We start from the raw sequence: 144179 nt of genomic DNA, 5'->3' as shown, positions 1-144179 counted from the left end.
ATCAAATGAGCAGTAGCACATTTTATTAGAAAAGTCAAAGACAGATTACGGAAATGGGTCCTGCTCCCCAAATACCCTAGCTTTCTACCCCTGGCCAATTGCTAATGGAACACTTCATTTATTTATTTTTCAAACCATAGATAAGGAAGGTATACATTTATGAATGTGGTGCTCCTTTCTAAATTCATTTACGAGTGTGTCTATACAAATTTGCAGGTATGTAAACAACTGCATGTTTACCTGAGGTGAAGCTAATAAATGTTTAATGTATTCTAAAGCAAAATAACCTTTTCAAGCCAGTGCCACAGCTGAGTCTAATGCTTGCTGACAGACTCTATTTTGGCAATTATTTTTAAAGGTCTGTTCCTCTCATTTTATTAGTGCATGATAAAGTCAAGCCCTAAGGCATCCAATTTCTGAGTTAAATGATGAAATACAGTAGTTACTGAAGAGGACTAAATTATGAAGATAGAAATTATATTATGTTTGAAAAAAAGACCCCTCCACGCAGAGTGTTTTTTTAGAAACTTGGGCTCTTACAAACTATTAAGTGTAAGGTGACAGTATTTATTGACAGCCTGTGCTTTATAGTTCAGTTTCTATGACTTTCAGTTGTACTAGATAATATGGTACATGCTGTTACTGAATGCAAGAGACAATATTAACCCCTCTGACTTTGGGCTGTTTAGAGTCAGTTGGTTGTAAGACTTGGTAGGAAAGGTATTGTCAAAACTCCTGAGGCAGGCAGAGCTGGCAAACCAGCAACAGCTATGCTGAGTGCAAGAGGATGCAAGCTATCAATTAAAAGCCTCTTCATTTTGGAATTGCAATGAAAGAGATAGGAATGTGAACAGAAAAGCTGTCTATCATTTCAAAACATACCTTTTTGTCCAATAAAGAAACATGAAATAACTACTCTAAGCTAAAAGACATGTTTCATTTATTATCCAGACATTTCTAACACCAGGCGAAAAGGATTTAAAGCTGAAAACTGTTTCATTTTCTTAGGACTGCTTACTTACATTTACGGAGAAGTCTCAGGACTGAATGGTGTTATGCAATATATGGATGCAAAGAGAATTTGACCTACGTCTTTTTGGATACATGAAATACTTTACAGTGTCAGTAGGAAACTAGCAATCAATATACATAAAAATCTTTTGAATTGTAGATGTGAGAAAGAGGCCTGGGACTGCAGCAATAATACCAGCTTACATAAGCTAATCAAAATAAACAGCATCTAGTAACATCATTGCAGCATGACTACTAAATGGCCTGTGAGTCAAATAAATACTGCCTTTAGGGAAAAGAAGCTTATTGATTACCTTGACCTTTATGGAGAAGCATTATTGTTAGTTACTGCTGTACTGGAAATAATCAGAAGCATAGGAGATGGGATGCATCTGACCATGTGTAAATTCCTTCACTCTCTATACGTAAGCTAGCAATTTAGACTCATTTTATAATCAGTGGTGATAAAGAAGAGAATTCTAGATTGTGGTATATCTCATGTTAGAGAAGGTATCTTAAAATAAATCAGATTAAATCTTGTATTTTCCCTTGGTGGTAATGGGGTACCTGCTATGGATATCTACATTATAAATGTACCTAAAGAGAATGTGATAAATTCTAACTCCAAATACAACATAAATGAGTGGTATGTGCACATATATTTGTATGAGAAAGCAAGAAATAGAAAACATGCCTATTTTAGGTAGCACACACTTTCCCCACACAAACACTTGTTCATGTCGAGTGACTGATTTTCTGCAATTCCATTAGTATGAATGTATTTTTTAAAAGCTTCTGTACTTCACTGTCAATTTCTAGCACCTCTTTTTCAAGTAAGCATTAGTATAACTTCCAAAATAGGCGAATTAAGCCTTCTAGTTTGTTCAGTCATTAAAAGAATTCAGCCATAGTGTGATGTTCTGGTTTGAGCACTGCACTTCAAAAGAAAGATGCAGACCAGACAAAGAAATGAGAGGAGAACAATGAGACTATCTAGAAACATGCCACATGTGCAAAAAGTCTGAAGGACATAGGATTGCTTAGATTAAAAACAACTAAAATAAAAAAGGAACATGCAGCCTTTAAATACATAAAACTGTTGAGAAGAGAAAGGAAATAATTTGTTTTTCATTTCTACAGTGGATAGGAATAATGGGCTTCAGTTGCAGCAAGACACATTTAGAGCAGACAGTAATGGAAACACTTCCAAACAATAAAAACGATGAAGTACTACCAGTGTAAGCTCAGGTGCCTTCATCACTAGAGGTTTTTAAGTGGTCAATCAAACCACTGTCAGAAATGCTCTAGCTCTAATTGATCTTACATTGAAGATAGTACCAAATGGATTACATGGCCTCAGTCCTTTCAGGTTTATTGTCTGGGGCAAATCTGCTAGATCCCAGAATCCACTTCCCAGAATCAAGGAGAATTTACCACTCAGAAATGGCACGTTGTTTGTAATCCTCTTGTCTTCCAGCAGTTAAACTGTCATAACAAGCACAGACTGTGAATATACTTTAACAAAAATAAATAATCTATTTGAAGAAGAAACAGGACTTATCAGTCCTGTTTCTTATCAGGAATCTTAACATAATTCAGTTTGAAAAGCATCCTTGGACATCATCTACTCCAATTGCCTCCTCCAAGCAGGTACATATGTGCACCAGAAGGCTCTAATTGCCCTGACCATTCTGTAACTGTCATTCTTTGTAACCTCTTTGCCCAAGGATCAAACGCCTGTGTCAGTCAGCTATAATATAGCACAGCTGTGAAACCTTGGTTCAGGCTTCTGTGAAGACAACTATGTCCACGCACATTGGCTCACAAGCTGCATTTAAACTCAGGCTTTTGCTTTTCATCCTTCCTTATGCTATAAGGAGATACAATGCATGCATACTGTGCATGGCCTTGTATCTTACTGATCCTGGCTTTGTTGGTTTGACTTTCTGGCTTGACCTCAAACATATTTTGTCACTACAGACTTCTCTGGTGATCACTTGGTGAACATGGTTACCATCACCAGATCTGCTTCCCTCTTCTCATTTGGGTTCTGTGGAACTGTCCCCATCTGCAAGGGAGCAATCTGTCTGCAAGAGGCAATTTGTGTGCATTGCCTTTTGCCCTGTCAGTGGGCACCACTGAGAAGAGTCTGGCTCTGTCTTTTGTTCTCTCCCAGCAGGTATTTAGAAACATTGATAAGATTTCCCTGAGATTTCTCTTCTTCAGGCTGAATAGTCCCAGCTCTTTCAGCCTTCCCTCATATAAGAGATGCTCCAGTTCCTTAATCATCCTAATGGCCCTGTGCTGGACTTGCTCCAGTATGTCTCTCTGTCTTATACTGGGGAGCCCAGAACTAAGCACAGTACTCCAGATGTGGCCTTACTAGTGCTGAGTGGAGAGGAAGGATCACCTCCCTTGACCCACTGGCAACGCTCTTCCTAACTATATTGAGCATAAATGTCAAGGTTTTCAGAGCAGGAAGGGCTCCATGGGTAGTCTCTGTAGCAGCAGGTAAGAGGCTCCTCTGTGCTGCTTGCAGCTGGTTCCAGCTGGTTCCACACCAGATTCACCACAGAACACAGCTGAGGCCATCAGTAAAGCTGCTGGCACCTCTGTGCCAACATATTTAAGAACGGGCAGTAAACACCAAGGCAAAGGAACAACAAGGCCAGAGCTGTACAGTGGAGGTAGTAACACCCCAGAGGGATTGCAGCCCATAGACAAGCCCATGATTGAGCAGATACAACCATGAGGAGTCTGTGGACCATGAAGGACCCATGCCAAAGAAGATACATCACTGAAGGGACTGCAGCCTGTGGAGGACCACTTCCAGAACACAGGAAACCACTAAGAGGCACAGTGGAAAAAAAGTGTAAGGAACAAGTAGCTGTAGAAAGAAACTGCTGTGCAGTGACCCCAACATCCTCCAATGCCCATTGCCTCAGTGAAGGGAGCTGAGGGGAATGGAGACTAGGAAAAAGGAAGGAGAGGTGTCTGGAATGAAGTTAAGCATGGGAAAGGGCGAGAAAAGGTGTTTAAAGGTTTGTCTTCTTTGCTTCCCAATTCTGGATCAGTAATTAAATGTTTTAAATTGAGTTAAATTTCCCACATCAAGTCTGTTTTGTCTGTGACAGTAATGGGTGAGTGATTTCCCTGTCTTTATTTTGATCCATAAGTTTTCTTGTTCTATTTTTTCCTGTCTCCCCACCTCACTCTGTGTGTGTATATGGGAGGAGTGAGCGAGCCATTCTTCCCAGTTTTGTGTCATATTCACACTTGCTAACTCTGTCCCGTCATCCAAGCCATTAATGAATAGGTTAAGTTATATTGGCCCCAGTATCCGTCCCTGAGGTACACCACTAGTGACTTTCCTCCAAATTGACTTTGTGCCACTGATCACAAACCTCTAGGCCTGGCTGTCTGGCTTGTTTTTAATCCACCTCACTGTCCATTTATGTAACCCATATTTTGTCAGCTAATCTATGAGGATGTTATGGAAGACAGTGTAATAAAGTCAAGGTAAACAATACCCACTGCTCTCCCCTCTATCTAATGACCCCACTAGTCTAGTCACGTCATTGTATAACGCTATCAGGTTGGTTAAGCATCATTTCCCTTTCATAAATCCATGCTGACTACTCCTGATTGCCTTCTCATGCTTTAACTTCTTGTGGTTCTAGTGACTCAGCACTTGTGGCTGCAACCCATCACCCAGAATAACGGATTTCTGTATGTTCAGTTTGTTTAAGTTCTCCCTAACATGGTCCTCCTCCATCAAGGGTAATTCTTCCTTGCTCCAGACTTTCCTCTGGTCTCAAGGGCTTGTGATTCCTGAAGGCTGGTCTTACCAGTAAAGACTGAAGCAAAGAAAGCACTGAGTACCTTGGTCTTTTCCATGCCATTTGTCAGCAGTTCCTCTTTTCTATTCAGCACTGGGCCCAGGTTTTCCCTTGTCTTCCTTTTGCTGTTTATGTACTTGCATAATCCCTTCTTTTTGTCGTTCATATCCCTTGCCAGATTCAATTCCAGGTCAGCCTGGGCTTTCTTAACCCCATCCCGGCATGATCAGACAGCAACTCTCGCAGAGCAGTCTGCTCATGCTGCTCCCTGGCATGGAGCTAGCTTCCAAGGTTGGAGCAGGTTGCTCAAGGACTTGCCTGGTTGAGATTCTGCAGCCTTTCTGTGCAACCTGTTGTGTGCTTAACTGCTCTCGCTATGAAGACATTTTTGTACACCTCCAAGAAGAGTCTAGCTCCATCTTCTCTAACCCCTTTTCAGTAGGGGAAGACCCCCTTAGCCTAAACAAAGTCAGCTTCACAGCCCCTCTTTCTGTGTTATATGCTCTAGGTCCATAAACACATTTCTGGCCCTCCACTGGATTCTCTCCAGTTTGTTGATGTTCTCCTGTACTCAGATACTCAAACTGGGCAATTGTAACACGTTAATAACAAAACATCTAAAATGATGGTCATGTTCAAAATTTTCTCATCTTCTGATTAATTCCTTTAATTAAAGAAAATAACTTCTGACATAACTGAAGGAAAAACTATGCTGACATATAACTACTAAAATTTAAACAATCTAATCCTTCTAGGTAGCCATCCTCATCCCCATAGGGCTGGGATGAGATGAGTTGGGAAGGATACCTAGGGAACAACAGAAATAGGAAACCAAAACAATACTTTTAGGAAACTGAAATTTGTTAATTGGATCAGGGCAAGGCTGAGACATTTTCCTTGCTCAAACATCCTTTCTGCCTCATCAGACTGTGAAATTCTTGTGCATCTGCTTTGTTTATTCTTTCCTTTCCAACAACCAAAGAAGAAAGGAATGGACTGCAGTGATTTGATTTTCCAAGATGCTTTCAGTCAATGCTACAGGGTTCAGAGTCAGAGTTTCTATTTCTCTGAACAAAAAAACCTCCAATAATCTAACACAGCCTTCTTTTAACATATTCCCTCTGAAAACCTGGACTGAAAATTTTAGGCTGACTGCTGAAACTCACAGGAAAGGATCAGGAACAAAATAAAGGAAAGAAACAAACAAGACCTATGTAATTTACTCATATAAAAATGGCTGACAGCATTATTGGTAACGTTCTAAAGTATAACAATAAAAATCAAATTAAGTCATAAAAATGTATGTTTAAATAACATTTAATGCTTTAGCTAGTCCTCATAAGACAGATGATGAAAGCTTTTACATATTTTCTTCTGACCTGTTACTACTAAATTTACAAACAGGAGCTGAAATATTTTAAGGTGAAATAGGCAAAGACTTCCTCCTACAGAAGGTGGCGGCTCATGGCTTGGACTGGTGTACTCTTCACTGGGTAAAAAACTGGCTAGGTGGCCAAGCCCAGAAAGTTGTGGTGAATGGAGCTAAATCCAGTTGGCGGCTGGTCACGAGTGGGGATCCCTAGGGCTGTGTTGGGGCCAGTGTTGTATAATATCTTTATCAATGATCTGAATGAGACGATTGAGTGCATCCTCAGTAAGTTTGCAGATGACACCGAATTGGGTAGGAGTGTCGATGTGCTCGAGGGTAAGAAGACTCTGCAGAGGGATCTGGACAGGCTGGATCAATGGGCTGAGGTCAGTTGTATGAGGTTCAACAAGGCCAAGTGCTGGATCCTGCACCTGGGTCACAACAACCCCATGCAATGCTACAGTGCTACAGGCTTGGGGAATAGTGGCTGGAAAGCTGCCTGGAGGAGAAGGACCTGGGGGTGTTGGCTGACAGCCAGCTGCACATGAGCCAGCAGTGTGCCCAGGTGGCCAAGAAGGCCAACAGCATCCTGGCTTGTATCAGGAACAGTGTGGCCAGCAGGAGCAGGGAAGTGCAGCACTGGTGAGGCCGTACCTGGAATACTGCGTTCAGTTTTGGGCCCCTCAGTACAAGAATGACATTGAGTTGCTGGAGCATGTCCAAAGAAGGGCAACGAAGCTGGTGAAGGGTCTGGAGAGCAAGTGTTATGAGAAGAAGTTGAGGGAAATGGGTTTGTTTAGTCTGGAGAAGGGTAGGCGGAGGGGAGACCTTATCACTCTCTACAACTACCTGAAGGGAGGTTGTAGTGAGGTGGGGGTTAGTCTCTTCTCCCAAGTTACAAGCAATAGGATGAGAGGAAATGGCCTCAAGCTGAGTCAGGGGAGGTTTAGAGTGGATATTAGGAAAAAAATCATCACTGAAAGAGTGGTCAGGCATTGGAACCAGCTACCCAGAAAGGTGGTGGAGTCACCATCCCTGGAGGTGTTAAAAAAAACTGTAGATGTGGCATTTGGGGCATGGTTTAGGAAGCAAGGTGGTGTTGGGTTGATGGTTAGACTTGATGATCCTAGAGGTCTTTTCCAACCTTAATAATTATATGTTTCTAAAATGGTTAAAGAATGGAGTTTAAAATGCTAATTTTGTATTCTTATGCTTTGTGTGAAGTGGGTCCCTATGTGCAATATGCTTATGATGAGAAAGCTTCCTGACAAGAAAGATTTGTCTGTTTTTTCAGAGGCAATTAAGAAACAAAGCAACAATCAAAGAACATTAGTACCATGCAATATTTCCAGCCCCTAGTCTGAGGAGAACTACTTCTCCCAAAATATAATTATTACTTATGATTAATCATTCTCCCATACAGCCTGGCTAGGATCATTGATTCACTTTAGAACTTTTCAGTTTATTGTCTCAAAGCATGCTCAAAGGACAGGATAATTAAGCTAACAGAAAGCAGGAATCTTGCTGATATGGAATTGATGTGGAAATACTTAAACTGAAAGGGCTGAAACAAAAATATAAGCAAAGCGAAAGGACAATGGGCAAAATTTACATATTTGTTCTCACCCTTCCACAAAGAAATGTGATATAACACCTATCTTACAGTCTTCTTGCCCCTTCCATTAGTTTTGCCTGTTTGATTTTATCTTTTAAAAATAGGTCTGTTGAAGGATGATTCCGTGGTTAGCTTTTATGCTGAGAAAATTTTTTTGCTTGTCATGCTACAGAAATTGTTGCACATAGGCAGTCTGGTTAAAGGATACACAGACACATTCACCCTTGCACTTATCCAAATCAAGGTTCTTCTCCAGATCCAGGGCAGATTGTTCAGAAAACTCTGTTTCAGCCCCCTCCATGCTACTACCACCATCCAGTTGATCATTTAAACTAACAGATTACATGACTTCTAGTACAGATGAAGTCTTCAGAAGCGCACAAAATTTATATTCCCATTGAAACAATAGGTATTTATCACAGATATTAGCGCATGCTAACTTGATATAAATGTCTTTTTTGAGGCATTTGGTTGTTAAGATAAACAATTTTGTAATGATGAATCACAGGAATAAGTGTCCTAGTCCAGATCCCTCAGCCCTCATGATATGGCTGAACCATACACTGGGAACCCAGATGCTCTAGGGGTATAAGCAGATCTTCCAGGGTACTGTGGGCCATGCAACCTGTTGAATTTAGCTTTGCAAGACTGGAACAGCCACCGAACTGACAGATCCTCAAGACTAAGCCCCGTTCCTTGCCAAAACTATGGCTGAGGAGCAGCAAGAGGCAGGCTACTCCACAGGGAGGGCAAAACACAGCTGAGGTTACCCATAGCATAGGCATCACCATGTCCTCATCTGCAGGGCACAGACCCACAATATTTGAGCAGGGTAAGCACAGCAGCGATGTCCATCACAATGGGTCCCACTCACAGTCACAGAAAAAGCTGAGGTAACGAGTCACGTCTAATATCAGTCCAGCAAATCTAATCAACAGCTTAAGGATGGCAGTGGACAGGGCTGGAGAGAGGCAGATGAGGCAAAAACTAGGGGCCCAGGCTTGAGCTGAAATGGGGCTCCTGGTCATGGACAGAGTGGGTGGGTGGGGTCCTAGGTGAGGCTTGTCAGGGCACTAAGGCTATTTCACAAACGTATTCAGGAGCCTCAACAGAAAAGGTTTTCACTGTTAGCGAGAGGAAAATGCTCTCAGCAGGGCCTCTAAGCTGTCCTCCTACTTCTGTAGCAAAACATCCCAGACTCATTAGAGTTAGAATTACCTTGGGTAACTGACTGTGAAGGAAAAGTAAATGACTGTAGACAGACCCATAAAACCAAAGAAATAATTAAATAGTCCTTGTGGCTAAGTAGCATTCTGGAAAACAGAGCAATGGTTGAGCCTATTTATTATTTGGTAGATGGTGTTCTGACTTTATGGGAAGAATTAAAGCTGCTTATTACTTCTCCCATTTTCAGTATTGATCCTGGTATCATAAAAAATAGTGTTTCAGTTATGATGCCAACTGGTTCTGGGGAAGGTAGAAGATAGACAAACCATATATTTCACATTTCCCTCCTGATGCAACAGCATTGCTCATCCTGCCTCTTTCACCCATAATTACTGTTAGCTAAATTTAAAATTAATAAAAACCTAGTACAGATTAAAAGAGACCTTCTTGCTCTTTGATTCTAGTCCCTTGCTTTCTGTTCTATAATACAATTTATAAATGACTAAATTTGGTGTTTGAAGTAATTGGTGGTTTTGCCATCACTTTTTTTTGAAGGCTACTCCAAGCTATTTCTTTGCATACCCTGTAGTCAGGATGTGATATTGTCAACACTACTGGGTCTTACAATCAAATGTTCCTGATGGATTTTAAAAAGAAATGGCTAATTTTATGACTGGTGGTATCAAGTTATTTATTTTATCAATAAAAATTGATCAATTCTTACTCTTCACTGCATCCATGAATGGAAGAGGAGAGACCATTACACAATTGATAAGTAAACAATGTCCCAGCCTGTGGGGCAGGGATGGGTCATTACAGTTTTCTCAGAAATATCACTGAGCCTTTCAAAGGTTTTTATCAAGCAAGTTGAATGAATATTCTGATCAGAATTAACAGCTTCACTTGATATCTGTATTGCATTGAAGTGTTGCAAATAGTTGTGGTAGAGGGAATCTCCACCTGACAAAAATCAAGATAGTTCAAGCTATTGACTGAGATTTTTCTGTTTAACAATTTTTCTTCATTCTCTCTCCCTTCCCCCAACTCTTCTCCAGTCTGTGGCAGAGACATGCTAATACCTGCCCAGTAATGGGATAACATTTAAAAGAATCCTCTTTCCTCCAGCTCTGCCAGTGTTTTAAACTATCTGACTATTGCCACTCTCTATTTACCTTCTATTTAAGTTCTTTTTATACTACTGTGGCTACAACAGTACTACGGATAGTGAAAGAAGATCAGCCTGTAGTATTGGCAAAACAGTCGTGAATGCTGGAGTAGTGGATTTGTTGTGTAAATTTCGATAACCTCAAGCTACTCTTATTCATACGAAAAGTTGAACTGGCTCCTGGCTTACCAGGATCACAGAAACAGAAATTTGGCTTTGAGCATAGATCACCAGAACTCAAGGGAAGCTGTTTGGGCTCATACAGTTATTCATTCGTCTTAGCTTAGTGTCTGAGTATTATTTAATAATGATTTTTTTTTTGTTTTAAAGTAAATGTCCCAAGGAGAAAGGATAGGTTCTTCTGTTTCAATTGCCAGCTTTAACATCAGATGTTGTGAGCTGGTTCCACACCTCTCTGAACACCTGCCAATTACTTTTCTGTCAGGAAATCTGGTATAGTAAAAAAAAAAAAACAAAAAAAAACCAAAACCATTAGGCTAGCCAGAAGGGCTTGTAGTAACTTATCTCTGCTCCTTAGTAAAATCCTGATGTTTCCCCTTGAAGGAAATTGCAATTTTACAGCATGAGAATCTGTAAACTACATTTTAAAAACTTGAGGTAAAATTCTGAGGGGGATATGTTTTCTTTCTTGTATGAACTTTCACTGAAAGAGAGAAGCCAAACTCAGAACTTCCTTTTAAGAGAGCTAACCCTTACTCTTCTTTTTATTTTGTGGTCATGAAAAATTCTGAAGTTTTTACTATGTTTGTTTCATGTAACTATGGAAAGTTTTTACCTATATGGGATGCTGTTGCAATTACCAGTATTTGTCCTTAATATCAGCCATTGCGAGATCTCCTACTGGTTTCACAAGCACTAGTTATGTCAGTAATATTAAATGCATGCATCTATGACTGCAGAGAGTTTAAAATAATGTAGTACATTAATTCCTGTATGGCTTTAAGCACTTCTGCAGTTAATTTTGTGAGGTTCTTGCATTTTATGATGTTTTGTTGCATGTTGCAGGAAGGTCTACTGACAATTTTGTGTTCAAAGCTTCAGTGTATGGATTCTGGTGGTTCATGAGGGGCACAAATATTAAATTCCTAGACCTAGGTAGTTGCAGACAAAATTTTGAACATCTGAGATAAAACACTTATGGTAACTTGAAGCAATAAAAGAAAATTTAAGTTATTTTCTTAATTGACCTTTCAGCCAGTTTTCTAAGTATGAAAGACCCAACTTACTTTTTCTGAATGCAGTCTTAGTAACTCTGGGTTTTAAGAGATCACAGGGACTTTTATGGAGATCAAGTGAATATGAAGGGAAAAGAAAGATGAGACACCTGAGAATTATGCCAGTAAATTAAATTTACTAAGAGTATTCCTGGGTCTTGAAACCAGCTGGCACAGAAAAGCTTGTTTCCATGCTAGTAATCACTGTTATCCTGGGAAATCTGGTGGTTGTATGCAAACTATCTATTGGCAGCCCTTAGTGGAACATTGCAACTCCAGAATCATGCCCAGGAATTCTTTGGGTAAGTAAGTTACTCATGGCACATGAAAAAATCATTACAAAAACACTAGCTAAAAAGCTAAAAGCTTACTAGCATAGGCAGTGGTGTTCCAGCACTCCGAAACAGCACTACATGTTGCATAAAGAGCTAATAGTTTGTGTCCTGTATTAGATTTGGATGAAACACATATATATATAAGATTTTATATATACATAAAATAGACATATAAAATATTAATGCTGTAACGGTCACGTAATGTGGCAACAGCTCCTGTGGCTTCCTACGTACATTCCAGTCTTAAACACTATGTCTACTCTCTAGGGACAGGGTCATACCAATTCAATTTTGCATCATGTCCTTATACTGGGTTAATCTAATGCTACATTTACTTATTCAGTGTTGATCTCACTTGGGGCTTTTCTGCCCCAAGTTACAGCTAACAGTCCCCTGGCATGGAAATCTGCTGCATTTTCACAGAAACAACCCACAGAGCACAGTACAGAAGCGAAACACAATATGTCTCAAGTGCACACGTTCCTTTTGTCACATATTTTCTGACATTGTTTACAGCTCTGCCATTCTTCAAGAAAATCCTCTAACTCACTGTGTCATGACCATAGAGGATTCTCAGGCTGGTTCAGCTAACCTTTCCACCATTCAGAAGAACAGCACCTTACATGGATGAGGCTGCAGTATATGGAGCTGATGACCAGTAGCTATTAACAATAGTTCCACAATAAGTATAAGCTACTACAACATACAGCAACAGGGAATTTCTCCTGTCCAGATAAACTCTGTTGGCGTAAAGTTAGCAAAAAATGTATGCAAGGAGCACAGCTGGACTAGACAAATAAAATTGTTCCCATGGAGCTCCAACCAAACCCAAACTGCCTTGACCTATGCAGCTGCACTGGCTACTTGCAGCTGACCTGTACTACTATGCCTAGCCTCTGGAAGGTATTTGGAGTGCACAGATCCTGACCTCAAGCTGAGGAAACTTATTGCGGGAGACTACCAAACACTTCTTGGTAACAGAAAATACAAAGGAAAATACCATGGCTCTTGTCAGCCCAAACCAGCCATGATCATCTCCGGTAGCTGTTTCCAGATGATTAACACAGTGAACACTGTCTCAGGGCACAAGAAATTGTTGAAGGCTTTGTGAACAAACTGCTTCACAAATTGAAGGCTGGAACAAATGTCTTGGACCCAAAGAAAGTCAAAAACGATCCTCATATTTTGAAGCATTTTTCATCTCAAGGATGGAACATCAGGTTTGGGGAATTCACAAACCTGCCAGGTGAAACAGTCAAATTGATTTCCAGAAAAGTGTTTTGAGCAAGAGTATTTGATTTGTCAAATTTGGTAGTTCTCTCTGCTGACAGAGAAAATGTCAGGTGTGGTAGCACAAATAGAACCACCGCAAGTAATGTTTGCATGTATGTAGCAAGAACAAAGGTGTTTTGCTACTACCCTGGGCTCTCTGACATATAAATGCCAGAGCAGAGCCAAGCACACTGGTTAGTGCTGAGACTGTGAGGCAGAAGTAATTGTATAAAAGATTGAAAGTCACATTTCCAGTCCTGTTTGTGCCATAAATTCTCCAAGGACTTTTGTGATCATGTGAATATCAATTACATATCTCTGCCCACCCATTAAGGTAATCTCAAGCTCATACTTCTGCCAACAACTGAAAGAGTCCTGCTGCTTTGGCCAGGACTGAAAGGCCACTTCTTGTCCTCTGAAGCAACACCATATATGTCAATCTGCTAAGCAACAAATCTGCTTTGTCTTTGTTCAGAGCCTGCTATTGTTATTCAGAGAAAACCAATGCAGTTTTCAAAAAGCTGAACTAATCTCTCCACTTCATGTAAGAGATTAAATAGGAAAAACAGTAAAAAACCTGAATCACTCAAAATTTCTACATCACCTCATGCAATGCTGCTGTGAATGGGCTGTTATCATTTGATGAAGTACAATGATGTGAATGAAACTTAATTCCAGCTTAGAACTCCATACAGTCAGAATTGTTTTATAAGTTTGCATTTTTATTTTTTCTCTTCACTGTTTTTTTCCCTTAGTAATTTAGATAGTTTTGCTTCTTTTAACTTGTGGCATCTGTTAAATCATGGCAAAATCAGTTTCACTAAAATAACACAAATCACATATGTGAAAAGGAAGTAGGAGAGAGAATTATTAAGATCCAACCTACCTTTTCTTGATTTACTGCCATATGTATTGTAACACCTTAATTCTCTGCTCTTCTCTGCAATGAGGAAATAAAAATAGCAAAACCTATAAAGTGGAAAACTTCTTTGCAAACACAACTTCAAAAGGATAACAATATCTGAGGAATCCAGGACTCAAGTTGTTTATCCAGCCAGCAAAATAAGTGTTTTTTTTTCGCTCGCCCAAGTGCTTTAAAGGTTGTATCCTCATCATTTTTATAACACACACTCTAAGAGCTTACAAATATGGACAAAATACTTCCTCAAGGGAAGCACTGAGTTTTCCTAAACGAGTGAGATTTTTCTGAAATAAAATTTTGCTGCATGGCAAACTCTCAGGTGTTGTTAGATAATTTTTAATGAAGCCCTCCTGCTACCTTGCATGTTCCTTTCTTTTGCTGAGATTTAAAAATATCTTACACTATTTCTAAATTAGTCACACTTGAAGTAATCACCAGAGGTTTCCTTGCAGGTCTCTCAGAATTGGTTGCTTCACAGAAATGTTGACTTTATGAACTGTGAAAAGATTGGAGAAACTGACAAATCTGTCAAGCCTGAACTGGAATGTAAAGACAGATTGTTTAATGCAGTAAATCCTGTGACAGCTATTTCCAAGCAGTCTTTTGACAAGCTGTCAGGACATTAGTTGGACAAGCACCAGGTAGTGCTACTCAGGAGTGAAACAGTGACAATGGTGGGGAAACTCATGTCATTTCAGCTCTGTGTTCCACTTCTTGAGAACCAGTTGTCATATGATAGAAAATATTCTTCCTTTGAAATTGATTTTATGTGCCAGAGCTCTCCAAGCTGGCTGCTCAAAAGCTGCACATTCACAAAGTGTCATGTGCACAAGAGCCTCCTTTCTCAGCCAGTGGTGAGAGATAGGCTTTTCGATGGACTCCTCCAGAAATCACAGGTAAGCCTCCTTTTAAGAATTCACTCTAAAATGGCTTGTCTCCTGGGTTCTTGCTGGCCCACTTCTCTAGCCTGTCAAGGTCTCTCTGAAGAATAGGTAGCACAACCTTCAGCCACTCCTCCCAGTTTTGCATCACATTCAAACTCACCGAGGGTGCACTCTGTCCCATTATCCATTAATGAAGATGTATCGGTCCCACTATCAACTCCTGGGCCACACCACTAGCAACTGTCCTCCATCAGGACTTTGTCCTGATGATTGCAACCCTTTGAGTCCAGCTCTTCAGCCAGTCTTTAGTCTACTTCACTATCTACTTATCTAGCCTTTGCTAATCAGCTTGTCCTCAGGGACAAGCTGTTATAAGAAATAGGGTCGATAGCCTTACTAAAGTTCAGATAAACTGCCCTCCCCTCATCCTCCAGGCCAGTCATCTGTCACAACCTAAAGGGTTACCCAGTCTATGGGTTTGTAGAGATCGTGACCATGGATTCTTAGGATTCTCTATAAGACAAGAACATGGAGGCTTTATCTTCTAAATTTCTCTACTTTATTATGGATTACCACAAGTACCACAAAAATCACCACTAGCCAGTATACCTATGATTAATAAAGAAAAAAATAGAGAGAGATATATCAGGCTATTACAAATCATTAGCAGCAATCAGTAATACAGTATCAATCAATGGTATGGCACCAATCAATAACAGTAACAATCAATAATAGCAGCACTCAATAGTACAGCAACTATCAGCTATATAGCAACAATCAATATAATAGCAGCAACCAATAACAGCAACAGCCAAGTAGGTATATACCATTACAGGTTACTAAAAACATCATTAGTGAAGCAAACTTATCAGCAATGCAGCATTCATGTTCATGTACTTATTAAGGATTACTTATATGGATATATAATACCTCTATGAAACAAATTAGACAGATTTCAGAAGGGGGCAAACAACCCCAGAGGGGGAACCAACCATCCCAGACGTGGGAGGACAAACCGAACTGACCCCAAAAGTGTGGGCTCAGAGGGGGACCAACAGAACAACAGACAGAGTCTCACTGCAGTGATGATCCATATCACAGAGTCTGGAGCCAGTCAGGCATCCCCAGTGAAAGTCCAAGATCTTGCAGAAAGTTTGTGCAGAAAATCCAACCTCTTTAGGAAAGAAAAGGTATGAGCAGCATGGGAAGGTCTCAGAGAGAGGCTCCATTTTGGGTAAACGTTAACTCATTTTTATGTCATAGAGACACAAGGGAATATTGGACACCACCACTTTGAGCAGCCAATACGTGCAGTTAATTTTTATTTTTCACCTGGAACAACCACAGATTATTGAGTTTTCTATTCTCTCACACCAATTTTTACTTTTCCAGACTGTTTTCCTGTTTTTGCAGTTAGAACAGCCAATGGCAGTTACCAATTCTTACTTTCTGAGGATGCTTCCTCTTTCTGTGGAAAACTGAACAATTTTCAGCAGCATTTAAAAATAATATAATTATTACTGCACTCATTTAAAGGAAAAGCATTATGTCAGACTCATAGCCTCACCTGATGAGCTCCGATGTTTCACAAGACCCACCAATAGCTGACATCCTTTGGCTTTTATAAGAGCCTTATAAAATTTTAAAGTCTACTATAGGGATTCTTCTTCTTAGTTATCAATAAACCTAAGACCTAACTGTTAGTCACCCCTTTCTTGGAGTTCTTAATTTTCCTAGTTTATGCCCTAAAGGAGATGGTAAAGATTTACAGTAAGTTATAGATGTCTGGACAGTTACTAAAACGTTAAATGTATCTTTTATTGTTTTTATAGCCTTCTTTTTTCTTGTTCTGTTCCTTTTCTATCTTGTTTTTAATTTCAGTTCTTCACATGACCTTTCCCTAGTTTTCTATCTAGATATGCCTATGATAGTTAAATAATTCATATAAGGGTTGTTCATTACTTTCCAAAAATATCCATTAATTTCTGGAATGCCATGCTATATAGAGTCTGCATCAATTCTCACATGGTTACATGCAACGCCTGTTGATATCCATGGAAGCTGTGCTCTGCCATACGTTATCATTTGAGGCAGTACTGATAAAATTTCCATTCTACCAGTACCACCTGATAAACATTTCCAGAACAATCTGATTCCTGACATCTATATAAGAAAGGATTATTTTTAATATTCTGAACAGTGCATGGTACTTTGTTTTGCAAGCACATCATGTGGGATATCACTATATTTCAGTGGTTATTAAGTTCAGAGTGAGATTATGGTAGTAAACAGACTATCAATTAATCAATGTCTTACTATTATCTTGCCTATGAACTTCACGGTTTTCATTTCTGCACCTTCCCACTTGAGAGATGTGCCAAACTGCAGTACCACTGTCCTAAGAAAACCCTGAAGAAAGCCCTCTCCACAGAGGCCAGAGGCGCTGACCCTCAGAATATAGAAACCTTCATCTCCTTGTTTTCTTCCTCTGGTCCCAGGACTTTCATGAAACTACTATGAAGAAGGGTAGGTGAGAAAAGAGGCAGAGTTAATAAGTAGTGATAGCATTTTCAGAGTTTAAGAGATGTATAATTACCTTTAATCACTACTGCAGACCTTTTTTGCCCTTTTTTAAAATTATCTCTGTTTGTGATTTCTACTATCATTTGGCCAAATACACTAGCTGTGGGATATTTGAATCCTCTGAAATGGTTATTGGATATTTCTCCAATTAAGGTAATGATCTACACTGTTCATTACGATCCTTTTTTATAAATCTTGTCCACCACAGTGCATGCCTTCTGGCTTTTTTTCCCTCTTGACTTTTTCTCACACATGGAGACTGGCTTCTGTCACACCAAGAGGAAAATGGACAGATGACTCACTAAGAAATTGGACTGCTGACCTTGGCAATGCTCAGTTTGCTGCTCTGCTAAAACTACCTCTCATCAGGCTGACCTTATTACCTTGCTGGCCTTCTCTTGTCTTCTGGTTGAAAGCACCTACTGCCAGTGGCTGGTGTTCTTTTCAGGACAATGTGGTGTTAGTTCCTGATAAAGCTCCTACTTGCTATAGTAATAAACCTAATTAATAAGAATAAAAACTTTCCCTCTCTGGGCGAAATTTAGGGCTGGATGTCAATAGAAATGATAAATTATGTTTGTCAATTCATAGCACTATCTGTTGACTTACGTGATCGTAGGTCAGACTAATAGCTATAAAATACACATTTTATATTCTATTTGTTTAAATTAAAAGCTGTGAGGCAGGCTGAGAAGAAAGGAATGATGAAAGCTGATGAGAACATGCAGAACTTCAAATTTCTGATTATTCCATTCAGTTCTTAAAGAGCGATAATGGAGTATGGATTGTCTGTTTGAAAAAGCAATGTGGATAAAAGTTTCTGTGTTGGTATGGCAAGGTTTTGGTAGTGGGGAGTTGCAGGGGTGGCCTCCGTGGAAGAAGGTCAGGGGCTGTCCTGTGCTGGACACAGTCAGTTCCAGATGGCTCTGGACTCATCGCAGGCCAAAGCTGAGCCCATTAGTGAACTCGGTGTTGTCTCTGTGAAAACGTATTTTAGAAAGGACACGAGATAGCAGGAGGGAATCAGAGGGAAACAGCAAGAGAACACCAAGGTTAGAGGGGCAGGAGGTGCTCCATGGCAGCACAGATATTCCTGAAGGGACAGAGAACGTGGAAGACCCACGCCAGAGCAGACAGAAAGAGCAAAGGAGCAGCAAACAGAAACCACTACGTACTGACTGCAAACTCCACCACACCTCCGCCATTGCTATTCCTTGCTTCCTGAAGGCACTGAGTGTAACCTACAGCCATAACAAGGTGGGAGGAGACGTTTCTGATGTGAAGTCGAGCCTGGGAAAAGGTGTTTGTTTTTGTTGACAATGACAAATCAAAAACACTGTTGAAACACAAGTGTGTTTTTCCTAAATGTTCTAATGCTTTTTTTTCATTTTGGTTTTTGTTTCTGAATACCTGAAAGAGTAATTAAATATTTATATTAATTTGCAGTAAATTATTTTCACCAATTCAAGTCTATTCTGCCTCCAACAGTAATTGGTAAGTGACCTCCTTGTCTTTTCTCGACCTATGAGCTGTCTCGCTCCTGTTCTATTTTCTTCCCTGTCATGCTGAGGGTGGTGAAAGTGAGCGAGCAGCTGGATGGGTGCTTGGCTGCTAGCCAGGGCCAACCCACCACAGATTTTTTTGGTAATTCTCTTTTAGGTAATGTTGCTGACCTCTTCAGTAGTCCCTATTCTTAAAAAGAAATGAACCTTGTTTAGAAGAAACCACCTGTCTAACCCACACAGAAGCTAAAACTCCTGCAGTCCTCACTGTTGTAAATACTTTAGTGATAGCTTCACATTTGAGAAGACATTCAGATACGTAGTGTTTGATCAATTGTAATGTTGTCCTGTGAACAGAATCACACAAAGGATTCACATGAAACTAGCAAAGAAATATTCACCAAGGTCGAGACAAACATGATCTACGTGACTCTCCCTAATGTGTCTTCTTGGAAAAATGTCCTGTTTGCTTAGAAAATGCTATCTTGCACATCCTCTCTACAGCTATAAATTATATGAACATTAATAATCATATGCAAGTAAATTGACCTTCTCCTCTAAGAAAAGACTATTTGTATCAGCAAGTATTGCAAGCTCCAAATCTGGTGAGCTATTATGCTCCTTCATGCTTGACCGCTTTCTTAAAGATGCAGAAATCAGTATCAGGAACCCTTGCCTAAACTCAGTAGAAAAGCAGCATCCAACTGCAATTTTTCAAAATAATTAGATGCTTGGTTGAGCACCTAGTTTTAGTCAATTCAGTTGAATGCACATGTAATTATGATATATTAGAAGACACTGTTTACAGTGTTTATTCCTTTTTGCTACTAATCAAATTATCAAATAAATTTTAAAATTTATTTTTTGAAACCACTTAGCACTTCTTCTTAGATTTTTATGAGTTATCTAAAAGACAACAATTAAACCAGTAAAGTTAAAACACACAAACCACAAAACTGACTGACACGGTCAATATACAAAAAAGAACAAAGAACTAATGTGGCATGAAAATGTGCCAATGAACAATCATGCAAGATTGTGTAAAATAAAACTAAATGACAGCTTTTAAGCACACATTAACAACATCCAATTAAATACAATGAACATATACTAAGCCACAAAAAAGCAACAAATCGTAAATATTTCACAGCCTGCATATGAACAGACTTCCATCCTTGGCTTTGGGTTCACATAAACAGCTTCGAATAATGCCATCTAACTGAGAAAAATACAGCTTTAAGAAGCAAATAAATTTAAAATAAGTAAAAGTTTCATATCAAATCTTATAGAACCACAGAAAAATAGAGTTGAAATGACCTTCAGAATGTATCTTATCCATCCATCTACTCTGAGACAGATCAGCTAGTTAAACTAAATATTTTATTAACCTGGTCCAAAAAAATCCACCCAGTAATGCAGATTTCAGGAAAATTATTCCATGTCCCAACATATTTTTTTTTTGGTCAAAAAGTGGGTCCTATTGTCTAATATGAATAATTCGTTTTGGAATTTAAGCTTATTACTTTGTCTATGTACCATGGACACACAGAAACAATTATTTCTTGTTTCTATTTTTTATGTACCACATGACTCCACATGAGAAAAACATACTCTTGACTTCAGGCTAGATAACCCCAGGTCTTTCCATCTGTCTTTGGAGGTCGTGTTTCCTAAGCCTTTCATGATTCTTACTGACGTCCTTCAGAACTTCTCCAACTGACCTATGTTTTTCTTGTTTTATGACAGAAATTGAATACATTACTTCAGCTTATCAGAGCTCCTGAACAGAAAGGGTTTTTTTTATGTATCTTACAGGTTATTTATGTCATTTGTTCTCTTTCAGAACAGAATGACGTGGCTGACTCACAATCAGCTTGTAATTCGTTCCTCTTTTCTCTAAAGAACTGCCACTTAGCTTGTTGTTTACCCTCATGAATTTATGCAATTGACTATTTTTGCTTAAGTGCAGTATCTTATTTTTTAAAACCATTTTCTTCAATTTGACAAAATGCTTTTGTAGTACAACAAAGAATCGACATCCTCAGTATCTGATACTATTTAACAGTCTTTTGTCAGATTACCATGCTTCCCAGGTGGGCTGGGATTTTAAAGACCACGGCAACAACTCCATTGCCAAATTTGTAAGAACCTAACAGCATATTCTCCTAATTCTGGAGGTCCTGAATATCTGTTCTGAAACTTCTATGGAAATTGAGCTCATGCAGTCCCCCTCAAGAGCTCATTAGTCTATTAAATAAGGTCTTAACACAGCTGAAGAATCCTTATTTCTGCAAAATTCTGTGTGGCAAGTCCCACTGAAGTCCATGAGAGTGTAACACATCGAGTGCCACACAGGTGCACTGAAAAAATTGTGGCCGGTAATGGATGAAATCACAGCCACTCTTGCGTTAAGTAAACTCTAGAAGTAAAAATGAGTGCAAAATCACCACTAAACTGTTATATCAGATACTATCACAGAGGTCAGAAGTTTTTCCTGTGCTTTCCTGTTATTCAGTTCCTGAGGGACACTTCTTCATTTCAGTCATGGTCAAAAAACAAATGGTATATTTTGCCTCAGTTTGAATATTTTGGCTGTTTCCAAATGTAAAAAAATATTTACGTTTACCATGTTTTGGAAAATGTGGTTTCTGTTTTTTTGTCATACAGAAGATTCAAAAAATAATCATCTAGCCTAAGAAAATAAACAGATGAAAATGTTTGGAAGATTAAAGACAAACATCTTCAAAGTTATAAAATTTTTAAAATAAGGTGGTCTGTCATTCATGGTAGAACAACTTCTGTTCAGTTTTTCACAGAACACTGAAGCTAAAGAGTTTAAGATGGATGCACAATGCTTCAGCTTCAGGGTACCCAAAACCACTCAAGGCCCTTTGAGTTAAAAACTGAATTAAGAACCTCTTAGAAAACATTCAGGATATCTCAGGATAGGAGGTGAACATGACTAGTGATACAGTCGTTCTATTTAAGCCACAGGTCTTTCCTAGTTTTGATTTTCATTTAATTTTCTTTTTACTTCTACCTTACTGAAAACCAAATTAAATATATATTTTTAAAAATACAGTGATGCAAAGCCAAAGTGAGAATGTAAAAAAGCAGCAAAAAATAGATATAGGTATTTTGAATAATCCCACTACAGCCTCTGAAGATAGAATTATCAGAATTAAGCCCTAAGAGCTGAAGATTTTCCAAGAAAAAGAACAAATGCTTTTTGTGCTTTTGGGGTATTTGAAATATACCAAGAAGCCTGCGTTTTCTTAAATTAGAAATCATTTTATGTATTAAAGTTTTCTCCAGGCTGGAGAATGTAATGATGTCTAGAAAACTGGTACCATTATCACATTAGTGAAAGCCAAGTAACTTCATAGTAACATCTCAGTAACATCTCTTTCCAAGTCTCCTCTTGCTTTTTTTTTGGTTTCAAAGTAAGTATCTCACTACATTTTAAATTAACTCCAGATCTAACTGTCTTAGTGCATTTTGACTGTACACCTAGCGGGGTGGAGACTGGCTTTTTTGTTTGACATTGGATTGTTAAACACAGAAGGATTCCAGTTCATGATGGCATCTATAGATTTCCACAGGGAGGACAACGATGCCTGTGATAATAATGACTTTCGTTCCTGAAACTGAAGAACTTCAATTTTCCAAATAAAGTGGTTCATAAAGAATTCCATTTAAAAGATCAGAAAACAAATCTCAGGCTTTAGTATATAAAATAGAAAAACAATTGCTTCAGTTAATGAAAATAAGAGAGCAAGAAACTCTTTACTATTTTCCAAGTAATACTTAAATAGCTTTTATAGAAATAGTTCTATTTGTCTGTGCTCCTTCATCTGGGTCCTGTGTGACCCTTTAATAAGGTCTTTTAATGACTTCCTTGAAAATATACGCCTAGGTTCCTGTCTGTTGTGTACAACTGATGCACACTTACCAAAATTTACATGCAATGAATGGACATACGAACAAATGCTCCAACATTACGTACAAGCACTTAAAAAATTAAACACCTCTGTGATGCCTATTTGGTTTTAATTACCTTGTGCCTATGAACATCATACTTTCCTTGCAGAACTATCTTAAGATATTCCTGGTTTTATTCCCGCATTTGCAACAAAAGAAAAGATCCAATGCTTCTGAAGTGTTGGGGTTTCTTTTCATTATCTTACTCCCATGGTATGTGTCACACTAACACATCAACTCCTTGGGAAATTATATAAATTAGGCTTATTTTTGCAGTAGCTTTCTTAGCCAGTATAAGCTTATAAGCATCACTGAAGGAAGCACAAACTTCTACAGATAGACAGTTGAGGTTTTAGAATAAAGAGCAATATTTCAACATTCTTAGAGCTAGGAAGTATTTAATTTAAAATATAGAAAAACTACTATGCAAAGAGATAACAAATATTTATTATTGTTCATTTCTACAGAAGGCTTTTGGATAGCTGCCTCATTAGAAAATAAAATTCTATTGCTAAGCAAATTAGCTAAGAACAGAACCAGAGTGCAAGCATACTTAATGAGTGCACTAAATTTAGAAAAGAAAAATGTCTCATTCTAAACGAAGCAGACTTAATACTGGCAAACAAAAATCTAATCTGCAGCATCTGTGATGATTCAATGAATAGGAAACCCTTGAAACCTTGAAACCAGTGGAAAGACTGACATTGACTTCAAACAGCTTTGGGTCAGGTTCCAAAATTTACAGTGACTGTAATAAGTCTTCTTATTCTATTAACATCTGTCTTATTAACGTTCAAAACCCCAGTAAGTTTTGAAGTAGCCAGTAGGCACAAGAACTACTCTTTTGTGAAAGACTCTGCATATCATATATCACCTTCTTTTACAAGAAAACTTGGAGATTTTCAGGCATATTTTAGACTTGCTGCACCAGAAAATTGCCACAAGCAGAGATGTCTCCAGAATCACAATAACAGACACCTTCTTCACACCCTGCTTACATTCAGTCTCCTGCTTTTTCCCTGGATCCTCTCCTGGTTCTTTTCCTTACCCCTAAATATATGAGAAAATTGCCTCCTGCCCAGAATGAGTCTTTCTTCACCCACTACTCCATTAGTCAGCTATTCAAAGCTGGCTTCTTCTGTCCAAGACGCCAGTCATGAATCTGTTCCGTGAGTGAGCTACTGAAATGCCAGCAGTAGTCTGTGAAGGTGTTCCATTGCTATCATATAACACGCACAATCTATAATCTACACAATTTGGTCTAATAAAAGGTTTATCCTCCTCTGCAAATCTTGCTTCTTAAATTATTGTAATGTACCCATTAAATACCTACTAAATGTATGTTCTATTTTATTTTTACACCCACATAAGCTATATCCATGTAAGTGAGCTTCAATTACATAAAACACTAACATAATACAAATAATGAAGAATTACTTATTTCAGTACTTACTATATACTTATTTCAAAAGACTAATTCTGGCCTCTGCATTTCAGCTTTGCCAGCAGCGATAAGAAAAACTCATGGATCTGACTGTCCTTTCAGAAAGAAAATCATTTAAGCACGGCACTTTGTAATGAGAAGCATGCTATAATCATATGATTTCTTATTGATTCATTGCACATGAACTATGTTTATAAAGATGCAATTAGTCAAAATGCATTCTTGGAAATAATCTAGAAATTATTAAACATTTATACTGTAATCATTTTATTAACTTTAACAAATCTGGATTTTTAACTTCTAAGAGGCTATCAACTTTAACAAGGAACACTTCATTTCGGATGTACTGCAAAGAATGTCTGCCCCATAACTGGTCGAATTTGGTGTGTATCCATAAAAGTCTACTAAAAAATCAAGTGCTTGCATCAAAGCAAAGTTAAAGGAGTAGAAAAGGGCTGCCTTTAGCTGTAGAGGTATGTGGAAATAGTTTTACAATAGCTCTCAAATGAAGTGAAAGCTGATCCTTTTTGAGAGCTGCATTATTTAGAATCTGAGTATATACTTCCCATTTAACATTGTATCAGCAGCCTACAAAATGTCTCATGCTGATCTTAGAAAAAATTATACCAAGACAGCTACTAATGCAGATAGCCTGCATTCCAGTAGGACAACTGCCTTGCTATTGTTTGCTAAGATATCAGAGGAAAATAAGGTCAGACAGACAGAATTTTCAATATTGCTTATGAATCTGAATGCCATTGCAACGTGTGTTTTTCAAAACATTTTAAAATTTCACCCAGTATTTTCAAATGGCTCCAAAATTTTGAAAACAACTTGAGGTTGGTGCTAGTTTCCCAAACACCTATTAAGTCTCCTGCCTCATCAAGAGAACAGTCTTCAGGAGCTCCTGTGACTAAGTATTGTTTTAATGTATAAAGTTTCTGTTTCTGAAAACTTTGGTTCAATGTGTTACGTTACATATATTTTGGATATAGTTAGGGGGTAGTTTTGGTCTTGCTGAAGTAAACTGAAAGTTTTCATTGTTTTCGTGATCAATGGAGCAGAGTCTGCATGGAGGCCTGTCTCTAGTGGTGTTCCCCAGGGGTCTGTGCTGAGTCCAGTCGTGGCCAACATATTCATCAATGACCTGGATGATGGGATAGAGTGTAACCTCAGCAAGTTCGCTGACGATACCAAGCTGGGAGGAGCAGCTGTTACACCAGAAGGCTGTGCTGCCATCCAGCGAGACATGGACAGGCTGGAGAGCTGGGCTGAGGCGAACCTCATGAAATTCAACAAGAGCAAGTGCAGGGTCCTGCACCTGGGGAGGAACAACCCCATGCACCAGTACAGGCTGGGGGCTGAACTACTGGAAGGCACCTCTGCTGAGAAGGACCTGGGAGTGCTGGTGGACAACAAGGTGACCATGAGCCAGCAATGTGCCCTTGTGGCCAAGAAGGCCAAGGGTATCCTGGGATGCATTAAAAGGAGTGTGGCCAGCAGATCGAGAGAAGTTATCCTCCCCCTCTACTCTGCCCCAGTGAGACCACATCTGGACTACTGTGTCCAGTTTTGCGCACCCCAGTTCCAGAAGGACAGGGAACAGCTTGAGCAAGTCCAGTGGAGAGCTACCAAGATGATCAGGGGACTGGATCATCTCCCTTATGAGGAAAGGCTGAGAGACCTGGGTTTGTTCAGCCTGGAGAAGACTGAGGGGGGATTTCATCAATGCCTATAAATATCTAAAGGGTGGGTGTCAGGATGATGGCACTAGGCTCTTTTCAGTGGTGCCCAATGACAGGACAAGGGGCAATGGGCACAAGCTGGAACACAGGAAGTTCCATCTCAATATGAGAAAAAACTTCTTTCCTGTGAGGGTGCCAGAGCAGTGGAAGAGGCTGCCCAGGGAGGCTGTGGAGTCTCCTTCCCTGGAGACATTCAAAACCCACCTGGACGCATTCCTGTGCCCCCTGCTTTGGGTGTCCCTGCTCAAGCAGATGGGTTGGACAAGATGACCTCCAGAGGTCCCTTCCAACCCCTGCCATTCTGTGATTCTGTGATCAGAATTTCAGCTGTATTTGGGGCTTTCAACAATTCCTAAACTGGTTGGGAGTGCAGGCATCAGTTACCTGTGGACCTTCTTTGCAGACCCTCATTTCAAAACACAAATTCAAGACATAAAGGTACTATGTTGTGACTTATTTATGAACTTTAATTTAGTAGTGAAAGCTTTAAACGTGAAAGTCACAGAGCACACCAGTGTCAAGATCAGAAATCTGTTTTCTGGGAGTTTTGATTGGCTTTTTTTTCCCCTCTGCAGAGGTATTATTTTCCACTACGACACATATAAATTGCAGCACGTTCCAAGATTAATGCAAGTAGCATGAGAATATACAGTACACACTTACTGGAATATTAAAAATCACCTTCTGATGTGATTCAACATATTATTCACTAATTTATCATATTGTCTGTAATATTCCACTGGCAGAAACTGGATAATTTCCTGAAGAAAAATGAATACCTGAAAAGGAAGATGACTACCATTAAAAAACAGTATTAGAAATTAAAGAAAACCAGATTTCAGGCTAAATTTATGACAGATCCAACAACTGCTCTGTTGTCACATAAAACTGGGATCTATCTTCTTTTCTCAGAATTCTGCTTATATACAGCTTCTCCTTCATTTTTCATTTTTTTGATTATATACAGGACAGCACATACAAAGCTCAAATTTCTCTAAGTTTGAGATTACTTTATCAAATAATTTAATAGCAAATTTAGAAATGGTACCTGGGAACAGAGGCCGCAAAAGATGAGAGAAGTAAGATCAGAAGATCAAGTAACCATTTAAATTACTCAGGAGTGCAACTTGCTGTTTCCAAAAGATTTTAATTTAAGTCATCTATAATGTATAAGCTTTCCATGATTTCACTTCACCATAATTATAATTGCTAAGCAGATCTTCTACAGACATGAAAAAAGAAACAGAACAGAAAAGAGAAGCGCATCAGCGGGTTAAAACAGAATTCCCTCACTTTGCACTCTTTCAGATTTTCCAGAGTATTTTTTAGTCAATGATAAGGGGCTCTAAAAACGTTTAATTCCTGATTGTATCCTTCACTGCTTTATCAACTTTTTGCTGATAAATTTTTAATTGTGATCAACTGTTGTTTTCAAAATGTAGATTTAAAAATAAGAGGTCTTAAGCGAGGACAGACAATATTCCACCAGAAATGCTCACTTAATAGTCTAAAAATAAGGTTGATTTCTCCAAACATTTTGATAGAAACAAAGGATGTGGGTAAGTGGCACCAATCTTCTCAGCCTATCTACTCTGCTGTAGTTGGCTCTTCAGATGGCCAGATCATTAGTCCTCCAGGTAACTGGGGGTGCTGAAATTCCCAGCTCCATCTTAGCTCTGACTGTGGGCTATTTTTATCACGCCTGTATAACCAGGTCTTAACGATATCTTTGCTTATAACTAAGCATGCTACATTAATACCCAGTGGAATATATAGGATTAAAATTTATTGAGAACAGTGACGATCAAAGAAAAGAAACCTGTTCCAGAAAAGGTTGGCAACAATGAAAAGTAGCACAAAACATAAATGTCAGTGAATCCCCCTCCAGAAGCTTCCTGAACATGGATGGCTTTAAGTTCCAATTTTTGAACTGAATTTGAATTCAAAGTGTAACTAGAACACTTCAGAGACTTAGCTAAAACAGTTCCAAAATAGGCGGAGGGTTGTGATGGAAAAGATTTAAAGGTAGAGAAAGGAGAAAATTACTTCCAGTGGGACTTTTTTGAAGTCGTTAAGTGATGAGAAACAAGAAAATGAAAGCTGTCCCAGATACCCAGGACTGCAGAGATGAGAAAGGGGAGAGCGAGCACGCAGCCTGGCAGATGACATGTCTCAGAGGTACTGGAGAAAGTGGAAACCTCTAAAGGAAGAAGCCTTGCTGTTGTGATTGAGCCATGTACCCTCTAATTTTGAAATAGCAAGCAATGCAAACAGCATCTTGGCATGTGTCAACTTGCAGCATCCAAACATCAGCAAGCCTGAGGGTCCCTGCGTCTCCAACAACCACGAATACTTTCTTTCAAAGCCTGGCCTGATGCCTCCCGCCATTTAAACAACAGACGAACGCCAGCAAGAAGCAGGGGCTCTTTTCCCCCCGTATTTTTTAACCTTCTGCAGGTGACAGCTTTTAAGCGCCTGAACCGGGTCGTGGCACCTAGGTTTTACCGGCCACCCAACACTGGGCCGGTCTCTGCCGGCACCGGGCAACCCCTCCCGAGAGGGCTGGGACACGGCGCTACCTGGAACCGCCCGCGGCCCGCCGGCAGCCCCAGGGGAGGCGGGGAGAAGCAGGAGGAGGCGGCCGCCCTCAGGGCCGGCGCCGGTCCTGCAAGCGGGCCTGCACCGACCTGGCCGCCGCTGGGCCTCGCCGCCTACGCCGCGGGACACAGGGCCAGGCCGGCGGGCCCGGCCACTGGGACGCGCGGCTCCCACCTCCAGCCGTGCCGGCGGATCCCGCCCCGCCGCTCCGGGCAGCGCCTTCCCGGCCCCGCATAGCGCATGCTCACACCGCCCTCTGGCGGGACCAACGGCGGGAGGGGTGGCTGGAGCCGTCGCCACGCATGCGCGGTCCGCCCGGGCATGCTCGGTGGGCGCCAGGCGTGAGGTGAGGGCGGAAGTGGCGTTGGTGGCTGCCAAGGGAGACAGGTACCGGCGGTCTTACGGGCCTCCCTCCCCCGCCCCAACCCTGGCGGCGTGGCGCTGTGTGGGAGAAGGCTTGGCGGGGGTCCTGTCCCCTCCGTAGGGCTGAGGGGGGCGGGCCGTAGAAGAGGGGTCTCCTCTAGGCCCCGCGCCCCGGCGGAGCGGAGCCGAGCCGAGCCCGCGCCGCCGCTTTGTGCCGCTCTGGCGCTTTGCGGGGCTTTGCTTTGTGCTGTGAGACCTTCGGTGAGCTCGCGCCAGCCCTCCCTCCCCGAGCTGCCGCGCGCATGGTCTCTGCTGTGGGAACTGAGTCCCCGCTTTGACACAGGGCTTTACGGATTATAACTTCTCTTCCTGCGTAGGCACTAAGCGTGCTGAACAAAGTTTTTGTTGTTAATGCCCCTATGCTAATACATCTAAGCTTATGGTTTTAAACATCTCACCTTCTTGCAATTGCTGAGCTGAACTCTCCGAAGTGATTACAGTTCATGTCCTGAAAGGATCTGCTTTACAGCCCAGTCTTCCTGAGGTCTGTTTGTTGTGCAGTGGGTGGCTGCTTTCTAGAGCTGAAATATTGGTGAGATAAATGGAAGTGTAAGAATCCATTTTCTGCAGGGAACATTTGATTGTGGCCTCTTTTGCACAATATCAGATTAGTAAAATTTAAGATGCAATTAACAAAGGATATTTTGGTTTGGATTTTTTTTTTTGGGGGGGTGGGGGTGGGGGGGGGATGGGATGGGGATTCTAGTTGTATTCTAGTGAAAATAAGTACCAGTGGTGTTTTTACAAGTAAGAATAGCCTAGGACTTTTTTTCCAGAAGATAAGTGCCTGGAGAGCTGCAGCAACGGCAAGCTGAAGGCTTGCAGCTAAGGGACTAAGATTTGTCACATTGCTGACATGGTTTCTCCTTTTGTTTTAGTTAGCTGATGTGTTTTCTCCTCCTGAGAATTCTCAAGGAAATCACAAGTTAAGATCAGACCATTAAAAAAATTCTAGACTACAGACTTCGTTCTTCGTGAATGGTCCTCTTGATTTCATTAATACTGCCGTATGACAAGATTTCTCTTGTGGCTGATTACAGGCTGTGTTTATGGTAGTTCTGTACTGTCTGCTTCGTTCAATGGTGTAAATGTTCATTTTAATGAAAAAAAATGGTATAATCTGTATAAAGAGTGTATGGCTATGTATTCATATGTGTGCGCATTTAAAGTGAGGCATTACCTGTTCCATAATTGTTTTAACTTCTGCACAATTAGCCCAAAAATTGCACTGACTGGTATTTGTGTTTACAGTGGCTTCAGAGATCTACCATTTTGACTGACCACATCAATAAGATGCTGATGCTTTTGGCTGTTCCTTCATTCTTTGTGAAACTTTGGTGATGCTCCCTCCAGAGGTCCACACAATCATATTTTTTATTCTCTGATTTGGAGAATGAGTTTACATGTCTCTCTGCAAGTAGCATCTGCTTCAATAGATAAGGAATCTCCTCATGCCTCTGACTGCTACAGCTTCCTTTTCCCAAAATGACATTAATACCCTTTATGTCATTTTTGTGTGTCACTGAAGTATTTCTTCGTTGTAGAGAGGGCGTGAGCTTTCCAATTTACTTCTCACTTCTTGTGTTTGCTTTGCTTTTCTGCTCCAAAGCTAGTTTATCATTACTTCTTGAAGAAAAGTTGTGTTCTACAGGAGGCTACAGAGGAATAGTCCATTTGTTGTAGTAAGAGCTAGAGTCAGGATGCAGTAGTGTGTATCTTTGGCTTGAGCAAAGGCTCAAATGTTGGGTGGATCTGAGTAACCCAGGCAAAGAGGTGTTAATTATGTGCTATCCTGCGCACTGGATTGATGTACTATGTTGGTAAACCATAACAGAAGAGCAGATACAACTTTGACTTCCTCCTCCATGAAGTTAATTCTGGAGTCAAGACGGAGAATATTAATATGCTTATTTTTCAGTCTTGTTTTTTTCAGGATTAAGGGCTTACAGTTTTTACAATGGAGTTCTATTGTCTATAATATTTCATTTATATTTTGGGCAGTATGATCTAAAAGTGGTAAAGCTCGTCTTGCATCTTATATATAAATTAAGGTGCTAATAGGGGCTCAGTTTGATTTTTTAAAAAAAAATATGTCTTGGTGGAGTTTTATTAAAGGAAATAGAATTGTAATGTTTTATAGAACTAGACGTGGAAGACAAATATGATGGACTTATTTAGCAAATAAAGACAATGGGGAAAAGTCTTGCTTTGTGATCTCTTTGTCCTTCTCCAGAAAATGCTTGTTTCTCTTGACCTGGGAGGAAAAAACCAAGATATTACCTCTGACTGTCATTACGCTATTTTCCATATGTTACTTGTTCCTCATTATGTCCTCAGATACATGAGTTCTATGGGACATCATTCCGTAACTAGAAATCAGTTTTCCTATGCTTTGTTACCATCTGTGAAAGTTCAGTTGATGTTCACTGAATCCAAGCGATTCTACTTGCTCAAAATAATTCAGCAACTTGTATATACAGGAGGTTGACTTGATCAGTCTGCCATGGCTACTAAGATGTTTTCCACTGCTAGATTGTTCCCTGGGGCTTCAGACTATTATAAGGCACGTTGGTACCTTTAGTTTAACGTTGACATCATATGAGAACATTTTTGTATACTGAACTTGCTGCCTACAGCTGTTTGTACTGAAACCTGGAAATTTTGTACTGATTTACTCTGTTAATTGCCATACAAAATTTGGCTATTTCATGTTGCTTAGAGAACTATGGGGGAAGGGGAGAAACAGTGATGAATTATCTTGATAATAAGAACAAATGTGCCTGCCTATGTGGTTTATTTTAGTTTTGCTCCTGTCTTTCAGTCACGTTGTGCTGGTGTTCGTGTGAACAATTCTGTATTGTTTGTGGCTGTGTGATGTTAACTTCACTTGCAACTACAGCTTGTGGTTTCTTAATGATTTTCAGTGTGCACTAAAGGGTGGTATAACTGATTTGAGAGTTAAAATTCTGGTGTTTTTCCAAACGTAATCTAAGATAATTTTTTTTTAATTATTATTATAATGAAGGTTTAAAAAGCCTAGAGAAAGAAGATGAAAGGCTTTCACAAAAAGACTTGAACGATCAGGTTCTTCCTACCACCCTATTTTGCAATGCAAAGCTCAAAAATTACAGTCTTTAAACCTCTTGTAGAGCCACTGTTTGATTCTGTAAGTTCATAAGCTTTTGGGTGCATACTTTGTCTTAAATACTGAAGTTACCAGGCTCTCAGAGCTTGTGTCTGGGGTGTGCTGCACCTAGAAGGAAATGCTAATTATTTTGCTTTCTTTGAGAACTGATGGAAAGACTGTGAGCCTGAAAGCTTTTCTTGTTTTTTGTGTGTGCACCCCAGACCATACCTAGCTGCCTAATTCAGGTCTGTAGATGTTTAAACTTCAAGTTGCAAGTGAGAAGGATGAGGTAAAAGCCTTCAGATATTTTGTAAGAGTGTTTCTCTTGCTTCTGGACCTAGAGGTAGAGACATTCTGTGACTGCAATATTTTGATGGAATAATGTCCTCATTCCAGAGGAAAAAAATCTAAAATGACTGTTTATTTCTGTTGAAAGTTAACCCTTGCCCTAAGCCATTTCTACTAGGCAGTTGTTTTCTTGTGTACTGTAGTTTAAGATGGTTTTTATGCTTTTGGAATACATGTTAATATTCCATAGGCAATTAAGACAGAACTAGTGGGTTGGAGCAGATTGTTCCACTGTCAGAAATGTAAGGTCTAGAAGATTAGTACATAGAAAATGAAGGATAGGGCAGAGGAGCACATAAATGTTCAGTTCATAGCCATCCTTAAGCAAATTATATATATCACTCTATCTTCTACGGTGTTACTTCTGGGTTCTTACACAGTGTACGTCTTTTCATATAATTCTTTGCTTGTTAATGTTACTAAGCTTTTTGGTTGCATTCTGTCCATGTTTTTGTCACTTTCAGCTATTGGAAGGCAAAAGGTTTTTGCAGTTCATTGCCTTCTGCTGTGTTGTGGGTCCCTGCTGTTCCAGGAGTGTCCCATGATGCTGTCTACCTTTCTTGCAGCCTCTTTGTTTTTTTAACCACCCATCCTTATGAATAGCTCTGTTTATACCACTTGCAGACTTCCTGAGCAGCAGGTTCAAGCTGGAATGATTCTTGTTAGTGTTATGAAGTCAGCCTTTTGAGAAAAAGAGATACTTCACAGATTTGTTTTCATTTAGTTGCTATTCAGGAGAGCTGAGAACACCAAGGACAGCACTAAAGCTAACTTCATGTAGATTTCAGAAGGCAGTGCTGTATCAGTTTGGTTTCAAAAATTTACTTTCATAGGTCTTACAGCTGGATACTCAACATCTTTTTTTTTTAATTGCAGAGAACAAGAATCTGGGAGCTTCAGTGGTTAGCAGTTAAAATACATGATCTTAGTTTTATAAGTACAGAAGCTTAAGGTCTGAAAAAAAAATCTTGTTTTCTACTTGAACGTTATTTACATGAATGTCCTAAACTGTAGGAGTATACAGGAAGTAAATAATATGGGCAGGTCCTGCTGCATATGGCTCCTTTTTAGAAATTTTCCTTTGTAACTTTGAAGATGTGTGGAATATTTGTCCCATTAAAATAAGTGGCAAAGACTCTTTTTAAATGAAAGCAAGGGAGCTGCAGAATTTGAGGACTGTCATCAGAGATTATTTCTTAAACCTCGGTTCCTTTCTTTGTTTTGTTTTAGCAATGATGTTTGAATTGTAACAAAATGCATCTTGCTGGTAGACATCTTTGTGAGGAAAAAAAAAACCAGGAAAGACTATTTAATTGCTCAAGTACTATAACAGAGAGAAAAACCTAAAAAAAGAGAAGTGTTAATCCATTATGTTGTATGTGTTGCTGGATAGAGATCAATATTGCTGATTAACTTTGAAGTTGACTGTTTCTAGGTGGAATAGATCAGCTTCTCAGCCTGCTAGAGTATAGTGTGAAGTAGATACTTTGAACTGAAAATCTTTGTAAGACTTCTAGTTGCTCTTTTCACTAGGGGCTTAAAGTCCTAATAATGACAATGCTATCCTGGTTCATATTTGGAAACTTACTCATAAAGGCATAATTTTTAGCATCAGTTAGTGATATTTTGTAGAAATTGTAATACCCCAGTAGTTAAAGCAGTCAACAGAGACGGAACAGTGTCTGCATCTCTGCACCAGGCTTTTGCCTCTCCTTCAGCTCAAGTAGAAATTGAAACCTGTCTGGTGATGCACCTCCCAGCTCTGTGCTGTGGTGGTTGACCTTGGCTGGCTCCCAGGTGCCCACCAAGCCACTCTATCACTCCCCCTCCTCAACAGGACAGGGGACAGAAAATATAACAAAAAGCTCATGGATTGAGATAAGAACAGGGAAATGACTCACCAATTACCATCATGGGCAAAGGAGTCTCGAACATGGGGAAATTAATTTAATGTATTGCTGATCAAATCAGAGTAGGATAATGAGAAATAAGAACAAGTCTAAAACCACCTTTCCCCCAGTCCCCCCATCTTCCTGGGCTCACTTTCACACAGAGGCACACACAGAGGCACACACACTCACCCCCACCCACCAAAAAAAAAAATCAAAACCAACAATAAAAACCAAACACCAGCATTGCTCATTACCATTACTGGGGAGCTTTGTGGATGATATTATGTCTTTCTAGCTCCTTGGCCATTGGATGTTGCAAAGGAGAAGGGTTTGAGATTCCAATTAGAGATTTGTGAACTCTTGTAAGAATTTAGTAATTACTGTTTCATATCAAGTAACCAACATTTGGTAATACTTCAATTTTACACCATTAAAAGAGTGAGATTTTTGTTCCTGTTTTATGATGTGCTGAAGCTCCCTGCCCTGCTGCCCATTCCAGGAAGTGTTTGGTCTTGTTTGTGCCTTCTGGGTTCCTTTGAGAATAATAAAATTCTCTCTGAGATGAAAGACTTTCAAAAGCTTAAGTAATTAGGCTTAAATTTGTCATTTTTTTGAGTTGTAAGCTAATATGTTCTTTGCAATGGGACAGGTTAACATTATACACAGATAATTACTGAGGTGAAGGTTGGTAATTTGTAACTGTAGCTAATTCTTGTCCAGTTACGTGTCCCTATGTAAATCCTTTCTGCATTTGTTTATTCCCAGATAATAAACTTTTTGAGTCTTGGTAGTCAAGCTTTTAAATTTATTACTCAGTATTTGGTAAGTTACGTCTGTTGCTCAAAATCTATGGGATTTTGAGTAATGTTGCCTTCTGGAGCCTCTGTGTCTTCTGAATGTTGTAAGGCCCCCTTATTTCATGCACACTGAGGAGGAAGTTACAGAGCAACAAGTTGATTGTTGGCTTTGTTGTGAAGAAAGGGAAGCAGGGAAGATGCATGGCAGGGTGGCTTTGTTATTCTGCTTTGTTAGTCTCCCGAGTTCTTGGGGCTGCTTTGTGTTTTGGAGTAGATGAGGACTGGTTTTCAAAGGCTAAGCTACAATTTAAAGTAAGACCCTCAAGTCAGGCACTAATGTTTTTCCTATTTGAGATATGATATTTATCAGACTTGCTAGAATGTATTTTGCTTTTAAATGCATACTTTACTGCCTAGACACAGTAGCTTAAGAAGCTAAAGGTTCTTTAGCTATTACTGCTTTTTAACTCTTATATGTTAAGAAAAAGAATTGATATTGCTAGCAAAAAGTTTACTAGTCTTCTGAGAATTGCTGGTTTAAAATTAATGTGGCCAACTTTTCACTTGCTACTGTATATGACAAAGTAAAAGGTGACAAGCAACAAGAGAGGTATGTAAATTGGAAGCTAGGAGAAAATCAAAAGCCAGTCATCCTACATATAGTCATTTTGGCTGAGAGATCCTTCAACCAAAGTATTTTATTTTATAGAGTTCTCATTAGTGAATGTGAATTGTTGATAATATCTGTTCGACAAGAACAACGTCCCTGGGGAGTTTCCTGGAAAATGGGGAAGAAGAAAGGACGGTAATTCATAACTAGAGAAACAGTCATGAGCAATACATGAAGTCGGATATCTTTGGATACTGGAGTGACAGGAAGGTGGAGTTTTGATTTTTTTTTTTCCTGAAGAATAAGTTGTTTGTTTGTTTGCTTTAATATCTATTATATTGCTGAGTGGCTGCATCTATATGCATTGACTTAGGTTTATAACATGATCCAGTGGTCTTTCCATTTCACAATAGCTTCCCATTTCCATTTAATTGTAAGTGAGTTTTTTGTAAGAATTCAGTCTAGCACTGAAAAAGCACTTATGAACTGAAATGAAAACATAGTTTAAGCTTTTATTTAGTAGAATACCAAGTTTTTGTGTCCATCCAAAAGTACAGGAAATACATTTTTTTTCCGTCACTGTGATATAAAAATTGCTAAACTCTGTGTGAAGTTAGGACTGTGGCTGTAATACCGCCAGTTGAGTTTTTAGAAAATAGGGAAGTGTTGTTTGCTTCATTTATTAAGACTTACTGGAACCAGAAGATTGATAATGCTGTGGCTTTTCTATAGATACCTGCTTTAAATAAAAACTGTACAGCAAAAAAAACAAAGATACCTCAAGAAGAACGAGATGACCATGTAATGAGAAAATAGAACTACTTATTGCTAGATCACTTTCTTATATTCCTCATATGTATAACTCCACTATAATACACTACTTCTTCCTCCCCATTCTCAGTATTCTAAGTTATGTCACCAAGAATTTATTTCATTGACTTTTAGCACAGTGAGAACAAACAATAGACAAGTCATGCATTTCTTAGATTTTTTTCCAGTGCGCTCAGTGTTTAGCATTTGTAGATGCCTATCTTATTTTCTTTATTACTTTTTCTTTACTTGATACATTGATCAAATTTTTTAATCTGTCCATAAGCATTTTTTGTTCATTATAAGTTAAAATGACAGACATTTTACTTTGAGGCAGTCAAATTGTCTTACAGGGAAACAGCTGAATATGGAGACTGTTGATCCATGACCTATGCTGGGGAAGTCATTCAAAGTCTTTGCTTGGTTTTTAATGTGTGTTCTGTACATAAAATATTCATATTGTTTACATTACCTTTTCATATATAAAGTAATATATTGTTGCCATTTGTAGTGTTTTGGAATGTTTGCAAAATAAAGTAATTTGGATGGCTGTCTATTGCCAAGGAAATGTTACTTTCTTTCTTCCTGCTCTTCATCGTACTAAAAGAGGCGGCCAATCCCTCTGAAGATTTTTGGTCTTGCATAATTATTTTTTTAATTATGAAATAGATAGATTAAAAACTCCCCTTCTGAGTAAATTGCAACTTCTAGTGACTCTTAATTTGAACAAGATGAGTAGTGTGAGGAGTCTGTTTATCATTTTTGTTTAGATAAAGCAGCTATGCCTGTTCAATTGCTGAAGATCATTAAAGGAAAATCTGAGACTGTACTACCAAGCCATTTGCAGAAGGAGGATTTGAAACATTTGCAAGAAGGCTTTGATCATACCAACAAATACTTTCAGGTAACTTAACTAATAAAAGAATTTTGACTTAGTTTGAAATAGCTCCTGGTATATTTACAAGGGCCCTTCATATCCCAGCTCAGTGGGTGACTTGCTGCAGCTGTGTGTCTTTGTGCGCATCTGTTGCATAACTTTAAGCAATGCAAAATTATGACCCTGTAGAACTTCGTTGCATGTTGATTTTGACTTCATTGATTCACAGTTCCGCCCCTTCCTCTTACATTGTCAGACTTAAAATTTATAAGAGGTTTTCTTAGTTTCTAAACTGTGGACCCATTTAAAACATTAATATGTAGAAGGCTGTGCTGAAAATGGAGGAATTGGGGGAGGTTAAATGGTTTGGTTTTTTTGGGTTTTTTTTAAATAGTAATAAGCAGCACCATCCTGTTAAAGATCAGATTTCAGAGTAATGACTTCTAAAGCAGTTTTTCTTTCTTGTATGAAGCAATACAATATCCAGTTTTATGAAAAGAGGGCTATGTAGCATCTACCTCCATCCAGATACAATTAGGTTTTTTATCATTACCAAGTGTGCATTTATATTTTACAGTAGCCCCAAATATATTTCAGATTGGAAGAATCTAGTATACTAGTGAAATGCAGAAATATCTTTTCATCCCTCAAGCAAATATACTCTGTAAAAGGCAGTGTCAATTCTTGATTTTTTTTTTTTTTAACCTGTTTAACTTTTTTTGTGCCTGGTTCTGAAAATCCGTTTAATTATCCCTGACACTTAAGTGGCAGGAAATCAATGCCATCCCAGACTTGCCTTCAGTTTCGTACCAAAAAAACAGGCAGGGGGAGAAGGCAAGCTAATTTGTAGAAAACCTTAGGTGGCTTGAATCCTTAAAAAAATGGCACAAATATTTTAAAACTATGAGCTGAACTGGCCTAATGTTTTTCTGTATCCAAAACCCATTTCTGTTTCCCCAGCTGTATATTCCCAGTTCCAGCTCTAGTGCTTATCTGACCCTGTGATTGAGTTTGTTTATGAGAAATAAATGGGCAGAAGACTCTGCATGTTGATGGGGAGAGGGTAGTTTCTTGCTGCTCTCACTCTCTGGACTGGTTCATTATGGTGTCTAAGAGATGCCAGGAGTAGTGCAATTAGATAAACCCAAGGAGCAAAACTGCCCTTTCTGGAAGCAGGCAGAGTGTGATGGGAGGTGATTTGATTGAGAACGATCCAGCCTCCCTTAGGTCTTGTAAGGGAACAAATAGAAACATCAATAACCATTGCTGCTAGTAAACAGGGTTTTTATTCCGTGGGGTCTAGTTTTCTGTCCCCATTCACCTGCAGGGCATATAGGCTTTCCTGCTTTTAAAAGCTATGTCTGCAAGCACCCCTGACAGGAAAGGCATTAATTGATGTTGTTCTTGTGCACAAAAGAGATGTTGAAGCAGACAAAAACAAATTATAAATTAGAAAGTGTTTCTGCAAAAAGTAAATGTTTCCATTAGGAAAGCAGAACAATTATTACCAGACTGTGATTTAAAGCATACATGCAGTGTTATAGCTGATTGCTGAAAGAGTGAGTGTATAGAATCTTTTACTCAGACTTCTGCCTTATGTTAAGAGAACTTTGTGCTGCTACTGAGATGGATTAGTAGGCAACTAAAAGAGTTTGGCACAAAACCCATGCAACTGGTATTAGCACCATAAAGCTGGTGCTAATGCACCATTAAATATGTAGGAAAATCCAGCTTTGCAGGCTGAGCTTGCATCAAACCTTAGACTGCACTGATGTCAGGTTATCTTAGTGGTGGCACAGAACACTCACCCTAGACCTGCCAAAATAGGGATCAGGGCCTGCTTTGAGGAGGGAGGAAGGGGCGAAGAAGATTTTTATGAAGTTTGTCTGAGAAGAAGCAATAAAAAACATCCAGGATGCTTCTGTCTGGCTTGTGTGCCTCAGTCCATTATTTGTTAAACTTTTTTTGCTTTCTGGCATCCTTCTGAACAATACAACCTTTAATTTATATTTGTGGGAATGCAGCACAAGCAATGTCCATACATCCTCAGTCACGATTCCCTGACGCCTTCTCCCATTAATTCATCTGGATTTTGCTGTGGCAAAGCTGAACCAAACCTGAAAATCAGCTGCCAAATCAGCTGTTGGACCAGGCTGAGGAATGAGGCTGTGGCAAGGAAGAAGATTTGATAGAGGAATTGCACGTAGTAGGTTTGAGAGTGAGTCTAGTGGCATATGGAGTGGGGAGGGTTTTGGAAGAATTTTGTCTATGAGGTCAATAAGCAGTGCAGGATTTGTGGGGGAAGAGTGAATTTGGGTAGGCTCTGCTAAGGTAGGTTTTGTTGAAGTTTGGAGCCCAAGAGTTTCAGGCATGTTGAGAAAGCAGCAGGTAGTATTTCTGCTGAGGAAGAGAACTAGAGCATGGGTTCTTGGGATACAAAGGAGAGTGGTGGGGCCAGACTATTCAGCAAAGAATGTGGCCCCAGGATTTGACAACTCATTGGAAGATACCAGGATGGAAAAGGTAAAATGAAAAGAAAAAATGGTCAGAAAACACTCTATCAATGAATATATTCTGCTTTTAAATAGCACGCTTCTGCTGACTGAAATTTCTTTAGTAAGAAAACAATTGATATGTAATTATTTAGTAAGAGAGCAATTTATATGTAAATACAGAGTGTTCCTGAGGTGATTTTGTTTCATTGCAAAGACTTTATTACAAGAAAAATATTTTAGTATTTTATTTACCTGTGAGTACGGTTCAAGACAAACGATCTCAGCAAGAACTTCTATAATATACAATGATATAAATACATATATAATACTCAAAATTTTTAAGAAAGTTTGAATTTTGAAAACAAGTGGCAAACGTTTCTGTAAGGATTCATAGACAGTTCTCATTATTTTGCAGACACTAATTGTTAAGAAAAGTATTTGATACTTAAGTCTTCTTACAAAACTCATTAGTCTTCCCTGTGAAAAATAGGAACTTACCTGTTAAAAACATACGGTCATAGATTTTTGACCTTAATTTTGGTCTTAAATGAAACATTACTACTGCCTCAAAAGCAGTAAAGCAATATGGTACATGTTAAACGTAATTCAAATTGACTATTTTTTTAGTGTAATAAAATTAAAATATACTCTGGGTTGGAAAAGGATGGTTTGTGGAGTCTTAGTATTTCTTTATAAAACAGATAGTGAACTAAATTGTTGAATTTTATTGGATTCCTCCTCAGTAGCAGGCTGTAGGACTAATTTTACTCTGAGGAGCTTCTACAGTAGCCATTCACTTCTGTGTATTTTATCCTAATTTGGTTTAAGAAGTGTTTACTAACACTTAAGTCAAGCTTCCCACTGAATATGTGTAGTGTAAAATCATTATGATTTACCTGACTATCCTCTTAATGTTGCTTTTGTGCATTTGTAGACAGATTGCCCCTGCTGTCTCATTACTAGAAACCTTTTATTTGTTTTTCCTGACCTGTTTGTGTAGTTCTCTTAAAAATTTTATAGAGCCTGTTTTCAAATTTTTTAATTTTTCTTTAGTGAACCAATTTCTGTGTTTTTGTCCTTGAGAAGGATACAGTGCTTTACCTGCCACACCGTGGAAGAATATGACTGACATTTTTGCTACTGTTGGAGAACTTTTTTTGATGAGATACCATCTTTCTAACACAACGCATTTGTTCAAAGAGATGTTAACGTCACTGAAATTGCTGGTCTGTGATTTTTGCTTCATTGTAACTTCAACTTCACTATCAAGAGAGTATTTTTACATAGTTAATAGAACCTTTGTATCTGTTACAGCATTTGTGTTATTGTCAAATTAATAGGTCACTACAGTTTCAAAACTTTTTAACACTCTTTTCCCAGCTGTATTAGTTTTTTATTTTTCGCAGAAGATAATTTATAGAATCATAGAATCGTTAAGGTTGGAAAAGACCTCTAGGATCATCAAGTCCAACCATCAACCCAACACCACAATGCCTCCTAAACCATGCCCTGAAGTGCCATGTCTACACATTTTTTTTTAACACCTCCAGGGATGGTGACTCCACCACCTCTCTGGGCAGCCTGTTCCAATGCCATATCTTCATATACATCTTTTATCTCTTGACTGTGATTTTTGTTTTGATATTTATGTTGTAATCCTTTGCCAGTATTTTTTGAGAAGTTGCTGTATCTTTTAAGATTTTGATCACCCTATCTTTTTCGGGACCTTTCAGGCTTTGTGCTAAAATTGTAGCCTTTGTGCTATTGATATTAGTAAAAGGGACATCCACAGCTACTATTTCATTGTTTAGACTAAGCTTATCATCATCACCTAGTCAGTAGCATCTAAGCGGTATTGACATGTAATGTTTCCTTTGTTATATCCCAAGAATATTGTTCTTTAATGCTGTCTTTAGCAGTTATTATTTTTTTAAGAATTCAGATGGTAATGTGCACTTATCACTTCAATTCTACCCTTTTTTTCTAGCTTACAGATGTTTCTATAACTTAAAAGCATATAGTCTTAGTTCACAATATTTATTTATTTTACTTTTTAGGGAATAGTTATTCTTTCCTACCCATTAACGAAACTCAGAGATGGGAGAAACTTTTTCAAGGTTGTTCTTCAAGGTACTACATTTAAGTATATATTATTTATTTTTTTGAACTTCTTGACACTTTTTATGACACCATGCTATTACATTACTAGTATCTGCTCTTTTAGTGTTCAGTAAAATGTTATATTTAAAATACTCTAAAAGTGTTCATTCTCTATGAAAATAGATGATTATAAACTTATGCCAGGTAAGTTGATGGAAACAAGACAGTATTAATATTTCAGTAAACTTCTTGATGCTGAATCTTTTAAAATACTCTCCTGGAAGTGCATTATGTAAATGTACAGATTTAATAGTGTATTTTTAAACTGCATATCGTAAAGAAGGACTAAGAAAAATGCATACTTAATAGTTACTATATAAAGTATATAGTATATACTATGTAAGTGTACACTTAATATAGGTCAGTATTTTGATTAGCAGCAAAATATTTGTATTTCATTCTGGTTTAATCTAAGGACTTAAAAAATGGTATTTCACCTGCTTACTCAGGATTTGAATATCAGTAAACACATTAACACATTGAAATACTTAAGTTGTTCATCGTGTAATAAATTATATTAAAATTTAATATGTCCCTCAAGTCCAAAGCTCATTACCTCTTCCAGCCAGGAAGGAGGAGGATGTCATTAGTCAGGAGTCTGTTGGATTCAAGGAACTTTCTTTCCATTTCTGTCTCGGCTTCTTCCTTACACTGGTTAGAGAATCATCATTTCTTCCCTCTGAGCCTTCCTGATTGTACAAATTCTGTGATTGTGACTGAAGAGCAGGCTGGGAGCTGCAGATCCTACGTGGTGATACTGCTTGTGACTGGTGGTAGCAGAGGTGGATTAAGTTGATGGGACCTGAGTTAGTTTCCCTGCTGGCCTCAGGTTTCCTAAAGAGGGATGCAAAACTTCCTTGAGTCTTGCTAATTTCACGTGGCTGTCCAGGAGGGCCAAGAGTTTCTGCACATTCTCCGCAGCCTCAAAAAATATGTTTGCACATCTGAATCATTAGAGTTGTTTCTGAACAGCAAAAAGCAGAAAACTTTTTTAAATAACAGTGGAAGTTCTGCTTCAGTCCTCCTGGAAGTCTTATTGATATGTCTGTGTCCTGGAATATCTCCAGTATATAAACTTCTACAATATGATCTGTGTTAATGTAAAAAAATCAAGTGTGACTGGATAATATTTCCTCTCTAGCACTATACACTGAATTGTCCAAGTGGAAATCTTTATCGTTTCTGTTTAATGTACACTGATGTACAAAGTGTGCACATATTAAATGGTCCTCTTCTGAAGAATATTCTGCTTGATATGCCTATAGTTAGCACATAAAAGCAGTTGTATAACTAATTGAAAGGATTTTCTCTTTGTAGAGCAACTGGAATGAAAAGTGTTAGTGTAGATTAACTGATTTTGGAAATCTCTTCACATTGCTGTTCTGTTTTGGAGAAGGTATGGTGATTGGAATTGCTTCTGCTTTTTTCCTCTAGATTTGGATAACTCGTTTTCACGGATCAACAGCATCAATATTTTAATATACGGAAAAATGGCAGAGGATTGTGCAAATGTTATACGCCATGGGGTAAAATATATTTTTTTTTAAGAGTTGTTTTCCACAGATGTATGTTGATTTATCTTGGCTTTGTATAGCTATCACCAAAATGAGAAATAGTGCATTCAGTCAGTTCAGATCTATAGATTTGAGCTAGAAAAAACCAGAAAGTACCTGCTTATGTAAATACTTTGTAAGAATAATACTGAAATAAAGCAATTCTTTTTGCCTGTGCTGTTTACCTAGCAAGTAAAGAATCATGAATATAGATGAATTTGAATGTCTATTCCTATCTGATAAGACAGAGTTCAGAATGAAATTGATTTAAAAGACAGTTACACTGAAAGCTTTTAAAAAAATTAATTCAGAACTATGCACATGGTTTTCTTTATTGTCTGGGTGCTGGTCTCTTGCTTCATCAGAAATAAAAGCTTGGGTTGATTAGCATCAGGTCAGCCGACGAGTTTGTGAGACAGCGTTGCAACTGAAGAAGGAAAACAAGCTGAAAATAATTACCTCAACTTAATATTTCTTATTAAATTGCCTGTCAGTTTGGTAACATTTCAATATTAGCCCAATATAAAATTAAAATTAACGTACAATATGTTATGAGCTCATGTTCATGTTTTTTTCATTTGTGATACAAACTCACAGTAAATCATAGAATGGTTCGGATGGAAGGGACCTTTTACAGATCATCTACTCCAACCCCCCTGCCATGGGCAGGGACATCTTTTACTACATCAGGTTGCTCCAAAGCCCCGTCCAACCTGATTTTGAACACTTCTAGTGATGGGGCATCCACAATTTCTCTGGCCAACTTGTTCCACTGTCTCACCACCCTCAACATAAACAATTTCTTCCTTACGTCCAACCTAAATCTACCCCCTTTCAGGTTAAAACCATTCCCCCTTGCCCTGTCACTACAGGCCTTGGTAAAAAGTCTTTCTCCGAAAGGATGGAAAGTTATTTAGTTAAAAAAAATCGGGCTTTGTTTTCATGTTCTTAGAAATATTTTTTATGCACAAAGGTTAAGGGCTTTCTCAAATACAGAAATAGCAGTGGCTTAGTTAGAATGCTGTCAGGCTTTTTCAGCTCAGATGGACTAGTACACCTGAACTCTGGTGACCTGTACATTGAAGGAGGGTGAAAATTACAGCAGACCTTGGGGCATGACATCAAAATATCACTTAAAGTACAAATTCTCTAAGTTTATGGAACATTTCAATTTTAGTTCAGAGACATGCATATTCTTTTTATCTAGTTCTATGTAAGGTTAAATAATGACTTTTGCTTAGTTCCCAGCTCTTTTTTTTTAATTATTTTTTGAGAGGGAAGGATCTATTTATATTCCTTGAGAGTGATCTTGCTGTTTCTGGATAGTAGCTTACACCCAGAGTTGTATCAGCTTCAGAGATGCATGCGTCAGTTCATGCAATATATGGGACCAAAGCTGCTAATTTCAAGAATTACACCTATAATTAGAGCTGATTCATTTATATAATGTTTAGTGGCCTATATTATAGTTTTTATATAGTTATGTGCTTATAAATATTCAGACACTGAAAATGTTTGAATCCCTGTGTTTTCAATATTGTTAATTTGAGTAAAGTAACATGGATTTAATGAATGCAAAGAGATTAGAGAAGAGGAACTGAATGTTTATTGCTTTTATTATGCAGTCTTCAAACAACAGGTGACATACTCTGGCTGCCTCTTCAGATGGATAAAAAAAGGCATCCAAAAAATATCTTGCCCAAGAAAAAGTTTAGTGTTTCTCCTTTTTCAACAGAGATGTAACTGATTTGAGATTTTTATAACTTTTCAAATTTTAGTTGAAATCAGTAAAGAGGTTTGGAAGTTCCAGAACATGTAGGCCAGACTGACATAACAGTGACATTTATCTCTGTAAAAAACAAGGCTAAAAATACCAGTTTCATAAATGTGTAGTGAATAGTTGAGAAATTCTATTTGAAGTTATAGTTGTGACTCAGTGCAGCATTCAATTAAAAAAATAATTGCAGGATCACGTATAGGTGTAAACTTCCCAAGGAAAGGAAGGATGCTGCCATATACTTTGTAGATCCTTCTCTCTCTTTGTCATTCTTATGTTGCCTTATTTCCAATTGCATCATTTGCTTTATTAAATATTAAATTAATGATAAGTAATAATAAATATTAAAAATGCTTACTGTATTTTTAATGACTCTGTAAAATACATCAAAAGTCTTTCTTAGCAGTGTGATTCCTTGTACTTTGAGGATTTTTCTGTCATCATTTACCGTATGGCTTCCATAAGCAGATAGCCAAGCTTGTGTCATGAACTGAATGGGCTAAAACTTTTTTGCTGAATAAATCACTGAATCCAAGAAACATTTTCCAGCAAAAGGTGCTTGCTCTGACAGGTAGCATGGTGGTAGGTCTTAGGAAGTATACATTATCTGTAGTGTGTAGTCTATTAAATAAAAGTCTTGAGTGAGAGCAAAAGAAAATTCTATAGGACATCTTCCTTTACATCTAGTATCTCTCCTCCAACCAACATAGGTTATGTGATGGAAAAGTCAGTAACACCTAGTGATCGTGAATGAAGGATTTCACCGATACAATTCTTTCCAATGAATCTACACATAAGGAATAAAAATTACCTAGATCCTTTTAGTAGAACCTGTTTAGAGATTGTGCTATTAATTTCACCTTGAAATTGGTGCATGGCCCTTTTCAGCCCTTTGATATGTGTGAGCTTGAGGGAGCAGCATGGAGGGGTTCGGGCCGGGTGGTAAGATGTGCAGGTCAGAGAGTATTCAGTTTTATGTTGCATTCCACTGTGAATCAGAACTTTGTTTTAATGTTTGTCGTATGCCATGCTAAAGAGAGAAGTGTGCCTTGAAGATCAGCAAAATCATTTCATTCTGTTTAGGGCAGAAAAATCTTTCAGAACCGTCAGATATGTATAAAAGAAAAAGTGACAGTCTTTATACAAATGTCTTGATTCCACAGAATTTTGACAGTGAGTCCAGGATGGGAAGTTCCTGAATTAATTTGCTAAATATACAAGCCACAGAATCATTTCTAATTTAAAGAACAAATCAGTTGTATTGTCCTGATAAAAATAAAAATCTTGAACAAAGCCCTAAGCAGCAATTAGAGGGTAGAAAGTTCAGTACTAAAGAGCTGAGTAGGAAACCACAACCCACAACCCTCAGACAGCCAGAGTGAAGTAAAACCAGTCTTTGGTCTTCTCCAGTGAACTGAACCTTCATGGTACTTTCCATGTGTCTCAGTTGAGATTTTTAATTTTGGAAGAATCTGAATCTGAGGCAACAGAATGATTTCTGAAACGAGCAGAGTTACAATTCCACAGTTACAAAATAGATCTAATTTTTTAAAAAAACCCAAAGTTTTAGCCATTAACAAATTATTCCAGTAAGGTCCAATGTTCCTTACAACTTCAAACTTCACAGTTTTGTAGATTTCCCTTTCATACTTCCATTACTGTAATAGCTTGAGCAAATTAGCCTGGCGAGAGGGGAGGAGCAGGCTATTCTCAAAAATGTGAATAGTTGCGGTGTTGTCTCCTGAAAGCCTTCTGGTTCTGTAACAGAATAACCATCTGGGAAAATACTATGATTCCTTTATTTCTCACTTCTTTTAATGAGGGGAGCAGGATTTCTTTTTGCTGTTTAAAAATGTTGCAATATATGCAACTAACATAACATAACACTTTTCTGTTGATGAAAATCCACCAATTTATGTAAATGTCTTTGATTCCCAAGCGAATTATAAGAGAACTTATAAGAATTACTCTTAGCTAAAGATGAAATGGAAACGAATCTATTTGAAAATTAATATATCATTAAATTTCAAAGCACTGTGCAAACCTTATGTAAATTTTTTGCATATGTAGAAACTGCAAGTCGCGGCCTGTCAAAGTTGACCATGAATTTGTAACAAATCTGAGAATATACCTGTTCTATCTACATGTAAAATTAGTTTTTGAGGTTAGTGCTATCTTTTTTCCTTATTGAGATTGCACAGTCCTTTCACAGTGTTTTTCAAATGTAATGTTACATATTGCATATTACATGACAGTAATCACCAGTGATGTAATGTTATTCACAAAAAAAAGCTTCCATATATTATCAACTGGGTAAAGGCTTGAGTCTGTGTAATTCTAAAGTTCCTTTGGCACAGGAGAACAGGACAAGTGAAGTCACCTGTACAGAGCTCCAGTCCTGAGTCAGCAACTGAAATGGGAATGATGTGAGCAGGGCATAGCTGAAGGTTGATTCCACTGTTGAAGGAACACCATGAGTAGTATCAGCAACAATGAAAGGGAAGACACGTGCAAAATAGCTGAGTTTCCCGAAGCTTGTGTTTGTGTGTGTTTGTATTTGGAAACAATTAAACCACTTTAATGTCTGTTAGCAGGGAGGTGTGTTGCAGGTGCAAGGAATACTGAGTTGTCTAATTGTTTTGACCCATTTTAGCTTACTTAGCTCTGAGTATGGCTTATACTTAGGAGACTTACATATTATCTTTTTGTCAAAATACACATTGTATTCCCGTTTATGCCACTGCCTGAAAATCACCTTGCCCTAAGTAGTCTCATTGTCTATTAAAGTGTCTGGTTAAACTTAGGTTTTCTGCAGTAATTTATTTTTTTTTTAGCAAATCCTTTAATAACTAAATATATCACTGTCACTTAACCTAGCAGCCTGCCTTTTTCTTGTGTAAAACATTAAGGTTTTGGATCTTAAATGAGGTAGAGTAGCATTGTCAGATTGCTGAAATAGGAAGAAAGAGCCATCATAGTGCAATATTTGGCTAAAACTGTGAACTTTAATCAGAAAACTCTTTTATTTGTTGTAATCAAATAAACACATGAACAAAAGTAATTCAGTAAAAGCTTATGGAAGTGCTTTTGGTATAAGATCGAATAGAAATATGGTTCTGAGCCCAATATATTTCTTGGAATGGATTACGCTGGTATAGCCCTGCTATACAGTTCTGGTACCAAAGGAGCTGACTTCAAAGGAGCTTTATTTTGTTTCAGAGTTCCCAGCATTATCTTTGGTAAGATAGCTTTCTTACCTCTACCTCCTGTTTTCTATCTTCTTGTTCGCTTTGTGGTGTTTGAGAAACTGTATACCAAAGTGAAAGTGCAGTTGGAAGTGCAATTGCTTCCCATGCCAGAATCTCAGGAGTGACGCCAGAGTTTGTAATGTCTCTTTTGCTACCAGAAACGTACCTATTGATTGACCTACCTATTTGACCCTTAAGGAAGAAATTGGAAGATGTTGATCCAACCAGAACAGAAAATCTCTATAGGGAGAGCCTCTTCTAAGTGCAACTGTAACTCAATAAGAAATAAGCTCTGAGAAAAGAGTGTTTTGTCACTGTTGATCCAATGTGTGATTCCTTTTCTAGCTTAGTTAAGCTTACCCAGAAAGGAGATGGTCTTCGGTATATTCAAAGGGCAGTGACTCTTTTGCTTTATTCAGTGTGACTCTTCCCCTCTAGCCCTTGTCAAAATCAGCACTTGGTCACAGTAACATCGAGAGTGTGAAAATTTAGCAGAACTTGAAAAAAAAATGCATGCTGGCATTGGTTGGAAATGCGAATTCTGTGGGTAGAAGAACTAAATAGAGGAACTTAAAGGCAGTGTTCAGAATTTGCTCAGGATTTTTTTCTTGAATGTCTTGAGACTTTAAGGTGAAATTTCACATCACATACTCTTAAAATAGAGTATGCGATACAGCCTATGTAATCATCTGTTTATCACCCTGTGCCCATAGGACACTATTGTGGTTGCAGGATTTAAGTTGGCAAAATCACCTACAGCGAGAGAGGATGGTAGACATGGTTGCCACCTGGAGGTGTCTGAAGAAGCTGGATCAGCTGTTTATGTACGTGGGTACCCAATTTTTTTTTACCCTTTTTTTTTTTCCCCAAATACCAAGATTAACATTTTGCGTTACAGTACAAAAAAACCCCAATAAAATCTATTGGAATCTGAAGTACTACAGACTATTTTAGCGTGTCCATCAGGAAACAATCAGAACGCTTTTGTGTGTGTGCACATGCAATTTTATAACACCCCTGTCCATGCAAGACCCAAATTATCTCAGTTCTTTCAGGAAAATTTCTGCTTGTTGAGTGCAGAAGTTTGACCTTAGATGGCTTTAGATAGATCCCTAGAGCTGTTTAAGCCTTTCTTGTGCATAACACAATGCAGTAATGCAGGCAAGGCACAGGATGCAAGAGTGGTGTTAGGTCTATGATTTTTAGTTTTCTCTGGGCTACAGGTTTGTACTGCTTTAACACATACCATTACACTTTGCCTTTGAAATACATGGATTCCTAGATTCTTAATTTCTAAAAGACAATTAGAGCCTTTTTTTCTGAGGAAAATACGTGCTCTTTTGTACTATTCTCACATCAATACTCTTCATCTTAAATGCTTCCATCTCTTGAGATATGGGAGTATTCTGCTGCTGTCTCTGTTTGTAGTAATACATCTGCAGCGCATGTTTGTTGCAGCCACTGTCTTTGCCTCGAGAAACTGCCTGTTTATAAGCCTTAGCATTAATATTTCTGAAGTTATAGGACTTAGAAAAATTACAGAAAGTTTAGGATATTCTACATTTGGAAACCTCTACTTGCTGGGGCGGGGGTGGGGAACACGACGATGACTGGGTATGGAATGAAACTAAAGTTTCAAAAACTTTGTTGGACACTTCAGTGGAGTATTTATAATATTTCTTATAAAGGTATCCCAACAGTTATGGGCTTCTGGCGAGAAAGTGTTGCACATTTTTCATCACTGTAATAGTCAACTACTGTTAAAAAGAAGGATGATAGCATTGTACTAAACTTCCAGTGGCAATGCTGCAAACCCCATTCTGTAGTTAGTGAAAAGGAAAAGGCACCTTCACTGGAAAACAACATAGCATTACACTATGTGGTGATTCCTTTGAGCCTATTCATCAGATTTTGAAAAAAGCTTAGAAATAATTATAAAAACTTAAACACAAAATCATTTAAAAGTGACTTACTAAAATAGCGTGCCACTGTCAGTGTTTGAACTTTTGTGTGTGTAATTGTTGTCTGACAATTTTAAATTTAAGAAAATAGGGTTTTTTTTATTTCAGAAAGGTATTTTTTTCCAGAATTGACCTCTATAGACAATTAAAGCTTGCCATGTAGCTCAGTGAGAAACAAAATGAATTAAAATTATAGTGGAGACTGTTTCATGACATTATCTGTTGGTAACGATGATATATAGGTAGAAAAAGCATGTTTCATTGAAGATAATAGATAGCTCTTGCTATCTGAGTCTGGGTGAGTGTGTCTAAACTAAATGTACCTAAATTTTAGGCACTACATGAGGCACGCAGTTGAGTATTGGCAGGAACTTACGACAGTAATCCCAGGGAAGATGAACAGCTCAGTGAACATGTAGGTTGTGCTGAGGAGGTGTCTGTCTCATCACTGACCACGGAATGAAGCTAGTAGCACTTAATTTACTGACAGTCATTGAATGCTTAATACAAATTATCTGAATTTTTTCTGTGCTTCATTTTCTCAATCGTAACTGTTTACCTGACTATTTAAAATAAATATATGGAAGTAAAACTAGCTTCAGGAATGCAGTTGAGGGTGGAGAGTAAAACCAGATACCTAGTGGGAGTCTGTACTGCTGAGGTGATGTGCAGCTGTAACACGGGACTGGCATGTCCGGCAGACGGGCCGTGGTGTTGCATCAGGATGGCAGCTGAGCCTTGTGTTTCTCGTTATAGGGTGGGTATGTGTTGGCATTATGCCAAATCAGCACAATCAGTCTTTACAAGACAGACCTTGCGCTGTTTTATGTTTGTTTCAGCATTATCAAATTTCATATTTGCAGCACCTTCAATTTTGTAATCAGAGAGTTTGCGCTTTTTTTTTCTCAGATTTATACTAGACCAAGAACAACCGCTGCTTCAGAAACTGCGTCTGTGGTGAGTTTATGTTTGGGATATTTTTAAACCATGTGAGACTAACTGCATGTAAATAAGAATGTGTGGAATTCTTTTTCTTTCTTGTTTCTTTTAATTCCATGCTCTCATCCCAGCAGTCATTTGTTTAGCTTTTAATTTTACAAATAATATGCCTGGAAAACAGAATAAAATAGAGAAAGTAGTACTTTTTCTGTACTTGCAGTATAGTTCCTATCTCAATCTCAAAATAGACTGCATGTTGGTTTAGAAAATATGAACTAGGAAAGTAACTTCCATTCTAAAGAAGATCGTGTGCTTGTGGTTTTAAAAAAAAATGGAAATATGAATATTCCTTTGATTTAAAATCAGATTTCATGTACAGGTCCTAACAGTTCTTTTGATTACTGTTTGGAACAAGCATCTATGTGTCTGAATTAAAATTCTACAGGAAATATTATATTAAAGGCATAGAAATTGGAGCATGAAATTTTATTGTTTTTTATAAGGTTAAAGATTTACTACTGAATATGATACAGCTTGACTTCATGTTAATTTTATGAAGAGTTTAATTTTTTTTGTCCCGATATAGTAATAGAAAACCACAGTTTTCAGTCAGTTTGGCAGAACTTGTATTCTTTAAAAGAGACTAATCAGCATATAATGTAACCTTAAGATGAGAGTAGTCCTTAAGTAGCAGAGGGTAGTCCTTAATTTCTTTAATCTTCCAAGTGTGCTATTTTGATAGGAAGACTTACACAATGGCTGTGAGAAGTAAACTCACCCAGCCCCCCCGAGACAATGATTCTGTACAGTGAGACTGCCAGTAAGAATTACAAATTTATGTATGTGCTTTAAAAAGCCATTTGGATGGAGATGTTAAAATCAATCAGTAAAAAATTACTTTTCATTGTTCTTTATTATAATGACTTTTATTCACCTGTTTCATGTATTGAAACTTACTGGCTAGTTTATTGTAAGGAAGACGCAATCAGAAAAAGAAATGGAAGTAAGTCTTGGGTGCTTTATTGCTTGTGAATATATATATCTCTTTAGAGAGTCTAAAGTGAATACGATAGAAATAGATAACCTTTTTTTTTAAAGACTAAATAAAGCATATCTGAGGGTGGATCGTGTTAAAATTCTGAGTGAATGTTTGAATAAGTTTTTCTTCTGTTCCCTAATTTTATCATGCCTTTCCAGTCAGTTGCACCAAAATATGTGTATACTCCTCTGAATCATCTTAAAGATGGAACTATAGTGAATTTGTATGGCGTTGTGAAATTCTTCAAACCTCCGTATGTAAGCAAAGGAACTGGTATGTACTGTTATTCAAGAGATTATCAATCTCCTCCTCCAAACAGAATTTTTCTTACTATGTTTGTTAAAAATCAACCAGAACAAAAAATTCAGGTGATCCTTTGACCATGGTTCTCAGCTAACATGAAAGAAACAGAACAACAAATATGTAAGTAATATCAATTGATTTAGGCAGACTGCTGGAGATAGCAAATGAAGAAAGCATTTATCAAGCTAATACTATCAGTATAAAACAGAGAGGAGGACTTGTACAAAAAAAAAAAGTAAAAAAGCCCTGGACCTCTCCTTGTTGGAAAGGATTGTTGTGTAACTATGTGCAATTGTTCCTTGAGATTCCAACAATAAGTGGTATGATATGCTATAAATGTGGTGCCAGCAGATCTGTTACTTGTAGAAGCCGTGCAACAATGGAATAATTTTTTCTCTCTGTGAGGTGAACACTTATGGATTGTGCTAGTTCTGCTAAAAGATTGTACCGTTTCACTAGGTGCTCAGTAAGTACCCAGCTAGGTGATATCCCTGCTGAATTCAATTAAGCAATAGAATTTCTTATTTCATTCAGAATTATTGAAAGTATTTTCTGCTTATTATAAATTTACTGTGCATTCTAAAGTTGGGGTTTTTTCCCCTTCTAATGTATTTTTAATCAAGCAAAAAAAGAATACATAATAATGGTAACTGTTGATTTTTACAGTTTTAATTATGCATGCAAGCTTCTTGAATAATAGTCAATAGCCATGAATTTTGCTTCTAAATAGAGAAATTTAGGAAGAGAGCATGAAATCAGAACCAAGAGTTAGAGGCTTGTCCACAAAACCTTTTGCAAACAGAACTGCATGATCTTACTTGCTCAAAAACTGCCAGCAACAGTCTGAAGGTGATGCACTCAAGGCAGTAAATGCCTTTGTGAGAGCACAGTGCTATACCTGTGGTACCATGGCTTCCAGGATGAGGTTTGCTTACAGTTAGGTAGCTTGAAACATAAATGAAATTTCACTGAAAGCTGTGCAAACATGGTGGCACATTCAAAAAAGTTCCAAGTCCAACTAAGGTTCTCTTAATAGCTTCACTTTCTGAAGAGCAAGCAATCTGCAGCCTTTGTTTGAATCAATTTAAAGTACGTGAGTGGGGTGAACATCTGGGAGGTCTGTGCAAATATGTGTATGATAGCTTCAGTATGTTCAACTGAACTATACTGGTATAATCTGCATTGTGGGCATGCTATATTACTTCCATTTGGTGCACGTAGTATTCTTCTAGGGGAGCATACGTTGCTATGAAAGACCCTATTGACAGGAAGTTTTTGCTTTCGCTTATAGCTAAATTGTGGCTTCGCTGTACTTGTAGCTAAAGTGTGGTCTAACGCTTTCCCACAGAAAAGCCGAGACATGCGTGTGCTGCTCTTGGGCTATCATACACCGTCAGCTGTACTAAGGCAGCCACTGGCCCAGGCAGCAGTCAAGTTATGCAGAGCAACATAGGGTTTTTCAAGAACATATTAGATTAACTGGGTCAACAAGCTTTTAGGAATATTGGAATATTTTGGTTGAATAGCTTCTGGGAATTCAGCATTTTTCCATACCATTGACCATGTCAACAGAAGAAACAGCGTACTTGCAGCACTAGGGCTCAGTGTCTGCAGGAGAGTTCTGTCCTTCCCATGCAGTTAGTTGTCCGAATGTATTTCCATTGGTGTTTATTATAGCAGGTGTCAAGGCTTGCTCCTAGAAAACCTTTCTGCTCTACATTCTTACTCAATGTTGAGAAGGCATTAGCGTTCCCCAAAATAACTCTGAAACATAAACAAAAAAACAAGTGTGAAAGATATGAGATTATCTAATTTAAACATTAACATTTAAAAATAGATGTAGTCATTAAGTTGGGAACTGAGCCAGTAACAATCCATCTGTTTTTATAGCTAATATAGTGCATGTTTGGTTTTTTTTTCTCTTGAGACTAAATAAAAATGAATATTATCATATTCTACATAGTCATTGATACACCAAAGTTATTTTGCTAAAAAATAAACTGCAAATCTTTTCAAGGAAATGTTGTTTTGAATGTTTTATATATGGAAAAGCAAATTAGTTAGAGACTAATGTTAGAGAAAGCTGTGGAAAAGTTGGGTGTCACTGGTTTTTTTTTCAGAAAATAATTGCTTTTTTATAATACTGTAACCCAATAAAAGTGGAGAAGTACAAATTCCAATCATTTTACATTATGAATGCTACAGTACAACAGATATTCCCAGATGTAAATGAGGAATAATGGTAAGTGAAAGTATCTGCAGGAACTCAATGCATTTAGACTGGAAACAGAAGAGTCTTCTGGCATCTAATCAGAAATTCAAACATTCATAAAATACTAAATAGTGTGTGTATTTTTGCTGTGTGTATAGCAAATGAAGTTATACTGCAAGCTTAGAAGTAACATTAATAAAAATTATTCTGCCCCTAGAGCTGAAATCTTATGGAACTGTTTTGTGAATTAGCTACAGTTAAATAATACTTAATATTCAAAAACTATTAATTCAAAGAAAGACTCTAGAAGGAGCTCTTCAAAGGTCAGAGGTTGATTCCCAGATAGTAGTGAATGCGTGGTGTTAGGTTGCTGGAGTCTTAAGGAGAAGGATTTGGGGCTGCCAGGTGTGAAGAAGAATCGAAAATGGGAAAGCAAGCTATGCTGGATTGAGGTGCCCAGGCACTGGCAGGGGGGTGGGGGGGTGACCTCTGTGAGGAGGGGCCAGGGCTGCCCGTGCCAGACACGGCCAGTTCCAACCCATTGACCCCAGGGCACAGCTGAGCCCCATAGCCACGATGGCAGCGCCTCTGGGAAAACAAAGTTAAGAAAGGGCAAAATGCTGCATGGCAGGGAGGAGTGAGGAAAAAGAGTGTGAGAAAGCCCTGTGACATGAAGGTCAGAGAAGCCAGAGGGGAGGACGTGCTCCAGGTGCTGGAGCAGAGATTTCCCTGTAGCCTGTGGAAGAGACACGTTGAGACAGACAATGAGCAGACTGATCTACACTGCAACCCATGGAGGACTCATGTTTGAGCAGGGTTATCCCAGAGGACTGCAGCCTGTGGAAGGACCTACGCTGGGGCAGGAAAAATGTGTGAGAAGGAAGGGGCAAGAGAGAAAAGGAGCTGTTACGGATTGATCACAATCCCTCATCCCCATCCCTCCCTGCACTGCTCGAGGGAAGAAGAGAAGAGGTAGACATGTTGGGAATGAAGTTGAAGTTCAGCCTGAGGAAGAAGGAGTGGGGGCAAAAGGTGTTTTATTCTTTGTTTCTCACCATCATACCCTATTTTAATTGGCAATAAATCAAGTTAATCTTCCCCAAGTTGAGTCTGTTTTGCCTGTGATGGTAACTTTTGATTTCCCTGTCTTTATCTCAGCCCATGAGCTTTTTCATGCTATTTTATTATCTGTCCTGCTGAGGAGGGGGAGTGAGAGAGTGGCTGGGTGGGTGCCTGGCAGCCAGCCAAGGTCAACCCAGTACGTATGCTGAGACTCTCCAGGTTTTCCAGACTTTCCTGTTCTTTGAGCTATAACAAAATGAGTACAAATCTGGAGAAGGGATCTTGAGAAACAAGTTTCCTTTGAAGATAAAAATCTCTTTAGCTTAAAAAGAACAATAATAACACATAGTCTTTATGCTTCTCAAATGGAAGGACTAAAAAAATTTACAAAACTCTTCCTTTGGGTGAAGATCTCATCACTGATATTCTTTCCTGCTTGACATGCAACTAAAATCTGTAAAAGACTTAATTGTAAAGGTACAAGTATAGTCTAGACCTGTACACAACAGAGAACAGTATTTTGATTTTAATATAAAAGACTTATAAATTATCTCAATATTGATTTACTTTATTTGGTCTTTCCTGCACAGGCTGCCGAACAGCATCTCTCTGTCACTGTAGTGAGCTTCTCCAAATCTTCATTTTGTGGTTGTGTCTGGTGATTGCTTGCTTATGTTAGACCTGTTCAAATGCCATCAGTCTTACTATACCTACATACTATATAGATATATAGAATGCATATATATATATTTACTTGAAAAGTTGGTCTCTTACTGAGTCCAGGTGCAGTTATAATAGATTTCTTAGCTGTATTTATAAAGAACTGAAAAGATAAGCTGTATCTATAATAATACAGAATATTGCTGGTGGTGAATGGGAAGGTACTTTCCTCTTGAAAAATATTGTAGATTTAAAACTCAGGCTTAAAAGCAAAGAAACAAAACAAACCCCACAGATCTTTGAAAGGTTTTGTTTCCTTCTTTCACATTGCTGGGAACAAAAAGGGTAAGAATAAAATGAAATGTAGAAAGTGCTGCTTTACTCTTTGAGTAAATCATGGAAGGGCAGTTCTTGAAGGGTCATGTGGCCTAGATTTGTCATTTGTCCAGCTTCATTAACAAGACTTTGGGGACCTGAGGACTTTGAACATCTTACTTAGACAAGCACTGATTGCTGGAAATTATTAAGACAGCTTTTCGTTCCAGTTATGTAAAAACAACAAAGTTAAATTTCAAGGTAATATATCTCTGAAACAACTAGGACACTTTTTTGCAACTGAGTTATTTGACAAGTTAATCACTTCAGTTTCATAAATAGTAGAAATTTAATAGGGAAAATTATTATTTACTTAACAACTAGTCCTTGCCTGGATGTCATCAATAACTTCCTAATATATCTTCCCTGTATATTTTCACTTGGTAATATAAAAAAAACCCAACACAACAATATCAGTGGATATCAGAGACACAATTTGAAGGTATTTATGAAGGTAGTTCTGATTCACTGGCTACTTTATCATGAAAATCTCTTAAACAGTTTTAATTGATTTGGGGTTTAGTGTAAAAATATTCACTACTTAGTTAAATATTTCAGTGTTGATTTTGGGGTCTTTTTTACACAATCCAGAGTTACGTCTGCTTGAGAGGGTGTAAAATGCTCAGTGGTTGCTCTGAATTGCCAGGGCATGAAACGGCTCTTGTCAGAAAAGTCTTTAATCGCTTTAGATGTGGCACAATCCTGCACTATTACATTCTCTTTCTGACACTGTGTTAATAGAATCATATAGTTTTAATCTGGTACCTGCTGGAAGTATGGGCAGTTGAACCACTGTACTTAATCCATATGGGTCTTTATTTACTATATAGGTATGCCCCTAGATGAGAGATATTGCTCCTTACATGTATTAAAGCTTAAGGCTGATGCTTTGCACTGTGTTCCCACTGAAAGCAAGTGGTACCTAATTTAGCCTTGTCAGTTTATATAGTCTGTAATTAAATGTTAATCAGTTTTATTACCATTATTGCATTAGACAAATGTTAAAATACTGATGAATGAAATGAGTTTTCAGTATGATGATAAATTATTATTTATTCCAGTGAAAGTTGTTTTAGCTGAGCGTGCTTTAGCTCAGGGCGTGTAGTTTGGAATGTCTCTACATGAAAATTTTATCTGAAAACTGTCCAAGGAAGTACTTCAGGTCCTGCTTGGTACAACAGGCAGATGGGTTACTGTCTGCTGGTGCTGGATGGTCTGTTGGAGGTGTTCAAAATTATATTCTAACCTTCCTTCCTGAACAGTTTGAGAGTCTTTAGATGTTTTACATTTTTTAACAAAGATAATTCTCTCCTCTCTCCCCTTCCTTAAGCCCAAGGACATCTCAAGTATTCAGCCTGAGTAAAAACAGTAAATATAAAAGAAAAAGAGCCTCTGTCTTTGTAGTGTCCAATTACAGAGATTATGTGCTTGACCATGACATTTTTGGGACATTACAATGTGTCACTACTGCTTCCCCAACTCTTTATCTTTTTTTTTTTTTTCCCCTGCAGATATTAGTGTTTTCCATAATGCAAGGAAAAATTATGGCAAGAAGGATCCTTGCTGCTGGTTAACAATGTCATATGAGTAATGTTCTGTTTTCCTGGGGAAACCTCCACCTAGCTTGTTCTCTTAGATATATGCAGTATATTCATATGTCACATGTTGAATTAAAATCTCATTTTAGCCTTTCTAGACATCCATGTGGACGGTAACTATTTTATTTTTATTAAATATTTCTTAGAATCAAAATTAATAAAGGATAGCATTTTCAGAAAGTACACTTCTGAAAACCTTGAAAAGCTCCAGGTCAGCGGTTCTTAAGAACCATAAATCAGATTCTTAAAGGTATTTTGAAGACCTAAGTTTTATTTTTATTTTCAATTTTTATTTGATCTTGAGCCAAGTTCATCAACATTCTTAGCCCAGAATTTGTTTAAAAATATGTAGCTTAAAAAAATTACTTCAAACTAGAGCATCTTGGCAACTTTAATGAAAATAGTCAACTTTTAGTAAGTAATAGCAAACCAACTTCAGAGTGCAAAACAAACCAGTCACAGACTGTTGTGGTGTCTGATGGTCTATTTGTGAGGAAGTAGACTCAGAGTTAAATCTGCATTGGTTTTGTTCTTTATTGTGTTCCGTTTTGTTTTCTCTAAATCAAAATACTGGGGACGTATTTAAATTTTGCAGAACAGAATAAAAACTGTTGCAGAGATAGAGATAGTGATTTAATTTCTGGAGCATAAAGATGAGAGCGAAGTCCTTTTCCCTTCTGTTCACAGTGGTTTGTATGTGTTTCTTTTTCTAAGAATCACTGTTTCCTATTCTCTAATAGTGAGAATAAAGAAAAGTTTAAAAAATTTAAAAAGGAAATTAAACAGTTGAATAACTAGTTAATAGAAAGAAATCTCGACAGTTACTTTGATCTACAATTTACAAATGACAGCATTGAAGCATCTGTTTAGCCAGATGCTTCTGGTAGTTACTGAATGTTTGTATCTCTTAAGCGTATTGCTGTGTTAGGAACAACAAGCTGTAGTAAAACATCCTCAGTTTGAGATTTTTTGGGGGGGCTTCTGCAATATCTGTGTTTGTACGTACTTATATATACACACACATAGGAGTGTGTGTACATCTGTATTATTTTTCTTCCTGTGCTATGTTGAACATATTTGGTACGTTAGCTGGTTCAGCTGCTTGCTTTTAGTAAAAAGACACTTGTGCATTGAATGGCCTCAGTAATTCTTGAAAACAGTATTAATGTTTGGTGTAGTTTTGGAGAGAGAATAATTTGCTACAATAATGTGTGTACTGAAATATAAGAAACAGAAGGCAATCTCTAATCAGAGTCCCTTATTGCCAACAACGTTGCCAAAAACATTTTAATCTCTTTTCAGGGGGAAGTTACTGATTCAGGATAGTGGGTTTTCAATTTAATGTTAGTCAGGAATACATATACGATTGCCCAAAAGGGGACTCCTAATTAGATCGATTAGACCTTAAAAATTTATACAAGCATATTTGATAGGAACATCTGAAGTCCTCAGTAAAACTAAAATAAATGTTTAATCAGTAAGTGCTAAATGCCTTCCTACATCAGTAATAACTAATTTGGAAAGCTTTTGCAGTAATTCTGGTTTTCTTATGATGACTGAAAAATAAATTTGTAAGTGAAGCTGTGGGTTTTGGGGGTTTTTGTCGGGGTTTTTTACATATCTGTACACCTTGGAGAGACGCTGACTTCCTGAGCATGCTAGTGACTGACATAGCAGTCTATAAAAAGAGTGGAAATGCTACGGCACTTATAAAAAGAAAGCTAAAACCTGAAGAATGAACGTAAACCATAGTCACAGTGGAGGAAAGTAGCTTTTCAGTGACTGTTACAGAGCTACAAAACATTAATATTTCAAACTAGTTAAAGTCAGGACCTAGAAGCACGGAGATCAGCGTCCTCCATGTAGTTAATGAAACCTTCTACTGATCTTGCCTTGGAATTTTATTGACTTTTAGTCCTTGCAATAATAAACTACTTTTGTTGCATAAATTGCTTTTCTAAAGCTGCTTCACCAAATAGTTGTGGCATTTTTTGTAAAGAGATTTAATAAAAACCTAAGTAACAAGTTAAAGTAATTGTCTTTTTAAAGAACAGTGAGGACTAGTCTGAAAAGATACAAGAAGCATGTAAGACAGATGCATCACTCTGTACTTCCATTTAAACCAAACGTCACTTCTCTCTCCTTGTTTTTGTAAACACCAATTCTGTGATGTTACAAGTGTCCTTGCAGATAGCTGCCCATTGCTGGTTGTCCCTCGCATGATGTTGTGCCTGAGTGGGAATACCTCTTCATAATAATTAAGTATATTAAAAAATCCTATAGGTGCAGTTTGGAGTTCTGTGTAGTCTTAACCTAAAACCAATGCTTCTACTGAGACAGTCTAATATGAAAGTATAAACTTTCTTTTATAGTATATAAATTTGCTGAACTGTGCATCCATTGGGTCATAATTCTAAACCATATTATTACAAGGAAAAATTACCAGTTTTAAAATTTCCCTTCTTTAAGAGAAGTTAATCAGTGGAGTAAAGTTATCTAGTAAAGGAAAATTGACTCCAATATGTAAACTGTCATTTTTTAAAAAAATTCAGCATGGTAACTGGGGGATTTTACTTCATTGGCAAGTATACTGTGGAAAATCAAAAGCTGGAGCAATGGTATTTGTTATATCATTTCCTATAACACTGGGACATTGTTTAAATTCAGTAATTCTATTTAGAGTTTGACTCATTATTTGTGCAGAAAAGTGAATTCAACCACTGACCTGTAATGCTGCTATGGAAAGGAGAAAGCAATTTTCACATTCCAGCTGGGGAAGGAAAGACAAGTGGCTTTTTATTTTTAACCTTCAAAGAGGACTTGCTGGATCAGGATTTCTTTAAAAGAAAAATCAGTCTTCATGCCTTGTTCTTGAAGAGCTCTATTGTAACTAGGTTTATTGTAGAAGTGATGTTTTGAGGTGATAGTTTAGAATGGAAGTCTGAAATCACAGAGACGGAGAACCTATATTATATAGAAGGTGTCCCCTGACAACATAAGGCAAGTATAATATTTTATACTACTTTGAGTAGGATGATTATTAGTCTTTTGAGTATGCTAACTGCACAGAAAATGGAGGGAGTGTGTGAACTTTTTTCCCCCTTAAATAGGCAGCACATGTATGAAGCTGACTAGCGTATGTAATCACAGCATCAAAGGATAACAACTATTTTAATGTGGAGTGGTTTTATTATTTCACTCTTGATTCCTATGTTGGATTATATCAATGCACTGTAACATGTTATCCTGTATCCTCATTTTGCTTATATCGCTTTGCAGCTGACCTGTTAAGTTAACCTGTAGAATTCACACCCAAAGAAAGAGAACAATCCGTCTTCAGATTACAGCGGTAAATACTTGCAGTTTTGTCAGCCACTGTCTAGACTTTATTCATGTCTGCTTATCCTAGCACAGAATGTCAGAATAGGTGCTACATGGCACCTGACCTTGCGCCTTCGGTGGGAGTGTGCAAAAGAATGATGCTTAGCAATTTCTGAGTGCAGTAGATGAGAATTTATCATTATTGAGTCTGTGTAAAACTCTCGGGGAGGAAGAAGAGTAGTGGTTTTATAGAAATACTATAGTGGTTTATATCTGTAGGAAAAGTAGTTTTATTTTTCTTAGTAAAACTTTACTGGATTTCTTTTTTCAACACTTCAGTCACTCAAAACATGAGGGAATTTAAACTTTTACAATTAAATGATAGTAGAATTTAAAGGTGTATTTGCTGGCAAAAGCAGAATAGTTCTTTTGAAGGCATAGGCGGTGCACGTACAAGCATGTATTTTAATCCAGTCTAACGTATGTCTCATGGTTGGGGAATCTGTTCAGAGTTTACATACGACAATTGTCGTCTTTTGACTGCCTTCCTGTGGCTTTTATTTAAGGCAAATCTGTCAGTTTTAGTAGACTGATAATATTCTTTCAAAGTGCTCTAGCAACAATTTATGTGTCTGTATCTTTATAAAATGAATTATGGAGATTTTATTTACTTTGTTTTAGCGCTATGACACCTTTCTTCAGTTCCCAGATATGTACTTTCTGGTTTAGTGTTATTATACTAACTACATCATAGAATTATAGCTAAGGGAAGTTGGTGTTTTTGATTTGTTTGGAATTCTTGCTTTTTTGTTTGGGATTTTATTTTTGAGAGTTGAAAAGGTGTCTGTCATGGGCAAAACAGATTTGACTTGGGGAATTTAATTCATTGCCAGTTAACATAAACATTTAATAACTGATTCAGGTATTGAGAAACAAAGAAGAGAAACATTTAAACACTTAGGGAAAACACCTTTTCTCCACCTTTGCCAAGCTCAGCCTCGCTCCAGACACCTCTCCTTCCCCTTTCCTCGTCTCCATTCCCCTTGTTATCGTTGCAGGTTATACTGTCTCTCTTAGTGGGGCGCAGAGACTAGGGTTAGTACCTACCACTTTCTTTCTGCTGCTACTTGTTCTTTAGTTCCCCACCGCTATCCCCACCGCCCCCCGGTACCTTCCTTCTGAGTGGCGTCCTCTGCTCCAGTGTGGGTTCCTCCATGGGCCTCAGGTTTTTTTGTGGGTGTATCTGCTGTGCCGTGGCCTTATCCACAAGCCACAGTCGCTTCGACCTTGAACTTCATTTACAGTCTTCCGGTGTTTAATTTCACCATTGCAGAAGTTAAGAAAGCTCACACTGTGAAACAAGAAGCTTCTGGTCATTTGTTTCAAACTGCAGTTTTATATAGTCAGTTCCTGTAGTTTGTTTGAATATAAGCAATAGAATTCATAAACAGGTTTATTTATTGCTGGTTAATTTTGCTTCTTTACTATTAACTCGATGCCTGCTGAATTATGATCATGTCTTTGTGTGTTACTTTGTTTAGGAAGTTTTGTATCTTGAATAGTATTCCTATTGTTGGTATCTCAAGAGAATGGATGTAAGTCTTCATGCAAGTCTGTTTCTAAGAGTTACAACTACTTTCTTTTTACAGTGTCGAGATTCTGTTGTGGGCTGTAACCAAAATGCAACATAAAAGTTGACAAAGAGCTTTTAGTTTAAATGGGGTCCACAGTAGTAAGCTTATAGTAGGAATAAATGGGTTCTGTACATAGAGGAACTGTTCCTGCTTCTGGATGGTATGTCTGCATTTTATATGCAGGTCAGCAGTGTGAATAAACTAAGTTTTAAAGTGAAAACTTATATTCTTAAAATAGCATTGTGAAAGCCAAAATGCCAGTTAACGTAGAAGGCATTAGAAAATTGGAGGGTTGCCCAAGCATTTTGGGTAATTCAGATCTAGTTAGTTATATTTTTTTAGTCAGAATGAATAATAGCAGAATCATTTCATTCATGATTCCAGTCTGAAAGTACTACATGTGCTGCAAACAATTTGGATATATCCACTCTTTTCAGAGTACAGAAAAATACTCAGAGATAGTAAATCAGTATTATACCAGTGTAGAAAAGTACAAAATTATTTTATTTAAAAATTTTCACCACTCTTGCTGATACTAGTTTTGTGCTTTCTCATTCTGACATTTAAGAATGATATGCTGAAATGGAAAAGCAAAGAGAGTTCATTGCAAGAGATCAAACTCAGAAATTTTAAATTATAAATCATTGAGTACTCTTAATTTAATGCCTAAAAATTGTACTCTTTTGCTTGAGGATCTCACTCTTTCTAAAAGCCAGAATTTTGTGTATGTAAATGCATCAGGGTTGTCATCAAGGTAAAAATAATGGGTTATGATGTCCTTGCTCTACTGATGTGCTCAAAAAGTTGTAATTCAGCCCTGAACTGTAAGTTTCAGTAAATGCTAGCATAATAAGCATCCTAAACAAAAGCCCTCTGTCTTGTTGATTAAAAGCAACTAGGACAAGATGTGCAGATGTTTGAGGTTCTAAATATACAGCCCAGTTGATACTGGATATTTGAAAAGTTCTCAGGCAGGTTAACCAGCTGTGAGAGAGCAAGTGTACCCTCACTCTATTTTACATTTGTAAGATACATGAGCACACATGCTTCTGTAAGCTGAAATGGAAAATACAGGTTTCATTTATGTCATCTGCAAATACTGCTCTGTTTTGGGCTGTTTTGCACTGTCATATTTGTATCTTGTTTTGAGTTTACTTTTTAGGTCATTAACAGAAGTGAAATTCTGTTAATGAAGTTTAACTTCAAAAGGGCCCATTTCAGATTTGTACTACACTTTCTAACTACCACTGTGTGACTGTATCCTTGCAGTATATATCTTGCATATTTTTTTTGAAGTGAAAGATAAGTAATTTATGCTTTAATTTGCTTTTAGAACCTGTAGAACTCATTACCTCTTCAGAAGACGGTGCAAAAATAAATCTTAGAGAAGGATTGTACAAGAGTGTATATATGCTATCCATTTTATAGAGGAAGTAGTTGAAAGCTGAAAAAATAATATGCCTGTTGCAGATGGAAGAAAAAGTTTTGTGTGTTCCTGGCTCACAGACCTGTGCTTAATCACCCATTTCATTTTCATTTATTTGGGTTAATTATCGGCAAGATGGGCCACACATCAGTTGTTATGCTACTAAATTGGCTTTGAAAGAGTTACGCAGATCATAGCAGAAAAAAATGATCCATACAGTTGTTCATCCCAAGTTTAATATCTGTGTATTAATAACTCTATAATGCCTATTATTCATTCATTCACTTATATTTTACAGATTATTGCTCAGTTGTAACACTTGTGGACCCATCAAATGTGAAGTTAACGTGCACTCTTTTTAATGGAAATCCAGATTCCCTACCAAAAATTTACAAAGTTGGAGATATTGTTCGATTTCATAGAATAAAGGTATGTCCTAAGATGTGGGGGGTTTATGTGCTTGCTTTTTTGCAGTGAGAGGACTGTAGGAATAATTTAATTCTTCATGTACTAAAATGAACATGTGGAGACATTGGACAAAGCAGTTGATTAAAAAACCAGATATGGTTATGGTATGGACCAAAACCAGAAATAAACTATCAAATTTTTTAAACAATGGAGCACTAAGCTGATACCTCTTCAAAAAAGTGTTAGATGTAGTTATGACAACTCCAGAACAGCTTTTTTGCTTCTTTTCATATTTGTTAACCTAGTTGACAGAAATCACGTGGTAATACTTCTAGATGAACAGAATGTAGCTGACATAAATATGCACAATTTATTCCTCTTCAAACAAATAGAATTAAGCGATTACTTTAGAGCTTCTGTTGTGGATCAGTTTAGATCAGCTAGAGAGTTAATCAAGGTAATATGATAGATATGGGGTTGTTGGTGTGCAATATGATCTAGCTGCTACTGTGAGGTTTTCCTGCCTTACCCTGTATTTATCTGTATCAAAGGCTATGAAGGAAAGAGTGTTTATAGCTTTGGTACTGCTTGTGCTGGAAGTTTTTCTTATGCCTGCTGCAACTCTGTAGGGAAGAGGAACCACACTGCAGAGACTGAAGGGAAGGATTGAAATGCTGGACCATACTTTAAGAGGTGCAGAATAGTACCAAAGACACGATTTTATTATGTTACATATTAATTTGCAGGATAACCATACATAATTATATATTTTACTTTTGCTTAAAATAATTATAGCAGAAATGAGTAAATGTCCTGAAAGAGGCCAGCTGAAATAACAATTTGCATATTTGAACATGCTTGAGAGGTCTAGGAAAGTTAGGCTTGTAGAAAAGGATAATGAAAAGGATAAAGATCAGTAGTACTAAGCATGTACATTTTGATATGCTGTAGCAGGATAACAAAGTTAAACCCTTGACAAGGAATGTAAAAAGTGGTAAGCGTTATGCAGTAATTGAGGTTTGTACCTCTGCTGTTATTAAGAAAGAACTTGTTAAGATTCAGAAAAAGTCTTCAGTTATTCACATATGTTATAAATATTTACAGTTGAGAGAGAAATTAGCTAACCTATTCTAACTTAGTGTAAAGCTTCCTTAAAGTCATCTTTATGTATAATTAGAGTGGAATGAAACTATATTTAGATTTTGAAGCTTGTGTTTGCTAATCAGTACCTGAGATACGTTGTTAATCTTAGAAGTTCATTGATTTGACATCAGATGGAAAAGTCTTAAGCTAAATTTTACATATTCTCTGAATCCAGCAGAGTGAGTATCACACAGACATACTCATTTCTGAAATTCAGTGGAGGTAGAAACATGTTTATTGCTTCTGAAATCAAAATACATATTTTCTAATATATGTGTGAAAAAGGAGAAGGTAGAAAGAAGCCTGATAAAAATAAGAGTTGAAAAGTTGCACGTCTGAGGTAGGTTAATATTGGAATTTTGGGGTTTTTTGAGATGTGGAAGTACAGATTAAAAAAAAAACAAGACCACTGTCAGGGAAGGTGTATGCATCCTCTTTTATTCAAACATAATTGTGTCTCAGCCCCTCTATCTTTAATATAAATTTACTAAGGAAGCATTGATACAGCACATGTAAGGAACCTCACCATTCTTCTGACTTGGCATCAAATTTTTGAGATCATTTTAAAATCCTTATCAATTGACACTTCATTGTCCAAGGTGATGTTTCAGTATTTAAAGATCGGGACTGTTAATTCCCTCCCCACATACACTATTTTTTTTCATCACAGGTGAGCTGTTTTAAGTGGTTTCCAGCTGTAGCTGACCTCCAGCTGCTCACAGTCCATATCTCCTCAGATGCATAAGCTGACAGCTTGTTTGATTACTTTCTAAGTTAGAATGATCTAGAGACACTAAGGTGTCTTTTCTGGATGGGAATGTTTCGACTACCCCAGGCTAATAGTTTCTTTGGAAGTTTTCATATCTGATCTGAGCAGGTAAAAATCTGACATAGAAGCCTGGTGTCAACTTCTGGGAATGAACTGGGGGGGTGACCTCTTCCTCTCATTCACCTACAACCAGCATAGTATGTGTGATTGCTGTGCAACAGTTTTCAATTAAAAAAAAAATCAACTCTAATTAGAGTTTTAATTACACTTCTGCAGTTCCTCCTTCAGTCTCTTCTCCTTTTGTCTTCAGGCCTTATCACCTTCTCTTTTGCTGAATGGAAAGCAGTTGTGAGTAACAGAGGCCATAGTCTGTCAGAGCTGCGCTTACCAATGAGGACAGATATACATAGTCCTTACCGGTGTGGATTCAGGTTTCCCTGTCCCAGATATGCTTTTAAGAGACTTCCAAGAAGTTGACGCTGATAGCAAACACATTTTAAAAATGACTGCTCCCAGCTACAGTCTCAGCTGCTGATGAATAACTTCTCTTCATAGTAATACAGGTGTTGGTAAGGTCTGATAGTTCAGAGCTAATAAAAACTTAATGGAAAGGATTTATTGGGATTACTCTGGGTAGGGAATAATTTTATTTGCTCAGTATTTGTTGCAGAGAATGCAAATTTTAGGTGTCTTTGTAGCAGAACTGAAAGACTACCCAGTTTCACATTTCTGTTAATATTTCTTGAAGTGCATTTTTATTACTTCTGTGATTCATGAGAAATCATCATAAGTACTTAGTGATTTGCTGTACTTTATTTGGGCCTTCAACCACAGTCAGTGCTCTGCAGAGATGGCAGTGGGGAGGATCCCCCTACCCCCCAGTATAAAAGCTAAGCCTGTGATCTAATTGTCTAGCTTTCCTCTATCTTCATGGCAAAGAAGGAGTTATCTCAAGTGGAATTTTCTTGGAACTTTTTTTTATGGTTCAATGTGGATGCTCTTAATATCTTAGGTTATCTTAATGCCTAATGTTTAAATTGTTAATGAGAGGGAAGAGGCAACCTGCTGGTACTGACCAATACTGCAGTATTTTATCCTCACTTGACTTGGGAGTTTTGGTGTGTATTCTGCCTTTCTTGTATTATTCAAACTCTGCCATGATGATAGAATTGTTAATTCCCTCACTGGCTTTTCTCTAGTATTCCTTATTACCTCTGAGTGATTCACAAACAAGAATCTATTTCCTCACTTCCAGTGAAGTGAATTGGTATTTGATTTCCATTTTAATGTTTGAGAATTGGAGAAAAGTGAAGCGCATTCTTATTTAGGTGTTCATCTTGTTCAGCATTCTCTAGTTGTCTGGTACAGCCACTGTCTAGGATCTGGTTTGGTGGGTCTCTTTGTCCAACTACACAGCATTATAGAGCTGCGTGATGCATGTGGGACGCTTGGAGAATGAAGACCAAAGGAGTGATTGCTTATTATAAACCTTACTTATATGACTTCCTCAGCATAATGCAATTACAAAGTCTTAATTCCCTAGCTTTTTGTCATAGTATTCTTGATACTATTCTGCGCTGTTACTTTTGTGCCTTAACAACTTCTGTACATAGGCTCCAGTTGCTGTAACAAATGTAGTAGGAGTCTTAAAGTTGACAGCTTCTATGTAACACAGCACTAATTCATCACCACTGCACTTCTCAAGTCATGCAGTGAATAGGAAAATGTCCTGTAGAAAAATAGGGTAATGGAATTGGGGTATCGTAATATAAATGCACCATGAGCTGAACTGTATTTGCACAGAAAGCAGTAACTGTGTCATCTAACTTTGGAATAATTATGGTTTATAATTCTAGTGTTTTAGCTTTGTGGTTAGATGTGGCATCCTAGATATTTATAATCACAAAATGGAGAAAAACAGGAACAAAAAAACAAATTCCTTGCATGCTATCAGTTGCGTATCCATCTGGTTCAAACTCTTTAGATTTACAATATAAATGCATTGCTGCTTTGAGCAAAAGTACTTTATAGCCATGATAGAGATGGTTATTCCATCTGTAGGTCAGTCAGTTGATAAGATGTATATTTTGCTAGTGATTTTCTAAGCTGTTTGCCTGTCCACAGAGGACTGGGAATATGAATATCAAGAGTATAAAGCATGGCTTCATAAAAACATAGACGGAACAATCACACTCCCTTTTTTGTTATCCTTACTAGTTCTGTCCCATCTCTCTTCTTGTGAATGACTCTCCTTAACCTAGTAATACTTAACATAGCATTTGTTCCACTAGGTTACCTACTCTGATCTTTAAACCAGTCTGCCATTATTTCTTGGAGCAGTCTTACTTCTGCATTTTGCTAGTGGTTTCCTTTTCTCTGTGTATTCCCTGCTTTAGTTTCATACAATTTGTCCCATGAAAGTTGATTCCTTATCTTTCTTTCTGCTCGATGCACTATGGAAGGCACTGAAAGAAAGACGGGAGAAGTATCTGCTCACTTCTTATTCCTAGGCAGCTCTGGCCATAGCTGTCATGTTGTTAAGGATGAGGGGGAAAAGTCTGGAGCTTAGATAACATATTGAGCGAACATTAAACTTTGGCAGAATTTAGCTGCCAGACTCTTAGCATCCTCTGAGTAAATGTGGTCCAAATATATAAACTAGGCCAAAGTTAGGTTTGAGACTTTTTGCTAAAAAAGATGTCAAAGAACATGTTGCCCGCAGCACTGCAATCCTGTTTTCAAATTCTTGCTCTGAAGAGTGGAAGTAATTACAGTTTTCTTAGCAAACAAGTATGAGATTATTTTTAACACAGAGAAACCAAAGTTTTTCTCATAAATATCAGTACTACATTGCTTTTGGCTTCCCTTCAGAAATTATGTAAGGCATGTACTCACTTTGAAGTTCTGATGGAATTTAAATTAAAAACAAGTATTTGTCCTATAGTAAATAATTTCAGGAAATATTGACTGTAGGCAGTGATAGAGTTTTTTCGTAATTCGAAGTCGTAGAATTTTGCATGTTTGTTTTCTGAAATTTTCAACTAAGTACTTTTGGTCAAGTTTCCTGATCATGTCTTAAATATGTAGGAAATATTCCAAAATGGTCATTTTTTACTTTACTATAATTTTCTCAAATATACTGTGCCACTTTCTCTGAGGAATACTTCTAAAGCAGTAGCACAGTGCCTGCTAGTTTTTCTAAATTATTATCAAAACTGAGATTATTTCAACTAGTTTAAATATACATACTTTCTGCATACAATATTTTTCCCAGAAAATAGTTATAATATGTTCAGGTGAACTGGTAAATTAAATGTACGATGTACAATTCCATTGCTGCAGACGTTTCTGATAATCTTATTTTGCAGACAACAATTCTTAGGAACAGTGGAGGATAAGCTATAATTTATGATCTTAATATCGAGATGTATTTTTCATGTCTTCATAAAAATTCATTTTACTTCCATAGACTAGCCTTGTTAACTTTCTTTTGGAAGGTGCCTGCAGATAGTTTTTGTAGTTTAGTTTTCCTGTTGTTATACTTAAACATGTTCAAAACGGTTTCATTCATATCAGGACAGAGATTATCTACTAACTTACTTCAAATTGATTCTCTATTTCATTATTACCTGTCTGCTATATTACATGTACATGTACACTAGGATTACCTTACTAAAATACAAGAAAATATAATCAGCATACCATATCTTCCAAACTTGTTTAGACTGCAATTTACTTTACTTAACTTGGAAAAACATTTACAAAATATAAGGAAATGTGCCAAATGTATTCAGGTATTTTTTTGAAGAAAACTCTTCATATAAACAACATCAGTGACAATCATCAAAAATTTTACAAAGAAATTAATCTCTGGATCTGTTAAGGCTCATGTTGTCTAGCATGTTTTTGAGCAATAAGTTATTAAATTAGTAACAATTTTAACAAAACACAGTATTCTGGGGATATCGGAGTATTTGTCTGTTTGCACGTTCTGTTATGGGCTGTGTATATCATTCAAATGCTTGATCTGCAACTATGTTTTAGCTTGGAAGTATGTCTTCAGTGTTCACAATGGTTTTTTTACCCTTCCATCCCATCCCACCCTTGTGCACTGCATGCCACTCAGAATGGAAAGCAAGATTTCCTGTTTCCAGATCAGTTTTAAAAATGTAGGCTTCCAGATTGTAGAACTGAAGTCGTTCTCATGTTGCTGAGTCTGGAGAGGGCTAGTGAGAAACATCTCCAAAAGTCTCACTCTAACTTTTAGCCTCTTCTAAGCCCTGTGCAAATCCTAATAAAGCTCAAGAGTTTCAGCAGCAGTGGAGCAGGGACAAATTAAGGGAATTAGTTATTAATATCCTTGTAGGTGATGCTGGACATAAAATGTATTGTATTCTTCAGTGGCAACAGTCTGAGATGGACAAATCATCATAAATCCAGGACTTTGATTTTACTCTAAGTCCATAACACAAAGGAGTGACTCCCATTTAATAGGCCATTTAGGAATGAAATTGCTGAGCCCTAAAAGACTCCAGGACAATTCTTCTGGGATTTTTTTTTTTAAGCTGGTTTGAGGCATATAAACATAATTTCTTAACAAGACACCTCAACCTGCTTTTGCTTTGTTTCTTGTTTAAAGTGTCAGAACCACTGATAAGGTAGTAGCATTTAACAGGAGAAAGCAACTTTTGTTTATAACTTGTCACTGCTCAAATGGCAAGCAATACTTACAGGGTGTTTCCAAGTTTTAAAAGCTCTGTGGTTCAGCTCAGACAGGTCTGAAAAACATGCCATCTTGGACCAGTGACCCCTAGATGCCATTCCATTCTGTGTTGGCTACCTGTGAAGCCAAAACCAGAAAAGAAAGAATCCAAGGAAATAGGCTAAAGAGGCATCTAAGTGAACTAAATTTTTCTGCCTTGACACAACAGAAAGCCTATGTTTTATTTGTTTGTGTTTTTCATCAAGTATCTGCTTCAGCTATCTTAGACCATTTTTCAAGTTAAAGTGCAGTGATCTGTCTCTAAAACTTTGTGTAAGGTGGTGAGTGAATGGGGAGAATTGAAGGGCATCCCTTTGTGACTTGGAACCCCCATTCCCTAGCGTAAGGTAAATTTTTAATCCGTCTTCTAGAAAGAAATCCCTTTTTGTAGCCATCATTTATAAGAACAAATTAGAAGAGTGTGTGGCACCTAGTATATTGTGTTCTTTTGTACTATTGCAAGGGATATTTGGATGGGGTTTCACTTGAAATATAATCCATGGGTAGGTATTTCCCCCACATTCCTACAGATATTTTTAAACATTCTATACAATCAAAATATTTAGTAATCAGTGATGGGTAGCCTTATGGATCTAGAGATGATAGGACTTAGTATGGCAAAGGGGGTGTTTCCAAGGATTGCTATGGACTAAGAGAGTCGTATGTTATTGAAAGAGGTTACCTGGGGAGGTTCTGGAATCTCCATGCTTGGAATTTTTCAAGGCTCAACTAGCCAAAGCCCTGTGACCCAGTGCTGACAACAGCCCTGACCTGAGGAAGAGGTGGGACTTCATGATCTCCTGAGGTCCCTGCCAACCAAAGTTCCTGTGGTTCTGTGGTTGGGCCATACCCTTCTAGTACTTGGACAGTATCCCTTTTCAGTACAGCCATTTATAAACCTCTCTATATATTCATAAAGCTTTTTGTTCCTGGAGGCTTGTGATCAGAATCTGTGTTTGAGAAGGAGGGGATTTTTTTTTTTGTCACTTCTTATCTGCATATAAGGTATCTTGCTTCTGTGTCAACTGAACCCTATCTCACAGAGTGGCATGTGCTTATATACATGCGTTTAACTGAGGGGAATACAGTGCTCACCACAGTAACTACAAATCTTGTGAATATATTCCCTGTAGAAAATTTTGCACTCTTTCTTTCCTTTTCACTAGCATCTCACATATACTACATTTCTGCAGTTAAGGGAAGACTGGGTAGCAGCATGTGAACATTGATCCATTATTTTTTTGTCAACCATGAATCACAGATATAAGTTTTTGACTTCTGCTTAGGTAAAAGATACCTTACAATAAGGTCTTCAGCTGAATGTATACTCAAATTGCAATAGAAGTTTGGACAGTGCATTTCAGGCAATATAATATTTCAAGTAAAAAAAAAAAAACCACAACATAACTTGAAATCATTTTATATGTATAAATGATAATCAGGTTTTAAGCTTAATGCACTCATGTTTCAAAACGCTATCTTGAATTCCTGATCTTTCCACAAATCAATAGTTAAATTTTAGGAAATCTTCCTTCTCAGTATTAGAACATGTATATGTTTTACAAGGCATTTTTTCAATATTCTAAGATGATCTGTGACTCCAGTGGTTTCATAAATAGTCCTTTTGCTTCTGCAATTTAACAATCAGTTTTGATGGAAAACTACCTTGGAGATGCTATTATTCCAGCTTTATCCACTACTTACTTTCGCACTTTTCTCTTCCATTGAGTGAGGTGAATAACATCAGCTTCAGTTTAAAAAAAAAAAAAATCAGGTGGTTTTTGTTGCTGCAAATCTATTCATAAATATTTCAAGATTAGCTTCTTTTCAATAAGCATACTCAGGATAGAGTTGTACCCCATATGAATTGCTAGAGTTTATTGTCCATGCAGTTTGTTGAGGTGACATTTCACCTTTTAGTTTATAAAAACTATGCCAAAGACTCCCACAATATATACAAGCATTTACTTGCCTCCTTAGAACAAGCCAAGCACATTATATCTACTCATTGTTTGTCTCAGAAGACATCCTTGTTTAGAAACCGTTATTTATTTAATATTTAAAATTTTCAGGGAATTTTTAAAGTGCTCGCCATCTGCCCCCCTTCCCTGTTCTCCCTGCCCCAATTTTTTAGAAAATCCCCAAGGTATCTAGAAATGACAGAAAATCTGCTGAGGGGGAATTGTCATCATATACAAAAGTCTCAGATTAGCTCTTTTCCCTAAGTTTAATTCAATTTCAAAATCGTTTGTGTGTGGAAAACATAACTAGTTTACAGTATCACTGCTTAACTTGATCTGAGATCTCCTTAGAGTGCCATAATGAAACAACATTTGCCCATGGATTTTGTTCATTTTACACTCCAGTGATTCCTCATAGCTTTAGCAATTATTTGTTTTTAAAGGACAATCATGGCGAATTTCTGTTGACAGTCATCTGTTCTGTGGGTCTGACATAAGTAATTTTCCAGCTATGAAATATTTTGTTCTGTAACCCTTTCCACATTTACTTTTCTTGTTTGTTTTGTTGTTCACTGAATAATGTTGTTGAATACTGTTTACCTTTGAGACCACTCAGTGGCTTCTCCACATACCTATACCTAAGGAAATTCAATTTTGCTTCAAGATCATTGGTAATTTTCTCATCACAGCACTTCAGGCTTCCCTTCTTACATGCTTTATTTCTTTTGTTATTTTATAACTGCCTTTCCCTACATTAAGGCTGACTTCAAATCCACTGAACGAGGGTGCTAGGAGATGTCAGGAGCACAATATGTTCAAGCACAGCCTCATGAATGCTCAAAGCACGACAAAGGATTTGGGAAACAGGGAGAATAGTCTATGGTGAAATATTAGTGGAAGCTCAGGGAGACAAAGTAGTTTCTTGAACTGGTTTCCTGAAAGGTTTAGAGCCCTCATAAATAGGCTAGAAGTCTAGGACAGAATTTTTAGTAAGAAATAAGTCAAGATAATTTCCTGATGATTCAAAAGAATTAGTGAAGAAATAAGTAGGTAAACTGGAAATTAAAACACTTCGAGAAAAACTTGACATGCCGGACAAGATACTTAAAAATGTGCTTGAAGTATCTTTTGGTAGTGGATGAATGAGTAAAAGTGATGAAAGTAAGTTTTCCTCCCCTCTGGATGTTACCTATTTTGAGAAGCTATGGAATATAGTGGCAGCAACTCAAGTAAATCTGTGTATTTGTATTCGATAATGTCTCAGTGTTACAGTGGTATTTTTCTTCCGGATCATGGGTAATGGGCATGAATTGATTATGAAACTGTATTTTCCTGATTTGTCCATTGTTTTTTCTTGTATTTTCAATATTTAAACCTAAAGGTTAAAAGACTAAAGATTTTCCGTGTTCCAATGAAGAAGAATGACGTCATGAAATGATGTGCTGCGTTGGTCAGGGAGAATGCTTAAGTAAATAAAAGTTTATCCTAGAGATGATCATTCAAGCATTTATGCATTACATCAAAGTAGCAGGGTTTAAAGACTTTCCTGTCACCAAGATTAAACTGCTTTGTTTATGAATTACCAAGAAATACTTGATTTGTGTAATTTTTAAATTTCAGGACTAAATTATTCTCAATGTTTCAGTAAAAAATGTTGCTGTTTAGAAATTTTGTCACATCTCCCAGATTCTGCACTTTTAAATCAGTAAGATTTTCAACCATTTGAAAATTGAGCATTGGGAATCCTAAAGTAGATAGTCTCACAAAAGCTATATTCAAAAGTCTTTTTGCTTTTTTGGTAAGCAAATTTTAATTGAACAGGGATGGGTCAAAACAGCTGGTTTGAGATTTCTGGATAACGAGTCATGCAGTGCCTTGATATATATATGTGAAAATATATAAGTGCAGGGAACAAGAAGACTAGACTACATCCTTGAAGGAGTGCTTCAGACTTTGAACACTGTGTTTTATACGGTAGCAGGTACGTAGCTAAATCAACAGGATACAGCGGACCTGCTGCGTGCAGGGCAGTAGACATAAGAGTAATTGTGAAAGCTGTATTCATAATTCAAGGGATGGAAGCTGGTCACTGTTTGCTTTATAGAGAAAGAAATAGCCCCTGGAACTGATATTTTCTTTTTCAGTTCCATAATATCAGGAAATGGGGCTATTGTGAGAAGCAGAAAACAGGAATCCGTAATAACTTTGCTCTGCCACCACTGTGCTGTGTGACCCCTAAAAATTAATTTCTTCCATGCCTCAGTTTCCCCATTGTAAAAGTAATCCTGGTATGTTCCCCACACAAACATTTTGAGATTTGTGAATAAAATACTCTGCCCTGATGCTGTATATTTACAAGTAGGTATTAGTCTGCCGGTTTAAAACTTTTGTGTTAGATTATATTTTCTACTTACTCACTTAGTTTTCTTGTTAATGTCACTTTTTGTTTTGTTTTGTTTTTATATTGACTCCGTTCTCCTTAGCACCAGGAACAAAAATGATCAATGGTCCATTCTTCACGGAATGTATGTCTCAGTGAAGTGCAGCCATTTTTTTTTCTTCATATTTTGTTACAGATCAAGGAATACAATGGTCAGATACAGGGAATTACCAGTGTGGGATTTGCATCTTTGACATTTGATGGAACTGTAGGTGCGCCAGTAGTTCCTCGAACCTCTAGCAAAGTGTACACTTTCATGGATGAAGAACAGAAAACAGTAGAAGAATTACGAGTTTGGGCAGCCAGTAGTCTTTCCATCTCTGGGCCAGCAGCAAAATTGTCTGATGTTCAGCCAATGCTGTTCTTTGATCTCACTTGCCAGCTAGTAGGAAAAGCAAAAGTGGATGGATCTTCTTTTCTTCTAAAGGTAGATTTATTTTTTTAAAGTAATTTTTAAGATTTATTTAGTAAGATGTGCTTCAACTTTCAATAAAACAGACGTATTTATTGATTTAAATAATGTTATGTAGATAAATATTTCAAAGTTAGGCGAATTTATGATCCTTGACCATTTTATTTCTATGAAAAAAAAAAAAAAAACACAGAAATCCCAGTTATCTTTAAAGTTGTTCATCTGTTTTATTTCTTTAGAGAGGTTTTGTAAGACCCATTGTAAGATGGATCATCATTTCACAAACATTTCTAGATAAATATCACAAGATTTCTTGAACTTGAAAAATATTGTTAGTTTTAAATTTTAACCTTGGTTTTTTAGTTAGCAGCAATTATTGCTCAGTTTTCTAGATCTGGATATAATTAATGCAGTAAGTAGCACATTCTAGAAAATGAAAGATTGGTTTATGTTATATATCTTGATGGATTTTAGGTAGCTTCTTTTAGTTATACATAAGCACTTTGGGGATCAGTGCTCACTGAAAGTACAAAATGCAAAGTGCCACACAACAGGAGAGTACTTTCCAAGGGTGATCCTTAACATCAGCTAAATAAAAAGGAGGTCTGCATAATTTTCCTGGGTTTAGCTCCAGATGTATCAGTGTGGTGTTATTCTGAAACTCCTCTGTATTTCTTTTTCTTTCTTGTGTAAGTTGATTGTTAAAATGTGAGTGATGAACAGCCTGTTATTTTCCATTTTATGACTTCATAAAATTATTTATTGGTTCTACCGTATTAAGCTGTATTGTTACAATATTTTTAGAAACAGCACACTGCATTATCCCTTCATTAAAGCAGCAAAGATTTTTTTCTTGTGCAGAACAATTCATGCACTACACAGAAGCAAACCTTGTGTCATCCTATAATATGCTTTGCAGCTGTTCCAAATATTTCCATTTAATTATCCCTTGCGAAATAGATGTCAAATACGACCCAGTAAAATTTCAGAACTTTGTGGACTGTAATTAAGTTGTTCATTAATAAGTATATGTTCAGCATTTCCTTTGCAAGGGCAGAGACAAGTTTCTTCAATTATTAATATTTCCTTACATCCTTTTCCCTGTTGTAAGATCTGAAGTCAATTTTGTCAGTTTTGTATAGTAAAGATAATGACTTGGGGGGGAAAACTTAGGGTAGACTTGGGAAGGTAAAAGTTTGAAATCAAATAACAGTAGATCAATTTTTCTTATGTTAATTCCTTTGACAGTATATTTTTTTAGTAGTATAAAATATTAAATACTTAAATCCATATTAAAATACATTAGACAAGCTTAAGAATGATAGATTAACATTGGTATGCTGTTGCTAATTTCCTCCATTTTTCATGCATGGCAAAATACCTTTCTCATACTAGAAGTTGGTCATGATAGAAGAGAAGCCTTCTTTAAAAAATTGTAGGCAGATCTCTGATTATTTTGTTGATTTGCTAAACAAAAGAAAAACCCAGATTCAATACTGGCTCAAATGGAGTGATCATTAACTATTATGTTATTCTGGTTATGTGTTTTATAATAATGATTTAAATTTATCATGTCATTCCAAGTATATCAGTTATATTAATCGTTGATTATACTATAAAATATAATTATTATTTTAGGTGTTGAGCTCATGTAACGAGTGGGAATTGCTTCAAAGACAACTAAAATTAATTTCAGTGATTTTTGTGCATCACCCGTAGCATAACTTAATATTACACTTGATAAATTAATTGGGATTTGCGCAGCACCTGAGGCTGACATGCCATAAAGACAGTATCGCTAACTTGTTAGTGCTTACCGTTTTCTGAGAATTTTGTTGTTCAAACTGATGGAGACTAAAAAACTCATACTAGAATTTATTCTGTCATTTATGCTTGTCATAAGAGTTTTACTGTTATTCTTTTCTTTCCTTCAGTCTGTAAGTTAAATTGTCTACGTTAAGCTAAGTCATACAATTAGCATGCTCTGCTGCAGAGGGAAACAGGTTTCGGTGCGTCTCTCCTATTTCAGTGTTTTGCCGACCATGGCGATCAACGGATGTCACTAACTATTCATTAGTTCCAGTCTGTTCATGACTAGTAATGGAACCATTTGCTGTTTCTTAGCCAGAATTAATTTAATCAGTGTTGGTTTTTAGACAAGTGTTGGTTTTTTAAATTAGGGCTTCTGCGTTTTTATCAATAATTTGAATAAAGAAGCTGGCAAGCTCCTGAGGTAGAGAGCTTGATCTGTTTTCATGTTTGTGCAAGTAAAATACAAACCCAGCTACTTTTCTAAGGATTCTTTTTTTCCTGTAAAGAAAGCTTACTGGCTTACAGATTCCTCCAAAAGGTGCCCTGACACTAGCCTCATTAGTTCCTCTGGCAAAGGACATTTTAAAGCTAAGTAATCATCCTTGTATCTGACAGGGAGCGTTCAGCTTATTTCAATCCATCTGTCAGATCCATCTCTTAAGAGTAGAACTACCAAAGTGTCCCAAGTAAAGCCAGTTGAAAAATAATGGGAAACTTGGCAAATTTAAGGTTCTTTGTCAAAGTGACTGAATTCATAATATATTTGCACTAAACCTACATTTCTCAAGCTCAGTTCTGGAAAAGCTTTGGTAGCTCAAGCAATGGGCAACCTCTCTTTCAAAGGTGGTTTTAAGTATTCACAGTTCAGGGTCAGAAGATAATAGGCTTTTTTTAGTCTGGCAGCATGTACCACCTCATTATCTGGGTCCTTCAGAATACACTTTTATTAGGGAACATTAATTTGATGTTATGGGTCATTTTCACTGTGAACAGTTTTCCCTTTTATCTCCTGATTTGGGATGATTATTTCAACCATGAGTTATTCTCAGTATACTTAGCTTTGCTGATTCTTAGATCTTTTCCTGTGGGTCCTTTTGATCCACAGCAGTTAAGCATAAGGGGTAGAAACCCTTTAAAAATTAAGCTTTGGTGTCTTTTTCTCCTCCCCCTCTGCAGTGCCTAACTCATGGGACAAAATACCTTGGTATCACAAACTGTCTCAAAATTAGTGTCTGTTGAACCTATATGCATGAAATCCTATGAAATGCAGCATTTCAGTCTTAGAGTCCAAATGCCTCTAGATTTTTCTTTTTCTATGATAGTATTTCAGAACATTATTTCTATTGTCTTTGAGAAAAGTATATCTTCAGGAACTCAGGAAACCATAGTTTACAGAATATATCGTAAGCAGCTATCACTGAAATGTTAATGTTTGATTTAAGTAGTAAGATTTTGGTTCCAAAGTGCTAAGTCTGTTGGTAATCTTACTTTTTCACAATAACTTTGATAGCTCAAAAATAACTCTGTTGATATTTCAATATCGAAGTGTATCAAGAACTTAGCTTTAGGAAAACAATTTTAGAATCCTTGTTATTAGGTATACGTTAAATACAGATGTTTTTCTGATACTTTCTGGATAACTAGCAGTGCACATTGATGTAGATCATCAGTAATTAAGGAGTATATGCTGTGTACTCAGTCTTCACATACTGTAGCTGGAATGGTTAAAAACTGTCAGGATTAAAAATTAAGTATAGACAGTTCTGCATATGGTGAATTCTTAGAGTTGTAACTGCTGAATAAACAGTTGAGGTTTTGCTAGCGCTGATTTTTTTAAAATATTAACAAATCCCAGGTATTAACATTTCATCATATTCTCTATAGAGGTTATTTTATCATCTATAAGGAATATGAATTTTAAAAAAAAGATAAAATCTAATTTACATAATTTAAATACTTTAAGACTGAGACTCCCAATTAAGATTTCTTATTGTTATCAATTTTCAATCAAACAACAAATCTATTTAAAAAAAAAAAAAGTTATTTAAAATCTTAAAGTATTGTGAGCACATTGAAATAGTTCATTTGATTGCAGGTATGGGATGGCACAAAATGTCCTTACCCAACATGGAAGGTGCCTGTGGAAGCAAGAGACCTGGAAGGAGAAAAAGTTGTTCTTCATCAGCTGCAAAATCTGACAGTGGACATTCTAGTCTATGATAACCATGTGCAATTGGCAAAATCACTTAAGGTAATACAGTTTGGTATTTCTAACTCTAGTTTTGTGGCCTATATGCTGCCTAGAACTCACTGCAGAGAATGTGACAATTCAGTCCCGCTGTTAGTTAGTTTCAAATGCTTCTCTTTATCTTTCACTGTATTTCCCATACCTTCTATTTGAATGCAAAACACCTTTAACATGTGTAAAACAGCCTCATTACACTAAAATTGCCATGAAAAAAATTCTTCCAATTAAGCAGTTCTTTCCAGACACTCTTATATCATATATAATCCTGTGAAAATAATGCACTCAGAAAATGTATTCTGTGCTTCAGAATTATTTTTAAATGGTATAAAGTAGGGTTAAACTTGTAGTCCCATTAAAGGCCTGTAATTCTAAAGTCAATAAAAGGTTTTCTGTTCTATAAACTTCTGCAATTTGCAGTGCAATCTTCATTTAGTGGGTCAGTAATGTTGATTACGCTTAGATAGAGAAAGCAACAACATAATTAAACATTTGATCTTCAGCAATACTGCCATCTTGCTTCTGAATATAGTAAATTAGCAAAGAATAACAGAATCACAGAATGGTAGGGGTTGGAAGGGACCTCTGAAGATCATCCCGTCCAACCCCCCTGCTTGAGCAGGGACACCCAGAGCAGGGGGCACAGGAACACGACCAGGCAGGTTTTGAATGTCTCCAGGGAAGGAGACTCCACAGCCTCCCTGGGCAGCCTCTTCCACTGCTCTGGCACCCTCACAGGAAAGAAGTTTTTCCTCATATTCAGGTGGAATTTCCTGTGCTCCAACTTGTGCCCATTGCCCCTTGTCCTGTCATTGGGCACCACTGAAAAGAGTCTGGCCCCATCCTCTTGACACCCACCCTTTAGATATTTATAAGCACTGATAAGATCCCCCCTCAGCCTTCTCTTGTCCAGGCTGAACAAACCCAGTTCTCTCAGCCTTTCCTCATAAGGGAGATGATCCAGTCCCCTGATCATCTTGGTAGCTCTCTGCTAGACATCTTTTGGTTTTTGCCTTGCCCTCTATACCCAAGTATCATATTTAAGGAATTGTTTACCAGAAAATAAAGATAAGTGATAGCCATTTGTTAGGATGGGGCTATCAGCAGAGATGAAATCAATTTGATATATTTAATGCCCATTCATAAATAAGTGACAGATAGCAAAATGGCTTGCCTACTCACAGAAATACTTCATTACTTGCAAGTTCTATTCCAGAATTTTTCTCTTGCTAGCTGGTGTAATATATTGATATAAATAACTGCTGATGTTCCAGTGAAGCAATAGGTTTTGAAAATTAAGGGAAAAAATGTTTTAATATTAATAAAACATAATTTCTTGAGTAGCTGATGATACTCCCTGTATTATTCTCTCCAATTTATATTCAGGAATTCCTACTGAATATGGGGTATGTGGGATGTCTTCATCAGCTCTCTCAATTTTTTTCCTTCCTGTAAGCCCTTTCTTTCTTATCTCTGAAGTGTCTGTGCCTTTGCTGGATACTGCACTGTGTAGCAGAAGCTCTAATGTCAAAGGAAACTGTTAAGAAATCTAGTTTGACCTACTGAGCAACACGGGCTGGTTTTGTCCTGGCTACGTCCAAAGTTGCAGTAGTTTCACTCACGCAAGCTGCAGTAAGTGAGATCATTTTTGAACACTGCTTTTTAGAGGTTGTCTTACTGGAGCTATTGAAGAAAAAGTGCTGATACCATAACAAACTTCAGGAAGGTTTATTAAGTTCAGGTTGCAATATGTGCAATTAATTTTATTTCACAGAATAAGGAAAATAAAATTTTGTGGGGACTCTTCCTAAAATAGAAGATTTAATAAAATGTTACTTTTTAAATACTAGTCATATCATGTCATATCATGAGAAAGTATAATTTAAATACTCTATATTAATCTGTATAATATTTTATTTAGTTTAAGGTCTTGTTATGTAAAGATTTTTTTTTTTAAATCATTTATGTAGAAGTATAAACATGGAGAGCATTTAGTGTATGCATGTGCACCTTCCCGAACGTGAGCACGAGAACAGTGGGGACAGAAACTGCACTGGATGTTTACGGTTTCAGAAACAAAAAAAGTGCACTCTTTTTCAGCCATCCCTTCTGCATTTGACAGTAGCTTAGAATTGTCTTTTTCAATGTAAATTGTTATGGAATTGTTAGGTTACACTCTCCCATGTTGTCGTGTACCGTTTGCAATGACACTTGCAGCTCTGAAATGTTTTATGTAGGAACGATCTGTTTTACACAGCCTTTATACCAAGAAGGATTTTATCTGTAGGCACATGTTCAGACAAGGAAGCTCTGAGTAAGCACTCCAGTCTAGAAAAAGCGGGTAATGTATTACAGTGAATTTTTAGCAAATCCTGGAGTACATTGTCAGGGATACTGCTGCAAGAGTTTGTTAAAAGCTCTTTGTTTGGATTGTCTGTCCAGAGAACACTGAAGATACGAGCATTCTATCCCATTTTCTGAGACAGTCAAATAGTATTTACATTCTTCAGTGGAGAGAACTTCAGTAATATTGAAGGTACACTAAAGTTGATACCGTAAATAGACTTTTCACCCCCTATATTTACTGACCTCCCTTTCCTGCTGGGTAAGACTGTGGCTTTTCAGCATTTGTTCCCTTAGCAGAACACAAAGAGAGTTTTCAGAAATCTCATCTCTGAAGTGGATTGTTTCCTGGGGCGTAAAGACACAAGCAAGAGCTACAGCTAAGCAAAGACGATGATGTTCACTGCTTTTTTTTTTTTTTTTTCCAATTTCCCTCTTCTGGCTACCTGGGGTTTCTGATTACTCTAGGAACTCCAGACCGCAACTAACTCTATATGGAGTACAGTTGCTCCCCATAGGTTGGAGTTTGCTATTCTTCAGCCTTTCTTATTCCAGTGTTTCCAGAGGTTCTCAGGATTCACTGACCTTGCCGTACAACTCAGGAATAGGTCTGTGACATGGGTTTCTCCATCTGGGGCATTATTCTAGATGGGAAGCATCAAGGTGAGTGAGCATAAGCGGTCAGTCAGTGCACAGTAGGGATCCAGACGTCCACAGATGGTTGGAGATTTCCTTACGTACTGTCATTCATTGAATATGTGGTACTGTGCATTCCTGTTATGGCTTGATGCCATCAGTTTTGTGTTGCCATGCATTTTCTGGATAGTACAATGAAAACAATTAACCCTGAGCATGCATACCAGTCCTAGTCCATAGTTTCACAGTATTTGCTTCATGTTCTGTATCTTCAGAGGCAGAATTTAAATATTTTCAGCTGTTCCTCCTGCTGTATATAATGTCATGTCTTTCTTGATACTAGTTTGGACTAAGAAGTCTTGCCTGCTTTTCTAGTGTCTGAGTCACATTTCCAGTCTGCAACTTAAATGAATTATATGGCTGTAATATCTTGCTTCAGGTCTTTCAGGCCTGGGTAGCATTCTTTTGACCTGTTAGTGGTATTTTCCCCAATTCTGTCGTTGTACTGGTTAAAATGGAAAAAAGCCAAACCACAGCACCCCCCCAATCCCACCCCCCAAGTCCTCCAAATCCTTTAATGGATTTAAGTTGGTATTTTTATTGCAAAGGACCATACCCAAATGCTGTGTATATGCTTCCTCTCCTTTGCAAAAACTTGTGCACAATTTATTCAGTAAAATTAGACTGTTGATATGACAGAATGATGACAAAATCTCATTGAATATCATCAGCCCTAAAATAGGCATAAAAATTAGTACAGATTATTTTTGTAAATGATTCCTGCAGATAAAGACAGCCTCTTGTCATGAGTGCCTTTGTGGCCAAACATGAACATTTAACTGCCATGATAAATGAGCGTTCCAAATTCACTAGTGTCTTAAATGTGAACACAACCCTGTGTGTTTTGAAATAATTATGAGAATTCGCTATGCTAAACAATTTAGTTGGCTAATTACAGGGAACTACATATGTGACTTCTTCATTTTAATTCTTTTCAGACTTAATATGTATTTTTAAAAGTCACACTTGAACTAGACTGCAAATAGGGTATTAGTGTATTTTATATTACTGCAAGAAATGCATTCTGATTGCTTTAATTTCATTTTAAATGAACTTGCTCTAAATGAGGTAGGTAGTCCTTAAGCAGAACTGCTATAAAGCCAAGGAGGGATTTGTTTTTGTGCTAGATTTTAGTGATGGCTCTATAAATAGTGGTGTTTACTTTAATGTAGTTTATAATGTCTTCTCAGTCAAGTATATAAAGCGTGCTCGGTCTGCAGGCATTCTGTAAACAACAGAAACACAGCACCGTTTTTAGCCGTAACACCCACATTTGCGCACCGTTAACGGTGAGCAATGCTGCCTCCCGAAGGAATTCAGGGCCACTGCACCCCGTCTTGCACGGGCCCTTCTGGGGTCTGCGGTGACATTCATAACCTTCCGGACTTTTTCAGTATTTGGCAATGCTGATTATAATGCATCTCATCTAAGTTCTAATAGTTCTAAGTGATATTAAAATATATAAAACAATCATATTGTCAGAAAAGGCATATAATAAAATGCAGCTATAGGAAGATATGTTTTTTCAGTGCTCGTAAATCTTGGGAAGGTGAATGTTGCACCAAAACATGTGATTCAGTTGACTTTTGCATGAATTTCAGCACACAAGTTTAGAAGGCAAAACTAGCATTTTGTATTCTTGGCTTCTGGGCTCTCCTCTCCCATGTTTAATGTTTTATATTTGTACATATAGTAAATGCGTAGTTTTTTCATACATTTTTTCTGAAAGAACGAAATTCTCCAACTGTAATTGACTTTTTCCTGCTTATATATGAATTACTCTTTGGGGGAAAAAAACCCTATTTTGGCACTACTATATTGACATAAGGTTATTTGATAAGCAGAACTTAGCTAAGAACTTTAAACAAAAAAACTTTCTCCAAAAGCATTTGTCATAGTCATTAGATTAGTTTTATAATATGACTGTCCCTTGCATTTTTGGATATTCAACATAATTAAGTGAAATTTAGCATCTGGAAAGAAAAAAAAAAAAGCCTCCAGATAAGCCTCTTAACTGCCATCTAAATGCACAAGCTGTCCTGCTGATACGCTTTGAATGAAAAAACTGAGCAGCCCCCTAATGATGCAGATCAATTAAAACTCTGGTAAGAGCTCCATGCCAGAAGCAAAATAGGTGCAGGCTGAAGTGCACTTTCTATGTCCCTGGTGCCTGAATTTGAAAAAAACGCTGCCTTTTTCATGTGCAATCACTGTTTAAAAGAGTAGTTTGATACCAGCATTATATAGTCATAGTCTGTTCCTTGATACAGAAGAAGATTCCAGAATCAAGTTGCTGCTGTATCCGCTTTTATGTGTATATACGTACATTTATAAGTATTGTACTGAGTCCTGGCCAATCCAGTCGAATAGGAATACTTTTTAGGTTTCTATTGGTTAAATCAAGAGCTGAAGCTGAAATAAGACTTAATAGGCTGGCTGCTGTAATGATAATGTTAATTGAAGTAAATTTAAAATAATTTATCATTTAGATAGGGCTATTTAAAAGATACTTAGAGTGAACATAAATCCAGGTTATTGAATATGTGTAGCTTGCCAGCTATCCGCTGGATCTTAGGTTATACTTCAAAAAATTATTTAGGCGCTAGTTAATTTGATTCAAAGGCCTTTTAAAACACTTCAAAGGGAAATTAACTATATAATTAAGTCTCCAGATTATCTACCTTTAGAACCTTGGTTTTCGTTTGGGTGTTTTGGGGGGGTGGTGGGGAGGATTAATGGGAGTTGTATTTTGAAACAAAAGCAAAGTTATAAAGATGCGTTCGATGTTCAGTACTCCAAAACTTCTTTCTTAATAGGTACTTGTGTAAGTTAGTCTAACTCCATTTGTGTAACTTGACAAAACTGTTTCAGAGAACACAGTATAAATGTAAGCAAAACAAAAAGCATTTTCTCCATGTATGTGAGAAGAAAATCTAACAGCGTTAGGAACAGTGCCGAATCTTTGAATTTCTAACTCATGTTGCCTTTTGTCCTGGTGCTAAAAAATGTTACCTGTAATGTAAGAGTAAGATATGATGAAGAAATCTGGGTAAGCAGATGTGTTTGCATGTATACATAAACAGATAATACACCATGCATGATGATGGACAAGAGGTCAATTACACAGTGTGATCATACACGGGCAAATCACAGCATGTCAGTCTCTGGAGGGCTGCGTTGTAAATATAGAAGACAAATTGTGCCCTCAGGAAAGGAATACATTGGCTCGTTTGATCCGTCTTCCAAAGTCTGCCTGAGAATTGGATTTAGTAAGAAGGCTTATGCTGGTTCTGAATCAGCTTTTGCTGCCAGTAATGTTGTCTGATAAAGCAAAACAAACAGGTCACCCAGAGACGTTTTGGAGTCTTCATCTTTGAAAATATTCAAAACCCAGCTGGAGACAGCCCTATGAAACCTGCTAGAGTTGAGTCTGCTTTGGGCACAGGGATTAGACTAAGCCATCTCCAGAGATCACCAAATCACAGAATGGTAGGGTTGGAAAGGACCTCTGGAGGTCATCCCATTCAACCCACCCTGCTTGAGCAGGCACACCCAGAGCAGGGGGCACAGGAACACGACCAGGCAGGTTTTGAATGTCTCCAGGTAAAGAGACTCCACAGCCTCCCTGGGCAGCCTCTTCCACTGCTCTGGCACCCGCACAGGAAAGTTGTTTTTCCTCATATTCAGATGGAACTTCCTGTGCTCCAACTTGTGCCCATTGACCCTTGTCCTGTCATTGGGCACTGCTGAAAAAAGTCTGGCCCCATCCTCTTGACACCCACCCTTTAGATATTTATAAGCACTGATAAGATCCCCCCTCAGCCTTCTCTTGTCCAGGCTGAACAAACCCAGTTCTCTCAGCCTTTCCTCACAAGGGAGATGATCCAGTCCCCTCATCATCTTGGTAGCTCTCCACTGGACTTGCTCAAGCAGTTCCACATCCTTCTTAAACTGGAGGGCCCAAAACTGGACACAGTACTCCAAATGTGGTCTCACGAGGGCAGAGTAGAGGGGGAGGATAACCTTTCTTGATCTGCTGGCCACACTCCTTTTAATGCATCCCAGGATACCATTGGCCTTCTTGGCCACAAGGGCACATTGCTGGCTCATGGTCAGCTTGTTGTCCATCAGCATTCCCAGGTCCTTCTCAACAGAGCTGCTTTCTAGCAAGTCAAGCCCCAGCCTGTACTGGTGCATGGGGTTGTTCCTCCCCAGGTGCAGGACCTTGCACTTGCTTTTGTTGAATTTCATTAGGTCAGGTCTCTGACAACTTCAGGTGTTTTGTGATTCAGTGAGAAGAGGGAAGAAGCTTTATGAGGCCTAGAGTTTTCCAAGTCAATAGCTAACACTGTGTTTTTTTTTTCTTTAAGATTGGAAGTTTTCTGAGAATTTACAGTATACATACAAAACAAGGAGGTGCTGAGAATGAGAATATCTCACCTATAGAATTTCATCTTCATGGTGGCACCTGTTACGGTCGAGGAATAGGAGTCTTACCAGAAAGTAACCTGGATGTTAAGGAACTAAAAGCGTAAGTTCTGTATGTGGGTTTTTTTTTCTAGATAATTCTGGAAAACTCTAGGCTAATGTAACAACTGTGCAGTTTAAAATTGTAAACTTATGTAAGAACCAGAAACTCTGGAACAGAATATGTCTTCAGCACCACTAAGATGAAGTGTAAGTATTTGGGCAGATAGGTAAATAAAGGCTAATTTCTCAAATTTAAAATACAGCAGGGATGAAGATTTCTATTTTATAGTGCTTTAATAGTAAGGCCTGGTGACATTAACATACTTATTGTTTAATAGTGTCATATGATCTTTTAAAGATAAAAGCTATGGTTAAGCAAATAAATTGAGCACATTTTAAGCGTGTGCATTATATACATAAGGAATCATAGAATCATTTAGGTTAGAAAGGACCTTTATGATCATCGAGTCCAACTGTTAACCTAACACTGCCAAGTCCACCACTAAGCCATGTCCCAAAGCACCACATCCACATGTCTTTTAAATACCTCCAGGGATGGTGACTCAACCACTTCCCTGGGCAGCCTGTTCCAGTGATTGACAACCCTTTTGTTGAAGAAATTTTTCCTAACATCCAATCTAAACCTGCTCTGGCACAACTTGAGGCCATTTCCTCTCGTCCTATTACTTGTTACTTGGGAGAAGAGACCAACCCCCACCTCACTACAACCTCCTTTCAGGTAGCTGTAGAGAGCAATAACGTCTCCCCTCAGCCTTCTCTTCTCCAGACTAAACAACCCCAGCTCCCTCAGCTGCTCCTCATAAGACTTGTTCTCCAGACCCTTCGCCAGCTTCATTGCTCTTCTCTGGACTCGCTCCAACACCTCAATGTCATTCCTGTAGTGAGGGGCCCAAAACTGAACACAATATTTGAGGTGCAGCCTCACCAGTGCCGAGTACAGGGGCACGATCACTGCCCTGCTCCTGCTGGCCACACTGTTCCTGATACAAACCAGGATGCCATTGGCCTTCTTGGCCACCTGGGCACACTGCTGGCTCATGTTCAGCTGACTGGGAACCAACACCCCCAGGTCCTTCTCTGCTGGGCAGCTTTCCAGCCACTCTTCCCCAAGCCCGTACCATTGAATGGGTTTTTTGTGACCCAGGTGCAGGCCCTGGTACTGAACCTTGTTAAACCTCATACAGTTGGCCTCAGCCCATCAATCCAGCCTGTCCAAATCCCTCTGCAGAGCCTTCCTACCCTTGAGCAGATCGACACTGCCCCACAACTTGAAGTCATCTGCAAACTTATTGAGGGTGCACTCGATCCCCTCGTTCTGATCGTTGATAAAGATAGCAAACAGAACTGGCCCCAACACTGAGCTATGGGGAGCCCCGCTTGTGACCGGCCACCAACTGGATTTAACTCTGTTCACCACGACTCTCTGGGCTTGGCCATCCAGCCAGTTTTTTTACCCAGGAAATAGAATGCACATCCAAGCCATGAGTAGCCAGTTCCTCCAGGAGAATGCTGTGGGAAATGGTGTCAAAGGTTTTGCTAAACTCTAGGTAGACAATGTCCACAGCCTTTCCCTCATCCACTAGGCGGGTCACCTTGTCATTGAAGGAGATCAGGTTAGTCAAGCAGAACCTGCCTTTTATAAACCAACCCTGGCTGGGCTAACCACCTCGTTATCCTGTACATGCCATGTGATGGCACTCAAGGTGATCTGCTCCATAACCTTCCCCAGCACTGAGGTCAGGCTGACAGCCCTGTAGTTCCCAGATGCTCCTTCTGGCCCTTTTTGTAGGTGGGCGTCACATTTGCTAAACACCAGTCAACTGGGACCTCCCCAGTTAGCCAGGACTGATGATAGATGATTGAAAGTGGATTAGTGAGCACTTCCACCACCCCAGGATCCTTGGGTGGATCCCATCCAGCCCCATAGATGTGTGTGTATTTAAGTGGTGTAGCAGGTCACTAAGCATTTCCCCTTCGATTATGGGGGCTCCATTCTGCTCCCTGTCTTCCAGCTCAGGGACTGAGGCAAAGAAGTCATTAAGTACCTCAGCCTTTTCCTCATATCCCTTGTCTCTGTGTTTCTCCCCTGCACCTAATAAAGGATGGAGATTGTTCTTAGCCCTCCTTCTGTAGTTAATGTATTTAGAGAAACATTTTTCATTGTCTTTTACAGCAGTAGCCAGATTAAATTCTAGTTGGGCTGTGGCTCTTCTAATTTTCTCCCTGCGTAACCTCATGACATCCTTGTAGTCCTCCTGAGTGGCCTGCCCCTTCTTCCGAAGGTTATAAACTCTTTTTTTCCCTTAGGAAAGGCTAAGTAACCAAAGCCCACATTGCTTTATCAGGAATTCTGTTTCCAGTAGTATAGATTTCTTTTGGCACTACATTGTATTGAAAGTTCCAGAAGTGATTTGGAAAGGAGTGTGTCGTGTGTTATCTGCATCATTAATACACACTCCTGCAACTTCTGGCTCGATTGAGTTTTATGTCTACTGGAAAATTTATGTCTGAACATTATACCCATGCATTGATAAACATTAGGTTTTATGTAGGTGTATGTATAGTCCCACATATATATGTGTGTGTGCGTACGTATATGTATTAAAGACTCCTCTAGGTTATAATATATTTAGTCATTTATTTTTAGATTCTTAGAATCCGTGGATCTGGCAGACAGTCAGAATATGGAAAGTATGTCTTCAGTGGAATTAGATGGCATGTTCAAAAATATTACAGGTAAGAGCACTTGAAAGCCGATTTGCTCTTTCTTCCAATATGTATGTGGTCAAGATAAGGTCACAGTTGCTGCTTCTATAAGTGTATAATATTACTTTCACATACAAAGACTTAGCCAATTCTTTTGGCTTGTTAGACTGGAAATTGACATTAACCCATCCTGTCTTGCAGCAGAAGCCTTTCATATACATGGGAAAATACTTGCATAGAAAGTAGTGGATAAATTATTGAACACAGATGGTGTTCTTAACCATACTACCATGAGATCATAAAGCAGAGTGATGTAGCTCCCTCCCTCTAAACGGGGATTCCTCAGAGATAGGCACTGAAAACACTACTAAACAGTTGCTTCGTCAGGAGCCATTTTAAAGCTGTTGGATGGAAAGTTGTGTCAGTGGCAGAGTTGCAAGGTGCAGCGCCGTGGAAAAGTAGTTCTACAGATCCCACAGTATTTTTTTAATGGATTTTTTTAGCCTAGAATAAGAATAACTAAAAGTGAATTAAACTCTAAATCTGGTTAGACATAGTCTGCATCTGCTTCTAGCTTTTAAAATCCTATGTTACTTAGCCATTATTAACATACTGTGACAGGATATTTCTGGAAGGGTGCAAAAGTCAGGAATAAATAAATACTTCATATCTGGACCATAACACTGCCAATTTAGAAAGAATTTTGCACATATTTACTGCCCTGTGTATGTGTAGTAGAGGTTGATCAAGGAGGGAGCAGGCAGTCTGTATTGTTCTTAGAATAATATATTTATGCTCTTGTCCAGAAAGATTACAGGGGGATGACTACAGTTTATGTCAGCAGTATCATTCACAGTATACATTTGAAAAGTGTTCATTTTGATGAGCATTGCTATTTAGGTATGCACTTATTTCTCCTCAGATATATTAACTCTTGATATCTAATGTTTGCCTCCTGCTTACTCTGCTTTTTCCTTTTGCTATATTGTTTTCATACATTATTAGGACTCCCATTTTCCATTGTGCAGCTTTTAGTTCTGTGTTTACATCTATCTGCCTATCTATATATCTGGTTTTATGTGTCCACATGATAAAGAAGAAAAGAAGGAAGGAAAATAATTAGGAAATTCTTCTTTTTTTCAGATCTTGAATCCCACTTACAGAAATGTCAGCAGTTATCTGTTACAGGTAGGAAATATTTTGACCTCAAGGTGAATTTTATTTTTACTAAAGAGCAAAAGTATTTTTGAGACATCAGCTCAAAGGTTGAAGTAATATCTTTTACTTATTATAGGAAGAGCCATTCTAAGTTTATGAATGTTACACTGGTTTTATTCTGGTTTTAAAGGAGTAGAGCATATTTATGTATTCTACTTTCTTTTTTTCTACATATTGAATTTCTGTACCCTAAACTACACCGTGATCACACAGCCCGTTGTGATATATCTTAAAAACCGTACTAATGTATTGACAAAACTGAGGCTGCAACTGGGAAGGGAAGAAAAGCTGGGAATTAAGGGAAAACACATACTTGCAATGTCCATTTCCCATATTCCAAATATTGTGGTGTTTAATAAGTATGCGTGGGTTTTTTTGTGTGTGTGTATGTTCTTATTTTGCAGTATTAACAGATCATCAGCATTTGAAAAACACAGAACTGAAAGCCATTCTGAACAGCACCGCTCCTCAACAGTATCGCATTAGAGCAAAGCTGAGAACTTATAAACCCCAGAAGCTCTATCAGTCTATTAAACTTCATTGTTCCAAATGCAACTCTTTGTAAGTGTTTCACACAACAAAAGTAATTAGCAATTGCTCTATATATTTTTGGATGCCTAGGTTTTCAGTGTATTTTCATTCTCTTTTTTGTGTAAAACGAGCTTGAATATATTCATTTTGAGCAAAGATTTGAAACTCACTGGTAACAGGTAGGAAAATTTTAAATCATCAGATGAGTTCCATTTACAGAATCCTTTGAGTGCTTTCAAAACAATAATTCTTCTGTATTTTCAAATGTAGCAGTGCAGTTTTTCCTATACCAAAGTTGTATTTAAGTACCTGTTTCTGTACTGCAGTTTTAAAACAGGGTATGCAAAAAGGTATGATTGTCTCCAAGTGAATGAATAAAATATCTTTCACTAAAGTGTATCTTCCAGAGAAGGCATCTTTTCTGGACTCAAAAATATCAGGGAAACACCGTTCACCTTGGTGTTCCGGTCTTTTTTTCCTGATCGGGGTCAGTTCACTGACTGTTTTATTATTGTTATTTCCCCTTTAATGCCATTTGTCGTTGTATCAAATAATGCTTAGTCAAATAATCATATACCATTTCTGGTGTTTGTTTATCTAAAAATGAAACAAAGTTTGTTTGAAATGGCCTATTTCTAATGAAACTACCGAGTGGCATGCATTACAGTGCTATTCACAATCATGTGAATACTGTGTCACTTTTTTTTTGCCTGACTTTAGCCAAGGATCAGTCCCAGGCAAAGAGCTTAATTGCTACTGGTGTAAACTATTGCTTTCTTTAAATGATGGCACATTAGCATTCTCCTAGCCTTTTGAAATTCTTTGCACAATCAGGATTTATTAGGTACAAACATCACTGAGGCAAGAAAACGCCCCTGTTATCCTTCTCTTACAGCCTTTGGATGCAAAGTAGCACGCTTACAGCTTTAACGATATTGGTCCTTATCAGATGTTGTTACAACATTCTCTTGGTTACTAATGCAAGAAGTGCTTCATCATCTTCACAACATACAAGTACATGATGTTTATTGTCAAGTATAAAAAGGCTATAATTACCAACTATCTCTGCCACTTTTTTCACTTTTTTGATATATTTGCCAACTCTGTATTGCAGTTACAGTTGATAGGATGTTGTTTGTTCCTTGTGAACTTTATCCTTATTGCACAATTTTCTATTACTCTTATAGCCTTTTTATATATTCTTGACTTGCTGATGTCTTCATTTCTATTCATTTGGGTCTCCTCCTGTTACACATATTGCTGCCTTCTCTTTGCCACAGAATTAGGGCAGACTTTGAACTGGGTAGATTTGTGAGGCTTTAGTTAGCATATTTCCTACTACTACTACCACCATCCTACTGCAGTGATGGGACTACTTGCAGTGCTTTCCCTTGCGTGTAGCTTAGTTCAAAAACAATTCATTCCATTCATGCCTCTGTGGGAAATCTACAGGCAGGCTGTAAAGGCTGGAAGAGTTTAATGGGTATATCTGGAAAGATGACCTGTTGTGTTAGGTCCATTGCTTTTGCATTAAAAATAGTAATCCAGGAGCACAGGTGGAACGAGTTCATTGAATAGCACTGTGTTCATGAAATGAAAGTTCAGGTTCAGGAAGACTTCTTGTGTGCCAGTTCTACAGTCATAGCATAAGAGTATCAAAGTTTGTTGTCATAGGCAGGAATTGTTCTATTCACTGGTGGTAGCAGATGCTCTTGGGTTTGAAAGTGAAATCTTCAGAATAATCTGCAGAAGTTGATGGTATTTTTTCTTTAACTCCACTCAGAAGCTTGGAACCTACTTTCTTTCAGTGTTTGATGACATAGCCCAGGCTTTTGCCTTCTTTTTTTCTTTTTTTCATTGTTTTTTTTGTCACGGTTCATATTCCACCTGAAGGCAGCAGGTCTGTCTTGCTTGGGAGAAAATATTTTTAAAGCATTTTTAATCTGTGTGCCAACCACTGGCTTTTTGCCTGTTGGTAATGTTGGTAAAATTCGAGTGGCCTTCCTTACTTCTCTTGTGAATGACAACTGGAAATGCATGAATGGTGCACTCTAGCAGGATAGGAAAGAAACTGTGTGGTACAGAGTCGCAGATTTTCCCTTTACAGGATGTATATGAAACTATATTGCTCCTGCAGAATTATCCTGTCATAATTTGCTATACAGCTCTAAATGTTTAAATTGATATAACAACAAAGTTATTTTTCCTGTGTATATTTTAATATTTATTTGGAGTACTGTTGTCCTCATTGTTAGGCTGCCTAAGGAGAAGCTGTTAGAATTTACTTATTAATTTTGGAAATCGTTTTAGGCAAGAAGTTCCAGATGGAGATGACTTTGACTGTATTTTACGAGGCTCTGCTGTTACTGCCCCAAACCCAGAATTACAGAATACATCCTGGTATGATTCCGTAGTGTGGACTACACAAGACCAGAAACAAAGGAAAATAGCTATCCATTTTGTAAAGCATGACGAAATGCTTCAACAGCCTGAAGATACATTGCTTATGATAGAAGGTAAGATAAATTGCAAATACACCACTTCTTATGGCAGTGTCCACTCTGAGTATCTACAAAGTTAAGGTATGTTGAAGTTGTATCCAGTGTAAGTAGTGATGATCATAAAAGCATCTTCAAAGAAAAGAAAAACTGGGCTGGAACTTTAAGTTACTCTTGCGCAAACAGGAAAAAGTCACCTGTGAAGGTCTTGTAAGGTGTTTCTGTCTATTTTACAACTGTGCCAATAAGGTTAGTGTTGATTCTGCTAAAATTAACATCTGAATAAGTTTTTTTTTCTAGCTGTGCTTACTGATTTTTCAGTTCTGATTTGAAAATTCACTGAGTTTTCTAAAAACACATATTTTTAATCTTAATGTGGAAAAGTTTTGGAAGGCTTCTAATAATACAAACCTACAATTAACTTTGTCAGCCTCTGGATGTCAGTGTTGTTTCAGATTAATAGAGCTTCTTGCAGCATGAGATTTTTTTTGTTTGGTTTTTATCAGATTTCCTCAGGGAAGAGAAATAGTCACTGATCTTTAAACAAAGCAATTTAGCAATAATACTAATAAAGAATGTTTTGAATAGAATAAAAGTAACAAGTAATTGCGTATAGTACCATTCTGAGTTTAAAACAGTGTCTTCAATTGTGCTCAGGAAGTGGTGTGATTAAGCAAATGTAAGTCGGGTGGTCCTTTGTGTAAGGGTCAATGACAAAACCCCTTCTGATTTCTGCTTTGTTTTATATTCAACTAGATCTAATAGCTGCTTTATTTCTGACACGTTCCAAACTGATTTTTTTTTGCAATCTAACCTTATCTTTGTGAAAACAAAAGAAAAAAGAATCTGTTTCTACTCTGTTTTCCTAAAATAACTGAACTATATAACTTGGTACATCTTTTTTCAGGTATTAAAGTGCCAGCAGCTAAGTATGTGTGTATGTGGATATATGTACTTCGTGTTGGAGCACAAGGAAAAGTCATAATCAGTGTTTTAACACTTTTTTCCCAGAACATGAATCATGAACCTTGCCAAAGCTACATGCTATTTTAATTTTTATCATTAAGTTTTTGGAGGTGGAGATTTTGAAGTCACCCTAGAAATCTTCCCAGCACTTTTCCAGATACAGACAACCCTCAAAGGCCAAACACACTGTAACATTTATTAGACAGAGGAGGTCTAGATGCTACTATTCTACTTGTTTGTTAAACACAAGCAATTTAGATTTCTACAACACTATATGCTATTCTTCCCCATAGACATTATGCTGAAGCAAGAACTTCTTTTTGAGTGTTTGGCATCTGTTAGGCTGGAATTGAGGAAATAGTTGGATAATGGACAGAATTTTACGTGACCCCCCATAGGGAGTGAGGGGAATCCATAACCAGAGCTACAGATTAGTTGAACTGAAGAGTGAAACGTTACAGTTAACAAGTAGATTAATGCTCCTTGCATATCCTCATTATTTGTACATGAAATCACTGTGATTCGTGTCATTGTCAACCCCTGGTCATTCTCTGTGTTTTACGCCAGTCTCTTAGAAGCTGGAATACATTTGCCCAGTGTAACTTTGTATTACAGCGAAGTTCAAATTCTGGAGACCTTTTAACAGTGTCATTTAAAACTACCCTGAATTTTGCATGTTAATCCCTTGAATGAGAGTTCAAATGTATACGAGAGGCTTTATCTGTGTCACAGTACTTGGAGGACCTGTGTTCTCTAACCTTTTGGGAAGGCATTTCAAATATCTGTGCCTCTGTTTTTGTTTTTGTTTTACTAGAAGTTCAGCTCACTGAGGAGGTTACATGTTGTTGTGCATTTCCTGATCATCAGTAATAATGCAATTTTATGGATTTTATTTTCTTCTCTTTCTTCTTACCTCTGCAATAGAAGTAACAAATATATGCAATAAATACATTACAATCCAATGTCGTAATTGCTTGTCATAAAGTCTTTGAAACATATTAGTTACAGTTAGCGGTAAACATAGATGTAGAATATATTTACTTTAAAACGGTTTGCTACCTTTTTTATTTTTGTTCATGAGCAGTTTAAACCATACATTTTAACTGAACTATTACCAAATAACTGTTCTCTATATGTTACATTAATACATATACCACATTTCAATGAATTGGTGAAATGTCAGAAAGATCCCATAATCAGTTCTGCAGTCCATACTACAGAGACTGAAGGTAGATTATCCCATGATTTATAATAAATTTGAAATAGCTTGTTTCTGTCACTAGAATTGGAAGATCTCAGGGTTCCAGCTGTAATATATTAAATTTCTGCTGTGTTCCTAGTGTGGCCTCAGTTTAGTAGCACTCAAATTAGTATGAAGTTTGGTGGTTCTGCATTTCCTACTTCATGTCAATTATGACATGGTAGAATAACTACTTTTTCATAAACTGCTGGCCACTTAATAGATGATATAGATTTTTGCCACTTAAAAGCTGAAAAAAACCAGTTACTTAGGAGCAATTGCAAAAAGTCAGTTTATTCTTTTTTGTGGGTTCCCCTCCCCCAAGAAAATAGCTAGTAAAATCATAGAAGAAATTATATGAAAGTGATGACAACTAAATACAATGTAATGGTTACAGTAATAACTGAAGATACTGAAGACGATACTAAGGCATCTGCTCTGATAAATGTCCATCTTTGATTCTTTATTGAGTCTCTTATTGAGTAAGAATGAGAAGGTTATGGACCATTTTTTTAGTTTTCCATGGTGGGTCTCAATTTTTATTGAAGGTCCTGAAATCAACATCTAATCAGCCAAGAAATGCAAGTTTTTCAATATATTCTTTATTACAGTTTAAAAAACCATGTTTTTCTGTTTTTAATAGGTGGAACACTAAAAGAAGTCTGGAAGCTTACAAAAAGATTTAAATGTGTTATTCCTGTGAGATCCAATAAAGACGACCTTGAATTATTAGATCTTTCAGCACCTTTTCTTTTACAAGGAAGCATAAAATATTATGGGTAGGTTAAAAGTATTTGTTGATATTTTAGTAGTTGCGGTAATGGATAGATGTCGTTTTTGTCAGTAATTCAAACTGCAGTACTCAAGGGATAACTTACCCAAAGATTCTATGATGCAAAATAAATAACATGATCAGCAGGACTGAAATGAGGGATGAAATGCCATATTACTACCTCGTATCAAAGGACTCAACTGCAGTTGGGCTTTATATTGCATTATAATTCTTATGCCCTTAATTACACTGGACCCGATGTTGAGTCTTGCTGTGGTGTGTGGGTAGGGCAGTATACTACAGAGACAGGAATGCATATATGAGTCTCTTTAGGCTGTAAAACGCCTAAATCTTCCACTTTTGCTCCAGATCTTCCGTTTTCTGGCTAGAAAATGCTATTTTCTGGTCTTACTCGTTAGACTAAAGTCAAAACATATGTTGCTTTAAAACTGTATGCTGGTTTTTTTGTACAGATACAATATACATGGATAGTATTTAAATAGAGACACAGAAAATTATTTCAGGCTGTCAATCCACATCTCATCCTCTCTTTCATTCCTAGCTTTGGGAAAGCTTGGGTTTTGGAAGAAATAAGAGATTTTAGACAGCCTTTCCTTGCCATTTGCCGTTTATTGAGATCCACAACACTGCAAAGCGCCTTACCTATGTGTGCATTTCAGTCACTGTAGAGACAACTTCAATGGGTTTCTGAATTCCATAGTTCCAAGGCTATGGAATATAGTACACACATCTAGGTCTGGTATCTGTGCTATGCCATGCCTTACTGTGTTCCTGCTCAATGAGAGCTAGCAGCGGTATGTTCTCCCAGTACTGCACAGCAGTGTGCAGTTACCAAGCTCAGAAATACCAGCCTACTTCATGCAGGCTATTGAGTCCTTCCTCTCAGCAGTCCTAGTAAGTTCAAGCAGGGTGCTGTGTTGCACTACTTCAGTCCTGTAGGCAGAAAAAAAAAATTCCATGCAGAAAAAAAAAATTCCATGCAGAAATATCACATGAACCCTAAAGTTTCCCATAAAGGCCTCATAAAATGAATACAGTTAATTATTTCTCTTTGCCATATATTGTTTTGACCTTTCCAGATACGGCTGTCCATAGGGTTTTTAAATAAAGGCAATGTGTGAGTATTCCTACTGGGACTGGATCTTCACCAGTACAAAGTATTTCCCCTTGCACTTTCATAATCCATATATTTCCCCAGCTACACACAACTCCCCTTCAGACGTTGCTCTCTGTTTAAATGGTTGTACTGCAAAGCCAATGCTCTATAAGATACTGCATCACTGTTTATAAGGTATTTAGTAAGGAACCTCACAAGGATGTTGACATTTCAGAGCTTAGTTCCATGTGCTTTTATCAGTAGCATATACTTAGCAAAGTCTAAAATCAAAGATTCTGTGTAGTAGAATTAAAAGCAATGTTATTTTTGCTGTAGAAATGAGCTTGGATATCTATAAATATTTATGTGTGTGCATATGCATGTATATTCATATATATAAAAATAAACATACATACACTTGCATATAAAAACAAAATTCACAGCTAAGTTACTTTATTGGTGTTTGGGGTTTTTTTTAAGAAAAAAGTAGCATCACTGAGCTTGGCTTTATATCACTTGAGCAGAACTAGTGCTATTGATTTTTATGGCATGTTTTGCATGTAATTCTAAAAGATAATAAATGTCTGGTTTAAGTTCTAACTGTAGTATACTAGCACAGAAGCTTAATTTGGAAAAAATAGTTGTTCTGTAATTTTATTTCTGAGGCAAATGAGAACAACTTTGAAAACAGTTCTTCAACATTTTTGTCCACTTGCAGCATTTGCTTACTATGTCATGTAAAATTCATAATTACTTGTGTAAACACACCAGTAATAAAAGAGATTGTTTTAATAACTCATAGTTAGTATTTTTAATGTAGGTAAAGCAAAATTTCTCTTGTAAGCCTGTTGTGTTTTTAGAGCATGCTACAAGTTCAGATTCATTCCTGCTTTTACAAAGTGAGATGTTTGTATTGCTAAACAACAAAGTAGTGACATATATTCATATGTTTAGCAATGTAGTGATCTTAGAACCATAGAATGGTTTGGGCTGGAAGGGACCTTTAAAGATCTTCTACTCCAGCCCCCTGCTATGGGCAGGGACATCTTCCACTAGATCAGGTTGCTCAAAGCTCCATCTGACTCGACCTTGAACACCTCCAGTGATGGGACATCCACAACATCTCTGGGCAACCTGTTCCAGTGTTTCATCACCCTCATTGTAAAAAATTTTGTCCTTCCGTACAATCTAAATTTGACCCTCTTTCGGTGTAAAACCATTGCCCCTTGTCCTGTCACTACAGGCCTTGGTAAAAAGACTCTCTGTCTTGCTTATAAGCCCCCTTTATATATTGAAAGGCTGCAATAAGGTCTCCCCAGAGCACTCTGTTCTCCAGGCTGAACAACCCCAACTCCCTGAACTTTAATATACAGTTTTCCTCCTGTCTATTTACTGAAATGATCTTTTCCAGACCCAAAATGATTTATTTCTTCTTGGGGATAATTCAAAAGCAGCATTAAGGGTTTTGATGTGGCCTAAAGCTTGTGTGTCTGGTGTAATAATTATTTTAAACAGCAACAGAAATACTTTTGCACTCCCACTGAGTAAGAAAATCAGATTTATTTTTTTCTTCTGTGCAGAAAGTTTCTAGTATAAATAAATCAGTATTTGGTTAGCTTCAGTGTCTTGTTTTAAATGCTAGGTGCAAGCAGTGTTCAACTCCAAAGCCTATCAAGAGTCTAAGTTCCATTGCAGCAGAACAACGACCATCATGGGAACCAGCTGAAATAGCACAAGGTCAGCTGACATCATATTGTCCTGAAATACTTTTCTGCCTTGATTCTGAGGTGTTTATATGAAATAGTTTGGTTTCTGGGTTGCAGTTTTGTACAGAAAGCATGTAATTTATGGTTATGCTTGGGTATAAAGCTGTAAAATTTATTCACCTTTTACCAGTTGAAATAACATAATTACTTTTGAAAACATTACAGTATGAATTAAAGGATTTTATAGGTTGAACAGTTTCTTCTACCATAGGTGTCACTAGTAACATGCATCAAATACAGATAGTACAGTTGTGATGGATTTTTGGTTGTAGATATCATTTTTAAACCGTGTACATGCTTGCAGTCCTAGAAGTTAGTCCTGCTTTTCTTCTTGAAGATATTTTTTCTGACCTGAGCTAAAGAAAGTGTTATTTAATGATGAGTACAAGTTAGACTTTTATCTTCTGTAAGCCTTATCCATGCTAAGCATATTCTAGAGAGTCGGCAAGAAATAATATTCAGATGAAAGGAATTATACCATAATGTATATGTGTGTTGCATGCTTTGTGTTTTCCTTGTGTTACTTTATGTAGTCAACACATTCAAATGCTGGAGGTAAATCGGAGCTTAAAACTTCACAACACATTAAGGAAAAATAATATATTGATGTTTATCAGTTCATGTTCCAACATATTAAGTTGGAATATCTAGCAGTATCTAAGCTTGGTAAAGACTTTATAAAAGAGAAAAAAAAAAGCTATTCAAGCAATACAATGGTTCTTTCAAATAAACTGTCATAATTATATTCTATTCAATAAAGTAATACATAACTGGCAGTGTTACAGCACCTGCAGTTGACATTTAATACTCAAAACATAAACAATATTTATTAAATTCTTTCTGGCATTTAAACTACTTTATGTATATTATTCTTTTATCATCCATATTTTCAGACTAACCTGCAAATAGATCAGTTGAACATAAAATGACTAGCCAATTTAAGCAGATGTAGCCAGAAAAGACTGATGCAGAGTTGCAGTAACTTTGTACATTTAAGATATTTTATGTTTGCAGCATAACAGTTACTGCTGCCAGTGAGAGAATTACTATAGTCATTTACTTACGCTGGAATATTTTCAGAACCACCAGCAAAGTTTTTCTGAATAAGACTTTTCCTGGTAGCTTTTACTACATCGTATGAAACAAATTGTTTTCCTCAGAAGATACGTTTTCAGGTGGAATGCTTTCTTATTATCACTGAATTAAAAGCAAGTCTCCTTTAATCTTCCATTGATAAAAGAACAGGAGTGGGAGGATCCTACCAAGGTAGGATCTAACATCTAAGCAAATATTAGCATTTCTTTTACTAGGATGAGAATAAGTACTTTAAAATCTCTCTGCATTTTTATAGACTCATCTAGTAAAGTATTTCTAGGCAAGTTGTAATGCACTCTGAAAATACGAACCACATTTTGTTTTTCAGAGCCTCTGTTTTTTGGCCTCTCAATTTATACTTCTAATGACAGTATTCAAAGTCAGTTACTATTAAAGGAGGGATATTGTCAGCTTCAGTTGTTATGGTTTGTCTTGCCTATTCACTCTAAGGAACAGATAATTTTTTTTTTTTTTCTTCAGTTTTAGGTATTGAGCTGCTCCAGTATGTTTTTATTATGAAGTTTACACTGGTTGATGGAACAGGAGCACTAAATGCATACCTTTTTGATTATGTAAGTAAATCTAGGCAAAGGTAGAGTCTAAAGATTTATCTCAGTCGGGATTTTATTTGTTTTTAAAATAGTAAATGTAGGTATAGAAATATTCGTTCTATGTTACTTGCAGTGTTTTGTGGGGACAGTTACAAGTGCTGTAATGTTACGAATACTGTCCATCAATGAAGATGCAAAGAATGTAATTTATAGCAATTTTTTTCAATAAAATATTGAAGTATGGAATATCAAAGCATAAAGACAAAACTGAAGCTTGTAGGTAGATTATTTGGTATTTCCATAGACTTTTATACATTTCCATGGCTGAAATTCTCTTTTATTGGCAATGTTAAATTATGCAGCCTGAAGGCTATGTGATTGATGGGAGTGTTTCAAGATTTATGCAGGTAATGTCTGGATTGGTTCAAAATCTCATTATCTTTTTTTTAACTGCCAGTAGAATCTATCCATTCAGTAACTCTGATTTTTGTTTCATATGACCATGGGGTAGAAGAGGCCTTCCTATCTCTGAACCTAGGTGGTACTAAGCTATAGCTATACAGATATTTGTCTTTGATTTCAGAAGCAGTTCATTCAACTAATTTTCTAACCTTAGAATTACCTATCTTCACTTTTCTCTGAAGCAATTTAAGACCATTCCTGCTACCTGAGACACTGAAGAACAGGTGGTTTTCCTGTCTCTACACACTGTATAATGATTTTACCTTCTGAAGGCTAAAAAACCATCATTCATTCTATCTTCTTCCATATAAGAGGTTTTTTTCATATCAGTTTTTTCTTCCATATCAGAGTTATTTGAAAACTCTGACCATCCTTACTGTTGTTCTGAATTCTTCTAGGTGGCCCACATCTTCCTTGAAGTGCTAGAAAAGCATAAGGCATTGCCAGTTAATGCTCCTATATGTATAAACCAGTATGGTGATCACTTAATTCCTTGATTCACGGTATAATCCCTTCACCTATGAGTAGAACCTCGGCTTTAAGAAATTATTCCTCATTCTTTTCTGAGCAGTTGATTTGGCTTGCTTAAAAGCAGTATTTTATACATGTATCTGGTGGAAAGTGGGGGGGGGGGGGTGGGTTTTTTTGTCCTACTAACTCCCAAGTTTGTAAAAAATTAATTCTGATTCTTTACCCCTGTATACTTGCAATTCCCCCAGACTGATTTGGTCTGTAAACATAGTGGGCCTGTTTGCTGTTCCATAAAGGATGTCACTAATGAAAAAATGTCAAAATCACCAGACTTAGGCAACCCCCTGCAGAATCCACTTCAGACATCTTCCATTTTGACAGTAAACTGCCATTTACTTCTCAGGTTTTTTATTTATTTCCTTTTTAGTCTAATTCATAAGCTTTATTATTAGATTAGCAGTTTGATGCACAAAGATGGCTTGAGTAAGAATTTTTCGTGATGCTGAAGGTGGAGGATTTCTGACTGGCAAGAGCTGGTCATTGCTTCGTACATCTCCAGTTTAGGGCTGAAGACGAATTGTACATGTCTAGTGCCCTCCTTAGTGAATTTACTCATTTACATGTATTTTTGTGTGCAGGAGAAATATCTGTTGCTGTGTACTTTGCGGGTGTTTACCTTTTGGGTTTGTTTGTGTTGTTTTGTTTTTTACACACACATGCACACAGCCATTTTAGTTGCTACCTAAATTTTGAGATGGTATGTCAATCATTTTGAAAAAGGAAAATAATAAAAAAGTGAGAACTTGGTAAAGAGGAGAGTTATAATCTAAAATAGATTAGTATTTCATTGTACCTTTTGTCCTTCTGTAAGTGCATTTGTGTGTTTTCTTATTCCAGCAGTTCACAGCTGGGAATATCAGGATTCTCTCAATACATATTTGGAGTAATCTTTATACCCCAGAGGAAAATAGTCAGTGTAGTGGCACTTCAGAGTTATAGCTTTGTCCAAAATGGGACACAGAAACAATTTAGTGGGATTTCTTTCCACAGCAATGCTATTTAATGTGTATATATCTGCATATTTTCTACCATTGTACTAAATAACTTTGAAGGGAATACTCTTCCTTGATTAAATTTAAGCCTATGAGTAAAAATAATATTGGAAAAAATGTGTGTTTTCTTAAAATACACAGTGTATTAGCAGCAAAGGAGGACAAAGACTGCAATCCCCATTTCAGCTAGTCATCTTTTCCTTCTACTGTATTTTTTTCCTTTTCATATCGAGAAACTAAACTGCAAATGGAAGGTGGGGGGAAAGATTTCAAACCACCTCTCAAGGCAGAATTCCAAAAATCTCTACTTCAGGGTAGCTCAGATTCTTATCAGATACTGCTCGGTACTATAGCTTAGCTGCAGGAAAAAAAAACCCACAATTTCTTCTGAAGTGCCTGCCAGCTGCTAGCATTCCCGCTGGTGGTACTTCAAAGACAAGCCAGTACCTTCCAAGCCTAAATTTGGGTCTTTCAGCACCACCTGAGAAGGAACTGGGCTGCTTTGAAGTGCAACTTTGCACTAGCTTCCAGTCACACTCATGAAGGAACGCTCTCAGTTCTTTTCTTTCCTCTTTATAGGAAAAGTTACTGAAGGAAAAAATGGAAAAATTTTGTAGTCAGAAGAATTGGAAGAATGAGAGGAAAATGTTGTTGTCTCTGTCAGTTTCGCTGCTGGATTATCCGCTAACTTGTGATCGCTTCCATTAAACGTGTCATACAAAAATTAAACAAAGGCAGATTATTCTGTATTTGTATCTTCTAAGAAAAAGGAGAAATTGCCATCAAAAACCTTAGCTCACTTTGAGAAGGTGTAAGATAATGAGCCTTTAGAGATACAAAATCAGGTACCAAACTGGGAAATAATAAAATGGGAGTTTTGTCAGTCATGCATACTCCGTATGGTTTAAAAATACACAGAAGAGGTTTATTTAACATTTCAGTGTTCCATTCTTTATTTTACTCCTCCATTCAGAAATGTGTCCCACAGTATAAGCCTTTCTCCTTTTCTCCAATTAAAAAATGACACTCAAACCGAGGGCGTTCCACTTGTATGAAGCCAGGTTGCAGTGCCCCTTTGTTTTCAAGTGACTTTGTTCCTCTCAAAATGTTCTGCTCACTGCAGTGATGGACTGTTGAGGATGACTGCTGAGGATCACACTGGTGATGGAGGTCTATGAGGAATAGCTGCCAGTTATATATGCAGACCTACATGTGCTTTCTGGGTGGCTGTAGACCCTGAATACTCAGGGGTGCTGACATACAGCCTTAATTTTTTCAGACAGTTTGGGGTTTTTTTTCTGTATCTGAACAGTTTTAGAAATAAAATTGTTCTCCTGTTGTATTACCTATCTGGATAATTCTAAGTTCCTTAAATTATAAAAGAACATGCAGTCAGGGTTCTGGCTAATGACTTCTTACCCGATTGTAACACCTCATATTTTTCTGTTCTCTTCCAGGAAAAGTTTTTCCAAATTCCTGCCTCCGAAATCTTAACTAATAATTTTCTTCAGCAAAAGATGCAGATGACCATGAATACGATTTGTCCTCCAGGAAGAAAATTAGGTCAGCTTGCCATTATTTTAAAAGGGGGATGGGAAGGGAAAGGGTCTTTCAATCTGCTACTGCATATGCAGTCTTAGAATTCAACTTACACATGGGCAAAACTCAGAACAGAGAAATGCAGGAGCCTGTCAGGAGAGTTCCAATTAATTTGTTTTGATACATTTCTGTAATAGTAGAACTCCCTTTTGAGAAAGAAAAGTAATGGTTCAGTAAATTCTCATGTAACATGCAGTGATGTGTGAATACAGCATGTCTGTGCAGGCGCTAACATGTCATTTGTATTCATGTGGAAGTTAACCAGAACACCCTCATACTGAATTTCTCAGCACATTAGGGAAAACTGAAAGGGAATTCAGCGTATGGCACATGTTTTGGGTGAGATGCTACTTTTGAATGCACGTGTTGTTTTAGAGCATCCCTTGCTACAGGAAACATCCATGGAAATTTAGCAAAAACTTAATCCAAATCCAGTCACAGAGGTTTTTATGCAGTATTTCCGTTGTGTCAGAAAGGAGCTCTGCCTAAACTGCACATGTCCAAGGTAGCTACATGTCTCGCCGAGCTCCGATCTCCGGAGTGTACTCCCTCTAAGTACATGGCTCTCAGTGACCACCACAGCCACACTGGAGTCTTTACCATACTTACAAAAAGTGGCCCTATTGTAAAGGGTATAAAGGATGTTCCTTTTGGGACCAATTAAATTGTGTTATTGAGACACATGGCGATGAGTTTTTATTATTGGGAAATCTTTACATGTGCTATACTGTGGCGCAGCTACTGGTACCAAGTGTTTCAGGGGGGTGCCAGGGCGGGGAGGACAAGGCTTGGAAGATTGTCACTGAACACCATTTCAGATGGTGTGGGAAATTTTAAGATACAAATTGGAATTTCAAAATTAGAAATTCATTTTTATTCCTATTACCTGTTGTATGCATTTAGATATCCTAGTTAAGATCCTGCTCAGGTTATACTTCTCCCCTATAAAAGTTAGAAATTAACATTAAACTATAATTTGGGTTTTGTTTGTAGATGACTTGCCATGGCTGGAATGCTTTATCAAGTCCTATAATGTCAGAGATGCGATGAAACATCAAGTTCATTACCGAATTTTTGACACAACAGTTGCTGAAGATGTTGTGTAGTGGTGTGTTGCTAATAGGAAGTAATCCAGTAAGAATCCAGTTTTGGGGGGTTTGGGAGATCAGAGACCATATAAAAAAATCTTTGTTCCTTTCTTAGGAATTCAGCCTGTATGTATGAAGTTATAATTTGTATATTAATGTGAATGGGAATTACGCTTTGATATATTTACTACTTTCCTGGCATACAGCCTTGTGATCTGAGTGCAAGCAGAAGGCCTAAGCTTTTCACTGGAGGTTGCTTGGCTCAGGCTGATGGAAGCAATCTAGTATCCATCTGTCCTTCAGAAAGGCAGCAATGAGATCAGTCTGAACTGGTGAGTTTTACTTAGAAGTAGAGTCAGAATGATGCTGCTTTGTTAATTTCTGTGTTAAAATAAATGATGTCAGCAGTGATAGGGAAAAAGAACTCTTTAGTAAACTTCCTCTCAGACTACTTTATGCAAGCACGTGTAACCACTCTCAGTAAGCCAGTTCGAGAAGGAGGTCGTCCATTTTTAGACATTTCTTTGATTTTGCACTGATATGTACATGTAGACAGAACTCTTCCTGTTAACCATACTAAGGTAACTGCTGTGTGTACCAGTTACTATGGATTTTGACGGAGTTACGAATGTGACCGTGTAATGATTATCACTAAAATTAAAGTCAAGCCATGAAAGTAAGGCAGCGTAAAATTGTATAACGAATATTGACATTTCTAGATCACGATGATTTTTAAGGCAGCCCTGTTGGATAACAAAGTTGTTACATGCTTATTAGCTGGGTCTGTGTTTTCAAAGGCTCTCATGTATCTGGCTAAATTTACTGTCAGATTACACTGCCCAGATCTGCCTTTTCTGTCTTGCGTAATCAGATTGTATGACTAAATTTAGAGATACAGAACTCATCTAGTGATATCATGGCTTGAAAATACTGACGGACTAGAAAAATTACTTGGTGGATTTATTTTGCATTCAGAAGTCCATTGGACAAATTCAGGACATGTTTCTCCCCTGATAATTAATGTAGAAATTCCTGTCAAATCAAATGCTTTCCATCAAAGCAAAACTACTTAACATTTCAAACAGCTGGTTTTTTAAGGGAGTTTAAAAACAGGATGGAATACTTGTAAGCAGATTATTATTTTGATAGTAGATGACAATTTTTAATTTTTCAGGAATGTTTAGTAGATTATGCAATTTGTCATGTAAAATTTCATCTAAATATCTTTCTGGTACTCTGAAATATTATATAGGCTTTACACGTCAGAAACCAGGAAATTATGTTCTTTATTGATTGGCGTATAGGGAGAACCAATATTAAAAGTAATTTGTGGATATTTCCTTTAAAAAGTAGAAAAAAAAAACCAACTTTGGAATCGAGCAAGCAGTTGACCAAAGAGTAGTACTGGCTTACAAAAGCTTGCCTGAATCTGTGAATAAACACATAAGCGAACAATAGTTATAACAAGTTATTAAATGGGTATTATAAAACTTTAGACACTGGCCATATCCAAATAATTTCAGAAGTTAGGCGTTAAACTGAAGGTAGCCTTCATTTTTACGTTTCTTGTATATAGTGTCTGAAAACACTGGAAGGAAATGTTTTTATTTTTAGAATTTTGTTAACAGCTCTGACAGATATTGATATTGTACATTTTTTCTAAATAAGTCTTTGTAAAATAATAGATGAGAATGTTTTGAACTTCAGTGTAAACTAAATCCATTTCAGCACATCCCCTGTCTGAGATGCCTGCCAGAAAACTCTGCATATACATCACTTGATTTTTCTACAGTTGAATATTGTATTAAAATGTTTAATAAATATTTTTCCACATATTGAGGTTTTTTGGTATTTGAGTTTAGTTCCTTCTTCATAAGACTGTGAAAATTTTGTCATCGGTAGCCTTCATCCAAGAACATGTTCCAAATGAATGTATAGTTTGTTGGTTTGAAACATAGATGTTTAATTCTCTTTCTAAATATAATTCATAAAAATTATTTTAATCAGTAATGAAAAGTCACATATTTGACAATACTAAAGATCACTGTATAGAAAGGGATTAGTATACTGTTGAAAATGTTTGTGTCTCATTGGTAGCCTTTATACGGATCAATGGAAGTCACTGAGATGGGACTCTGGCCTTCAATTACTCATCCTGGTCAGTGTTTAGGCCTGCGAATAGCTGAATGATGGGTGGAAATCTTGAGATTGCTGTGACCTGAACTTAGAGCACCAACAGACTCCAGTTTCTGAAAGCTGAGCATCTCAGGCAGCAGTGACTTTCAGCTGTTACCAGCAACCTTCTTGGTAGAAACAAAAGTCACATTTCTCTGGGACAGTTTCTTAACCAGGTATATGGTTTAAGTTTCTAAAACATTAATAAAAGGTCAAATCTCTATTTTAATATTTTACAAAAATTACTGAAATAGATTGTAATCTATTTAAAGACACTCAAAAATTGAACCAATAGTAGATGAGTTTAACATTGGTACACTCAGAACCAATGAAAACTCCAGGCATATCTTCCTGGTGTCTCATCTTCTCCATCCACAGACATCCCAGCCTACAGGGTAACTGCATCAAAACATCAGCATCTTATTAGAAATGTGGGCTAAATGGCAGATACACATGGAATGGATATCTGGGAGGTTGTGGAGTCTCCTTCCCTGGAGACATTCACACCCCACCTGGATGCGTTCCTGTGCCCCCTGCTCCAGGTGTCCCTGCTCAAGCAGGGGGGTTGGACAAGATGATCTCCAGAGGTCCCTTCCAACACCTACCACTCTGTGATTCTGTAGTTCTGTGAATGTGAAGTATATAGCACACTGCAACATCACCACAGGCATGGGCAAAGAACATCTGATTGTAAAGGATAAGTTATGAGGGAAAATAATAAAACTATAAAAGAACAATAAGGGAGCATAAGCCCATCCCACCCCACCCTGTTACACCAGTGAGTGCCTAAATATGGTAAAATTGTAGTTTAAAAAAAAAAACAAACGAGAGCTTTCAGAAAGAAAATTAACAACAGAAAACAAAATAAACATGGGATAGTTTTTTCAGGAATGCCAGTATGATCGGGCTCCTTGAAGTCCTTGTTTTAAACACTTCCTCTTGGGAGTCTCTCTAAAGTCAGTTGGACATAAGCTCTTGGATGCCTCACACGCTCTTGAAACTCCAGTTGGAAAGACAGAATGTAAATGAGTAACATATATTGCAGAAACGAGGAGGCATTCCTGGTACATGACCTGCTGTTCTGTGGTGACTGAACTTTCTCATCAGCTTTTCCTGTTATGGGATCCAGAGATTTACAGAAGAGACTTTGAAATGCTTTGCTTAGGACTAATCCTTTGGCTACTGAGCAGCAGGAGGTGGGATTGCAGAAAGACAGCGAAGCCCACAGGCTAACAGGCTGAGGTTTACAACAGAAGGAAGAGAGTTTCCTGTGTTAACAGGGATGAGTGCTTAACTCTTCAATACCACAGTGTTTTATGTCACAAGAATTTATTCGCAGTGGGTCACTTTTTGGCCAAAACCATTGCATTCATACATAAAACTAGCAGGAACTGGGGGACTGCAATAAGGGGCAAGGCCAAATATCAAAATGGACTTGTGAAAAAATTAAGCAAATACATATGTTCAAGTTGTTCATATGTTCAGATGGAATGGGAGCAATGCAGAAAATTTTCTTCTGTGGAGGAGAGAAAACATTTCAAATAAGAATTTACTTCAAACACGCATTGTTCCAAGTGTACTGAACAGTGAATATTAAGAATTGGAAACAAGGAAATTCAGCAGAAGGTGGAGAGAGAAAGGAAGAACAGTTTCAGAGGTCAGTAGCAAAGGCAAGAAGTGATGGTAGAGAGTCTTTCTGAGACACTTTGCTGCAGCTCCTGTTCACATCATTTCCTATACATGGAATTCCCAGTAAGAACTCGGGTTTGTGGAAACATCCATCAGGTGAAGGATTACCAAATCTGAAGTGCTTGAAAAATATAAAGCAGAATTATGTTACAATGAATGAGTTCATATTTGTGGTAAAGCTATGGATGGACTTCACCCCAGAACGATGCTACAAAGTGTTTTCCCTTGTTTTCTGCTACAACTCCAATACATGCACACAGAGGTGCCTCCATAAAACTACTGCAATGCTATCATTTGTCTGCATAAACTGAGCAAATTGAAAGTCTAGGAATAAATCTACATTTAGTAGATAACTTGTTTTAATTTCAATTTTTGCAAGTAAACTAGGAGGAAATATGCTTAATGTGGAAATCTGTGCCAGAGAGGAAAAAATGAATTTTTTTGTCTCATAACTGTTCTAATTCACACAGAGCTTTGAGCATAAGTTTGTTCTGTACCTTCTCTTGTGTGTGTACAGTCTGTGGACTACCACTGCTAAAAACCATAGTTTTGTGAAGTAAAAAGCTACATCGTTATAATTGAGTCCATATTTAACTGTGATTTTGAAGACTGGCTATCAGGTAGCTTTGAATTATGGAGGTGTTATTCACTGAAAGGAAACCTCTGGATCAGGGCAGTTTAGAAGTGCTGCTTGGATTTTGTGACTAAAAGAGTGGCAGAACCGAACACTGAAAATTGGACAGATTTAAGTACAGACTTTATTTCTCTCTTCTGTCTACAAATGACCCCTTAAGCAACACAAAGCCCCTCTGAAGCAATGTTTCAAATGAAAAATATCGTCAGTCACAGGGAGATGTGTACTACCGGGTGGTTTTATTGTTTTTAACGGGGGTGGGTAAGAGGCTTGCGCCAGACAATAATGCTTTTATTCTGGCATAGATTCTTATGATTCATATGATACTCCATCTTTTTCCTGTCACCATTTCCTATGCTAAAGGTGCAAAATCCCATTAAAAAAAAATAAAGCCGTTGCAGTGATTGAGTTTTATGTAAAACCACAGTATAGACAGATGTCAAAGGTCATCTTGACATGCCGCCCTTTGATTTCTCGTCGTGCATAGGTACCCCAGTACATATAGTGATGCTCAAATGGTCTCACTGCTCATAAAGCTACAGTTGTCTTAAAGGGAGACAGATACTTTACTACTTTACACTTCCACTATTTGCTGTGTTTTGCCGAGGGTCAACGAACTAGCATTAAAACGGAGAAGGCAAGGATTTGCTTTTCCCCTACAGGTCAGTCAGTGCATTTCAGCAGTGTGCGCTGCTTGGGTCTTTCTCGCAGCAAAAAAGAAAGCTTGAAAAGCTTCCTTTGAAAGGATGGGAAAGGTCAGAAGTTACACATGAAAGGACAGTTGGGAATGAGGATTAATGAGGACTTAAATATCTAACAGTGCTCTTCTAAAAATCAGATATTGTAACTTGAAAATCTTGATGCAAATCTGTTGACTGCCATGATCTGTATGATTTGATAATTAGTATCCTTTTTAATATTATTATTCCAATCATACATAAGAGATTAACTAGGCTACTACTTGACAATTATTTTTCTAAACAAGTTTAATTCCTCTGGATCCAGTTACTGGAAATCGTTTCTGTCTGAACTGAGAGAGGTCAGTTTGGTTTTTCCTTTAAAAAATGATTGTGTGAAAAAAAAACTTGGCAAAATTACGATATTTGTCATTAGCTAGATGCATTCTTGCACTTCACCAAGTGCCAGGGCCTGCTCATATCAGATCATTTTTTCTGGCAAGGACTGTATTACACAGTGATACCTCGTAAGTGTAGCTTTTCACAGCAAGCTTACCAAGGCGTTGTAAAAATAGCAATAGTTTTCAAAGCTCATTTAGCTCTTCTGTAAGGCCTGGAAAATGTGAGTGTCTTTGGCCTACTTTGCAGTCTGTGGAAAGACATGACTGATCTGATGTGATAGGACAAGGAATTCTTAACTCACTTCTTGGTGGCTAAGGCAAAGGTATGTAAGCCTCATTTTAAATATTGAGGTCATAGGCTAGTATGCATCAGGAAAGCATAGAGCTGTACCAAATACTCCTGTCAAGAGCACATGCAGCAAAGCAAATCAGAATTTGAAATCAATTGCAGCTGAAACTGACACAAGGGAAAATGTGACAGTGATACATTCTGCTTTTGGTAATTCAGCTTTGGTAAAGAGTTGTGGTCTGAAACTTAAACCAAATAATAAATAAAACCCTAATCTGATCAAAAGTGTAATGAAACTACTTGCTCAAATAAAGGGGAGACCTCAGAAGAGGCACTGTATTGAGAAGCACTTTTTTTCTTATTGAAGATCAACTTGTCTTCCTTGAGTGTTTAATTCTTAAGGCATTTCTCCTCATAGTCGGTATACTTAGGTTCCCAATCCAGTCCAAGTAACCCTTGGATTTTCCAGTTTATTTTACTGGTACTGAAGTCTAACCATCTATGTCAGTACAGAAACACCATTGCTTGGAGCCTGTCATTGCTTTGGGATCTAGCAGGCTATCCTGAACATATCAGGTGATAAGAAGTGTCACTAATATTCGCTAAGAACTCCTCCATGCAGTCTTCCCTACCTGCAGTGAGGCAGCTGGAAGATTATTGTACAAGGAGTTAGAGATCTGTGTGCTTGCTGCTTTCTCGTGTACACAGGTGCACTCTGAGTAGCCTGTGAGTGCTTACCAACAGCGTAATCCATGATTACTCACGTGTATGCCTCTGTGCCATGGATACCATGCAACTGCTTTATACAATAGCACAATTCATCAAGGTATACGTAATAAATAAGAAACCAATTTGCATGTATTCAATATGTATTCGATCATATGTATAGTGCCTTATCTTGTGCACTTCAAATAATACATGCACCTTTTTGGGAACCATACCTTTACTGGGATAAGAGTATTGGAGCACGCTGTCCAAGGGACTCATCAAAGCTGAGCCCAGATTCCAGACTTGACAGCTGTCAGGGACTGATGAGTCTCTACCCCAGCATGGACTGGAACGCCGTGCAGCACCCGTGACCCACAAGGAGGGGATAACCTCATTGTGCAGCACCTGCGCTTCCCAGATTCAAGAGGGACATAAGATTGCTGTCACCTTTTCTATAATTTCCATTCAAAATAAGTCCTCTAACCAGCTTTGACTGCTGGTACCTTTCTTACTCAGTTCCCAAAAGAACTGGCACCTCCTCAGTGCAAAACACCATCACTTTTCATCGAACATACCAGTACTCCCGTTTTTTTCCCCAAATTCATTCACGGAGGTTGAATATGAAAAAAATGCAACAGTTGCTCTTGATCAAAAGGAGAACACTGACAAATTCAAAACAGCAGCAGATAAAATTGCAGTTTACAATAGCTGTGTCTGCACACTTGCAAAAAAAGTGTGGACAAGCGTGCGTAATGCCAGGGGGTACTGTGGTAATACAGCCCCTTAGCTACTCCTTTACAATTTGTGCTTACTTCCAGGGTTCATCTTGTTGTAAAAGAAAATTCTTTGTTGAAAAATTACTTTTGACCAATTTCCTTGGTTAAAAAATAACATTTCTGATCTTTGCGTAGGGAGTAGAGGGAAACAATTGCCAGTTGGCACTGTTTGAATCTTGATAAGCTTATTTTTTTAGAATACTGTAGAGAACTAGGTGCCATAACAGATGGGCTCAGTGGTAATAGATATATTTTCAATAAGCCCACCCAGTACCCCACCATATTTCATTGCAGACTGGAGTTGGGAGATGGGCTACATGCAGTCTTCTCACTGCAGACAAGTGAAAATTAGGCCCAACAATGTTATGACTTCATCATATTTTCTTAACAAATTTATTTCAAGTCAGGAATGGATCAGTACTTCCTGCCTCCCACAGTAATGTCCTGGCTGAAATAACAGGTGTTTCCCCACTGTCTCACACGACACTGTAGTTACCTTTCTTAGTCAAAATTAAAAAAAAAAAACTTAAAAAAAAAACGAAAAAACAAACTAAAAGAACTCCAAACCACCAAAAAACATAACCACACAAAAAACACTATGAAAACTTCTCAGACTTCTTGTAGGTGGAGTGGTAGATGTGGATGTGCATAAGGCACAGTGCCGTACTGACAGCAAATGCAAAGGCACCTGAAAACAGTACAGCACTCTCACTGGTACTGTTCCTCAGTGGAGACTGGAGAGAAGGGTGAAAATGAGAGATGGAGTTACTTGATTTAGACAGTGAGATTTGATCACAGCAAGTTTCATGATTGCCCAGCCTCCCTGCTCTGAAGATGTGAGGCTTTTTCTTAACAAAATTAGGGGGAGGTTTATTCACCTTTGCATACAGAGTACCTGTGCTGGTTTTGGCTGGGATAGTGTTAATTTTCTTCACAGTAGCTAGTATGGGCCATGTTTTGGATTTGTGATCAAAACAGTGTTAATAAGACAAGGATGTTTTCATTATTGCAGAGCAGTTCTTACACAGAGTCAAGGCTTTTTCTGCCTCTTACCCCACCCCACCAGCGAGTGGGCTGGGGGTGCACAAGAAGCTGGGAGGGGACACAGCTGGGACAGCTGATCCCAAATGACCAAAGAGATGTTCCATACGATATGATGTCATGCTCAGCATAAAAAGCTGGGGAAGAAAAAAGGGGGCGACGTTCGGAGTGATGTTGTTTGTCTTCCCCAGCGACCGTTACACTTGCTGGAGCCCTGCTTTCCTGGAGATGGCTGAACACCTGCCTACCCATGGGAAGGAGGGAATGAATTCCTTGTTTTGCTTTGCTTGTGTGCGTGGCTTTTACTTTACCTGTTAAACTGTCTTTATCCCAACCCACAAGTTTCCTCACTTTTACTCTTCTGATTCTCTCCCACATCCCACCAGGGTGGGGAGTGAGCGAGCAGCTGGGCGGGGTTTGGTTGCTGGCTGGGGTTACACCATGACATCCTCAAACCGGCATCTGTATGAATTTCCACACCTTTAGACCTGTGCTGATGTCACAGTGGAACGGGAGGGGAGATACCATTTCCCTGCCTGGCTGCAGTGGGTTGACTTCGGCTGGCTGCATGAGACCTACCCAGGTGCTCTCTCACTCCCCCTCCTCAGCAGGACAGGGGAGAAGAAAAGGTGGAAAAGCTTGTGGGTCAAGATAGAGAGAGAGAGTGCGCTTTTCATGGGCAAAACAGACTTGACTTGGGGAAAATTAATTTCATTTATTGCCAATTAAAAATAAGAGTTGGATGGTAAGAAACAAAAACAAAAACTTAAAGCACCTTCAACCCACCCTCTTCTTCCCTGACTCAACTTCACTCCTTGCTCCTCAACCCCTTCCCCCCCTAAGCAGCACAGGGGGATGGGGAATGGGGCTTGTGATCAGCCCATAACAGCTCTTCTTTACTGCTCCTTCCTGCTCCCCATTTCCCCCTGCTCCGGAGTGGCTGCAGGCTTTGGGATAAACCTGCTCCAGTGTGCAACCTTCCCATGGGCTGCAGTTCTTGTCAGGAGCCTGCTCCAGCATGGGCACTCCACAGGCCATGGTTCCTTAGGAAATATCCACCTGCTGCAGTGCAGCGTCCACTATGGGCTGCAGCGTGGGTAACTGCTCCACCATGGTCTCCTCCACGGGCTGCAGGGCAATCTCTGCTCCAGCACCTGAAGCACCTCCTTCCCCTCCTCCCTCTCTCACTTTGTGCCTGCAGGACTGTTTATTACACTTTTTTTTTCCTCACTTCTTATTGTTGTAGCATTTTACCCTTTCCAGAGGTGCTGCCATCGTGGCCTCCTAGAGGCCACCCTGCAGCCCCCGCTGCCAGCCCCCGGGCACCTGCATCCAGCACCATGTATGAACTCCATAGACACAGGGGCAGGCTCACATGCACAAAGACACTGACGTCTTGCCATTGGTGGCTGAGATGCCCTGATTTTACTTAAAGAGAACAGCAGGAAAATTGACAGCACAATAATGTGGAAAGTTGTTAATTCAAAAATTCTGGCCCATTCACTGATGGCGCAGAGCCAGGCTCTTGATGAGATGTGAGGTTTTGGTGAACACAAATAAGTTTGGTTATGATCTATAAATGGCTTGATTTCTCAAATTATGAGCAGAAATAATGTGGGACAGAAATGTGTAGTGTTCTACCCTTCTATACCCAGCTATCTGAAAAACACTTTATTAAACACTTAAGGGTATATCCTTCCCTGTACTAGATGCACACAGTTTAAATGGTACTTGGCAATAGAGGCCTTGGGCATTTTAATCAAGAGAAGAACTTAACACTTAAGGCCTAATTGTACAAATAACCCATCTGTCTTCCCCAATGCAGAACCAGAGTGATATTTTTAAGGCTAAATCAACCCCTTAGACAATCTGTTGCCACTTCTACCCAGCTGTACTTGAAGCGGTGGCACTATTAACTCATCTGAGCGACATGCAAGTGGATGGAAAGGGCTTCAAATAATTGAGCAAATGATTATCACATCTCTTCTTTTAATGGTGCTGGAACTACTGCAGCCCCAAAGATGTATGTACTCACTGGAAGAAAATGCTGTTCCATTTATTAACGTGTAAAAAAAAGGAATTGGGAAATTCTCCACAGATTTCTCTTAATCTGGGTTTTATTATTATTATTTGCAGATATTGTAAATGTGCTTTTCGTGTAAATAAGATTTTCATTACAAACCCTCTAGCATGAGCCTTTTATTCTTCCCTTTATTCTGTAATGGGAATCTCTTTGGCGTATATCTGGAGAATGTTTAAGCTTTTCTTGTTTACCCTTATTGTTCTGGTTGCATTAAGATGCTTTCAAAGGGAAAGCCACTTTAGCTACACAAATTGAGGATGACAACTGAAAGTTGGCTCTAGAGAAGAGACAAGCATAGATATAATCCCAGTAAGCCTTTTGTGAGTCCTCCTGCAGTACAGTCCAACAAAATCATGACTTTTTTTATATAGGTTTTGCCATAGACTCATGCATTTGGCTAGCCGTATGTCCACTTAGGCAAAATCCAAAGTCAAAACCTATGCCGTATTTCTTGAGGCAGTGGCTATCATCTGGACAGTTCAGTCTATTTATTCAGCTATTGTCTTTTGCAGCCACTTGAGATACAAAGATCATTGTGAAACTGAAAAAGCTTCAAGGTGCACCAGTAAATTCAGATTCATTCAGGACAGATGAATGAAACAAGCAGTCAGGTGAAACTATTTCCCAATATCCGAAGTAATTGCTAATATCTGAAGTAAACAATGACAGCTCTGAAAGACAAATGTGTTAGATATAACACTATTCGGGAAGTAACATTTTTACTAGCTTTTTTTTTAAAAAAACCAACATCAGGAGGAGCATTTTAATTCACTGTGGTCATACTTCAAACTTAGCTGAGTCCATCAAGTGAGATTCAAACACAGAACAGGAATGAAAAAATAAACTGACACAACGAGCTGAAAGAAAGCAAGGATTAGTCAGAAAAATTGGCATCAGACAATCACAATAGCAACTGTATTTCATTGTAATTTACCTAAAACAGTAAGATCTCAGCCTGAACAATCATGTTATTTTGTTAGAAGTGCATCAGAGGTATTTTCAATTTGATCTCCATGGACAGAAAACATCTGATTAATACACATAATTTTTAAGCCAGTCAAGCCAGGGACCACAGCCAGAGTTGGGAATCATGTGTGTTATGCCCCTCACAGGCAGGCATATAGAGGCAGTCCCTGTTGTAGCTTATGCATATTTATGATCAGTTGCAACACATAAATGAAACAGATGAATGGGGGGGGATGTGAAGGAAAGGATTTCAGGATAACAGTATAATTAACAAACTTGCATAGCAGCTACAGGTCAGCTGATTGTGCTGTTTTCCCGGAAGGGGTGTCGTCCCATTTAGAGTCCACCAAGTACAAGAGATTCAGTTTCCTTTCTTAGCTTTGCTACAGGTCAAGGTTTCAAATACTGTTCATCTCCCATTTGAGAAAGTAACTAAGTTTTCAAAAGCACTTTTTAGAGAACTGTTCAGCTTGTCTTTTGAAAAGCTGGCAAGGTTTTTGTCCAATGACTTTGTTAGATGCTTCCATTCAAGAGCTCTGGAACACTAGTGAATTATTCCTTTTCCTAAGGAAATGGACTCAAAGCAATGGAGCATCATGCACAAGTGTGAAATAAATCTTGCCTCTGTGTTAAAACCATAGCAGGAAAACTACTGTATATGGAGAAAACCAAGTCTGATTAAAGGTCATCACTTAATACTTCTAAAAGAAATAGAAAAAGCTCCTACCTTCTGAGATTATACACCTGGGTCCTGATATTGTGCATAATCTGTGGGGGTATGAAAAGTAGCTAGGAACTGGATCTTTACAACTCCATGATCATTCTTTTTGCACATCCAAGCAAGGCAGGAATCAATTTTTGAAAGTTTGCCCAATATATCCAGTGCTGGTTTTCATTTTCAAGCAAGTTAAACACCTTTTTGTGCCAGCAATTTTAGAGTTTGAGTTGAGACTGATACAGCCCTCCTTTGAATGCTAATGAGCAATCACTACCTTTAACATTTCATCTTTGGAAATATGGAGAAGAGTCCTCTTGTTGCTTTCTGAAAGTCAATGAGCCTTATTCATCCCTTCTGAAATTACAGCAATTTCAAAGCAGTTACATTACAGATAGGTTGGACTATGTGAATCAGAATCCCCAGTGTGTGGCTCTTTCTAGGTAATGGAATGAAGACCTAAACATACTGCACTTTATAGCAAAGATTTACTGTTGGCTTCAGACTGCTCCAGCTGATTGCTAATTAGACATTTGGCCTTAAAAACAAAACTTTGTGTGAACACACAGAAAAGCTTTCATGAATATGACTGTTAATCTTGTTAGAGTGGCACAGTTACCAAAACCATCGTGGGAAAGTAAGTATAGATATTATACCAGTACAGGCAAAAGAACTTTGAAACTTATTTCATTGGCAAAAGGCTAGAGCTCAATTCTTTCCAACATAGGAAGCAATTATTGTATCTCAAACACCCTACTTTGTTATGTGTTGGTTTGGTACATGGAAAAGAATTCCTCTAACAGATGTATCCCTTTAACACATAAGCTATCCTTTACATTCTACCTTTTTGAGAAAAAAGGAGCTTGTGTTCATATATTTAATAGGTTTAGTGCTCCTGCAGGAATTAATTTTAAATTGCTTCACCTGTAACAAAGAATATGGATGGAATTGGTGCACCTCAATGCAAGAGGAGCGGACAGCCTGGCTTGATACCAAGCTCTGTGGGGCTGCTTCTGTGTCTGGTTACCTGACTGCATTCTGAAATACTGCCCAACTCTGAGAACTCATTTTGTGGAAGTGTAGCAGTGACTTTCCAGTCTGGGAAGGACACTGTGGGATCAAGGGTTCTTACCTGATACTTAATCTTAGATGGTAATTCCTCTGAATTTCGTCTGGGTTCTGTGAATCCAGCTTGCTGCTTTGACCTCAGACACCACCACTGATGTCCTGAAATATCACCACTGGATCTTGAAAAAAAAATGCTGCCCTCTCTAACATCCCCATGGCAGGCCCTGTGCATCAGCAGGCTTTGCATAGATACAATTCTTTCTGAAGATGCAGCTTCATAAATCCCTTAAGCCCCAGCAAGTCCATGATGCCACCAAAAAGATGAGTCCTGCATTTGTCTCTGATCATAAGTTCCCAGGCCCTCCTTCATGCTGGTAGTAGTAGGGTTGCATGATCTGGCTCAGCATCCCCCTGATGTAGCTCAAAACTAATTTTTGCAGGGAGAGAGAAAAGGAGGGAAAAGATGTAGAAACTGTCTATGTAGATGTAGGGAGCAACCATCCATTTTGGCAGCATTATTGTCTTAGGTCTTAACCAATTACATCACCTGTGAAACTGTTTCCAGCAAAAGGCCATTATAGGAGAAATAGTACTAATGGTTGGCTCTCCAGAGCTCTTTGAAAAAGCTCAGATTTGCCTCCTCTTGCTGCTGGAAATATTCGCTATTCACACTGGACTCCACAGATCTTTGCAACATGATTTCTCCTTTTAGTGTGATTTGATCAACAGTAAAGTCATTAAGAGGATGACCAAAAATTGCTCTCATTAACTTGTCATAGCAAAGATGAGTGCAGCTCACATATCTCAGGACTATTATTTCAGGTTGTCTCCCTGCAAACTGAGAGAGAAAGTCTGTGCTGCTTTATATTCATCTTGCTTTTGCTTTCCAGCTACAGAGTTTAGATAGTTTTCTTTATTATCTATCTATCTGTCTGTCTGTCTGTCTGTCTATCTATCTATCTATCTATCCACCCATCCATCCACCCATCCATCCATCCATCCATCCATTTAATTTTGGCGGTAGGGAGAAGAATGTGAATTTTGTAGGATAACAGGCAGGAAAATGCTTCCATTGTCCTTGCTATTGTGCAGTAAATCCATGTCCTGCAATGGCTTTAGCAGCTACCTGCAAAGCCATCTGTGCTCTTAAAGTCCTCTCCCAGTACACACACAGTTCTAAGATTCCAGTTTTATAGTCACAGTTCAAAATCAAAGCATGTTTTAACTTGCAGAAAACCTTTTACTACTGTCCCAGCTGCTCATTCATGACATCATAACCAGCTAAGGTGTTTCTCCTGATGATGACAGATGTCCATAGGAGATTCAGCACTGAAATTGCTGAATTAATTTCTACGATGTCTTAAGATATACACAATATACCTTAAGAACAGCCTTCTGAAATTCATCACCAATAGGAAGAGAAAATTTGGACAATACAGAAAGAGAGTCCTCTTGGAGGCCAAAAGCAAAGCTGTGCTAAAGACTCCCTCAACATCCTGATGCTGAATCTTAGAGAAAACATTTCTAGTCAGATGTTGACCTGCAGACAGGAACACAAATATTTTACAGCTAAGTTCAATAAGGAGTTTAGCACTATGCATGCATCTATACTGAACAACTATTACATAAAAACCAGAAACAGTCCAGAGAGCAGAAGCTCATATATAACTTGGTTCTTATCGACTGGCTGCAAGCGCTGCACCCCCCACGAGTCATTTTGAATTGAGATTGTGGAAATGCAAGTGTTCATACAGGGTTAATCTTGAGGGGCTGTAGTTCTTCATTGAGCCTAGTCCTTACCCTCTGACTTCTAGCTTCTTCATATTGAATCTTCTTTCTACCTCTTCCTCTTCTCTCCTTTGCTGCACAGTGAAGGGCCAAATAGCACTTAGAAGATCTGTGCACTTTCCTTCATTGTTGAATAGAAAATGTGACTTTTTTTTTCCCTTACCTAGTCTTATTTAGGTAGGGTTGTCCTGACAATATGTGGAGGAAAAGGTTTCATCTTTAGTAAGTCATGGGTTCATTCACCAGCAGAACCTGCTAGATTATTTCTTGCTTCCAGAGGCCATTAAGAACCTGGCAGCTTTTCCTTACTGTCCTGTTCTGCAAATGCTTTCTCGATTTTGAGAATTTCCCCATCAAAACCTGATAAAAAGAGAGGTTAACTGAGAATTCTTAATTTTTAAATTACAGTGAATTACTAGTGGAAGAAGCTTTCTCTCCACACAAATTGGCAGCAAATCCACTTCCAGATTTATATTTGTACCCAGCTGCATTCTCCTACACACCCTCTCCAAAAGTTTATCGTCTCCTCTGGATTTGAGCATGGCAGCTCTCCAAACAATTTTTAAATGTCTTGGCCTAAAACAAAATTTCCTTAAAAAGGAACATTAGAAAGTGATAACTTTAGTCTATGTTATTCCTAAAGGGCAGCTGTGAAAACAGTCACACAAAAAGTTGAGTTACCAGAACCAAGGAGTGGGAATAAGTAACAGAAATGGTGGAGGTAACTTCTTAAACTGTATTTGCTGATGAACATGTAGTGACATGTAACCACGGCCAGAAAGACCAAGTGGATAGGGCAGTCCTTGAGTAGTGCATCACAAAGTATTTATACTTATTTTCTGGTTTAACTCCTGGTTCGTTATTAAAAACTGTTGTATTGGGTGAAGTTTGGAGAGCTGTTCAACTTTCAAAATGGCCTCTGTCAATTTCTGAGTGGGTTTCAAAAATAATATTCTTAGATAATATCAGTCCTTCTCTTCAGACTGAAAAAACACAGTGGTTTACAGTGCTTCACTGGGCTATATGCTGCCCTTACTCGGAGCTGGCCAAAAGCCACAGGAATATTTTAGCCCAGTGAATGATCAGACCAAGCTCTGAACTATACTAACCAAATCAACATGGATTTCATTCAGCTCTGAGCACTGGCAGGACATGTTTGCCTTTTCCTATGAAATAACCCAAGGGAAAGACTCATTTCTCTGCTGAATAATTACAGCTTTTAGTGCAGAGTGTGTCGTCTTTTTTAAGATGTGGGTAGCCTTGCCCTAGGAAAAGACCCTTGTTACACTGAACTCTGAAGTAGGCAGAGAGAGATTTCACCCAGATGAGTCCACATAAGTGAGACTTCATGCAGATGGGCACATATAAGGAGAACATAACTGAGGAAAGAAAAGCAGCTTTCTTAAGGAGCATCTGTGTCCTTGAATAATCCAGTAGGATTGTGTTGGCTAAACATCAGAGAAGTTCACTGAAGTATAAACTGTACAAAATAGAGAAAACAGAGGAGATGGAGGACAAAAGAACATTATATTTTACATGCTTGTGAGTCACCTTCGAAAAAAGCCTGTGAATTGCAGCTGATGACCATAGCAAAGAGGTAAGAAGGTGAAGGAAAATGTTATACAGTGATGGAGTCTGGATTTGTTGCTTTTGATTTTTTTTTTTTCATTTTCTAGCTGTTCAGAAGGGTTTCTTGCAAACCTCTAGTACTTGGTTGTCAAGTGGGTTGGGTTTGGCTATGTTCCTTCATGTTTCTGAATTAAAAAACCCAGTATTTTCTTCCAGAGAAACTTAAAATATTTTCCATGTCATGAGTTTTAGCCATGTCTGAACTGCAAAGTCCTCACAATTACAAGTCTGCTTTTAGTACACTGATAGGGAAATAAACATTCCTAACACAGATGGATGACTTCTGAACATGGGAAAGTACAAATGAGGTGAGTTATGGTCCAAACTGTTTACAGCCAGTTAAAAAAAACATTAATTGCAGTGGCCTCCAAATCCATATGGCAAAGCCCTTACTCAAAGAATAGCTTTGGCTATCTTCTGAAACATGTGGACACATTTAAGAATTAGAGGGTGGAGCAGCGCTTTCCAGGTAGACCCACATTTCCACAAGGATAGAGAAATGGACAGAAGATGTGCTGCTGTGGGTTGTTGAACCAGCAAAAATGTGGGCTGTGATGTGGCAAAAGCAGAGTAAAAATTGCTTTGTAAAATGGACAATGACAACTAAGTCTAAATACAAATATTTTGCAGAAACGCATCCCATTCAAGCCCTTCTGCTGGACCACAGACAATGCTCAGCTGGAGGCTTGCCAGCTGCCTGGCAGCACCAGATGCTGAAGATCCATTTTTTTTCTCAGTCTATTGCTCTAGGGCTGCATCACCATGTGGCCAGCTCTGGGCCTCCAGGCCTCCCAGGTTATCTGCTTCCCATCATGGAGTCTGGAAACCAAGAGTGCCTTGACCTGGGATGAATGTCTGAAGGATAGGCTTCTAGCTCCTTAGCAGGAAGCCATCCATCTACAGCATCTGCTTTAGGGTTTACTTCAGCATTTCTTTTTGGTTTTAAGTCACCATTTTGGAATTATCAGCACAGCTGAAAAACTTCATTTGCTTATAATAAATAGATATTTCCATAGGATCCAGCTGAAAAACAGATTTTAAAAGGCCATCTAGTCCTTTTCCCACCCCCAGGCAGGTCTATCTATGCCTAGGCCTTTCCTACAAATGTTTGCTTTGACCAGCTGTAACTGCCCTTACTGCCCATGGCAAGGTCAAGAAAAGGGCTTGGATGGTGAATACTGTGAGATGAAGTTATGCAGCACAGCAACGTTTAGCATGTACATATTGCTGTGGGAGGCACAGCACCTGCAGAACTTCTTTAAGTTTGTACCACTGAATAGCCAGGATGACCTACATCTGATTAACACAACTTCATATTTTTGTTGGTAAAGACTGGGTGAGCCACCTCACAATGCATATGTGGCCGTGAAATCTGCAACATGGATTTAAGTTAGTAATGGGGATAATCCATTCTGAATTTTGTGTAAGTAATAAGTAGTAAGCAATAATTAGCTAATTGAAAAAGTCATGAGGATGAGGGGAAAAAAGGAAGAGGGAAGCACATTATAGAAACTGAAGTGCTGAATGACATTTTAATAATCAGTGAATATTGCACGTCTTTTTCTTAATAATCCAGAATAAACTTATATATAGAACATCATATATATATATAGAACATTAACATGTTCTAAAACTTGGCATATTATAAGAAATTGTTTACAGAGAAAAAGTGGCCTTAATATCTCTCCCAATCTGTCACTAACACAAAAATGCTAAATCACTAAACAAAGACCTTGCTTGGGGAGCTTTGCCATCTATCTAACCAACAACATTCATGATTGCCTCACATTTGAATCATTTGACACATTCTTTGTGAGACCAAAACTACACATTTGGAAGTGAAAATAAGAAAAATATGTTTGTTAACAATTTGCATAAACCCTGATTTCAGACCAGACAATGCAAATTTGTCATGTATCATAAGAAAAAAAACATAGATTGAAGTGGATATTTTGGGAAAGTAGCAAAAAAGCAGAACCATGAGAAGCTAAAATCCTACCAGCCATTTGTATTTACTTTTACTGTGTCAAACCTTCAGTCAAGTTAGTAATAAGCACGCAGGTCATTAAACAGCTTAATTGAATTTGAGCGACATCTGCTTTTGAACAATTAGATGGCACAGCATATTTTCATAATGAAATAATTGACTTAATTTCCCTCTTCTCTCACTGGGAGTTTATTAAGTAGTTCAGCCATTAAAGTCCTTATTTATTAGTGAAGCCCAGATGGCCAACCACTATAAGTGTAACGAATAGCTGAGCCATGTCAGACCTTAATTAAGTGATTGCAAATTACAGGAACATCACTCAAACCATAGAGGCTGAAAATACACTTTTCTACCATTATAATTCCATAATGATTTGTGGAGAGAAAAAAAAATCTAAATATGACTCATTCAGAAAGTAAATGTAACCACAACTTAAGGAAAATGTGTGCCATCCCTGGTGTTACCCCTGTACCAAAGCTCTGTCACTGCTTCTGTTGAACTTGCAACCTCTGAATACTCTTTCTTACATGCATTTGCAAGGTGTTATCACTCCTGTGCTTCACGTGCCCTCAGTGGGAACTGAGGGTACTCAGGAGCTGAAGGATTAGGTGAGAAGTCTGTCATACATATTTAGTTATAAATCTGTCTCATTTCCTCACTGTGAAAGGAAATAAGAATGTAATAGCTATGGACAATTTTTTTTCTAAATATAAGTAGTGGCCAAATAACACTCAGCACAGCTGAGGAGTGCAACACAGGGTGAGACAGGTGACTTTCTTCTCTGATTCAACTGGTTCATTTAGCATGTGCCAGCTCCCATGGGAGTGTTTCCTTGGGTGAATGTAAAGTAGTCACCCACAGCCCTCCCAGGCCCCATCTTAGCAGTTTTTCTGTCCCAAAATACCTCTTTATAGAGGGTGGAGAAAGCTATTGTGATTTAGACTACAGGGGATTTGCATTTCCTGATGAACCACAGGTGCCACTCAGGCCAGTTTTCTGCCTGCTTTGCACAAAGCTGGTGGAAAAGACATCCAGAGACCAAGTTTATTAACAAAGGATCATGGCAAATGTAAGCCCTTTATAAATACAGATTTATGGCTCTCATGAGATGTCGTTTTTGGCAGCCAGGTTTCTCTGTGGCTTGGCTTCTGTTTTCATTCTTTGTTTCTAAGCTGAGTACTTGGGCAAAACAATCACAGCTTAAATAACAAAAGCAAATTTTTTTTTAATGTTTAAAGTTCCCCAGTAAGTTTATCTCTCAGAAGCACAAGAAGAGTTCCCATAACAAAACATAATTCTAAACTAAGATGGGAAGCATTGCAACCCAGACATTCAATACTGTTATTTAAATAACTGCAGATACTAATTAGACCTGCTGTCCAGGCCAGTGCTCAAACACTGAAAATCAATTTAAGCTTAATGTTGCACATAACTCTTCCTAGTGTAAAGGCTGTGAAAAATCTATAACACATTTCACTTTCCCTTTAGACATGTAGGGACTTTCTGGATGTTGCCATCAACAAAACAACTAGAAGACAACTTTTTGTTGAACACAGTCATGACACAAGACCACCGGTCCTTGTATTCCCAGCTCAGGGTCCTTAGTCTACACGGTGTCACAGGGAATGTTTTCTGAGATAACACACTGGAGGTGACATTGTTCTTAAGTTCATCCTGTTCCTTTTGGTTTTAACTTTTTTCAGTTCCAAAGGCCACAAGCAATGAAGACTGCTTCACAGCCAAGGCTGGTGTTACCCCACTGCAACCACACCACCTAACTGCAGGAGACACTAGATGAATTTAGCCATGGTTTTAGGCCTTCAGTTGAAACTCTCAACATTTTCCTCTTGTGAAGTGGGAAAGCTGCTGGTCACACCACCATTCTAGCACAAAATGGAAGGTGAATTTCACACTGGATGCATTAAGGATGAGAAAAGCAAACAGACCGAGGACAAAATGGCTGATGAACTGGTAAATGATTCATTGCTGATGCTGCTGAAATCAATAGGTCTGATTTGCTTTCAATTTCGAGAAGGGCTGGATTTCACCAAAAACTTGCATGCACTTAACTCCTGATGGGATTTATGCCCACAATTAATTGCTTAGTAGTTCCTACTTCCAGCCTATTCTTGACGCATTAGAAATATGAACTCTCTGGCACAGGACATCCTTAAACCACTAAGGCACATCAAAGGACATTATTCATCAGCACTGTTTCTTATACTCTTCCTCAGCCTTTGTCAGATGGGAGGGACAGGGCTATATTTTATGAGATTTTTACAGTTAATTGACTTGAAATTTTCTTGCAATTACATCTGGAGGAAAACGGAAAAGGTTTGAGAGTTAACAATTCCCCTTGTAACTTTGTAATGAGTGTACCAACTGTTTCTTTATCTCACATTGCTTACAATCATAGAATCATAGAATATCTCAAGTTGGAAGGGACCCGTAAGGATCATTGAGTCCAACTCCCTGCTCCTCACAGGACTACCTAAAACTAAACCATATGACTAAGAGCATCATCCAGATGCTTCTTGAACTTACAGGCTTGGTGCCATGACCATTTCCCTGGGGAGCCTGTTCCAGTGACCAGCCACCCTCTCAGTGAAGCAACTTTTCCTAACATCCAATGTGAACTTCCACTGACACAGCTTCATTCCATTTCCTCATGTCCTATCACTGGTCCCCAGAGAGGAGATCAGCACCTTCCCCTCCGCTGCCCCCCTTGAGGAAGCTGTAGACTGCTATGAGGTCAGCCCTCAGCCTTCTCTTCTCCAAGCTGAACAAGCCAAGTGACCTCAGCCACTCCTTATAACTCTTGGCATATTCCATTATAGTTCACCATTGGGTCTCATATGCAAAAGAAGATAATATTCTTAATGAGATATTACTGTCCTTTTCTTTACAGGACTGTAGCGTATTCAACAGTTAATAACCTAAATGGCCATCCATCTATTTGATCTTCTTAAGAAAGTCTTCCTTTGTTTTATAAAATAGGCTTGGCCTCTTGTATCACTTCAGTATTCTCACCATTTTGTCTTAGCTAAAGGGATATCTTTGAAAGATCAGGTATGCAGCACTGGTAGCTATATATACATTTAAATATTTACATACTGTCCTCATTTATGGGCCAGAGTGTCATTTGAAAGAGACTGGGACAGCATAATCAATCTCAGTAATGTTATGCCCTTTATTGTGGCCAAAAAATTAGACTCCAGAAATATGATGTGCAGCTACCAAAGTAGTACCAACAACACCAAAAAGTAGTTGTGGGATTTAAAACATGTGCTGGACGAAAAAAGAAAAGGAAACAAAGAAAAGTGCATCAAAAACTCCATGTTACTAATTTTGCCAGATTTACTTCTCTTATTCTCTTATTCCAGAAATAATTTGGTACTGACTGTGATCAGATCTTAATTCCTATTGCATCTGTGTCATCTGGGAAGATTTGTCAGGCAGGAAAGAAAAGTCACAGAATGCTACATGTCAGCAGTGACAGGTGGAGACCTCAAGTGCTTTGTATCTTGAACCCTGCCTAGTGGTCACTTCTCATGGAAATAAAAATAGTGATGAAACCTGTTAGCTCATCACCATCTTTTTATTATTCTTAAAATGGTCAATTTTCTTCTGCCAACTTGTCTCTGAGAGAAGAACTTCTCCATAAATGTTCATGTTTTACCAATTGCAAGAGTGAGGATTTCACAAGGACTCTTGTGCCATGTATCATGGTCAAAACCAAGAAGCTTAGCAGTTTGCTTTTGCTGTAAACATGCCTTGATATTTAGCAGATCAGATGCTGGAAAATGATTGACATTCATATATGACAGACAGTTTTAACGGCTTCTTATTAAAATAGCATATGTCTGGATCTACTTTTTTAGTACTAGTGGGTTACTTATTATTTGTTATTAAGCATATGTTGAGAATGATGTGTATAAACATTGTGAAGATTCTCTTTAGAATATCAAGAAAAAGGGTCTGAAATTTGCACTTGTTAGCTGTTTTCAATAATGCAGACTTGATTCCCACTTGTGTAACTCTGAGGAGGATATTCTGAGAGCCAGCATTTAAATTGCTAATGGTAAAGAAATGCTTCTTTACAATCATACTTTCATAATCAAAAGAAACATGTTAGTGGGAGTGAAAATAATGGACCCTTCAATAGGTGCAATATAGCAAGGTTAATAGCCTTTTCCACAACTGTGGGCTGGCAAAATACATAGGTTCTGGCAAATTTATATCAATTTCTAAGTAAGGTCATCATATCAACTTTCTTGTTCAGTTTCCAAGTGTCTCACTTATTCCACCTACTCTACACCAGAAAGGGACCGTTTTGATCCTGGGGTGAGCCAGCTTTCAAGCCACACAACCAGACCTGCCCATTTACACCAGGGCTCTGGCTGTTTAGGGTCTTCATCATGGTGCTATTTGAAGCTAATGGAAAAGCTTCTCCAGGTATCAGTGGAGTGTACTCAAGATCATAGTCTTCTCATTTAATTTCCTAATTCTGAGAAGGTCTCTGGTATGAAGGTCTATGCCTGGACAAGAATACAACTGAACTAGAATAGTTTTAGATAAGTCGTTGGCTGGTACCTTACAAACTCTTTCTTGGCTACCCCAGACTGCATGCTAGAGACATACATTTAGCTCTGGGTTACTTACAGTGTAACGTGTGTGTGGGAGGGGAAATGGACTCTTAATGCTATGTTTATTAAAAGCAACAGTCCAAGATCAGACGTACCTTAAAAAAACAGATGTGGAAATATGTTGTGACCTAAGTGACAGACAGAAAAAAGCATTGCCAGATTCTGACTGGCAAACCTCTGAAAATAACCTCTCAGCTGCTGGTCTGAATCTGCCTTGGCACCTTTTGCTGAGCATTAAAATACCTTTACAAATTTGCTGGTTAACAACACAGAAGTTTATAATTGTAGACATGATTTCATTTTTTCAAAATCCATTCTAGTCTTTCTTGTAATTTCATACTTCTAATCATAGCACTAAAGGAAGAGGGGGACTTTGATCAATGCTCACATTATATTTATTATTTGTATTGCTATTGCACCCAGGGGTCCCAATTAGTATGGCTATTTCCAAACACCAGTTAAGCAAATGCAAGCAGAAAATATGATCTGAAACATTTCTCATCTTTGGTAAACCCATTAACTTACTTCTTAGACCATACCTCTTACAAAAGGTGCATAATCTGTTAAACTACTTCATATGTTTTCTTGCAAACACATGACGTGTTAGAATTCATGAAAATGAACTCTAAAGCATCAATCCCTGACCTTGCAGGAAAGTGTTTTTTGGGGGGGCTTTGGGTTTGTTTTTTTTTTAAGGAAAAGATAGCTCTCTGTTTATGATAGTCTTACACTGTTCTTGAAGCATTCAATATCAAATACTTTTTGAGACATGGTATTTTGATAGATGGACTGACCCAGCACCTGCAGTTTTTGTAGTATTTTTATTCTTACACTATTATGCTGTCTGCATGCTGACTATGAAACAGACGCTTCTTTTGCCTTCTTTTTGTTGGAAGAACATATAAGCCCTCCAACCAGAGAAGTCTGAGAGATGCAAAGTTTGTTTATTCTTAGGGAACAATTTCCTTAATGAGCTGCTTCTATTGTGTTTCTTAAAGACTCTTAGATTTGCAAATGAATTTACAACCTAGATGTCTGACTATAATTCACAAATTGCATGCTCCAAATATAGGAAATACTGTACAAATGGATCAGCAAGTGCATTTTACCACTGCAATCCAATTAAAAAGGCTGGTTTTCCTCTCCCCTTAAGGAAAAGGTACAAGATTGGTCCTCTATGGCTTGGAGCAATGCCTTCTATTTTGCAGGGGAGGGAGCTATTCCCTACATATTTTAGGATGTGGATGTGTACAATCATTCAGTGTGCTAAAGAGAATCACACAGCAAGTGCTGCTATGCAGGATAGGCTAGGGATGCCTGTGAAACATACATTGTTTCATTCTGTCTCCAAGATTAAAACAGATAAATAAAAATTATAAGGATGGAGGAAATGTTCTTTCCCACAAATCTCTGGCCTAACAGCATGTTCCAGCCACTTGTTTTGCCTCTACATCCCCACCTCATCTAGGGAGGAAGGAATATTTAGCTAAGCCTTCTGATCTGTTTATGGGTAAATGTAACTCTGATTACAAATCCCGGCTATTTGTCGGCATCTGGCAAAAGATTTCTGTCCCATCTTTGTACCCTCTCAACGGTCAGTCCTAACAGGGAGGCTGCACTAAGGGCCCTTAAAATATGAGTTGTAAAGTCACAAAATGCTGAAGGAGAAGCCGTCTGTATATTGGTATGTCTTTATCTGTAGTATCAGTAGCACACAAGTCTTTGGGCAAATTGCAGGTGTGGCAGGGCAGACAGCAAGTGCCTCTGTGCAAGGCAGAATGTGGGTGGTGCTCGTGCTCTGTGTGTGTGTACATCAGATCATCCACCTGTGTGGTACCTGGGGGAGAAAAATCTGAGTCAAAAATGGTTTCCTGGCTTATCCGTATGTAGCCCCAAACTAGTATTTAAAATGGGAGAAGTATGCATTAAAAAAAAATAATTTGGAAATACTGATAGTGACAGCTGAAATTATCTCTGTCTCCTTTCATTTATTTCCCAATTCAAATTTCCGTGCAGGGTCTATTTATGCTGCATAACAGTTAACACTGCAAATTGATGCGATTTCTACACAGCCTAAACCACACAGATGAAACATATACAGGAACATATTCACCACATTAACTAGCAACATCAGTCAATCACTTGCACTGTAAATTGAAAATTACAATAGAATAGATTGTATTGGCTAAACACTTTCTGAAAAGCACTGAACACCCTCTGGATGGGAGGCAAGGGAATGGAAAATAACTTCTTAGGGTTTATAGCATCCACCCCCACCCCTAAGTTCCCTTTCCAGGATTTTGTTCACTAGTGTAACATGTTCACAGGGGAAGGAATATTCCTTCACACCTGCCTTTTCATACAAAAGGTCAAGCAAAAAACCAAACGTGACTCAAGTTCATAGAACCACTGCAATTTCAAATTAGGGAGACACTGTTGAAACTGTTAGGGCTGAAATGTAACTTCTTCGGTTCTCGTTTTTCCTTTTTTCTTTTTAATTAACCTTTTATTATTATTATTATTATTATTTAGCTTCCAAAGGGGAAATGTGAGTGCCAGAAGCCCACCAGTTTACCTCAGCAAGCCAACTTGGTCACAAATTGGAGGAAAGAATTATAATAAAGAACAGATCCACTTTCATAGTGACTGATGGTTGTTATAGAACATAGAGAAAGAACAATTTTTACAGTGATTGTTATAATTTTGAATGGTGTCCTCCTCTTTATCCTTTTTCTATCTTGGGCAACTGTACTTACAGATGTTAGTAGACTTTTTATTTCTGTGCAAATTCTCCTCCTGCAAAACCAGCTACAAACGCCAGTATAAATTGCCTGCAAAATCCTCTTTAAAGCTCAATTTGTGTCTATACTGAACACATTGATGTTGAAAAAAAACATGAGAATTGTGCTTATTATTACACAGAGAAGTTCTTCAGGCTAGAGAAATAGCCATCCCTTGCTTTCTTTTGCCTTGGAACCTAATGTTGTTCACCACCTAATACTATTTATAACTTAGATACAAATAATTTTGATATAGCCTTACATTTTAAGGTCTTTACTGAGTAAAAAAAAAAAAGTCTTATATAAGACAGATTCATGATCAATATTTGTATTTTGAAAGTGATATTTATGTGTCATTCTTGGTACAGCATCTTTCTGCAAGTATTGCTGTAACTCACTCAGGTTTATGACAAATATGATGTAACAAACCCCTCTGCATTTTACTTTTGTGTTGTAGTTTTTGCCAGCTCAGAAAAGGGAGCTTGAGGAGCTTCAAAGCCATCTAATACACGTCTAGACCCTTTTTATTTGATCTTGGTATGAAGTCCTATTTATACCCTCCTGTCAGTCAAAGCAATAACAGCAATATGATAAATAATTATAGGCATGCATCAGTTTTGGGGTCCCACAAGCTGGACAAATAACTAAATATGATTGCAAAACCCATCCTTTTGGCTAAATTTGAACAGCTTGAGTCTGATTTCATTCATGGTTACTTGCCTGAGCAAAAACAGGAAAAGTAGCCTGGAGGCAATGAGAAATAATATCAACAACAAACAAGTGTCAGATCAAGTGTCTGATCAGTCAGATCCTTTTCTTGGTTTTTTGTATGTTTTTCTGTCTCTGGGAAATGCCCGTTTAGAGTGCAGAGGTACTGGCCTGAGTTCAAGCCAGAAAAAAAACCCTGAGTCTTTGAATGGAGCCTTCAGGTTCTCAGGAGAACACCAGGAGCTCAGCAGAGCTCCATCATCCTAGGGTTTCTGGACTGCCGGGATTGCAGCTGCCCATTTTGGAGTGCAGTTGACAAAGTATCTGATACACCCCATCCCAAATAATTTTCTTTTTCCACCCGCATTAAGATTTCTGTTGCTAATAATGCTTAGAGGCGCTTCCTCCTGCTAGTGGATGGACAGGCAGCAAGCTGCCCAACTACTGCTCCGTCACCAGCAGGCTTCTACACACAGGCTTTCACCTGGCTGCTCAGGATTACTTCTCAGTGAGTAGGTAATGTAACATGCAGAAATGCCCTGGGGAGCAGAGGTGGGGGCCATGTTCGCTTCCTTCCCAAGAAAGTCCTAGCCCTAGGATGCAAGGTAGGCAGGAGACAGGTGTCTGAATGACTCCAAGGAGGGAACTGAATATAGGTTGTTATTTCCCTGTGCAAGGTTCTAGTCACTAACCTGTTACAGAATCACAGAATCATTAAGGTTGGAAAAGACCTCTAGGATCATCAACCCAACACTACCATGCCTCCTAAACCATGCCCTGAAGCACCACGTCTACACATCTTTTAAATACCTCCAGGGATGGTGACTCCACCACCTCCCTGGGCAGCCTGTTCCAATGCCTGACCACTCTTTCAGTAAAGAAATACTTCCTAAAATCCAGTCTAAACCTCCCCTGATGCAGCTTGAAGCCGTTCCCTCTTGTTGCTAGTAACTTGGGAGAAGAGAGCAACACCCACCTCACTACAGACTCCTTTCAGGTAGCTCTAGAAAGCAATAATGTCTCCCCTCAGCCTCCTCTTCTCCAGGCTAAACAACCCCAGCTCCCTCAGCTGCTCCTCATAAGACTTGTTCTCCAGACCCTTCACCAGCTTCATCGCCCTTCTCTGGACACGCTCCAGCAACTCAGTGTCATTCCTGTGCTGAGGAGCCCAAAACTGAACACAGTATTCCAGGTACGGCCTCACCAGTGCCGAGTACAGGGGCACGATCACTGCCCTGCTCCTGCTGGCCACACTGTTCCTGATACAAGCCAGGATGCTGTTGGCCTTCTTGGCCACCTGGGCACGCTGCTGGCTCATGTGCAGCCGGCTGTCAGCCAACACCCCCAGGTCCTTCTCTGCCAGGCAGCTCTCCAGCCACTCCTCCCCCAGCCTGTAGTGTTGCATGGGGTTGTTGTGACCCAAGTGCAGGACCCGGCACTTGGCCTTCTTAAACCTCATACAATTGGCCTTGGCCCATCGATCCAGCCTGTCTATGCAAAAGATGAGTGTCTAACCCTCAGTTCTGGACAAGCCGTTCTTTCTTTCTTTCCTGTAGCTCCTACACTCCTGACTACACAAAGGAAGAAAAAAGCTGCACTAGTCAGAAAACAGTCATCTTCCTGGCCAAGCACCTTAACTAGTATAATATAACAGAAAAACTGGCTGCTACTAGCACAGTATCATCAACTTCAATTGGTTTGAATCAGACATTTAATGCTTTACTACCTGTCAGCTTCAGAGCTAGTAAAATCTCTTGTCCCTTCAGTATTTATCTATCTTTGCTGCTTCATTTCTTCTGCCACCCGTTATACCCTCCCCAGCATTCACACTGCATGCTTCTCACTAATCTCTCTAATACTTGTTGTTGCATTCTCCATTAGTTACAGCTATGAATTGCTAAGCTGCGGCATCTTTGAATAGTTCACTTGATATCTTATTGTTAAATACTTAAGTTGCAGCTCATCAGTTTAATTTTTATGCTGCTACAGCAAGATTGCTGAGTTTTCAATGGTAATAACAGTAGCATCCTTAGAGGATATTCAGAGATGGTTATTGCTAATGGTACTCAAACTTCATCAGTCTTGCAATGAGGTGAGTATATTTTTTTAGAACTGCCAAAGTATCCCATGAAACATAATTTCTCTTTTTAAAGCACATCTCAGCAGAAATGGCTAAAAACTCTCACTCTCATTCTAAGATGCTGTGGGATTTAAAAAACCCTTGTGAATTAATTGCTGTGATCCCAGGCAAAGAGAATAACGTGTTGCTCCCCTCCCCCTGCCTTTCACATTTTAATAGCAATTTTATGTCAGACTTTTTTTTTTCAATCATACCAAATCATGTCAGGTAAAAAATTCAACAGCATGATCATAGAATCATAGAATCATTAAAGCTGGAAAAGACCCTTAAGATCCTCGAGTCCAACCGCATCCTCCCTTGAACATCCTTGACTGCTTGTTTAGAGAGACGTCCTCTCTTTTCAAGTTATTGTAGCCTTAGTAAAAAAATGCATGTAGGGTGGAAAGAGTTTTCTGCGGGTGTATTGCATTCTCTCAGGACTGCTCTTCTTATTTGGTCTTTACTTCCAAGCAATCCATAACAGGTTTCTTTGACATCTCAATGTAAAGCAAAAATCCTGTGTTTTCCGAGGCTGTTCCCTCAGAGGTTGGGAGATCTTTGCTGAATAATTTTAGAAATGCGCTACACAAATATCTGCTGGACACAGTCATTATTTAACTCACTTCATTGCTGGAGAATGAGGTTTTTGAAGGTCTTTCTCCAGCCCCCAGCTCTAGAGAAGAGGATGCTGTACTGGTATCCCACCATGGCAGCCTAGGACAAGACTGATTTGTCTAGTCTTCCCTTACAACATCTAGATGATAAGATGTCAGAAACAGCAATATTCTGGTAGCAGGAGAGGAAAAAAAGCTGCTCCTACACTTCTTGTTATTATATGCGGCAGGGAAAACCAGCAAGAAAGACCAGGAACTTGGTGCCTCAGTTACACAGAGCCACATACCAGCACCCATGAGTGACACAAAATGTCACAGACGAAATATGATAGGCATATTTCTACAGGGGCACTGCAGCATTTGTGACTGTGTGTGCATTTCTGTGTGCTCAGCACTGTCCTTAAAAAATAAAGCACTAGGGCACATGTTGATGAAATGACGTTACCATTCCTAAAAGTCCTGCCACATTGAGCTGCGTTGTCCAACTTGACAATGACTCTCTAGGATAACAAATGACTGCAGACCCTACGCAGTTGGTACCAGGATGCATTACAAATATATTTTTAGAAATTTGCTGTCAAGCACAAAAGTAAAAGAGCGCAAGTGTTCTGAAAAGTATGAATTCAAATTTAATCAGTAATAACATCACCTGAAACACCTTGTTATGTGAAAGTACCGAGTATTTCCCTCTGGCTCTTTTGTGAATACACAGTTAGCATAATAGTTAACATTCTTATATTAACAGGCACAATAATTTTCTCAATTTTTGTCTGCTTGCTCTGATAATCTGCCAAGCTATTAGTCCATGTCAGTCTGATATAAAAGGCACTCTAGAACATGTGGATAGAAATATATCAAAAAGGGATACTCAGACATAATAATATATTAGATTGATAGGGTGGTCACTCATCTAATGGGCTGGTCTGTAAAACACTAGCAGGATTCCCATTATTTTAGCCAGTACATTGTTTCGGGGAAGTGCTGTAGGAGGTGTCAGCATTCAGATTTTTAAACACCTCTCGATGCAGCCAAGGTCCTGCTGCTTCTCCTTCATGCTGACAGCCAAGACCACGCCCCTCTCTTCATTTTGTGAATACCAATTATAGAGACTCAAGAAAAAGATCTTTAGCAGCATACACGGCTGAGATGGAGAGGCATTTTGCTCAGAAGGGGCAAGATCTTATATTTCACGACTCACAAGCCATTTCACTGTGTATTCACTGTATGCAGCAGGTACAGGATTAGAGAAGCTGCTGGTCCTTTGGGGGAAGCCGTTAATCGAGCCTTCACAGTTTCAGCAAGGTACACAGAACAACCCGCACGTTACCAGTGCTGCAGTGCTCACTGGCATCACATCTTCCGATTTCCCCTGCACCCCCTCCTCCCCTATCTTTGGTGATGGATACTTTTACTGTCGTTACCAGCAGACACAAAGAGTAATTTCCTGACTGGGTAGGTCAGGGGCAGGATACCCAAGACAGCTTGTGTCCGTGTGTGTGTGAGGGTCCAAAAGCAGCCCTGCCATGAGCCTACAGTGCCTCAAGGTCCTGCCCTTACACCAGCAAGAGAGAAGAGCCCAGGCTGCCACTGCAGCATGTGCACAGCTCTACTGCAGCAGACCCTCAGCACTGCTGTGATCCTCTAGGGATAGCTGGTGCTCCGAGACAGCTGCCAGTCACTCCTTGGTGCTCTTCCCTTGGGATGGTGAATGTTTAGTGCACAAACACTGGTGCTGGCATGTGTATGGCTTGGTCAGAGTGCTGGAGCATCTGCAGCAAAAACAGGATGCACACCAGGCATCTTGCAGAGAGAAGAAACAGCTCAAGTGGCATAACATTTCAAAGAAATAATGAAAGGGAGCCCCTCTTTCCCTGCCCTTCTGCAATACCTTTCAAGCTTCTGCTTGAAAGCTTCCAAAGGAAACAGGTGTCAGCATTTCATAGTGATCAAAACAATAGATTGTTTCCTTAATACACTACACAGAAACTTTCCAAGAAAATAACCTAAAAATTCAGCCTGAAGTAAATACTACTACTCAGTTTTGCCAGTTTCTAAAAAAAATGGAAAATACTCTGGAATTAAATTGAAAATCAGCATTAATTATAGGTGTCACTGCCTGTTCTGTCTCTAAAAAAGTTTAGTATTGTTTAGTTTTTCCTGGAATTTTTAAATAAATAGTATTTATAATCCATAATATATAATTTTAGCTGGTGTTTCTAAAGCTGTTCTCTCGTAGTCTTAGTCACTGTTCATTATTTGCAGCTTGGTAGCACACACAGTTCCAAATAGCATTGGAATGCTGTGTATTTGACACTTTATAGGTGTTTTGCTGCAACCCAGTCACATGCCCAAGGGCCTAGAAATATCAAGACAATTAGAAGACCAAAAATAGTGATCCTCTTGCAAATAAGGGGTACCAAATAGCGGCCAGTTGAAGCACTTGCTCAAGGGCACACTAAAAGAGCTCTTTCAGAGACAGCTACTGAGCTTGTATCTCCCAAGGTCTTACCCATAGCAGCATCCTTCCCTTTCCAGCTGTCTAAAAAATGGGAGATAACTGGCTCTGCTGGGTAATTATGTGTCAGAGTAAAGGAATTTGAAGAGTGGCACCCTTCAAGGCTCTCTCCCTTTCCCACTTCCCATGTTGTAAATACGAAGTCTCTTGATGAGATCATTACTGGACACAGGATGGAATAGTACCATTATGCTGATGATGCAAGATATACTTTTCTGGCCTTGTAGCTGCAGGGCCTGCTCCATGGGAAATTTTGAAAGATACTGTTAACTGAATGTGTCAGGAGTTATTAACTCCCAAATCTGAGAAGATTTGTGTTCTTGGAAGAGGTCACACACCTCAAGAGAGTTCTCAAAGTCCCCTGCCTATCACCACACTGGTTATGCTAACAGAGCCTTTTTTATTACTTTTATTCAGTTGCGTTATTCCAAGACCCTATCACAGGACTCTTGATAGGGCAGTTGACGTCATTGCAGCTGTACATTATCTCAATGTGATGGGCTATTGTGATACATTATGTCCACCCAGCAAATTTTTTGCATCAGCTGCTGCTTATTATTTCTGAATCTTTCGCCAGGCTTTACTCTGGCTATATTTAAGAGCTACTCACTGAGCTATAAACTGGTGTGTCTCTGTGCTCATACACCACCCACTGTTGAAAGTTTCTACCATTGAATATGAAGTCAGCTGGATAGATTAATTCTGTTATGACAGCCCACCAGAATAAAATTCCTTCTACATCACATCTGTTCCCATTTAGCCATTCCCAGTGTTATGAATTTAGACTGAAAATATGCCTCTCCCTTCTTCATTTTAACATTAACATAGAACACAAAATAGAAAGTGTGACATATACACTTCTGTAAGTGTATCGCAGGGCACGTGTTTGTGTGGAGCAGTACATGTGCGTATATGCATTTACAGCATACAGCATTATAAAAATGTAATTAATATTAAATTGAACTACGCAATCTGTACAAAAAATCTATTACAGGCATTTCAGGGTATCAGTGGTATGCATTTTTATATTCCCATAATAATTTTATAAACACTCTATTAAATACTGTGCAACATTTTGATTTGCTCTTCTATGTGCACAATTACATTCCAAATGCTATTCAATATTATACTCTTTTGTACTATACAGATGTCACAGAATATGAAAATATTTTACTGTAAAATGCACATGCTGTGACTTGTGCCTCAGAGGGTATCCCCTAATTTATAAGTGCTTGATGAAGATATTTAGATTTTATTTGATATTATTTACTTTTGATAGCATAGCAGGAAAGCTAGTGTGCAGGGGATCATCCTGATGGATTCACTATGACAGATCTTGTGTCTTATAAAACCGTCTACCCCAAAGAAATCAGTTCTCCTGCAGTGATGGCTCATGGGAAGCTCAGATCACTTCCATTAGCAACGATGCATTGGTAACATTACTGTATTCGGATGTTGGGAACTCATTTTAGCTTAAGATGTATACAGTGAACATAAAGAAAGCACTGGGTTTTCTTGGGTGGACTCAGGGTAGCCCTGCACATTACTTCCCAGCACAAAAATACCTGCAATATTTATATTTTTCCTTCCACTTTGCCAGCCTTCTTTCACAATTGCTCAGTCACCACCCTGTATTTTTCAGGGAATAAAGCAACTCTCACCAAGAACACTCCAGGGCCCTCCGACAAGAAACCCCTTCCCCCACACATGCCCTCAGAGTCTCACATCTGCCTGTCTGAAGTCATTAATCCAAAGACTTCAATGAAGGCAGGATTCTTGCGCTAACAAGCTGGCAGCTTGGGTTGTGCTCTGTTTCCTGGCTCCAGCTAAAGCCTTCCCTGCAAGTGGTTAGAAAGAGTAGCCCCTCATTTTAAGCAATGCTCAAGTGGGTGACTCCAGCTAAACTATGAGTGCTTTTCAGAGAGGTTCAGTCTCAAAAAAAGAATGAAGGATCTTCACGAGCATAAAAGCACAGCCCTTTCCTATTTAAAATATGAATAAAATATTAATTAAACAGATTTTTAAAATTCTTCACATAAATCACTTCTGCTGTCCCATACCTTTGTGATGTTGGAGGGGACATGACAGAAACCTTAGTTCACAGCGAAGTATAATTCAGCCTGCTCAGCCTATATGATGCATGTGTTTTACATGAAATGTGCATGTGTTTCACTCTACAGTAAGCTAACCTTTTGCCAGCACCCAAATGAAATATAGTTTGACAGTGGCTGCTAAGAGAAAAAAAAAAAGCATATCAAAACAGATAACATCAATTTCATGAATTAGACTATAATAATTCTTAACTTATAGCCTATTAGTAAAATTAGAGAGAGAAAAAATAACGCTATTAGCTTTCTTTCAAAACCTAGTTATTTAAGAAGGGATTACAGATTATTTGGTGGATCTTGAATTATTTTTTAAAACAATTTTAAACACCTCTTGCAGCCAGTAATATCTTTTCCATCCAGAAAACATATAGCTTTCTCTTTTTTCAGGCTCCCATGGAATAAAGTTCTTTGAGAAGTCAGTAATGCATTTCTAAAGCTCTTTAAAGAGACCAAACTGGATCCTTGGCCTTTTTTTCTGGTTTCTTTATGCTACAAAGTACTGTCACGAATCCTGATTTAGGATCTTGCAGACTACACCAATTTGTCATGAATGAGTGGAATGTACCTCATTCAAAAGAGAGAAGCAGCAGTGTGTTTTATTGAGGTAAGATAATAATTTGACAGAGTTCAATGAATTCAATGAAATTCAACAAAGTTTAACAGGGGTTTGCCAAGGTTCAATAAGTTTGATGGCAAGGTTCACCTTATTAACTACTGCATAGAAGAAACATACAAAGGAAAATTGAGTTACACTAGAGTTAGGATGATTCACAGAGCCTGAGGATGCAAAAGGGTAAGGATGACCATCCCATTGACTCAGGAGGTTCAGAGTGGACCCTCTTGCTTTCTAAACTCCTCCTCTGAGAGGAGTTTAGTTGCAGCTAGGTCCAAACCTAGTCTCAGACTTGGTCAACAATTTCTAAGGGATTATAAATGCAAAATTTATGTAATATTTCATTAGCATCAATTCAGCATGCAATCAAAGTTACCCAGACCAAATCAAAGTTGTCATACTACAAGGTTATGCACGATATTGGTCACTTACCAAAGATCCGTTGGTCAAAAGTCTCCCTGCCTTGAGCAGCAACCTTGAGAGGTGTCCCAGCTCAAGGGGAGATCACTACCATGCAGCCACGCTGCGCAGCAGGGAGAGCTCAAAGAAGGCTCATTTAGGCTGTGGTATTTATGGGATAAAGTGGTTGGCTCGTAGTCAAATTACATGTGATGGAAAAGGTATGCAGAAGACTCCTTGTACCGACAACTTTCTTTATTCCTTGATAAATGAGTCTTGGAAAAGCCGCCCGCTATTCATGTGTTAATCGCATGATCCGGTGTTCCAAACTCACATGCATTGATGCTCACTGTCACTCTGCTCCTTTGTGGGTTTTCAGGGGACAGATTGAAACTAGAGGAGTTCTTGGCCCAGCTACGGCACAGGCCTTTACCTCCTTTGGAGCCTGCACCAAACTACTGCTACTTTGATTAAGGGTTTGAATGCCTCCATAACAAGTAGACATATTAAAAAGCAGCTAAAACAAGGCAAGTGAGACTTTCCCAATGTAAGAAAATTGCTGATTGCCAAACACAATCTAGGATGGCTCTGCGACACCCCCCAGGAGGAAAGAGGGCTGCAGATAACAGTCCAGAGCACTATTTCTGTGAGCATCCCTGAACCCCAAAGCAGTTTTTAAAAGCTTTAGAATCAAAGAGGCCAAAATGCAATTTACTTTAACTTTGTCCCTGTACCTTTGCTGGCCTGATTAGCAAAGAACAGGCACAGCCAAAAATTTGTCCCACTGTACAAGTCATTCACCCACTACTCAACTGAAGACATTTCTGGTATGGGAAATGATCACATTCTCAATGCCAAGATATTCTCAGTCTTGTAAAAAACATCCTGGAATTTATTAATAGGCAGGGCTAACAAGTGACCCTTCATGATATTTCATTTGACAGAGACATTCTGGTAACAATAGTTGCTTGCTTAAATTAGGGTATTCACTGATAATTTTAAGCGAAGCATATACTAGCTCATGCAGCAAGCTGAGGTTGCCACCTAAACAAACATGAGTGCTGATGCTATTTAGGTAGAAGAAGCACAGCCTAATACAACATGACCACGAGCAGCTTTTACC

The 144179-nt window shown here is 38.1% G+C and overlaps 1 protein-coding gene across 4 annotated transcripts; it reads left to right on the top strand.

Moving 5' to 3' along the window:
* Positions 1-28928: 28928 nt before the first annotated feature.
* POT1 (protection of telomeres 1) lies at positions 28929-109763 on the top strand. 4 transcript variants are annotated; one of them, XM_075081212.1, is made up of 21 exons: positions 30347-30445; positions 35964-36134; positions 37445-37578; positions 42104-42176; positions 43641-43732; positions 49498-49608; positions 51655-51702; positions 52882-52996; positions 65613-65743; positions 76934-77224; positions 81117-81272; positions 88676-88836; positions 91444-91532; positions 92646-92690; positions 93125-93281; positions 95562-95767; positions 98599-98734; positions 101487-101581; positions 103186-103277; positions 106699-106804; positions 107834-109763. In XM_075081212.1, the coding sequence occupies exons 3-21, from the start codon at positions 37456-37458 to the stop codon at positions 107944-107946; spliced, it is 2340 nt and encodes a 779-aa protein (XP_074937313.1). In that variant the 5' UTR covers positions 30347-30445; positions 35964-36134; positions 37445-37455; the 3' UTR covers positions 107947-109763. The 4 variants fall into 4 exon arrangements, with proteins under 4 accessions (XP_074937312.1, XP_074937311.1, XP_074937315.1 ...); XM_075081211.1 differs by lacking the exons at positions 30347-30445; positions 35964-36134 and adding an exon at positions 28929-29013; XM_075081210.1 differs by lacking the exons at positions 30347-30445; positions 35964-36134 and adding an exon at positions 28994-29054.
* Positions 109764-144179: the final 34416 nt, after the last annotated feature.

The sequence above is a fragment of the Phalacrocorax aristotelis genome, chromosome 1 (assembly GCF_949628215.1).
Source record: "Phalacrocorax aristotelis chromosome 1, bGulAri2.1, whole genome shotgun sequence".
NCBI classification, from domain to species: domain Eukaryota; kingdom Metazoa; phylum Chordata; class Aves; order Suliformes; family Phalacrocoracidae; genus Phalacrocorax; species Phalacrocorax aristotelis.
The sequence above is the reverse complement of the archived record's forward strand: the minus strand, read 5'-3'. Positions and strand labels throughout refer to the sequence as shown.

Excerpts from the sequence above, each read along its gene's own strand:
- POT1 (XM_075081211.1), top strand. The coding sequence starts at position 37,456 with ATGCCTGTTCAATTGCTGAAGATCATTAAAGGAAAATCTGAGACTGTA. Across the intron at positions 43,733-49,497 it reads CAAATGTTATACGCCATGGG|GACACTATTGTGGTTGCAGG; the intron begins GTAAAATATATT and ends CTGTGCCCATAG. Across the intron at positions 88,837-91,443 it reads GATGTTAAGGAACTAAAAGC|ATTCTTAGAATCCGTGGATC; the intron begins GTAAGTTCTGTA and ends ATTTATTTTTAG.